Here is a 107,314-nt window from a genome sequence, read left to right on the forward strand (position 1 = left end):
TGTTTTTTTCTTCTATTGTGCTATTGAATGAACGTTTGCTTATGTGTAACTGTGTTGTTGTTTTTGTCGCACTGCTTTGCTTTATCTTGGCCAGGTCGCAGTTGTAAATGAGAACTTGTTCTCAACTGGTCTACCTGGTTAAATAAAGGTGAAATAATAAAAAATAAAATGTAATTTTTTTAAAAAATTTTACAACCCTCATCTCAGCAAATAGTGTACATTACTGAAGAAGACACAAGTACAATCATTAGTTAAGTCAACTTAAGTCAAGTCACAATTTATTTAAAGTCCATTTCATAAAGTCTCAACACACTTTACAGAGAGTCCATTGAAGCAGGCAGGCGGTCAGGAGGGCGGGTCAGTGGGTTGACTGACATTGAATCCTGGACCGTGTGAAGGAGGCTCACAGGCTCCTAGCAGAGGATAGTGCAAAAAGCTGGGAGTTAGGGAAGCAGGGAGTTAGTTGAATTAATAGGGGATGAACAGATATATATCATTGAGGAAAAGTGTTAGATTGTGTTGTTCCTTTTAAGTACATAGGCCACTATTTATTTTTGTGGCTAAGAGGAACAGCAAAGTCAATCTATTCAAAGAAACATTTTTGAACAGGAAAGTTGGTCCAACACAGAAAGCAAAGAGAGAAAGAGGGAGAAAATTCCGTTGGATGTGGTGCTTTCCATGGTACTGAACTAGGCTAGTAGCCTAGTAGCCCAACACGGAGAAAGATGGAGAAATCCATTGGCAGTGGTGCTCTCCATGATCCGGAACTGATAGCAAGCAGTCTAACAGCCCAACACAAAGGGAGAGTGACAGGCTGCTTTCCATGGTCCTGAATTAGTAGATTAGCCTCATGGCTAATTTTGATTGAACCCCTTTTTTTTCAATTTCCGCCTAAAATGACATACCCAAATGCTCAGGACCTGAAGCAAGGATATGCATATTCTTGATACCATTTGAATGGAAACGCTTTGAAGTTTGTGGAAATGTGAACTTAATGTAGGAGAATATAACACATTAGATCTGGTAAAAGATAATACAACAAAAAAAACATGAGTTTTCTATAAAAAAAAAAAATCATCATCTTTGAAATGCAAGAGAAAAACCATACATTTAGATAGAATCCTAGGTGTAACTTTGATGTTGTCCACAAGATGGCAGCAGTGTGTGTGCAAAGTTTCAGACCAATTCAGTGAAGAATTACATCATGACACAATATTATGCATCAAGTCTGCCAGGAGTTTGCCCAAATGTGCCGAATTTGTAAATCTATACATTTTCAAGTACATAACTATAGAGAACATACAAAAATGCTATAGTAATAACAAATTTAAGTTTACACACTCCAGAAATGTAATACATGATGGATTATTAGCTTCCCTACAGAAAATACACTAACCTTCACACATCTAGATGGCCAGATGGGGTAGGTGTGGAGCCATAGACAGCAGTGGGGTCAAACTGTAGACCCCAGTTCCTACATTTGAATAAAACATTTATTTTATCAAACAAAACTATGCTACATTTTATTTCTGGGACCCTCAGGATGAGAAATCAGAGCAATATTACTGAATGTCAGTACATTATTTACCTTCAGAGGTAAATGTATCAAACCAGTTGCTGTGATAAAAGTGTTTTGTCATTGTGCACTATCCTCAAGCAAAGGATATTTTTTAGCTACTGTAATAGCTACTGTAAATTGGACAATGCAGTTAGATTAACAAGAATTTACCGGTGCAAAGTCAATGTGCAGGGGCACCGGTTAGTCGAGGTAATCGAGGTAATATATACATGTGGGTAGAGTTATTCAAGTGACTTATGCATAGATAATAACAGAGAGTAGCAGCGTAAAAGGGGGGGGGGGGGGGGGGGGCAATGCAAGTTGTCTGGGTAGCCATTTGATTAGATGTTCAGTAGTCTATAGGCTAGGGGGTAGAAACTGTTTAGAAGCCTCTTGGACCTAGACTTGGTGCTCCGGTACCGCTTGCCGTGCAGTAGCAGAGAGGATACTCCAATTTGTATTATATGTTATGTTTCGTATGGTATAGATTAATTTGTGGATGTTCATCATCCATTTTGTATGATATGTTACAAAATACAATTCGTATGATATCTTACAAATTTGCAAAACATATGATATGTTACCAATTCCAATTTGTTTTGGCTAACGTTAGCTAAGTGGCTAGGTGGCTAATGCTAACTAGGTGGCTAAAGTTAGCATTAGCCACACAAATTACAACAATTTACCCCTCACTACAGGTTGTTCATAAGGCTAGGCTAGGGGTTAGGGCTTAGGTTTAAGTTAGGGTTAGGGTTAGGAGTTAGTATAAAGGGTTAATGTTAGGGTTAGGGGAAGGGTTTGCTAACAAGCTAAGTAGTTGCAAAGTGCTATAGCTAAAAAGAAGTACGTAGCTACAAAGTTTCTAATGAGTTAAACTGCTAAAGTTGTCTGTAGCTAGGTTTTCATCCAATTGGCGACAGATTTTCATGTGAATATTTTAAAATCCACATAAAGAAAATATACGCATTTTCCCACCCAATGGACTTCAGTGCGTGATGACGTAGTGCACACAAAATGTTTTTTTTGCTTAAGTTTTCATGTACTGAATAAAAATCTAAAGTTCAGTGTTTCCATCTGATTTTCAAATCTACCAATAGTTTTGTCACAAAAACTGTTGCGTTGAATAGCAACAGACATACTCTGGTCTTGGCACATGCGTTGTAGCCAACAGCTTGCAGATACAGTGCAGGTAAACTGTGCTGGTAGGCTAGTCTACATTATGAGATTATTATGGATAAGAGCAAGAATATTTATTTGTCAAACGGCAGTCAAGCATCGATCATCATGTCACCAGAATAAGACCCTCAATATTTAATGAAAAGGAGCATCAAGATCACAGTGCACTTTCACCACACTGCAGCCTAATAAACTGCATGGTTTCCCGATTCATGGTGGGAGGACCACAGACCATATCATCTGTGACTCCAAGTTTACTTCAATATTTATTTATTTAACATTTATTTACTAGGCAAGTCAGTTAAGAACAAATTCTTATTTACAATAACGGCCTACCAAAAGGCAAAAGGCCTCCTGCGGGGACAGGGGCCTGGGATTAAAATAAATAAATAAATACAATATAAATATAGGACAAAACACACATCACAACAAGAGAGACAACACAACACTACATAAAGAGAGACCTAAGATAGCAACATAGCAAGGCAGCAACTCATGACAACACAGCATGGTAGAAACACAACATAACAACAACATGGTAGCAACACAACATGGTAGCAGCACAAAACATGGTACAAACATTATTGGGCACAGACAACAGCACAAAGGGCAAGAAGGTAGAGACAACAATACATCACACAAAGCAGCCACAACTGTCAGTAAGAGTGTCCATGATTGGGTCTTTGAATGAAGAGATTGAGATAAAACTGTCCAGTTTGAGTGTTTGTTGCAGCTAGTTCCAGTCGCTAGCTGCAGCGAACTGAAAAGAGGAGCGACCCAGGGATGTGTGTGCTTTGGGGACCTTGAACAGAATGTGACAGGCAGAGCGGGTGTTGTAAGTGGAGAATGAGGGCTGCAGTAGATATCTCAGATAGGGGGGATTGAGGCCAAAGAGGATTTTATAAATAAGCATCAACCAGTGGGTCTTGCGACGGGTATACAGAGATGGCCAGTTTACAGAGGAGTATAGAGTGCAGTGATGTGTCCTATAAGGAGCATTGGTGGCAAATCCGATGGCCGAATGGTAAAGAACATCTAGCCGCTCGAGAACACCCTTACCTGCCGATCTATAAATTATGTCTCCGTAATCTAGCATGGGTAGGATGGTCATCTAAATCAGGGTTTCGCAGCTGGGGTGAAAGAGGAGTGATTACGACAGAGGAAACCAAGTCTAGATTTAACTTTATCCTGCAGCTTGATATGTGCTGAGAGAAGGACAGTGCACCACCTAGCCATACTCCCAAGTACTTGTATAAGGTGACTACCTCAAGCTCTAAACCCTCAGAGGTAGTAACAACACCTGTGGGAAGAGGGGCATTCTTCTTACCAAACCACATGACCTTTGTTTTGGAGGTGTTCAGAACAAGGTTTTATTTTCTATTTATTTTCTGATTTCACGTTTATTTAACCAGGTAGGCCAGTTGAGAACAAGTTCTCATTTACAACTGTGACCTGGCCAAAATAAAGCAAAGCAGTGTGACAAAAACAACAACACAGAGTTCCACATAAACAAACATACAGTCAATAACACAAAAGAAAAGATAAATAAGAAAAAATCTATGTACAGTGTGCGTAAATGTAGAAGAGTAGGGAGGTAGGCAATAAATAGCCCCTAGAGGCTAAAATAATTACAATTTAGCATTAATACTGGTGTGATAGATGTGCAGATGATGATGTGCAAGTAGAGACACTAGGGTGCAAAAGAGCAAGAGGGTAAGTAATAATATGGGGATGTGGTAGTCAGGTGTGCTATTTACAGATTGGCTGTGTACAGGTACAGTGATCGGCAAGCTGCTCAGACAGCTGATGCTTAAAGTTAGAGAGGGAGATATAAGACTCCAGCTTCAGAGATTTTTGCAATTCGTTCCAGTCATTGGCAGCAGAGAACTGGAAGGAAAGGCGGCCAAAGGAAGTGTTGGCTTTGGGGATGACCAGTGCAATATACCTGCTGGAGTGCGTGCTACAGGTAGGTGTTGCTATGGTGACCAGTGAGCTGAGATAAGGCGGGGCTTTACCTAGCAAAGACTTATAGATGATCTGGAGCCAGTGGGTTTGGCGACGTATATGTAGTGAGGGCCAGCCAACGAGAGCATACAGGTCGCAGTGGTGGGTAGTATATGGGGCTTTGGTGATAAAACGGATGGCACTGTGATAGACTACATCCAGTTTGCTGAGTAGAGTGTTGGGGGCTATTTTGTAAATGACATCGCCGAAGTCGAGGATCGGTAGGATAGTCAGTTTTACGAGGGTATGTTTGGCGGCATGAGTGAAGGAGGCTTTGTTGCGAAATAGGAAGCCAATTCTAGACTTAATTTTGGATTGGAGATGCTTAATGTGAGTCTGGAAGGAGAGTTTACAGTCTAACCAGACACCGAGGTATTTGTAGTTGTCCACATATTCTAGGTCAGAACCGTCCAGAGTAGTGATGCTAGTTGGACTGGAGGGTGCGGGCAGAAATCGGCTGAAGAGCATGCACTTAGTTTTACTAGCATTTAAAAGTAGTTGGAGGCCACGGAAGGAGTGTTGTATGGCGTTGAAGCTCGTTTGGAGGTTTGTTAGCACAGTGTCCAAAGAAGGGCCAGATGTATACAGAATGGTGTCATCTGCGTAGAGGTGGATCAGAGAATCACCAGCAGCAAGAGCGACATCATTGATATATACAGAGAAAAGAGTCGGCCCAAGAATTGAACCCTGTGGCACCCCCATAGAGACTGTCAGAGGTCCGGACAACCAGGCGAGGCAGTCATATGAGAAGACAAGGCTATTGAAGAAGACAGGCCCTCCGATTTGACACACTGAACTCTAACTGAGAAGTAGTTGGTGAACCAGGCGATGCAGTCATTTGAGTCTGCCGATAAGAATGTGATGATTGACAGAGTCGAACGCCTTGGCCAGGTCGATGAAGACGGCTGCACAGTACTGTCTTTTATCGATGGTGGTTATGATATCGTTTATGACCTTGAGCGTGGCTGATGTGCACCCATGACCACCTCGGAAACAAGATTGCATAGTGGAGAAGGTACGGTGGGATTCGAAATGGTCGGTGATCTGTTTGTTAACTTGGCTTTCGAAGATTTTAGAAAGGCAGGGCAGGATGGATATAGGTCTATAACAGTTTGGGTCTAGAGTGTCTCCCCCTTTGAAGAGGTGGATGACCGCGGCACCTTTCCAATCTTTGTGGATCTCAGACAATACGAAAGACAGGTTGAATAGGCTAGTAATAGGGGTTGCAACATTTTCGGCAGATCATTTTAGAAAGAGAGGGTCCAGATTGTCTAGCCTAGCTGATTTGTAGGGATCCAGATTTTGCAGCTCTTTCAGAACATCAGCTGTCTGGATTTGGGTGAAGGAGAATCGGGGGGGGCTTGGGCAAGTTGCTGCAGGGGGTGCTGAGATGTTGGCCGGGTAGGGGTAGCCAGGTGGAAAGTATGGCCAGCCGTAGAAAAATGCTTATTGAAATTATAACAGTTTGGGTCTAGAGTGTCTCCCCCTCTTCAGTGTCCCAAAACTTTTGGGAATTAGTGCTCCAGGAAGCAAATTTCTGTTTGAAAAAGCTAGCCTCAGCTTTCCTAACTGACTGAGTATATTGGTTCTTGACTTCCCTGAAAAGTTGCTAATGCAGAATGCCACAGGATGTTTTTGTGCTGGTCAAGGGCAGTCAAGTCTGGGGTGAAGCAAGTACTATATCTGTTCTTAATTCTACATTTTTTGAATGGGGCATGCTTATTTAAGGTTGCAGTGACACATCCATAACCTGAGCGGAAACCAGATTGCATACCTGAGAGAATACTATAGACATCGAGAGCCAGTCAGTTGATTATTGACAAGTTTTTCCAAGACTTTTGATGGTTATTATATCAGTATTTATGCATAAAGGTGTTTCCCCCACCATTTGTTGCATAATTAATTTTACCAACACAAAAAGATCCCACCATGTTGAAAGAACAAATTATAAATCTGCATTTATAAAATTTCACCGAAACTACATTCCATCACAGCTGGGGTTTTTTCTTGTTTTTTTGAATACTGTATGACTTTACTCGCATAAAAACTGTTGATGGAAACATGGTTTGTGATGAGATTCGAATATGCAATCTTTGTGTTGCTAGACGTTCGCGTTTTTGCCTTGATGATCCACAGAGCATGCCGATTGGCAAGTGTTTTTATGTTGCTCATTAGAAAAACTAGATTCAAGTCTTGGAGGTGTGTATCCTGACCGATTCCGGGTTTGGTTAATGATGTTTGTCCCCCATGAGACACTATAGACTTTGAAGCCTATTTCATTTTTTCGAAATCTCCGAAAGATAATTCAAGAAATCTGTAATTAATTTCGACTTTTTTTGCCAAGTATGTTTTACTTGTTCAGTTTCACATCTAACTAAGGTGTTTGGTACAGTATTTCTCAAGTAAAAAAATGTGCGACGTGTTATCTTATGTAAACAGTCGGAGCTACTGGGTAGGTCTGTCTCACTGTCAGATATTGGATGGAGAGTAATGACCGCAGTCGTTCACCCCCTTAGTGGTCAAATGGACATCACCAATCAAAACCCAACCTTCATTCATTTACCCGTTGTAATGCGGGTAAATAAAAAAAGCAGTCGCTTTTTAAAGGCTGATACAAAAAGCGCATAAAGTGCAATCTTGTATCACACAGTGCCAGCCAATGACAAGTTGGCCGCAATCAGGAATTCAGCGAAGCGAAATGGCACAGAATCCGAAAATGAACTGCAACGTCGAGAGGGGAGAGACTAGAGAGCGAGAGACTGGTATGACGAGGGGGTGATCAGTAAAGCGGGTGAATATATATATGTTAAACCATCGCGCATATTCTAGGAATGATTTGCTTGAATGTCTGAGTGTTTCACAGAGAAATGCAATCGGGACACAGAATCCCCCCCCCCCCCCCCCCCCCCCCACTCTCTCTCTCTCTCTGTTTCTCTCTCTCTCTGTCTCTCTGTCTTTTTCACATACACACACACACACCCACCCACACGAAAAGGGAAGGTGGATGCTCCTGACTCGATGGCTAAGACGAGGTGGGATAATCATGCGTGTCTGGCCCCGGGCGTTGATGCAGCTGCCGTTGCCTGATCTTTACTGGGCTGAGGGTAGGGTTGTTCCGGTTCCGACTGGATCTTCATCTCGATTCGGCTTGATATCGATGTTATCAAGCTATTTACATGTAAGAAGACAACGACTGATGTAGCCTAAAAAGCGCAACCGCAATTTTTGAACAAATCTGAATGGAGTAATTAAATGCTACCATCGATGGAGGAGGATCTTATTAATAATAACTAATGAAGTGCTGTCTTGGAGGAAGGGCAATAACCAGGGACATCCCCGTGAGACGACCGTCTCACCCGTTCTCCTGTTTGCTGCGATTTTTTTTATGAGATCGGTACGTAGGCTGCCGTGAAAATAACATAATTGCATTAGTAATCAGGCTAGGACACCCTCTCCACCAGCACCCTCTTTTCGCCGTTCCCGGGGCAGCAAACGCGGCACCGAACGCAAACCCGTCCACGACCCGGTCCGCGCCAACAGATCGACGCATTACTGGATGGGGAGTAGCATAGACTGTGAAGACCGTGAGTGCGTGTGTCAAAAGGGGGACAGAGGGAGACCCCCCTGCACTGGTTAATTGCGCTCTAATCTGGCAAGTTTGGAGGGACGGAGAGTCCGGTGCAGTAAGGGCGCCTCAATGACCGTCTCATCCTGGGACAGGTAGAGAAGGCTAGAGAACGGCGGCGAGTTTGGAAGTTTTGATGCATATGATCACAACCACCATGATTTTTATGATTCTTGGCGCTTCAGTTGTAATGGTAAGATATTTTGCTTTTTATTGTGCCCCCCATCGTGTGTGTTAAACGCCTACAGCATTTTATCTATAGACTAATGTAGCTATAGCTATTACAAATAGCCTACAGATCACATTTGATATCCCTGAAAATAACGATGACTTGAGAAAGTAGCCTACATACATACCTTGGCTATCATAAATAAACAATCTAAAGAACATTTTAGAACGAGGGTTGCAAAGTGGATTTCCAAATGTATTTTTCGATTTCTCTTATATGGACTGTAGCCTAATGCCAGGTCATATAACGGTGTTGTGTTGGAAATGGTGCTTGTCATGTGAGTTGACTCGAATGGTTATTTGCAGGCGATAGCCTGTTTAATGGACATGAACGCACTACTGGATCGCTTTCACAACTACATCTTACCGCATCTACGAGGGGAAGACCGCGTCTGTCATTGCAACTGTGGAAGGTAAAAAAAAAAAATATATCATACAGTGATTCGTCCGGAGGTATACAAACATCTGAAATGAAAGCGTAGCCTATAGAGTCAAGATAGCTGCTATGTTACCCGTCTAATCATAGGCTCATACTCGCTCAATAGGCCTCCCGAATGATTTCTCCTGCTGAACTGTTCGTTTTAATAAGCCTCCAAACATGCACCATGCATAGGCCTAATCTCTTGAAAATGTACGTAATGGATGTCGACTATGGTTTTATTCGAGTATGCGTGTGTCTAACCGAAGGGTAGCCTTATTTTTGCGACGCCTAGCTTTTAAGCCTTATTCAGTTATTTGGCTTTTACTGCATACGTGAGCCATAAATATGTTATGAATTATGAGGAATGGGCTAAGGAATCATTTTAAATATTTAGATATGAGGAAATGTTGTTGGAGAGAGGACATTAGGGCTAGCCTATACCTATATTGAACCAGTTGTGAGAATGCGCCTATATATACATTGATCTATTACTTATAACCAGTATTATGAAGGCGGAAAATGAAATGAAACATAAAATAACTAGGCCTAGTTTAATGATAATTAGGCCAGGTTTTCTGTTACTGTTGTGATTAGGCCTATACAAGTTATATGTAGCCTCATATTTTCTCGATTGGTGGTCTAGGCTCCTTACTACTTGAATTAGTGTGTTTTAAAACATTAAATAATTCCAATGAGATTGGTACAGGTTTTACATGACTGGCTCACATACAGGAACTGTAAACCAAAATTGGGCCCTTGGTCTTGGAAGTTTTATTTTATTTTTGTTAAGTGCTGTAGCTTGCCCAAGGGTATGGCAACAGTGTTGTGCCAGGTTTTAAAATAAGAGCCCTCTGATCCAATAGATACACACCTATCGACTTCATTAGGATATTAAGCCCTGGATAAAGGCAAGTTGAGGCCTGAGTCCAAACACATACATATTGCAACATTTTGTAAGTGCTGGGTTATTCTTGGTCAGTGCAGAATCTTAGTCAAATGAATTCCTAACTTGCTTGGATCTAATACATTCACTGAGGACAGGAACATCTGTTCTGAGTTGCCCCACTGATGTGATATCACTGCATAGTCACATTGTAGCAGGTCTTGGCCCTATATGAATACTGTTCTTTTGACTGCCTTCAGTTCAACAACCTGAGATATGGGTCATGAAGTGTCACTAAGATCAGGATTGTTATCATAAAATAATATTGGCTAACATTTGGAGAAGGGCCTCTCTCTCACTCCCTCTAATTTCAAGAAATTCTCATAATAATGCTATATTAGGCCTATATATGCCTTTAGAAGAATTGTAGAGACACATAGGTAAAAAATGTATGCCAATTATGTCTAGTGACATCATTTATGCCGTTTATCATTGCAATGTTTTTTGTGTGGTTTATTTTAAATCGTTTTTAAATATTGATAAATCTTTGCTACTCAATATTCAATGTGCAATGCATATAATATTCTTAGCTTTGAATTAATTATATATTTTCATACTTGTGCTTGTTACCTTTCTGTACCCGGGGACATACAGTACATCTAGTCCTAAACTAGACCCCAACAATTGCACTTTTGTTTCCAACACACTTCTGGTTGTCAGTGTCTTTAATTAAGCCAGAGGCGTCATGCCCATAGGGGGCACAGGGGTACTAAGATTTTCCCTATAATTTTTTTTACAGTATCAGTCAAAAGTTTGGACACACCTACTCATTCAAGGGTTTTTCTTTATTTTTACTATTTTCTACATTGTAGAATAATAGTGAAGACAGCAAAACTATGAAATAACGCATATGGAATCATGTACAAACCAAAAAAGTGTTAAACAAATCCAAATATATTTTATATTTGTAGCCACCCTTTGCTTTGATGACAGCTTTGCACACTCTTGGCCTTCTCTCAACCAGCTTCATGAGGTAGTCACCTGGAATGCATTTCAGTTAACAGGTATGCCTTGTTAAAAGTTAATTTGTGGAATTTCTTTCCGTCTTCATGCATTTGAGTCAGTCAGTTGTTTTGTGACAAGGTAGGGGTGGTATACAGAAGATATCCCTATTTGTCCATATAATGGCAAGAACAGCTCAAATAAGCAAAGAGAAATGACAGTCCATAATTACTTGAAGACATGAAGGTCAGTCATTACGGAAAATATCAAGACCTTTGAAAGTTTTTTCAAGTGCAGTCGCAAAAACCATTAACCGCAAAGCTGAAACCGGCTTTCATGAGGACTGCCAGAGTTACCTCTGCTGACCCAGAGTTACCTCTGCTGCAGAAGATAAGTTTATTAGAGTTACCAGCCTCAGAAATTGCAGCCCAAATAAATGCTTCACAGAGTTCAAGTAACAGACATATCTCAACATCACCTGTTCAGAGGAGACTGTGTGAATCAGACCTTCATGGTCAAATTGCTGCACAGAAACCACTGCTAAAGGACACCAATAAGAAGAAGAGACTTGCTTGGGCCAAGAAACATGAGCAATGGACATTAGACCAGTGGATATCTGTCTTTTGGTCTGATGAGTCCAAATGTGAGATTTTTGGTTCCAACCTCCGTATCTTTGTGAGACGCAGAGTAGGTGAACTGATGATCTCTGCATGTGTGGTTCCCACTGTGAAGCATGGAGGAGGTGGTGTGGGGGTGCTTTACTGGTGACACTATCTGTGATTCATTTAGAATTCAAGGCACACTTAACCATCATGGCTACCACAGCATTGGTTTGCGTTTAGTGGGACTATCATTTGTTTTTCAACAGGATGACCCAACACAACTCCAGGCTGTGTAATGGCTATTTGACCAAGAAGGAGAGTGATGGAGTGCTGCATCAGATGACCTGGCCTCCACATTCACCCGACCGCAACCCAATTGAGATAGTTGGACCGAAGAGTGAAGGAAAAGCAGCCAACAAGTGCTCAGCATGTGTGGGAACTCCAGGTGAAGCTGGTTGAGAGAATGCCAAGTGTGCAAAGCTGTCATCAAGGCAAAGGGTGGCTACTTTGAAGAATCTCAAATATAAAATTTATTTAGATTTGTTTAACCCTTTTTTTGGATATTACTCTACATGATTCCAAATGTGTTATTTCATAGTTTTGATGTCTTCACTATTATTTTACAATGTAGTGAATAGTCCAAATAAAGAAAAACCCTTGAGTGAGTAGGTGTGTGCGAACTTTTAAATGCAACATGTAAAGTGTTGGTCCCATGTTTCATGAGCTGAAATTAAAGATCCCATAAATGTTCCACATGCACAAAAAACTTATTTCTCTCATATTTTGTGCACAAATTTGTTAAATCCCTGTTAGTGAGCATTTCTCCTTTGCCTGTCATTTAGCAGACGCTCTTATCCAGAGTGACTTATAGTAGCGAGTGCATACATTCTCATTCATACTGGTCTCCTGTGGGAATCAAACCCACAACCCTGGCATTTCAAGTGCTATGCTCTACCAACTGAGCCGCACAGGACCATCCACCTGCCAGGGGGCATATCAAGAAGCTGATTTAAACAGCATGATTATTACACAGGTGCACCTTGTGCTGGGGACAATAAAAGGCCACTCTAAAATGTGCAGTTTTGTCACCCAACACAATGCCACAGATGTCTCAACTTTTGAGGGAGTGTGCAATTGGCATGCTGACTGCAGGAATGTCCACCAGAGCTGTTGCCAGATACAATTATGTTAATTTCTCTACTATAAGCCACCTCCAACGTCATTTTAGAGAATTTGTCAGTTCTTCCAACCGGCCTCACAACCGCAGACCACGTGTAACCACACCAGCTCAGGACCTCCACATCCGGCTTCTTCACCTGTGGCATCGTCTGAGACCAGCCATCCAGACAACTGATGAAACTGAGGAGTATTTCTGTCTGTAATAAAGCCCTTTTGTGGGGAAAAACTAATTCTGATTGACTGGGCCTGGCTCCCCAGTGGATGGGCCTGGCTGCCAAGTGGGTGGGCCTATGGCTGCACCCTTGCCCAGTCATGTGAAATCCATAGATTCGGGCATAATTAATTTATTTCATTTGACTGATTTACTTATATGTACTATAACTCATTAAAATCGTTGAAATTGTTGCATGTTGCGTTTATATTTTTGTTCAGTGTATATATAATCACAGTGCATTTAGAAAGTATTCAGACCCCTTGATCTTTATTAAAAATAAAAACTGAAATGTCACATTTACACAAGTATTCAGACCCTTTACTCAAGGACATTCAGAGACTAGTCCCGAAGCCACTCCTGCGTTGTCTTTGCTGTGTGCTTAGGGTCATTGTCCTGTTGGAAGGTGAACCTTTCTCCCAGTCTGAGGTCCTGAGCACTCTGGAGCAGGTTTTCATCAAGGATCTCCCTGTACTTTACTCTGTTCATCTTTTCCTCAATCCTGACTAGTCTCCCAGTCTCTGCCGCTCAAAAACATCCCCACAACATGATGCTGCCACCACCATGCTTCACCGTAGGGATGGTGCCAGGTTTCCTCCAGACGTGACACTTGGCATTCAGGCCAAAGTGTTCGATCTTGGTTTCATCAGATCAGAGAATCTTCTTTCTCATGGTCTGAGAGTCCTTTAGGTGCCTTTTGACAAACTCCAAGTGGGCTGTCATGTGCCTTTTACTGAGGAGTGGCTTCCGTCTGGCCACTCTACCATAAAGGCCTGACTGGTGGAGTGTTGCAGAGATGGTGGTCCTTCTGGAAGGATCTCTCATCTCCACAGAAGAACTCTGGAGCTCTGTCAGAGTGACCAACGGGTTCTTGGTCATGTCTCTGACTAAAGCACATCTCACGCGATTGCTAAGTTTGGACAGGCGGACAGCTCTAAGAAGAGTGTAGGTGGTTCCAAACTTCTTCCATTTAAGAATGTTTTTCTTGGGGCCCTTTAATACTGCAGAATCTTTTTGGTACCCTTCTCCACATCTGTGCCTCGACACAATCATGTCTTGGAGCTCTACAGACATTCCTTCGACCTCATGGCTTGGTTTTTGCACTGTCAACTGTGGGATCTTATATTTCTGCCAAAAATTCTAAAAACCTGTATTCGCTTTGTGATTATGGGGTATTGTGTGTAGATTAATGAGGGGAAAAATGTATTTAATCTATTTTAGGATAAGGCTGTAACATAACAAAATGTGGGAAAAGTCAAGGGGTCTGAATACTTTCCGAATGCACCGTATAATCTTTTTTGTTGTTGTTTCTCTGTAATACTACTAGCCACAATTTTATTTCAGTTAGGAGGATACAGACAGCCCAAGAGATATGCTTAGATATTCAAAAAAATATACATATATTTATACAGTGAGCCTTTAAATGGAGTTCATCATTCGTTATTGTTGGGGGAATTGCTGATGTTCCTATGTCCCAAATTGTATCACAGAACGTTCCTAGCCTAGAAAGCAAACCTCCTACTGCGATACTGCAACATCTGCTGTGCAGAACCTCACTGAAAGACATCTGTTAGTTGATGTAATGCTACAATTTGAATGATAAGATACACAGTGAATAGAAACAAACAGTAAGAGTAGAGTAGAGCGACTCTAGCCTCTCTGGGCTAGGTGATCTACTCAACAGCCAGTGTAATCCCGTGGCGCAATATTCAAATACCTCAAAAATGTCAATTTTTCAAACATATGACTATTTTACACAATTTTAAACACAAGACTCTCGTTAATCTAACCACACTGTCCGATTTCAAAAAGGCTTTACAACGAAAGCAAAACATTAGATTATGTCAGCAGAGTACCCAGCCAGAAATAATCAGACACCCATTTTTCAAGCTAGCATATAATGTCACAAAAAACAAAACCACAGCTAAATGCAGCACTAACCTTTGATGATCTTCATCAGATGGCAACCCTAGGACATTATGTTATACAATACATGCATGTTTTGTTCAATCAAGTTCATATTTATATCAAAAACCAGCTTTTTACATTAGCATGTGACTAGCATGTGACTAGCATTCCCACCGAACACTGCCGGTGAATTTACTAAATTACTCACGATAAACGTTCACAAAAAGCATAACAATTATTTTAAGAATTATAGATACAGAACTCCTCTATGCACTCGCTATGTCCGATTTTAAAATACCTTTTCGGTGAAAGCACATTTTGCAATATTCTCAGTAGATAGCCCGGCATCACAGGGCTAGCTATTTAGACACCCAGCAAGTTTAGCACTCACCAAAGTCAGATTTACTATAAGAAAAATGTTATTACCTTTGCTGTTCTTCGTCAGAATGCACTCCCAATAACAAATGTTGGTTTGGTCCCAAATAATCCATTGTTATATCCAAATAGCGGCGTTTTGTTCGTGCGTTCAAGACACTATCCTCAAATACTTTGTGGCCTGTCAGATTTTGGGGGTGCATGACTCCCCTAAATTAAGCCAATGGAAAGTGAGTGACACAGTGGCTGCATTCAGGCTCTGGTCAAAAGTAGTGCACTATTTAGGGAAAAATGTGCCATTTGAGACGCAACCCACGTTGTCTTTTACTGCAATGGAAATGCTCTTAAATAAGAGCTACTAATTTTACATAAAATGTTTACCCTCTCAGCATAAACATTTAATGGAACAGATGGACAGATGAGGCAACCTGAGCTTGAACGCTAACTGAGCCTACCTTAAGTGCATGTGGAATCAAATTAAATTAAATAAATTTGTATTTGTCACATTCATCGAATACAACAGGTGTAGTAGACCTTACCGTGAAATGCTTACTTATAAGCCCGTAAACAACAATGCAGTTTTAAGAAAATAGAGTTAAGAAAATATTTACTAAATAAAAAAATGTAATAAAAAAATGTAATAACAATAACGAGGCTATATACAGGGGATACAATGTGCAGGGGTACAGGTTAGTCAAGATAATTTGTACATATAGGTAGGGGTCAAGTGACGATGCAAATGGTCCAGGTGGCCATTTGATTAATTGTTCAGCAGTCTTATGGCTTGGGGGTAGAGGAGCCTTTTGGACCTAGACTTAGGCGCTCTGGTACTACTTGCCTTGCGGTAGCAGAGAGAACAGTCTATGACTTGGGTGACTGGAGTCTTTGACAATTTTTTGAGCCTTCCTCTGACACTGCCTAGTATATATTGTAGGTCCTGGATGGCAGGAAACTTGGCATCTGTGATGTATTGGCCGTACGCACTACCCTCTGTAGCGCCTTACGGTCAGATGCCGAGCAGTTGCCATACAAAGCTGTGATGTAACCGGTCAGGATGCTCTCGATGGGGCAGCTGTTGAACTTTTTGAGGATCTGGGAACCCATGCCACATCTTTTCACTCTCCTGAGGGGGAAAAGGCGTTGTCGTGCCCTCTTCACAACTGTCTTGGTGTTTTTGGATGTTGATGATGTGGACACCAAGGAACTTGAAACTCTCGACCCACTCCACTACAGCCCCGTCGATGTGAATGAGGGCGTGTTCGGCCCTCCTTTTCCTGTAGTCCACGATCAGTTCCTTTGTCTTGCACACGTTGAGGGAGAGGTTGTTGTCCTGGTACCACACTGCCAGGTCTCTGACCTCCTCCCTATAGGCTGTCTCATTGTTGTCAGTGATCCGGCCTACCACTGTTGTGTCGTCAGCAATCTTAATGATGGTGTTGGAGTCATGCTTGGCCACGCAGTCGTGGGTGAACATGAGTACAGGAGGGGACTAACCACGCACCCATGAGGGTGTTGAGGATCAGGCCTGAGGCCACATCCACAGTAATTTCATTTTGCCCCTGCGATTGCTAGCTTGTCAGATCACTGCTTGTGAACCACAGGTTCTCATTGTATGAGATGTAGGCTACCTTTGAGAGCAACGTTAGGAATGCTGTTATGTAAGGCTTTGATAATACTCTGGTGTTTATTTGGAATTGGAATTGGAAACAGGAATGAGACACATTTATTTTCATATCGCAGCTGTTTCCACTGATGTTTGAGTATGTTTCTAGATATTAATTATTCTCTATTCACCAGCATGCCTTTCTATTCTCCAATTTGTACCAAATCAGTAATGAGAATTCTTGCTATTTACCCAATTTCATCACCCACCCCCCTAATTTCACCCTTGCCCCATCTCATCTTGTCCTTGTCCTTCCCTCCATCACTAACACCTTCTAACCTCCAGCTTGGTCTCTTCCAGGCATCATGTCCACTATGTGATCCCGTACGATGGGGACCATTCTCTGGTGGACTCGTCGGAGAACTACTTTGTGAGTGACAGCGTGACCAAGCAGGAGATGGACCTGATGCTGGGGCTGCTGCTGGGCTTCTGTATCAGCTGGCTCCTACTGTGGCTGGACGGAGTGCTGCACTGTGCTGTCAGGGCATGGAGGGCCAGCCGCTACTATGGTGAGTCAACCAGAGACTTGGTCCGTTTGACTGGGAAAACTTTGACATGGCCTGACAAATGTGCCGCAGAATGAGCAGAAATGTTTTCAATAATCTGATGAGAGAAGTATTGTTTTGTTGATTCCCACCTCCGTGAAAGGAGAGATGGTGAGTGAAGTGGTATTGGTGTTAATATTTTGACTGCTACATTATATGAGGTTGATCAGTGTTACTCCTACATATTTTCTTGGGGATGTGACATGGGTGTGCAAATGGCCAGAATTGACATACAAGCTGCTGTTGACCACCGTACCATTCATTGAAACCAATTGAAACCAGGCTTCCTTGGGTGGGTGGATAGCCCAACCCACCTGGCTATAAGTGATGGTTATGGGAAACTTTACAGAACTTGAGGACATAAGGGCTCAGTTGTTTTTTCAAATAAATAATTTAATAGGGGAAAAAGGGAAAAGTGTGTTCCAGGCTAAATGAATTGTCTCACAGGATATTTAATGTACAGTACTGTGTGCAGTGTGTTGTGGTCATGGATTGGAATTAAGACGTTATGCAGGTAATTAGTGGGTGAAGGAAATTGGAAAAAGCTTACTTTGTTTCCATTGAGGGGGAATAATTCTGTGTGTAAAGTACAGGCATAGGGAAACTCATATGAATATTGCTGTGGAAATATTGCTGCCCTCAGATGTCATGTGTTTAGTACATACTGATTGACTGAGACAAAGATCCCCTACCCGTAATACAGAGGGCACTTGTCTATACACCACAAAGATATACAATGTCTCAAGTCTTGCCAATGTTAGATTAGCAAGCCAGACCTCACTGGGGGCGAGGCTATGCCAATGTGAACATATTAGAGGACTTCTTGTCCATACTCCTACTCCTGATTCAATCATTTATCCAGTGTTCTTATATAAGTGTTGGAATATTCCAATAATGTCAGCTAAGCTTTATCTTGTGCAGCTCTCAATGTCAAAACAGGCCTATATTTTGTAGCTGGCCTGGATCCTTTAGATATAAGACAATGCTAATGTAGGTGATGTGACCTGGATGACTGCTGCTACGGTCAGAAAATAGAGGGGTAAAATGTCTAGTGAGTGTAAATGAAAGAGATGGCCAATTAATTAACTTTGATTAATATGAAACCAGTACACAAAGATGGGGTACTAAAAAACAGTATTACATTATTTTATGTCCTGAAAATACTAAATTAAAAGTATGTATTATATATATTTTTTTGATGCATGTCATATTTTTCTTGATGATAAAAGAGAATTTGGTAGTTTGAAGCATACATATATTGCCAGTCTTAGATTGTGATTCTAGTAGTATTAGGCAAGAAACAACTGCTTTAGCTTTGCAGCACAGAATCAACCCATTTGATATTCTGTGCATAACATCAACGTAAAAAATATACCCAGATTATACATTCAAATGATTCCCTCGAGGTATAGAAGGGTGGCTCTAGGCTTTACTTTGTGCTGGAATCCTTGTGCATGGAAGGAATGCCCCTTCACCGGTGTTGGCGGGTCAGACTCGTTTATCCTCCCTGAGATGGGGAGTGAAGGTAAGGCTGACGGAGTGGGAAGGAAAGGGGGGGGTGCAGATACTGTCACTTCCCCACCCCCACATACACTCTCTCTCTAAACACACACACACTCTCTCTCTCTCTCTCTCTCTCTCTCTCTCTCTCTCTCTCTCTCTCTCTCTCTCTCTCTCTCTCTCTCTCCTCGGGAGCTATTAATAGAGTGAAAGAGAGCAGCTGGAATGGCGGGCGAGGTAGAAACATGCACACCATACAGACACACAAACACACACACCACATTGATTCCTTTTGCTTTTTCTAATTCCATCTATATACCCTATATCTATATACCCTATATACTCTATATGCTCTCCATTCAGTTATTGAATCCCCCTTTTCTATCCATTTTCTTTATACAGCATCCTTTTGGAAAGGGATGATTCCTTTCTTATTGTCTATTTCTCATGAATAACTGATTCATATTCTTTGGCACCAGTGACATTGGTGGAAAGACATTTGATTTCGCAAAATAGGGTAACAAAATATGATAACAAAAGGGGAAAATTATGACTTGGCAAAGCCATCGCCCCCTTCCCTCCCTCCGTAGAAAGACCTTAACATTTCTGCCCTCACCCCACTTTCCGCATTACATTACCATTTACATTTTTCTCCTGACTCCATCTCCATCTCTCCATCCTTTTATTGAAATGAGAAGGACCTGTCTCGTTCTCTCGTTTCCTTTGGATACCCTTCAGAACAGTCCTTGTGGATTTCATACCCATTCACAGTTATAAATAACTCCCTCCTCCCTCCCTTCTTCCAGCTACTCCCCCCCCCCCAACCTTTTGCAGGGACATTTGCTAGTGCTGTCTGGGGCTCTCCCTCCTGTTTCTCTCCCATCTCAGCGGGCCTCACCATCTAAGCCTGACAGGGACAAATCCCTCCATACATTTTTACCTCACACTCATATGCTTGGGGAAAGAAATCCAAAATGATTTTTTCAAGTCGCTATTATTAATGTATAGCAGGATATATAAATTGAAACGTACATACACTACATGAGAAAAAGTATGTGGACATCTGCTCGTCGAACATCTCATTCCAAAATCATGGGCATTAATATGGAGTTGGTCCCCCCTTTGCTGCTATAACAGCCTCTTCTGGGAAGGCTTTCCACTAGATTTTTACATTTACATTTTAGTCATTTAGCAGACGCTCTTATCCAGAGCGACTTACAGTAGTGAATGCATACATTTTCTAAATTTTTTCTCCGTACTGGTCCCCCATGGGAATCGAACCCACAGCCCTGGCGTTGCAAACACCATGCTCTACCAACTGAGCCACACGGGACCTAGATGTTGGAACATTGCTGCGGGGAATTGGTTCCATTCAACCACAAGAGCCTTAGTAAGGTCGGGCACTGATGTTGGGCGATTAGGCCTGGCTTGCAGTCTGCGTTACAATTCATCCCAAAGGTGTTTGATGGGGTTGAGGTCAGGGCTCTGTGCAGATCACTCAAGTTCTTCTACACCGATCTCGACAAACCATTTCTGTATGAACCTCTCTTTTCACACGGGTGCATTGTCATGCTGAAACAGGAAAGGGCCTTCCCTAAACTGTTGCCACAAAGTTGGAAGCGCAGAATGTCATTGTATGCTGTAGCATTAACATTTCCTATCACTGAAACTGAGGGGCCTAGTCCGAACCATGAAAAACAGTCCCAGACCATTATTCCTCCTCGAGCAAACTTTACAGCGTTCTCCTGGCATCCGCCAAACACAGATTTGTCCATCAGACTGCCATATGGTGAAGGCAGTTTGGAACTTGGTAATGAGTATTACAACCGAGGACAGTCACTGAGCTCTTCATTGAGGCCATTCTACTGCCAATGTATGTCTATGGAGATTGCATGGCGGAGTGCTCGATTTTATACACCTGTCAGCAGGTGTGGCTGAAATAGCCGAATCCACTAATTTGAAAGGGTGTCCACATACTTTGTATATATAGTGTACCACGTACAGTATGGGTAAAATTCTATGTTTGGCAGATGAATGTGTGGGCAACAAATGTGTTTCTGTAATTGGACTATTGTACTACCAAGGATTAGGTTGATGGGAGCATCAAGGACATTTTGGGCATCTAATAAACATAACCAAATTCACTCCCATTCTCTTATTACCCCACAATGAGATACATGTTCTAATCGTTTATCTCACTTCTCTAGTTTCTTCACTCCTCTAACAACCTCCCTCTCTCCTCTTGTCCCCCAGACACCCCTTCCTGGTCATGGCTCCCCTCATTCTGTAACCTTCGAGATCTGCGTCGACGCGCCCAGCTCAGACAGCTGGAGGACTCCACTGGCAACATGGTCCACATCAAGCAGAAGCTCTACCACAACGGCCACCCCAGCCCACGCCACCTCTGACTCTGAAACAAGAATCCCCCCTCCAGCCCCTCAAACTGCCCCAAGGCCAACTGCTGCCTCAGAGACACTGGGAAACTGCCCTCCGACTGTTCATAACACACCTGGCCCGAGACTTTCTTACGATGACCTTGACACAAGTCAGCACCCACCAATCCAAACTCGAGCAGAAGATAGTCGTCACTGAAATCTTGTCTATGTCCATGTCCACCATTGAGGTAGGAAGGAAAAACAAGCATTTTTAAGGGTGCTTTCTGTATAGAAAAATGTTCTGTGTTCATTGTTGAAACTTGGCATGATCTTTTAGAACAGGGTACGATGTGGGGGGGCACAGTGTTTATAAAATAAATTCTCTATGGGGAGGGTATTTCTCTAAAGTGGGAGGGAGGTAAATGGAAAGGGGTGGGTTTCAAGATTTTATGATGGGAAGTTTAGATTGCTGCTTCTGTAAATACTTCTAAATATGGGGAAGTGGGAACACAGGGTAGGTTTGTTCGTGAGTGTGGTGAGTCAAGTGTTACGAGTAGAGCTGATGGACTGTATGGAAGGATAAACTGAGCGTAGGAAAGAGGAGGATGTCAGCCGTCTGGAAGTGAACAGTGTGATGTCTGCTAAAAATACAGATTCATTTGTTTTGTTACTTAGTGAATTAACTGAATGTATTAATTTTACCTGTAAATATAAGAGGGGGAGGGGAGCATACGTTTGTGGTTAGGGTTCTCTGCACTGTGTTATTATTTATAAGACGGTAGAAAATTAATTGCCAGCCAAGATAAGACGGAGACAGTTCAGTGCTTCCCTCGTCTTCCCAATATTGTGTCCAATAGCACTTCCCAATTTGCTATATCCAATTCCTTCATACTTATCAGAAGCAACCAGCCTAGAAGCAGTGGGAACCCTCACCCAGTCCCTCTCTCCCTCTCTGTCCAGACATTGCTGTTGTGAAGATAAAATGTCTGTTTTATTAAAGGTGCCATTGAAGCACAACAGTGACCCCTGATGTTTGAATGTGTCATTGCCTCAACATCAGTTGCCATACCATTGAACAGTGTATGGATGTAGAAAAAACAGAATTCCTAGAGGTTGTACTTGTGAGCGGTTATTTTTTTAAACAGGAAATATGGAATGTAAATCAACTGTTCAGGGCAATTGAATATTTTAGTATATGCCATCCACATGCAGTATTCCTAATTCTGGTTTAATTACTCAAGAAATAAAAACGTGATTTCATGAACACCAATTAACCTCAGAAGCTACTTCTGGTATGTCTGGGACTTTTAAAAATAAGATTAAAGGGATAGTGTGACATTTTTGTTCATTTTGCTTAATGATCAGCACCACTTTCCCATAAGAATTCTTAATATCTAGGTATTTAAACATTGTGCTTACATAGGCAGGTACAGTAATTACAGTGTAGTTACACATTGTTACAGACTATTTAACTGTTACACATGTTTGTGGTTTGTATAGGAATTACATTTGAAATCAGTCAGTGGTCAATCCTCTCATCCAATAATTATTTTATATGCAGACATTAGGGACACCATGATCTACAAAATCAGCAGTTCGATGTTGATGAATGTAAAAACTTTGCAAGTAGAGGTTCAATCTGTAGCTTTTATTTCCTCTGTGGTTCAACCTGGTCTCAGAGCATTTTGTATTATTCTGTATGTAAATCCAAGACACTGTTTCATATGGTATGTATTAATTTGTGGATGTCCATCACTCATTTTGTATGATATGTTCCGAATTACAATTCGTATTATATGTTTAAGAATTTGCTAAATGTACAATGTGGTACCCGTTTGCAAAACTTACAATATGCTACACATTTTAAAAACGTATATGTTGCAAATTCTGGCTAGGTGGCTAACGTTAGCTAGGCTAGTGGTTAAGGTAGGAGTTAGGTCCTCTTGAGGATACCCTAGGGTAGGGGGCGCCACAGTGCATTTTGAAAAAAAATCGTTCCCATTTTCAACGGCCTACTAATCAAACTCAGAAGCTAGGGCATGCATATACTTATTATATATGGATAGAAAACACCCTAAAGTTTCTAAAACTGTTTGAATGGTGTCTGTGAGTATAACAGAACTCAAATGGCAGTCAAAACCCCGAGACCGATTGAAACAGGAAGTGGAATTCAGAATTGTGGACTCGACTTCTCATCTTTCCCTATAAATCACACCGTTAACCATGGTTCAGTGAGCACTTCCTATTGCTTCCACTAGATGTCGCCAGTCTTTTCACAGTGGTTTTAGCCTTATACAGTCGAAACTCAGTGAATGAGACGCGTTGGAAATTGGTCACAGGGGATGGGCCATCACCATTATGACGCCGGCGGCCATGTCTACCCCCACCTTTGGAAACGGTTTTAAAGGCAATGAAATCATCCCCCTCGAATCTTATTGGCTCTCTTGGTGTTACAGGTCCTGAAGATTAATGTTTTACAACGTTTGACATGTTTGAACGAACCTACAGGCGGGAGAATCTCATTTTATCCGGAACTTCAGCCCTGCGCTTGGAGAGAGCCATAGGACGCGCTACCAACAGCAGGCTAATGGAACGTGAAGTATGGACTTTTTGACCGAAAATACATCTGTTGTGGACCTGGGATGCTTTCTGATGAAGACAACTAAAGGTAGGCGATTATTGACAATATTATACAAGATGAGATGTGACATGCGATTGTTTCCAAGATGGCGCCGAGCTCTGTATATTAGCTCATTTTCTGAGTATCGCATCTCCTTTTATCGCAAAGTGTGATTACCCAGTAAAATTAATTTAAAATCTGGTATGACAGGTGTTCTCAAGAGATATTCATCTATAAATGTTAGATTGACAATATAAATTTAAAAAATCGTTATCGGATAGTAATTTAGGGAATTGTAGCATTGTTTACCGGGACGCATTTGAGGGGAAATTATTTAGTCAACGTCAGACGCCGATGTAAAATGCTGTTTTTATATATAAATATGACCTTTATTGAACAAAAGAATGCATGCATTGTATAACATGATGTCCTAGGGGTGCCATCTGATGAAGTTTGTAAAAGGTTAGTGCTGCATTTAGCTGTTTTTTGATTATATGTGATGCAAGTGGTTGGTCGGAAAATGGCTATGAAGCTGCTTTTTACGATGGACTCATCTAACATAATCTAATGATTTGCTTTTCCTGTAAAACCTTTTTGAAATCGGACGACGTGGGTCGATTCAGGAGAGGTGTATCTATAAAAAAAAAAATATATATATTATTATTATTTTTTTAAATGATGATTTTTTTTAATGCTAATTGGCGATATGATTTTTCGCTGGATTTTGATCCCGCTGACGGGATGAGACGCTGAAGAGGTAAACTAAAAGGGTTAAGGTTAGCTAATATGCTAAGCAGTTGCCAAGTAGCTAATAAGTAGTGAGTAGTTGAAAAGTTGCAAAAATGCTAGTTGTCCGTGATGAGATTACAATGCGCTAGACATTCACATTATACACCCACATTCACACCGACCAACCACCCTACTTTAGTTTTTGCTTTAAGTAACCATACCAAATGTAACATCATACTCATTTGAGTGTCCCAGATTTACTATGTTACATCTAGTCTGAGACCATGCTGTGTGGTTATATTTTATTACCTTATGGGCACCTGTTCCTTTTCTTTTTTGATTTTGCACTTGCTAAGACTAAAAGGCCTGGATGTTGCTTTGTGAGCCTTTGCGCCTCACATGGAAAATAATGTAAGGGAAAGACTGGACTATTATCTTTCCCAATATTTTCTCAGACATGTTAAGAGGGATTGATGGTGCTCATGGTGCTCAACCAACCTAGTTAATTTGCCAATGAGATGTATACAGGCCTAAAGTCTTATCTGTTGCCATTTTCTTATCGTTTCCAATCTTCCAGACAACCGATCACCCCTGTAACCATTACATTTCCCATATACTTAACATGCAAATCCAACTTGAAAACGGCAAGTATAATTTATGAAACTTTTATAGCGCTTTTCATTACAATTTCAAAAAGCGCATTAATTGAAAAATAAAGGCATGCAATTTTGAAAAACAAAGTTGAATAGATAAGTGTAATAAGACAACATTGAGAGAATAATTAATAGCCGTTTAATCACGACAAAACACCCATTATTCAGTACAGTACATATTTTTGCTTCAAAATATTTAACCTACTTGCTCCCTACCAAAGTGTTTCAGTAGCATCACCACTTATTCAAATTTTTTAGGAGCGTCACCTTCCTGGTCCTTTGCTTGAGGTGTTTTAACTTTACTAGCATCTGCCTCGGGGGTGACAGGGATTTCAGGGTCCACTGCTTCCTTGGCAGCTGTAGTTTCAGTCACCTCAGATTCCTTGGCCACAACAGTTGCAGGGACCTCAGCTGCAGTTTCTGTGTCAACCTTTGCTGTAGTGGCCTCTGTGTTCTGGGCTACAGGGGTTACTGTGGCCTCTGTCTCCTTGGTTACAGGGGTCTCAGTTTCCTGGGCAACAGAGGTTGCTGTGGCCTCCGACTCTGCAGCATCCAACTCTTGAGTGGTTTTAGTTGGAGCTGGTTCTTCTTTAATGATAGGGGCTGTGTCTAAAAGTACCTCTGCTTCTGCCTCCTTGGGTGCAGACACCTCTGCTGTCACATAGACCTCTACCTTAGGCACTGCTACAGTCTCTGGAACAAGAGATGCTGTAGCCTTTTCTGGCACATCCTTGATCATTTCTACCTCCTGCACCAATGGGATAGCAGTAGCAGTTTCTACAGGATCCTCCACCACTTCTGCCTCCTTGAGTGCTGGAAATGATGCAACAGTCTCAGTGACAATGGGGGTAGCAGCCTCTGCCTCGTTAACTAGGGTAACTGCCTCCTCAATAATGGCAGCTGCCTCTTTAACCTTCACTGGCTCAGCTTCCGCTGTGGCCTGAGCGCTCGAGATGATGGCCTCCATGACAGGGAGCACCACTTGGATGGTGGGGACTGAATCCAGGGCCTGTGGTACCGCCTCTTGCACCGCTGTGAATCCTATTACACTCGCTGCTGCCACTTCCTTTGGCACCACCACCCCGTGCTTACCCGCACTTTCCTCGCCCCCTTCCATGTGGAGCCAGTCCATTTTTTGCGCATGCTGATGGAGAGCATCGTCAACGCGCGCATCGATCATAGCTTCCGTCAAGACGCCGTCTTCTGAGGAGTATGCAGCAGCCTGATGAGAAAACAGGGATTGAATGTTATCCTGTGTCCCGTTATCTAAAGACAATTAACTGGACAGGTCACATGTACTAACCTGCCAGGCCACACCCAGTTTAGAGATCTCACGGCCCGACATGCCCTCTGCACGAATTGCAATGTTCGAACACTTCTGGCCATAGTCAAACTGGGCCAACTTCATTCTCCTGCAGGGGGATATATGTTAGTGAAATAAACATTCAACTCAACACACTATTGTTTCGTCAGAGCAATCATTAGTCGAAAAATACATCTAATAAATATTGTTTGTAGACATTACCCAAATCATTATGCCACATAGATAGTGGCATTGTAGTGCAAGTGGAGAATGGCGTACTCACTGTCTCCCTAATGTGGCGGGCTCCAGTACAAATCTGTCAAAGTACAGGCGCACCAGTCTCTCCCTCTCCTCCAGCCCAGGCAAGGCAAAGTTTACAATCTCATCAATACGGTCGTTGATGGCCCAGTCAAACTGCTCAGGCTGGTTACTGGCCAACACTAGCATAAACCTGGGGAGAGAGACCATGATCTTTTTAGTCAAGTCAACCTTTTCATGCACTCTCAAAACTCATAATATACATAGGAAAAAAATCACTATGGTAACTTGCCAGTGTAAAATCACTTAAAATGAACACAGTTTTAATTTAGGTTGGTACCAACTTGTTGCTCTGCTCTCCAGTGCGATAAAGGAATGCGTTAAGGGTGGATCTGAGGTCCTCACTGATTGTCTCCTGCAACACAAAGTCATTGATGTGATCAAAATAGCCGACATGTTGACTCTTGAAAACAGAACATGCGCTTAGTTCTGTTACTGGACTCACTGTGGATCTCTTGCGTAGGAATGCATCTGCTTCATCTACAAAAAGCAGGAGGCTACAGAAGTTGAGGCAAATGAAGAGAAAGAGATTAGCGATTCTAATGACTTTATTAGAAAACTGTTCAATTGTTTTTACTATTGACCCACAATCGTTATTTGAATCTGACGCACACATAAATACAGTTGAAGTCAGAAGTTTACATACATATAGGTTGGAGTCATTAACTCGTTTTTCAACCACTCCACAAATCTCGTTAACAAACTATAGTTTTGGCAAGTCGGTTAGGACATCTACTTTGTGCATGATACAAGTCATTTATCCATTAACTGTTTACAGACAGATTATTTCACTTATAATTCACTGTATCACAATTCCAGTGGGTCAGAGGTTTACATACACTAAGTTGACTGTGCCTTTAAACAGCTTGGAAAATTCCAGGAAATGATATCATGGCATTAGAAGCTTCTGATAGGCTAATTGACAATTTCTGTCATTTGGAGGTGTACGTGTGGATGCATTTCAAGGCCTACCTTCAAACTCAGTGCCTCTTTGCTTGATATCATGGGGAAAATCAAAAGAAATCAGCCAAGACCTCTGAAAAATAATTGTTGACCTCCACAAATCTGGTTCATCCTTGGGAGCAATTTCCAAACACCTGAAAGTACCACATTCATCTGTACAAACAATAGTATGCAAGTATAAACACCATGGGACCACGCAGCCGTCATACCACTCAGGAAGGAGACGCCTTCTGTCTCCTAGAGATGAACGTACTTTGGTGCGAAAAGTGCAAATCAATCCCAGAACAACAGCAAAGGACCTTGTGAAGATGCCGGAGGAAAGAGGGACAAAAGTGTCTATATCCACAGTAAAACAAGTCCTATATCGACATAACCTGAAAGGCCGGCCGCTCAGCAAGGAAGAAGCCACTGCTCCAAAACCGCCATAAAAAAGCCAGACTATGGTTTGCAACCACACATGGGGACAAAGATCGTATTTGTTTTTTTTTTTAGAAATGTCCTCTGGTCAGATGAAACAAAAATAGAACTGTTTACCATAAAGACCATCGATATGTTTGGAGGAAAAAGGGGGAGGCTTGCAAGCCAAAGAACACCAATCCAACCACGGGGTTGGCAGCACCATGTTGTGGGGGTGCTTTACTGCAGGAGAGGCTGGTGCACTTCACAAAATAGATGGCATCATGAGGAAGTAAAATGATGTGGATATATTGAAGCAACATCTCAAGACATCAGTCAGGAAGTTAAATCTGGTCGCAAATGGGTCTTCCAAATGGACAATGACCCCAAGCATACTTCCAAAGTTGTGGCAAATGAGCTTAAGGACAACAAAGTCAAGGTATTGGAGTGGCCATCACAAATCCCTGACCTCAATCCTATAGAACATTTCTGGGCAGAACTGAAAAAGTGTGTGCGAGCAAGGAGGCCTAAAAACCTGTCAGGAGGAATGGGCCAAAATTCACCCAACTTATTGTGGGAAGCTAGTGGAAGGCTACCCGAAACATTTGACCCAAGTTAAACAATTTAAAGGCAATGCTACCAAATACTAATTGAGTGCATGTAAACTTCTGACCCACTGGGAATGTGATGAAAGAAATAAAAGCTGAAATAAATCATTCTACTATTATTCTGACATTTCACATTCTTAAAATAAAGTGGTGATCCTTACTGACCTAAGACAGATAATTTTAACTCGGATTAAATGTCAGGAATTGTGAAAAACTGAGTTTAAATGCATTTGGCTTAGGTGTATGTAAACTTCCGACTTCAACTGCAGATGGATCTGTATATACACACTACCAGTCAAAAGTTTAAGAACACCTACTCATTCAAGGGTTTTTCTTTATTTTTTACTATTTTCTACATTGTAGAATAATAGTGAAGACATCAAAACTATGGACTTATAGAATCATGTAGTAACATAAAAAGTGTTAAACAAATCCAAATATATTTGAGATTTTTCAAACAGCCATCCTTTGCCTTCATAACAGCTTTGCACACTCTTGGCATTCTCTCAACCAGCTTCATGAGGTAGTCACCTGGAATGCATTTCAATTAACAGGTGTGCCTTAAAAGTTAATTTGTGTAATTTCTTTCCTTCTTAATGCGTTTGAGCCAATCAGTTGTGTTGTGACAAGGTAGGGGGCATACAGAAGATAGCCCTATTTGGTAAAAGACCAAGACCCTATTATGGCAAGAACAGCTCAAATAAGCAAAGAGAAACGACAGTCCATCATTACTTTAAGACATGAAAGTCAGTCAATATGGAACATTTCAAAAACTGAAAGTTTCTTAAAGTACAGTTGCAAAAGCCATCAAGCCCTATGATGAAACTGGCTCTCATGAGGACCGCCACAGGAATGGAAGACCCAGAGTTACCTCTGCTGAAGAGGATACGTTCCTCAACCAGCCTCAGAAATTGCAGGCCAAATAAATGCTTCAGAGTTCAAGTAACAGACACATCTCAACATCAACTGTTCAGAGGAGACTGCGTGAATCAGGCCTTCATGGTCGAATTGCTGCAATGAAAACCACTACTAAAGGACAACAATAAGAAGAAGAGACTTGCTTGGGCCAAGAAACACAAGCAATGGACATTAGACCGGTGGAAATGTGTCCTTTGGTCTGGAGCGCGAATTGGAGATTTTTGGTTCCAACCTCCGTGTCTTTGTGAGATACGGTGTGGGTGAACGGATGATCTCTGCATGTGTATTTCCCACCGTAAAGCATGGAGGAGGTGGTGTTATGGTGCTTTACTGGTGACACGGTCTGTGATTTACTTAGAATTCAAGGCACACTTAACCAGCATAGCTACCACAGCATTCTGGAGAGATACACCATCCCATCTGGTTTGGGCTTAGTGGGATTATCATTTGTTTTTCAACAGGACAATGAACCAACACAGCTCCAGGCTGTGTAAGGGTTATTTGATCAAGAAGAAGAGTGATGGAGTGCTGCATCAGTTGACCTGGCCTCCACAATCACCCGACCTCAACCAAATTGAGATGGTTTGGGATGAGTCGTACCGCAGAGTGAAGGAAAAGCAGCCAACAAGTGCTCAGCATATGTGGGAACTCCTTCAAGACTGTTGGAAAAGCATTCCAGGTGAAGCTGGTTGAGAGAATGCCAAGAGTGTGCAAAGCTGTCATCAAGGAAAAGGGTGGCTATTTGAAGAACCTAAAATATATTTCTATTTGTTTAACCTCTCTAGGGTAGGGGGCAGTATTTTCACATCCGGATAAAAAAACGTACCCAATTTAATCTGGTTATTACTACTGCCCAGAAACTAGAATATGCATATAATTGTTTGATTTGGATAGAAAACACCCTAAAGTATTGTATTGTATAACATAATGTCCTAGGAGTGTCATCTGATGAAGATCAAAGGTTAGTGCTGCATTTAGCTGTGTTTTGGGTTTTTGTGACATTATATGCTAGCTTGAAAAATGGGTGTCTGATTATTTCTGGCTGGGTACTCTGCTGACATAATCTAATGTTTTGCTTTCGTTGTAAAGCCTTTTTGAAATCGGACAGTGTGGTTAGATTAACGAGAGTCTTGTCTTTAAAATGGTGTAAAATAGTCATATGTCTGAGAAATTGAAGTAATAGCATTTCTAAGGTATGTGAATATCGCGCCACGGGATTCCACTGGCTGTTGAGTAGGTGGGACGATTTCGTCCCACATACCCTAGAGAGGTTAACACTTTTTTGGTTACTACATGATTCCATACAGTGGCAAGAAAAAGTATGTGAACCCTTTGGAAATACCCGGATTTCTGCATAAATTGGCCATAACATTTTATATGATCTTCATCTAAAGTCACAACAATACACAAACAGTGTGCTTAAACTAATAACACACAAATTATTGTATTTTTCTTGTCTATATTGAATACATCTTTTAAACATTCAGTGTATGTTGGAAAAAGTATGTGAACCCCTAGGCTAATGACTTCTCCAAAAGAAAATTGGAGTCAGGAGTCAGCTAACCTGGAGTCCAATCAATGAGAAGAGATTGGAGATGTTGGTTAGAGCTGCTCTGCCCTATCAAAAACACTCACAAAATTTGAGCTTGCTATTCACAAGAAGCATTGCTTGATGTGAACCATGCCTCAAACAAAGAGAATTGTTGACTTGCATAAAGCTGAAAAGGGTAACAAAAGTATCTCTACAAGACTTGATGTCCATCAGTCCACGGTAAAACAAATTGTCTATAAATGGAGAAAGTTCAGTACGGTTGCTACTCTATCTAGGAGTGGCCGTACTGTAAAGATGACTGCAAGAGCACAGCGCAGAATGCTCATTGAGGTTAGCTAAAGACTGAAATCTCTGGAACATGCTAACATCTCTGTTGAGAAGTCTACGATATGTAAAACAGTAAATAAGAATGGTGTTCATGGGAGGACACCACGGAAGAAGCCACCGCTGTCCAAAAAAAGCATTGCTGCACGTCTGAAGTTCGCAAAGGAGCACCTGGATGTTCCACAGTGCTACTGGCAAAATATTCTGTGGACAGATTAAATTAAAGTTGAGTTGTTTGGAAGGAACACACAACACTATGTGTGGAGAAAAAAAGGCACAGCACACCAACATCAAAACCTCATCCCAACTGTAAAGCATGGTGGCGGGAGCATCAGGGTCTGGACAGCTTGCCATCAGTCTGATTTCCCAAGTTTATGAAGACATTTTGCAGGAGAAGGTAAGGCCATTTGAAGCTCAACAGGACATCACCCAGAAGTTGGGTGATGCAACAGGACAACGACCCAAAACACAGAAGTAAATCAACAACAGAAGGCTTCAACAGAAGAAAATACGCCTTTTGAAGTGGCCCATTCAGAGTCCTGACCTCAACCCGAATGAGATGCTGTTGCATGACCTCAAGAGAGCAGTTCACACCAGACATTCCAAGAATATTGCTGAACTGAAACAGTTTTGTAAAGAGGAATGGTCCAAAATTACTTCTGACCATTGTGCAGGTCTGAGCCGCAACTACAGAAAACGTTTGGTTGAGGTTATTGCTGCCCAAGGAGGGTCAACCAGTTATTAAATCCAAGGGTTCACATACTTCCCCCACCTTACACTGTGAATGTTTACACAGTGTGTTCAATAAAGACATGAAAACGTATAATTGTTTGTGTTATTAGTTTAAGCAGACTGTGTGTCTATTGTTTTGACTTTGACAAATTTTATGACCAATTTATGCAGAAATCCAGGTAATTCCAAAGGGTTCACATACTTTTGCTTGCCACTATATTTGTTTGTTCATAGTTGATGTCTTCACTACTATTCTACAATGTAGAAAATAGTAAAAGATAAAGAAAAACCCTTGAATGAGTAGGTGTTCTAAACACTTTTGACAGGTAGTGTATGGCTCTGATTTTACATAAACACCCATAAGATTTGTGCCAAAGAGGATCTGTACATTTAACACGACACAGTGAATGAATGTCCTACCCGCGCCGGCTTGTACTGGCCCAGTCAAAGACCTTGTGCATGGCCGTCACGCCGTCACGGCCCATAGGGGCTACATCTCCACCTGTCATGATGGCGTAATCCATCCCAGAATGGAGGGCCAGTTTCTGCAGGGCAACATAACAGACCATCATTCAGTAAAATAGTGGATGCAGCAACTATTGGCTAAGTGTGACCCTGTTGACGATGGACAGCTCGTGACGACTGTACTATACACATCGGTGTAAAGTTAATAGCAAAACATTTTTTTTTCCAGCTTCGCCACCCTGCACCTAACCAATACAATTTTGAAAAATGTTTTCCTTATTCTAGTAAAGTACATGTTAAACTATACTAACATGTATAGTGCATGCCATGTAATACCTTGGCAAAGAGGGTCTTGCCAGTCCCAGGGGGTCCATACATAAGGATGTTTCTATAGAGCCCCTTATTCTGTCGAGTGTTACGAGTCGCAATGGCAATGTCCCGCACACGCTCCTCCAGGGATGGCTACACAACAGAGAGAGGGGAGGGAAGAGAGAGAGGGCAGGAGAAATGTCAACTTAAGGGAGGTCAACTAACTTTAGCAGTGACATCAGTGTGTAAGGATATCTGCTTTTATTGTAATGTAAAGAATTCTTACATGCTGTGTATGGAACAATACTTAAGGTACACTGTGTACTTACACTAAGAACGACTCCCTCCAGAGCATCCTGTGGTCTACTTCTCAGACGCTTCGTTGTCTGAAGGTAGAAAAGAGGTCAGAGTTCACAAACATACAGTAAAACACTTCATACATGTATTATAATACAGTTAATATGATATTCAATCTACAGTGCTTTCTGTAGGTTGAATACCCCAGTCGGAGGTCCTGAGCGCTCTGGAGCAGGTTTTCATCAAAGATCTCTCTGGGCTTTGCTCCGTTGATCATTCCCTCGATCCTGACCAACTTCCCAGTCCCTGCCGCTGAAAAGCGTCCCGACAGCATGATGCTGCCACCACCACGCTTCACCGTAGGGGGTGCCAGGTTTCCTCCAGACAGGACGCTTGGCATTCTGGCCTAAGAGTTTAATCTTGGTTTCATCAGACCAGAGAATCTTGTTTCTCATGGTCTAAGAGTCCTTTGGGTGCCTTTTGGCAAACTCCAAGTGAGCTGTCATGTGCCTTTTACTGAGGAGTGGCTTCAATTTGGCCACTCTACCATAAAGGCCAGATAGTGGAGTGCTGCAGAGATGGTTGTCCTTCTGGAAGGTTCTCCCATCTCCACAGAGAAATTCTGGAGCTCTGTCAGAGTGACCATTGGGTTCTCCCCCGATTGCTCAGTTTGGCCAGGCGGCCAACTCTAGAAAGATTCTTGGTGGTTCAAAACTTCTTCCATTTAAGAATAATGGAGGCCACTGTGTTCTTGGGGACCTTCAATGCTGCAGAAATGTTTTGGTACACTTCCTCAGATCTGTGCCGAGACACAATCCAGTCTCTGAGCTCTACGGACAATTCCTTCGACCTCATGGCATGGTTTTTGCTCTGACATGCACTGTCAACTGTGGGACCTTATATAGACAGGTGTGTGCCTTTCCAAATCATGTCCAATCAATTGACTTTACCACAAGTGGACACAAATCAAATTGTAGAAACATCAAGGATGATCAATGGAAACAGGATGCACCTGAGCTCAATTTCAAGTCTCATAGCAAAGGGCCTGAATACTTATGTAAATATGGTGTTTGTTTAATTTTTAATACATTTGCCAAAAATTCTAAAAACCTGTTTTCGCTTTGTCATTATGGTGTATCATGTGCAGATTGATGAGGGAAAAAAGTAATTTAATCAATTTTAGAATAAGGCTGTAACATAACAAAATGTTGAAAAAGTCAAGGGGTCTGAATATTTTCCGAATGCACTGTATAATGGGCATCATTTTAACTACACTGAACAGAAATATAAACGCAACATGTAAAGTGTTGGTCTCATGAGTTCCATATACACAAAAAGCTTATTTCTCTCAAATTTTGAGCACATTTGTTTACATCCCTGTTAGTGAGCATTTGTCCTTTGCCAAGATAATCCATCCACCTGAAAAGGTGTGGCATATCAAGAAGCTGATTAAACAGCATGGTCATTACACAGATGCACCTTGTGCTGGGGACAATAAAAGGCCACTCTAAAATGTGCAGTTTTGTCACACAACACAATGCCACAGATGTCTCAACTTTTGAGGGAGCGTGCAATTGGCATGCTGACTGCAGGAATGTCCACCAGAGCTGTTGCCAGATCATTTTATGTTAATTTATCTACCATAAGCCACCTCCGTCATTTTAGAGAATTTATAGTACGTCCAACCGGCTTCACAACCGCAGACCACGTGTAACCACGCCAGCCCAGGACCTACACATCCGGCTTTTTCACCTGAGGGATCGTTTGAGACAAGCCACCTGGACAACTGATGAAACTGTGGGTTTGCACAACAGAAGACAGAAGAATTTCTGCACAAACTGTCAGAAACCGTCTCAGGGAAACTCATCTGCGTCCCCATTGTCCTCAACAGGGTCTTGACCAGACTGCAGTTCGGCGTCATAACCAACTTCTGTGGGAAAATGCTCACCTTCGATGGCCACTGGCACACTGCAGAAGTGTGCTCTTTATGGATGAATCCTGGTTTCAACTGTACCAGGCAGATGGCAGACAGTGTTATGGCGTTGTGTATGCGAGCGGTTTGCTGATGTCAACATTGTGAACAGAGTGCCCCATGGTGGCGGTGGGGTTATGGTATGGGCAGGCATAAGCTACGGACAACGAACACAATTGCATTTTATTGATGGCAATATGAATGCACAGAGATACTGTGACAAGATCCTGAAGCCCATTGTCGTGTCATTGATTCGTCGCCATCACCTCATGTTTCAGCAAGATAATGCACATGTCACAAGGATCTGAACACAATTCCTGGAAGCTGAAAATGTCAGTTCTTCCATAGCCTGCATACTCACCAGAAAATGTCACCCATTGAGCATGTTTGGGATGCTCTGGATCGACATGTACAACAGCATGTTCCAGTTCCCGCCAATATCCCACAACTTTGCACAGCCATTAAAAGAGTGGGACAACAATGCACAGCCCACAGTCAACAGCCTGAACAACTCTATGTGAAGGAGATGTGTCGTGCTACATGAGGCAAATGGTGGTCACACCAGATATGGACTGGTTCTCTGATCCACGCTCCTACCTTTTTAGTTAAGGTACGTGACCAAAAGAAGCATATCTGTATTCCCAGTCATGTGAAATCCAAAGATCAGGGTCAATTGACTGATTTCCTGATATGAACTGTAACTCTGTAAAATCCTTGAAATTGTTGCATGTTGTGTTTATATTTTTGTTCACTGTACTTCAAAGAGCAGGGACAACAAATATCCCATATCATTTTGTTATGTCCTGAAAGGGAACTATTTTATCTCTTCTTTAGTTACCTTAACAGGGTGTTTGATGGCCTCGCCAACAGTGATTCTGGAGGTCTCTCGAACCAGCGAGGGCTTTCCCAGACGAGCCTCTATGTAGCGCCCAATCACCCCGGTGGCATTCCGCGCTGAATACACCCCCACTGCCAGCAGTGTGAACCCAGCCACCTGCAGGGCATTCACAAAACAGTGTGTGTCAATGACTCAGATATGATAAGCAACCACAATATGAAATTCAAGCTATATCGCAGGTTGTAGGGTGAAAGAAGATTGGTAGTAAGGGGGAGACTTTTTACCGTGGCAGTGAGTTTATCCCAGTCGGACACAAAGGCACGGAACCCTTCCCCAAAGACTGCTCCTGCAGTCCTGACAGAAACAAAAACAATTATTACAGTGACTGCTCCCATTATGACTACCAAACATTCACAGCATTCTTGGGTTCTTATCCAAACATAACAGAATACCGGCTGATCAAATTAAATGTATTACATAATATGAGATGTGATAAGAATTGGAATGTACAATTGATTGTCTTCCACAGCCCAGTCTCAAGCTGTGACCCTCTAAAAAGTAGCTGCAAGTGCAACCCGCCATTGGGCCCGACCCAATAATGGGAGTGTAGAACCATTTTGACCCTTCCCATCTCACCTGATGGACTCCAGGACCGTCTGCCTGTGTTCGGCTGCTTTAAGGCGGATCTGTTCGCGGATGAGGTCCGCATTCTCCCGCTCTACCTTGGCACGAGCTGCAGACTCCGCCTCTACACGAAGCAATTCGTTCTTGTGCCGCAAAGCCATTTCATGTTCAATAGTGGCTAGGTAAGAGAGTGGAACTAAAGTAAGTTCAAAGATGTTTTTGACTGAGTCTGCTATTAGTTAACATACTGTGGGACTGATTTACAAAGCATTTGCACCAGTTTCTGTCAGAAGAGAACTACAGATATACTCTAAACCAGGTGTAGACAACCACAGGTACTTCATGTTTTTGATTTACTGACCCGGAAGGCCAGCTTGGTTGAACTGATCAATTAGCTCAGTTGGTCAGGTGTGATACCTAGACGGAACAAAAGCTGGCAGTACCTGCAGCACTCCAGGAACAGGGTTGCCTACCCCTGCTGTAAACAATGACAAAAACATGAAACGGTCTCAGTTCACTATTCTTCATGTTTCATTTTCCTTGATGAAGAACAGGTGCAAATGCTTAGTAAACCTTCTCCTATGTGTCATAATGACATGGGGAATTTTCCTGCACCTTTTCGCATAGCCTCCTGCTTTGTTACTGAATCCTCTTGCTTGCGCAAGTTCTCCTCATTGAGGGCTTGCTGCAAATACAAAACACATGCTGAACATACACTTAGCCATATTTCTCATTCTTGTCCTTTTTCTATCAGCATGGGTCCCAATCGGGTTTCTTTTTGTGTTTCTCTGTAGCTATGCCTGAGATTCAACAGAAATCAGAACAGAGCGCTTACCTGCTGCCTGAGTTGATCATCATATCTCTGTCTGGCAAGTTTGTCTTGATACTGTGCCCTCTAGAGGAAATAAGACAGAAAACACCTTTGCACCATTTGAAGCATGATCCAACATTAAGGATGCAATACAATAAAGACAAATAATGTACATTATCCCCATAACATACTTAGCGCAACACTAGATTTATTCACACTTGACTGGTAAATGACATCAGTGGAATGTAGTCAAGGACTATGTCAGCAACTCTCAACCACTCGCATACCGCTTGATTTTGCTTGGTCTCCTCTGTAAGTGTTTTCCGCCTTTCCTCGGCCTGGAGACGGATATGTTCCCCCTTCAGCTGCTCCAAGTCTGCTTCATATTCCTGTCAGTGAATGGGATTAAAGCATGTTTTCAGAGAGGAATAGGTAGTAAGTTTGAAGGACAGAACTGTTATACTTAAACCCTAATCTCATTATTCCGAGTATCATGGATGCCAAGTATATGGACCTCAAGATAAAAGTCAAGGGAGGATTGAGAGAAAGTGGATGAATATATAGAAATGAGAACCCATGTGTTCCCGTTTTGAAATGCAGGTGACAGTACCGGAATGTCTAGGACAGGGAAGATCATAAGGCAATAGTGGATAACAGTTGTTTTCTTCTACAAAACAAAATGCTGCAGCTAAATAGAAGGCGGCTGACACTTGAAAACTAAAAGTAAAAAGCATGAGCTAATGCACACCCATAAATGTTTGTAGCAGTAGACTAGGTAAACTGTATTAAAAAAATTGCACGCGTTTTATGCTCCCAACATTTTAAAGGGTAAACCTAATAACCAGACATTTGAAAGTGTCCCACCTTCACTTTACTCTGATGCTCCAGCTGTACAGACTGCTCCTGCATGCGAGCCAGATCAAGCGCCTCTTTCGCATGGCCTATAGAGTTGAGGTGGAAACAAAATTAAGACACTTCAATGTCAATTGATACTATGAGTTTAGATGTTCATCTGGGGGAACAGGATAAATTATTTAACATTAATTGCCATTAATTCACAAATGATACCACTTTCACTGTCATGAGGCTCAGGACCTCTGTTACTCAAAAGTACACTCGTCTCGCGAGCGGGTGGGCGGGGTGCCATAGAGACGCAAGCGCCAAACTGACGTTCATGGCTAATTAAAAACTGGGTGGTTCGAGCCCTGAATGCTGATTGGCTGACAGCCGTGGTATATCAGACCATATACCACAGGTATAACAAAACATGTATTTTTACTGCTCTAATTACGTTGGTAAACCAGCTTATAATATCAACCCATGCACCTCGGGGGTTTGTGGTATATGGCCAATATACCACGGCTAAGGGCTGTGTACAGGCAAAAAACAGCCCTTTGCCGTGGTATATTGGCCATATACCACACCCCCTCGTGCCTTTGCTGCTTAAATATATAACCCCATATATGCAACAGCAGGCCACAAGTCTATGCAGGCCACATGCTCTCTTGCAAACACCGAACGGGAATGTTATCTTGAAGAAGTGGCAGGACAGAAAACATCCCCATGAAGAACACTTTGTTCTTTCAATCACTGTCACGCCCACCAAAGCCTGTTGCAGACAGTCTTTGTTGATACAGTCGAGTCTAGTTAATCACATACTTTCTATAGTTGATTCATGTTCAATTGATACTTTTTTGCAGTTGTCAGAACGTTTAACTGCAACGATATCGTACAGTTGCATGCGATACTGAACTCACAAAATCTGCACACAAAACAACAAGGTAACTTCCGACAAGAAGCTTTAACAAATGACATGACAATGTGATAAGTATTGTACGAACGTGATCTGTCAAGTTCCCTCGCAGATTTTGCGGCTCGTTCAAGCCCAGTCGGGTCGAAGTTACTCCATTTGTCCTTGGGCTTCTCTCCGAACGATTTATCTGAAGATCCCCCTTCTCCTCCAGGGGACTCTGCTTCATCTGTCGGGGGTTTGCTGGACCCCCTTCCCCAGCCGAAGAGCCACGACATGATTACTCAAATGGAGTCGTCTTCTTGCTCCCCGTGCTGCAGTGGACTGAAGGGTCCAGTTTCTTCTACCGCCACTATTATACACAGGACCCTAAACACCACTGTAGCTCCATGTGTGTCGGGTAGACTCTTCCACGCAAGCGCGACGTGTGGTGGGCAGGACTATATATCAAATACTGCATCCTTATTGGTTACTACGCTGACGAGGTTCTCTCCTGCTCGACAGCATCATATGCTGCGGTTAGCTGTATTCCAAATTACCTGGACTGCCTGAGTTACAGACAGAGTTCCCATTGCGCATATCACATTTTGAATAGATTAGGGACAACTTCAAAATTATGCCCCAAAAAAGCAGGAAGCATAATAGAACGCACAACCTATGTTAACCAACGTTACATTACATAAAAACATCAAGTACCATTGAAAGAAAAATATAAATGGTAGACTACACCATAGGTCTACCACACAAGGACATTGCCAGGTGCATGAAAGCCACCCATTACTCAAATTTCTAGAGACTAATTTCTAAACTTTTATCAGAGAAATGAAGCCTTGCATACACTTTCCAGTGTGTAAGCTCGATAGTAGGCAATAGGCATAACAGTCAAAAACGCACTTTGCATTTGATAAAGATGTACATTTTATCATCCACCTTGCAAAACAGTCACTTTTGCTCCAGCCAAGCAGTAACACACCTGATTCTACAAATCCAACCCTTGATTGAAAAAGACCCTAACAAAAATCTGCTTTTCATTGATCTGACTTTCATCGATCTGCATGTCCAGCCCTTAGATGTTGACTCATAATGAAGTGTTTTACCATTTTATTTTCAGGACAAACAGGGCTACAAATAGAACACAAAACACTTTGACATAAACAGTTGCATTCATACATTTTATTGACAAATGTCAATACAATTAATAAGGTCCGCCAAAGCAAAAACCTGGTAAAAATGAATTTATATGAATTCTGTAAGTACAAAACACTTTTACTCACTGGGAAATAAATATCCAACTAGTCAGTGACAACTGTGTGGAGTTTGGAGTTTGCGACAGCAACTATGTGAGCTTATTACAGCATTATATACACAATGTCCTGGGATTTCCTATGATATTCTATGACCCCTTACCTTCCAGCGAGTCTTGTGTAACTTGTGAGTGTCATAGAGCAAAACATTTTATATGTGCGAGTTCACGAGAGTCTCAGCTTTTCATAGATAGGTTTGTTGTTCAAACCATTCGGACATTGCTGACGTTTTTGTAAAAAGACCCAGCCCCGGGCCCTTCGGTATCCGCCCTTGTCTTACAAACACCGTTCTAACTCAGCCCCCTTTAATCACACAGATTAATGGTTGGTATCTATGGATGCACACAATGTTTAACCCATAACAATCTAACCCTGTCTAATTCTACAAAGCTATATGAAATTGTCACGTCCTGACCAGTATAAGGGGTTATTTGTTATTGTAATTTGGTCAGGGCGTGGCAGGGGTGTGTTTGTTTTGTGTTATCGGGGTTTTTGGGTATGGTTCTATGTTTTTGTATTTCTATGTTTTTTCTATGTTTTGGCCTGGTATGGCTCAGGAACAGCTGTGCATCGTTGTTGCTGATTGGGAGCCATACTTAGGTAGCCCTTTTTCCACCTGTCTTTTGTGGGAAGTTGTTTTTGCACTGCTGTATTTTAGCCTGCAAAACTGTTTAGCTGTCATTCGTTTTTCGTATTGTTGTTTTTGTGTAGTGTTCTAAATAAAAGTAAATATGAGCATTCACATACCCGCTGCATTTTGGTCTACTCACTACGACGGCCGTGACAGAAATAGTTTAAGAAGGTCCTACCAAGGTTAATTTTGTTATTTGATTTTGAATTTTAAGACCCTTTGAAGTATCAATATATTAAACCATTATTTTTGGCCTTACTGATATTGGCCCATACGAACGCATTGAGTAACAGATTCATTACATGGAACAGGATGTTTGTTCTGAAGTATTTGTCCTATATCTGAGAGATAAGAAAGATCAGGAAAACTTTTTTATTTATTTCTTACATGTATTTAACCCCTTATTTTGGCCCTGAACAGTCTCCATGTATACTTCCATTCATTTTTTAAACTGGTACCAAAGGACCTTCAGACGAATCTTGTGAGGCCTGTGGGCATCCTAGAGCAACACAAGCGACATGTACGTGTTGGGGGGGTGGTAGAGCAAAACGGAGAACACCATCTTGTGTGTGGTTCGGGCTAATTTAAATTTATTTAACCTTTATTTAACTAGGCAAGTCTGTTAAGAACAAATTCTTATTTACAATGACGGCCTACCAAACCTCTCCAGACCAGCCAGAGTGTAATGAGTATCCTTTAAGTAATCTTTGTTGAAAAATGGTATGTCATGGGGGTGGGCACAGAATACCCATGCAGGGAGATGGTCAGATGGTTTTAATTCAACCATAGCCACTGTATTACACCATTGCAATACAACTACATTTATTCCGCTGTAGGCCCAAGGGGGATGTGGTATATGGCCAATATACCATGGCTAAGGGCTGTTCTTATGCACGAAGAAACGCGTTCTTTCTGGATTCCATTAGAATGACGATCACAGAGAAAAGGACGGGGCAACAAGTCTTACAATTCCAACTATTGAATCCTGCAAGATTCTGTTCCTAAGTATACAACTACCTTTTTTGGATACAGCAGCAAAGCTGAATTTTTTTTGTTTTGCCTGTGCTTCAAACGTCTATATCAGTCTGCTAATACAGGACAAGTAAAGGCCAAGTGCACTACTTTTGGGAAAATATATATATTTTTAAATTCTGATTATTCAGGGGGTGCTGCAGCACCCCTACTTCCCATGGCTATCCTACTAACTATACTAATGTCCTTCTATAACCGAGGCTCTGACATAATACATAGCTTTCAGAAGGCTCCAACTGATTTTGACATAATCACCTCATGCGAAAAGTTATATAGGCTGGAACCGGTATCGCGCTGTATTCGTGGTTTGCACCTCTATGGGCTGAAATATCGTGGCATTACTGAACACTCGGCCAATGGTGGCAAGTTAGGGAAAGTGGGGTTTTTTTTAAAGAAGAAAAAAAAGAAGAAGAAGAAGAAATAAGGGAAAGAAAAGGGCCTACGAATGGGTATACCCCCTGCCTGCCTGGCCATGCAATGTGTTTTTACTAGTTGTCAATAGGTGTATGAATGTATGTATGGTTTATGGCATGGATTCAAATAGTATTCATATATGGCTTATTAGACAGTTCATCTGAGGGGGAAAAAAACACAAACCATTTGCGAGCACAGACTGGAATATGTTCCGGGATTCATCCAATGGCATTGAGGAGTACACCACCTCAGTCATCGGCTTCATCAATAAGCGCATCGACGACGTCGTCCCCACAGTGACTGTACATACATATCCCAACCAGAAGCCATGGATTACAGGCAACAGCCGCATCGAGCTAAAGGCTAGAGCTGCCACTTTCAAGGAGTGGGAGACTAATCCGGACGCTTATAAGAAATCCCGCTATGCCCTCAGACGAACCATCAAACAAGCAAAGCGTCAATACAGGATTAAGATTGTATCCTACTACACCGGCTCTGATGCTCGTCGGATGAGGCAGGGCTTGAAAACTATTACGGACTACAAAGAGAAACCCAGACGCAAACTGCCCAGTGACACGAGCCTACCAGACGAGCTAAATGCCTTTTATGCTCACTTCGAGGCAAGCAACACTGAAGCATGCACGAGAGCACAAGCTGTTCTGGATGACTGTGTGATAATGCTCTCGGTAGCCGATGTGAACAAAACCTTTAAACAGGTCAACATTCACAAAGCCGCGGGGCCAGACGGATTACCAGGACGTGTACTCAAAGCATGCGTGGACCAGTGTCTTCACAGACTTGTTCAACCTCTCCCTGACCGAGTCTATAATACTTACCTGTTTCAAGCAGACCACCATAGTCCCTGTGCCCAAGAAAGTGAACGGACTTGCTTAAATGATTACCGCCCCATGGCACTCACGTCGGTAACCATGAAGTGTTTTGAAAGGCTGGTCATGGCTCAGATCAACAGCATCCTCCCGGACACCCTAGACCCACTCCAATTTGCATACCGCCCCAACAGATCCACAGATGTCGCAATCTCAATCGCACTCCACACTGCCCTTTCTCACCTGGACAAAAGGAACACCTATGTGAGAATGCTGTTAATTGACTACAGCTCAGCGTTCAACACCACAGTGCCCAGGAAGCTCATCACTAAGCTAAGGATTCTGGGACTAAACCTCTCCCTTTGCAACTGGATTCAGGACTTCCTGACGGGCCGCCCCCAGGTGGTAAGAGTAGGCAACAACACGTCTGCCACGCTGATCCTTAACACTGAGGCCCCTCAGGGGTGTATACTTAGTACCCTCCAGTATTCCCTGTTCACCCACGACTGCGTGGCCAAACACAACTTCAGCACCATCATTAAGTTTCCTGACGACACAACAGTGGTAGGCCTGATCACCGACAATGATGAGACGGCCTATAGGGAGGAGGTCAGAGAACTGGCAGTGTGGTGCCAGGACAACAACCTCTCCCTCAATGTGAGCAAGACAAAGGAGCTGATCGTGGACTACAGGAAAAGGAGGGCCGAAAAGGCCCCCATTAACATTGACGGGGCTGTAGTGGAGCGGGTCGAGCATTTCAAGTTCCTTGGTGTCCACATCACCAACGAACTATCATGGTACAAACATACCAAGACAGCCGTGAAGGGGGCCCAACAAAACATTTTCCCCCTCAGGAGACTGAAAAGATTTGGCATGGGTCTCCTCAAAAGGTTCTACAGCTACACCATTGAGAGCATCCTGACCGGTTGCATCACCGCCTGGTATGGCAACTGCTCGGCATCTGACCGTAAGGCGCTACAGAGGGTAGTGCGAACGGCCCAGTACATCACTGGGGCCAAGCTCTCTGCCATCCAGGACCTATACAAATAGGCGGTGTCAGATGAAAGCCCATAAAATTGTCAGAGACTCCAGTCACCCAAGTTGTAGACTTTTCTCTGCTACCGCACGGCAAGCGGTACCGGAGCGCAAAGTCTAGGCCCAAAAGGCTCCTCAACAGCTTCTACCCCCAAGCCATAAGACTGCTGAACAATTAATAAAATCGCCACCGCAAAATTTACATTGATCCCCCCTTTTGTACACTGCTGCTAGTCGCTGTTTATTATCTATGCATATTCACATCACCCCCACCTACATGTACAAATGACCTCAACTAACCTGTACACTGACTAGGTACCGGTGCCCCCCTATTTTAGTCTACTTGGTGTGGCAGACCAGGGGGTTGGGTCAAAACATTGACAAAGATCAGACACGGACAGAGTAGGATTAGCTCAGTTTCAAAGGTGTTTATTAAAATAATAGTTCAAAAGAAAAGGTCTTCCCCATGAGACCCTCTCCGGGATACCGTCTTCTTGGCTCCAGGTCTTGCTGTATCCTGTGGGGATCAAAAACTGAACTCACTCCTGTTACCTCTGCAACCATCCCCAACTATACAGGAGTCCTTTCTTCCCCCATTCTCTCCCTGTGTGCTGCCCTTCTGGCAACTTTATGGGACTTGCACAGCTGGTGAGCAATCAGCCCTTGATTACTCACCAACTCCCAATCAGCCCCAATTAGTCCTGGCCGGAGAGCCCGTCGAGACCTGGCACGTCCAGCAGATGGAGCCATCGCCTGGTGATGTATACTCCGTCTATCGGGGAGGGGACAGTCATCAGTGCGACATACAGTGAGGGAAAAAAGTATTTGATCACCTGCTGATTTTGTACGTTTGCCCACTGGCAAAGAAATGATCAGTCTATAATTTGAATGGTAGGTTTATTTGAACAGTGAGAGACAGAATAACAACAACAAAATCCAGAAAAACGCATGTCAAAAATGTTATAAATTGATTTGCATTTTAACGAGGGAAATAAGTATTTGACCCCTCTGCAAAACATGACTTAGTACTTGGTGGCAAAACCCTTGTTGGCAATCACAGAGGTCAGACATTTCTTGTAGTTGGCCACCAGGTTTGCACACATCTCAGGAGGGATTTTGTCCCACTCCTCTTTGCAGATCTTCTCCAAGTCATTAAGGTTTCGAGGCTGACGTTTGGCAACTCGAACCTTCAGCTCCCTCCACAGATTCTCTATGGGATTAAGGTCTGGAGACTGGCTAGGCCACTCCAGGACCTTAATGTGCTTCTTCTTGAGCCACACCTTTGTTACCTTGGCCGTGTGTTTTGGGTCATTGTCATGCTGGAATACCCATCCAAGACCCATTTTCAATGCCCTGGCTGAGGGAAGGAGGTTCTCACCCAAGATTTGACGGTACATGGCCCCGTCCATCGTCCCTTTGATGAGGTGAAGTTGTCCTGTCCCCTTAGCAGAAAAACACCCCCAAAGCATAATGTTTCCCCCTCCATGTTTGACGGTTGTGATGGTGTTCTTGGGGTCATAGGCAGCATTCCTCCTCCTCCAAACACGGCGAGTTGAGTTGATGCCAAAGAGCTCCATTTTGGTCTCATCTGACCAAAACACTTTCACCCAGTTGTCCTCTGAATCATTCAGATGTTCAGTGGCAAACTTCAGACGGGCATGTATATGTGCTTTCTTGAGCAGGGGACCTTGCGGGATTTCAGTCCTTCACGGCGTAGTGTGTTACCAATTGTTTTCTTGTGACTATGGTCCCAGCTGCCTTAAGATCATTGACAAGATCCTCCCGTGTAGTTCTGGGCTGATTCCTCACCGTTCTCATGATCATTGCAACTCCACGAGGTGAGATCTTGCATGGAGCCCCAGGCCGAGGGAGATTGACAGTTCTTTTGTGTTTCTTCTATTTGCGAATAATCGCACCAACTGTTGTCACCTTCTCACCAAGCTGCTTGGCGATGGTCTTGTAGCCCATTCCAGCCTTGTGTAGGTCTAGAATCTTTTCCTGACATCCTTGGAGAGCTCTTTGGTCTTGGCCATGGTGGAGAGTTTGGAATCTGATTGATTGATTGCTTCTATGGACAGGTGTCTTTTTTACAGGTAACAAACTGAGATTAGGAGCACTCCCTTTAAGAGTGTGCTCCTAATCTCAGCTCGTTACCTGTATAAAAGATACCTGGGAGCCAGAAATCTTTCTGATTGAGAGGGGGTCAAATACTTATTTCCCTCATTAAAATGCAAATCAATTTATAACATTTTTTACATGGGTTTTCTGGATTTCTTTGTTGTTATTCTGTCTCTCACTGTTCAAATAAACCTACCATTAAAATTATAGACTGATCATTTCTTTGTCAGTGGGCAAACGTACAAAATCAGCAGGGGATCAAATACTTTTTCCCTCACTGTATGTCTTCCTTCTCGATAGGGCATCCGCGTTTCCATGCTTCGCCCCTGAACTGTGCACAACAGAAAAAGAGAAGTGTTGAAGGGACAAGAACCACCTGGTGACCTGATCGTTTGTGTCCTTTCCCCTGGCCATCCAGACCAGGGGAGCATGGTCCGTGACCAGGGAGAAGTGGGTACCTAACAGGTAATACTTGAGAGTGTCTAGCACCCACTTCACCGCTAGACACTCTCTCAACAATACTTTTTTTCCTCTAGGTATCAGCTTTCGGCTGATGTACATGGGGTGCTCCTCCCCATTGTGTATCTGGGACAGAACGGCCCCTAGTCCCGTATCACATGCATCCGTCTGGACCACCATCAGGCACCTGGAAATCGGGCGTTACGAGAATCGGATGGTAGCACAGCGCTTCCTTCAGACGGGGGGAAGCTATAGCCGCAAAGTTGGGAATAAACCGGCTATAGTATCCTGCCAGTCCCAGGAAGCACTTGACCTGTGTCTTGGTGCATGCAACGGGCCAGTCACGTACCGTGTGAACCTTCCTCTCCTGGCGCTTGACGTTCCCCCATCTGATTAAATACCCCAGGTACTCCACCTCCTCAAACCCTAGTTTGCATTTCTTGGGGTTCACGGTCAACCCGGCTTGTCTGAGTGCGTCCTGCACCGCCTGGAGGCGCGTCAGGTGCTCTTCCCAACCTTGGCTGTGGATGATTTCATCCAGATAGGCCGCTGCGTACTGCTGGTGGGGTTGAAGCGCTCTGTTCATCATTCGCTGGAATGTGGGTGGGGCTCCGTGGAGACCGGACGGGAGCACCCGGTACTGATACAATCCGTCTGGTGTCGAAAACGCCGTCTTCTCCCGGGAGGAGGCTGCCAACGGTACCTGCCAATATCCTTTGGTCAGGTCAAGGGTGCTGATGTACCGGGCCTTTCCCAATCGGTCGATGAGCTCGTCCACCCTCGGCATGGGGTAGGCGTCGAATAAGCTTATGTCGGTCACACCACGGAAATCATTACAGAAGGGGAGGCTACCGTCCAGTTTGGGCACCAACACGATGGGGCTGCACCACGCACTGTGGGACTCTTCAATGACCCCCATCCTCAGCATAAAATCCACTTCCTGTTTCACGGGTTTCCTTCGGGCCTCCGGAATCCGATATGGCCTCTTTTGTACCGTTTCCCCGGGCCGGGTATGGATGTGGTGTTCAATGAGGGTCGTGCGGCCTGGCTTCTCGGAAAACACCACCGTGTTCTGATCGACGAGCTCCCTGAGCACTTGCTTCTGGGCCGGGTCGAGGGCCTTATTGCTCGGGACCACCACTGGTACCGTTGGCGTCCTGGGTCCCGACCATAACACGGCCAAGGCTGTCCTCTCGTGCCACTTTTTCAACAGGTTCACGTGGTAAATCTGTTGGGGTTTCCGTCTCCCCGGTTGCCGTACGCGGTAATTGACAGGTCCCAGCTTCTCGATCACCTTGTATGGCCCGTGCCATGTTGCCAGGAACTTACTTTTGACCGTGGGGATTAAGACCAACACCTTGTCTCCCACCTGGAATTCTCGGGGCTGGGCTCCCCGATTGTAGACCTGGGCTTGGGCGCGTTGGGCCTTCTCCATATGTTCCCTCATGACTAGCCATATGGCTGTCATCCGCTCCCTCATCGTCTCCACGTGCTCTACCACGCTGCGTAAGGGGGTCGGTTGGGCTTCCCACACCTCCTTGGTGAGGTCCAGTAGGCCGCGTGGCCTCCTCACATAGAGGAGTTCGAAAGAGGAAAACCCAGTGGAGGACTGGGGTACTTCTTGGATTGAGAACATTAGGTGGGGTAGTAGTTGGTCCCAGTTCTTCCCGTCCTTCTCGATGACCTTTCGCAGCATTTGTTTGAGCGTTTTATTGAAGCGCTCGTTGAGTCCAACCGTCTGCGGGTGAAAGACGGACACCCGGATCGGCTTGATCTGCAGGAGAGCACACAACTCTTTCATTAGGTGGGACATAAACTCAGTACCTTGGTCTGTCAGGATCTCGTTCTAGATGCCCACCTGGCTAAAGAGGTGGAACAGCTCCCGGGCGATTCCCTTGGATACTGCCACCCGTAGGGGAATGGCCTCAGGATACCGGGTGGCATAATCTGCTATCACCAGGATGTACCGGTGTCCTTGCGCTGTTTTTACCAGGGGTCCCACTATGTCCATGGCGTTCAAAGGGCACCCCGATGATCGGTAGGGGGACCAGTGGGTTTCGGAAGTGTGCTTTTGGGGCAGTGAGTTGACACTCCGGGCAGCTGCGACAGTAGTCTTCCACGGCCCTCCTCATCCCGGGCCAGTGGAACCGGGCAGCAATCCATTCCCCTGTCTTCTCCATTCCCAGGTGCGCCCCCAACAGGTGGGTGTGGGCCAGCTGAAGAACGGTTCCCACGTACCGTCGGGGCAGCAACAATACCTCTCGAAGTTCCCCCTGTTGACGCGACACCTGATACAAAAGGTTATTCTTCATTTGGAAATGGGGGTATCGCCAGTCACTCACCTCCGGAAGTAGCTATCCATCCACTGCTATCACTTGGGCTGCGGCGGCTTTCAAGTTCGGATTCTCCCACTGGGCCGTCCCGAATTGTCCCCTCAGTTGGCACCCAGCGTGTGTCTCGACTGGCCCCTCAAAATCGAGGAGGGGGAGACTGGGCTCATCCTCCAGTGGTTCCAGCGCCCCCTCCGACTCCGGACCCATAGATACGGGTTGGTCAACCGGTTGCTTCCGGGCCGTACAGGCAATGGGTCGTCCCCGCTCTCGTCTTCGGACGGCTCGTATCTTTTTCTTCAGCTTGTGCCCCCATAGGGCCGCGAACAGCGGACAATCCTGTCCCACTAGGAGAGGTACCAGTAACTCTGGTACTGCGCCCACCATCATCTGGCAACTCCCTGGTGGCGTCACGATGTTGGTCCATACGGTTGGATACCGCTTTGTGTCACCGTGAACACAGGAAATGGACATCTCCCTACCCCGATCGGTCTCCTGGTTCAGCAGGCTCATGGTTACGAGCGTAAGCATACTTCGGGAGTCTAATAGAGTTTCCGTGTCGTGTGCGTCAACCTTCATCGGGACCATGGGTGCAGTTGATTCGTGTTGCGCCCAACAGGAGGTGACATAGTTCACGGCGTGACCCAACTCGCCTCCGAGGCTTGCTGATGGCATCGACTCCTCTCGAGCCTGTCAATTCCAGGCAATGTGCCCCCGGGCGCCACACTTAAAACACATCCTTTGGTCTCCATCTACCTGGGGTCGTCGGTGGCGGGTCGGCCCTACCCCAGCCGTCTCTCCATGGCCCTGCCGACTGTCGGTTCAGGGTACACAGCGGTGGGGCTGTCCTTCCGTCCCTTCGAACGAGTTACCGACTAGGCCCAACTCCCACTCAGCAGGGCCTGAGTGTTCTGATGCGTCTCCACTGCTTCCAGGAGGCCCTCCAAGGTCTGGGGTGTGCATAGACTCGCTGCCCTCTTCATGTTGTGGGGTAGCACCCGTAAGAAGCGATCCAGGACCACTTTGTCGAGGATGGAGAGGGTGGATACGTCGGTTAGGAGCATGCCCTGGTGACGCACAGTAAGTCGCTCATCTGGGCTCGGGGGGGGGGGGGGGGGGGGGATGCGTCGGGTACGAACCTCCAGTCGTGGAACAGTTGAGCCCGATGGGCCAGGCTGTACCCGTAGCGGCTGAGTGTCTTCCGTTTGAGTCGGTCGTAGTTAGCCGCCTGTTCGTCGTTCAAGTCCCAATACGCCTTTTGGGCATTCCCAGAAAGGAACGGGGCCAGCAGACTTGCCCACGTCGGCCTTTGCCATCCTTCCCGTAGCGCTGTCCGTTCAAACGTACAGAGGTATGTTTCGATGTCATCGTCTTCCGTTAGCTTGATTAAAAACTGGTTGGGATGTGATTCAGGAGACGCTCCTCCTTGCAGCTTCCTGATTTCCTCAACGAGGCGGACGTTTTGTAGTCGCTGTTCCTCCAGCGTTTGTTCCTGAACCGCCTGTTGTGCTTGTTGGGCCCGGACGAACTGAGATATCAACTCGTCCATGCTGATGCTGTGTAAACATCAACCCTGATCTGACCACGTTATCAGAATGCCCACATTCTCCACCACTTGTGGCAGACCAGGGGGTTGGGTCAAAACGTTTACACAGATCAGACACGGACAGAGTAGGATTATCTCAGTTTCAAAGGTGTTTATTAAAATAATAGTTCAAAAGAAAAGGTCTCCCCCATGAGACCCTCTCCAGGATACCATCTTCTTGGCTCCAAGTCTTGCTGTATCCTGTGGGGATCAAAAACTGAACTCACTCCTGTTACTCTGCAACCGTGCCCAACTATACGGGAGTCCTTTCTTCCCCCACTCTCTCCCTGTGTGCTGCCCTTCTGGCAGCTTTATGGGACTTGCACAGCAGGTGAGCAATCAGCCCTTGATTACTCACCAACTCCCAACCAGCCCCAATTAGTCCTGGCCGGAGAGCCCGTCGAGACCTGGCACATCCAGCAGATGGAGCCATCACCTCGTGATATATACTCCGTCTGTCACCAGGCCTCGACGAGTCTCCCCCTGGTGGCTGACCTGCTGTACGCCACATTGGTAAATATTTTCTTAACTCTTCTTGAACTGCACTGTTGGTTAAGGGCTTGTAAGTAAGCATTTCACGGTAAAGTCTACACTTGTTGTATTCGGCGCATGTGACAAATAAAGTTTGATTTGATAATTGGAGGTTTACTTTACATCAGAGTAAAACACTGCAGCAAAACCCTGTTTTTACTTGAGTAACATTGGTAAGCTCTAAGTAATAATATATTCAGTTATGAAATATTAATTAGGCCTATTTGCCTTATCGATTTTGACCTAGAGCTTGTTTGCAGACCGTTGCGCAAGTTAAGATCTGTCATTCAGATGACACATTTCTTTCATATATTCCGTTTAATAATGGTTTTGCTTTCATAATTTTGCATTTATTTATATAAAAAAATGTTACGCTAAGGTTTATCCTTACTGCATGCATGTCTATTGTGCCAAAAATCTAGTTATGAAACTTGAAATTTAGACCGCTATAACAACTCAGGGTCAGTACATATTCCCTTCCCCTAGAGGGGGATGTCTACCTTATAATGAAAGTTGAGATTTTCCTTTAGTGTCAAACCCCATATGGAAATACAGACCTACTGTATGTGTCTTTTAGAAATATTATAGATATTTTTTTTTATTTCAAACTGAAGGAAAAAGGAAACCGCACACTGCTCTTGATAGTATCACTGATCTTTAATGTGCGAGTGCCTTTTGAATTTTATTTCAAACTGAAATCCATTTTAATTTCAGTAGCTCTATTGTGTAAATCTTGTGTAGTATACTTCACTCACCCTATGTCTTGCCGATTGATTGATATCAAAGCAAAGCCCATAAACAGCTGTATGAGATACTAAAACCAGCCTTAAACACAGAGAAACAGTCATATAAGCCTAAAATTTAATTCCCCAGACATGCATGTTGATACTGACCTAGCTTTTTCTATGCCTCGTCTCCAGATGGTGTGCTATGCACAGACTGTCACACCCTGATCTGTTTCACCTGTCCTTGTGACTGTCTCCACCCCCTCCAGGTGTCGCTTGTTTTCCCCAGTGTATTTATTCTCTCTCTCTCTCTCTCTCTCCTCTCTCTCTCTCTCTCTCTCTCTCTCTCTCTCTCTCTCTCTCTCTCTCTCTCTCTCTCTCTCTTCTCTCTCTCTCTCTCTCTCTCTCTCTCTCTCTCTCTCTCTCTCTCTCTCTCTCTCTCTCTCTCTCTCTCTCTCTCTCTCTCTCTCTCTCTCTCTCTCTCTCTCTCTCTCTCTCTCTCTCTCTCTCTCTCTCTCTCTCTCTCTCTCTCTCTCAATTCAATTCGCTTTATTGGCATGACGTAACAATATACATATTGCCAAAGCTTATTTTGGATATTTACAATAAAAATGAGAATCAAATATTGTCAACGGGACAACAGTAACAACAATAACCAAGGGTCAAAATAACCAACACATTGAACAATAATCATACAGTAGAGGACATGTGCAGGTTTATTGGTCTGTCAGACACTGTCCCTCAACTTATGGCAGGCAGCAATGTAGTGCGCTGCCAACCCACAGCTCTCTGCGTCCTCCCCCAACAGGACGGGTAGCCTATCCTCATCAGAGAGGTCTGTGAAACCTTGAATAAGGGTTTCAAATTTGGGGAAATGACACTCTCTAATTGTTTTATATTTTTGACATTTTGTCAGGAAATGTAGCTCCGTCTCAGGTTCTGCTGTGGTGCAGTGGTTGCACAGCCTTTCCTCTACAGGGAGCCAGGTTTTCCTGTGTCTACCCTTTTCAATGGCAAGGCTGTGCTCACTGAGCCTGTACTTTGTCAAGGTTTTTCTAAGGTTTTGATCAGTAACCATGGTCAAATATTTAGCCATAGTGTACTGTCGATTTAGGGCCAGATAGCACTGCATTTTGCTTTGTGTTTGTGCTTGGTTTCCCAATAAGCAATGTAGTTTTGTTTTGACTGTGTTGTAATTTGGTTTATTCTGATTGATTGGATGTTCTGGTCCTGAGGCTTCAGTGTTTTAGTAGAACAGGTTAGTGAACTCAGCCCCAGGACCAGCTGGATGAGGGGACTCTTTTCTTTGCTCAGCTCTTGGCATTGCAGGGATTGGTAATGATATGAGAGGGGGTCACTGTATTTTAGATGTTTCCAAAACTTAATTGCTCTTTTTTGAGTTTTTATTATTAGTGGATATTGGCCTAATTCTGCCCTGCATGCATTGTTTGTAGTTTTCCTCTGGACACGTAGGAGAATCTTACAGAACTCTGCATGTAGGGTTTCAATGGGGTGTTTGTCCCATTTGATGAAATCTTGTTTTGCAAGTGGACCCCACACCTCGCTGCCATAAAGTGCAATTGGTTCAATGACATATTCAATTAGTTTTAGCCAAATTTTAATAGGTATTTCAATTTGAATTTGCTTTTTAATGGCGTAGAATGCCCTGCGTGCTTTCTCTCTCAGTTCATTCACTGCCTCATTAAGGTGTCCAGTTGAGCTTATTTTTAAACCTAAGTAATTGTAGTGTGTACAGTACTCTATATATTTTGTACCAATTGAGAACTTTGGTCTAATTCCCTGAGATCTGGATCTTCTCTGGAAAATCATTATTTTAGTCTTTTTGGGGTTTACTGCCAGGGCCCAGGTCTGGCAGTACTGCTCTAGCAGGTCCAGGCTCTGCTGTAGGCCAGGTGCTGTGGGTGACATCAGGCATAGGTCATCTGCGAAGAGTAGGCATTTAACTTCTGAATTGTGGAGACTAACACCAGGGGCTGAGGATTTTTCTAGAATAGTGGCCAATTCGTTAATGTAAATATTGAATAGTGCAGGGCTCAGATTGCAACCCTGACGAAGGCCCCGCCCCTGGTTAAAGAATTCAGTTCTTTTCTTACCAATTTTAATGCTGCACGTATTGCCAGTATACATTGATTTAATTATGTCATATGTTTTTCCCCCTACACCACTTTCAATAACTTTGTAGAACAGTCCTGTATGCCAAATAGAATCAAATGCTTTTTGGAAGTCGATAAAGCAAGCGTATATTTTGGTATTATTTTGGTGGACATGTTTATCTATCAGGGTGTGTAAGGTGTAAATATGATCAGTTGTGCGATGTTTTGGTATAAATCCAATTTGGCTTTTACTCAAGACATTGTGCTTATTAAGGAAGTTTAGAACTCTTACATTGATGATACTACAGAAAACCTTCCCCAGGTTACTGTTCACACAAATGCCCTTGTAATTGTTAGGGTCAAATTTGTCTCCGTTCTTAAAGATTGGGGTTATGAGTCCTTGATTCCAGATGTCAGGGAAATAACCTACACTCAGGATCAAATTAAACAGTTTTAATATAGCCAATTGAAATTTTGCACTAGTGAGTTTGAGCATCTCATTTAGGATGCCATCAGGTCCGCATGCTTTTTTAAATTTGAGGGCCTGAAGTTTCTTTTAGAGCTCCTGGTCAGTAATTGGGGAGTCCAATGGGTTTTGATTGTCCTTTATAGCTTTTTCTAATCCATTCAACTTCTCATGGATTTGGCGTTGTTCTGCGTTTGTGTCAATTTGAACGGTGTTGTAGAGTGTTTTGAAATGGGTCGTCCATACGTCACCATTTTGTATCGCTAATTCCTCTTGTTTAGATTTTTTTAGTTTTTTCCAATTTTGCCAAAAGTTGTTTGTGTTTATGGACTCCTCAATTAGTGTCAGCTGCTTGCTGTTGTACTGTGCTTTTTTGGTTCTGAGTGTACGTTTATAGAGTTTTAAAGTGTCACAGTAATGAAGGCGTAGTTCACCATTATTTGGGTCTCTGTGCTTTTGGTTGGATAGTGTTCTAAGGTTTTTCCTTATAATTTTACAATCTGCATCAAACCAGTTGTCATCTGCGATTTTTTTAGTTTTGTTTTTTATCAATTTCAATTGTGCTTCTTTTGCCGTTTGCCTGAATATATAGTTGATGTTTCGTACTGCTAGATTGATGCCTTCTTTACTGTGAGTGAATGTGGTATCCAGAAAGTTATCTAAGAGTGTTTGGATATTTTGGTTCCAGGTTGCTTTCTGGTATTCTTCTGTGCTGTTTTGGGCCCATCTGTATGAATTTCTGATGTTGTACAGCTTACTGGGCTGTGAATGTGTGGTTGTTTCCATGTCTGTTCTTTTGAGGAACAACGTAATTTGGCTGTGATCAGACAGAGGTGTTAGTGGCTTGACAGTGAATGAGCTGAGAGAGAAAGGGTCCATGTCTGTGATCATATAGTCTACTGTACTGTGGCCAAGAGGTGAGCAGTAGGTGAATCTCCCCAAAGAGTCCCCCCGTAACCTACCATTGACAAAGTACAGACCCAGGCTTCTACAGAGCTGCAAAAGATCCCTTCCGTTTTTGTTGACGGTGCTGTCACTGTTGTTTCTATGGGGGAGATTAAGACAGTTAGAAACAGTATGGCCTGTAATAAAGCTGTCCCCTCGTGTGCTCGTTAGATCAGGTAGTGTTCCTGTGCGCGCATTTGTGTCCCCACAGATGAGCACATTTCCCTGGGCCTGGAAATGGCACGTCTCTTCCTCAAGGGTGGGGAAGATCTCCTCTGAGTAATATGGGGATTCTGAGGGGGGGATATATATTGCACAAAGGAACACATCTTTTTCTGTCAGTACAAGTTCTTTTTTTAGTTTTAACCAAATGTGGTATTTGCCAATTTTGAGGGGATCAATTAGATTTTGTAGTTCGGATTTGTACCAAATGATCAATCCTCCAGAGTCTCTGCCTCTATTGACAGAGCTGTGTTTCTGTGACGGCACAATGACCTCTCTGTAGCCTGTGGGACAGTGAGTGACAACGTCAGCCTTACACCATGTCTCCTGCAGAATGATGACATCAACATCTTTAAGATTTTTGTTGAACTCCAGTGCTAAACTCTTCAGACCAAAGGTTGATGAGTTTAGGCCCTGGATGTTCCACATGCTAACTGATAGTGATTTCATGTTGCAAAAAGAAAGAATAGCAGTCAGAAACACAGTAACTATTAACTAATAAGTTGTTAAGAGTGAGATAAACAGGATATCAGCTAACATTTATTCTGTTATTCTGTTAAATATTCCTATTCATTGAACAAGTAAATTCTAGTACAATAGGTGTGTGTGTGTGTGTGTGTGTGTATGCGTCCGTGTGTGTTTAGTGCAGTTTAGTGCAGATGTATTGGAGGAGCTGTTTAATCTCACTTAATCCTACAGGGTTCTCCTGTCCTCTGACGACCTCCGCGTAGCTGCGCTGTTCCTGCTGTTGGGCCCTGTGAGGTGGAGGGGGGCCAGGTCTGGGCCGTGGGACTTCCTCTCTGGTCGGGTAGGGGTGGTGGTCTGGTGCGGGATAATAGGCTGGGCCCGGTCTGGTCTGGCTAAGCCGATGGAAGTGGTGATGCTCTGGGGGTGGGTGGGGCCTGTGGGGTGCACTGGGTCTGGTGTGGCGTTGAAGGGGCCTGGGGCTCCTTGGTGGTGCAGTGGTCTGGTAGGGGTCTCTGGGTGGTCCTCTGTCCAGTACAGCATGGGGTGTTTGTCTACCAAGTGCCACGTCCTTTAGAGACTTGGCAAACATCCCTACTGTCTGCTTCCTCAGGTGGGAGTGGTCGTGTAGATGCTCTGGGGTGATTGTTGGGTGGTGAGCAACGTGTACGTTCGGGAGTAGGCCACACCCTCTGGTGATGTCAGCGTTGACTTTCTGAATAGTACGGGGATGAAAGTCTTTGCGGGGCAGCAGAGTGGAGATGGTGATGTGGGAGTTGGGGAACAACTCAGAGGCCCTCTCTGCTACTCTGTTGACCAGGCTGCCTACTCTCTCCTGTTCCTCTCGCAGGTTGTTGGTGCCGGTGTGAATAATAATGTGGCCTGGTGTGCCAAAGTCAGGCTGGGACAGGATGTGGAGTGCATCCTGTGTTTTTGGGCACCATATTTTGCACACCTTGTGTTGGGGGAAGAGTTTATCTTCTTGGATGAATTTCCCATTTGAGTCAATGAGGATGGCCACCTCAGAGGGTTTTGCCAGATTAGTGTGTTTACGGTCTGGGGCTGGAGTACACAGGGCCTGTGTACATGGAGGGGGGTGTGGGGGTGTGTCAGGGGGGGGCAGAGAGCTTCTCTCTGTAGTAGGGGTCTCTATTTGGGCCTCTTTGTTGACTGGGGGTGTGGGTAGAGTGTTGTCGGTATGGGGGGGGATTGTGGGTAAAGGTGGGTCAGTGGGGTTGTTAGGGGTGGTGAGGGGCTGCAGCTTCTCTCTGGGAGTCTCTACAGTCTGTTCTCTGTGCTGTAGCACCCTCTTGATGACAGACAACTCCTTTGCCATCTCCTCCTTTACCTGCACTAGCTCTCTCCTTATGGTGGCCTTTACCTCCTCAAGAGCTGTGGTAAGGCTCTCTCTCAGCTCCTGGACAGAGTTCTTCAGCTGGGTCCTGCACTGGTTGATCTGGTCCTGTAGAAGCTCTGTGTCTGGGCTGGTGGTGGTGTAGCTGGGGGGCTGCTCCTTCAGCTCAGTAACCCATACCTCTAACAAGCCAGCCTGTCTCTCAACAGGCTGATAGTAGTGTGGTCTTGGCTCTGGTGGTTGTAGGCAGGCAGGGGGGAGGATAGTCCTGCTGTTGGGGTGCCTGAGGTGAGGGGAGAGGTCGGGGTGCTGTCCTTTTCTTTTTTGCTTTCTGCTATCTTCCTTAGAGTGGGGAAGTCCTGCACAACAGAGCTGAGTGCAGCCTCACTGCCCTGGACCATGATAGTGCCGTTCTGATACATGTTTACCGTCAGAAACCTGTTTTCCTGGTCCTTATCGCTGTCCTCAAAAATGTGGATTTGCCTTCCCTTGCAGATGCCTTTCTTCGTGGTATAGCTGAAATGCCTGGTTACAGCTGTATGCCAGGCAGTAGTGTGGTCTGTGTAAAATAACAGGTTTGTAACAGTCCCGTTTTGTGAGCAGTCGGCGAACAAAGTTTCTGGGTTCTCCCTCAGAATTCTGTGTTTAAAGTTGATTCTTCCCTTCTCTGATTTGATTTCTGCTGGGTATTCAAAAAACAACGGCGAAAATCTCTCAGTCTCTGCCGTTGCTGTCGCTGCTAGCGCTGCCTCAGTGGCCATGTTGCTATGGTTACCACCAGTAAACGGTTAGAGCTAGACGATAAGCTAGCTGACAGATTTGAATTTGGCTAGCTACCACGATGAAGATTGGTCTTTTAACTCACTCTCTGTCAATCTTTTCCTCCTGTGTTGATCTTCAGTTGTACAATTTGATTACCTATACATTTTTTGCTAATTTAGTCGTGTTAATTTCGCTCTTAACAACCAAAAAGTTATAACAAGTCAGGAGCTGTTCTTCTGCATGACTTCTCTCTCTCTGTCTCTCTCTCTCTGTCTCTCTGTCTGTCTGTCTGTCTGTCTGTGTGTACCTGCCTGACCATTCTGCCTGTACCTCCTGGACTCTGAAGTGGTTTTGACCTTTTGCCTGTCCATGACCATTCTCTTGCCTACCCTTTTTTGGATCAATAAACATCTAAGACTCCAACCATCTGCATCTGGGTCTCGCCTTGTGCCCTGATACAGACAGCAGCCGCCCTGGCACCTGAGCCCAGGATCAAGCATTTCCAGATCTACCACTGGGATCCAGACACAACGGGGGACAAACCACGCATGTAGACATATGAAATTGACCTCAAGTAAGTATAACCACAGTATAGGGCTTCACTTTTTTAAACCTAGAAATATCAGCTTTTAGTCTGTGTTGATGGCATTGCACTCATTGATTAATGTCTGCATTGTTAACAAATCCTTCTCCCCTACTCTTACAGCTGTGGCCCCATAGTATTGGATTCCCTCATCAAGAATGAGATGGACCCCACACTCGGACGTTCCTGCAGAGTGGCGATAAAAGTAGGTATCATTATTTGTGTATTGGCCTATCAATATATTGTATCCTAATCTAGAATGATAGAGAATCATGAAAGACAAAGTGAGCATTAGTGTGGAGGTGTCCTTTTCAGTGGTGTAACATATATTTATTTTGCTGCAGGTATCTGTGGTTCATGTGCCATGAACATCAACTTAAACAAAAAAGACATAAACACCAGCAAAACCATCAAATGCTACCCTCTCCCGCACATGTATGATGTCAAAGATCTTGTGCCGGTAAGTATTGTGGTTACATTTAGAAGTCACTTTATACTGATTTGTTAGTTGCATTAATAGATAACAAACCTGAAAGACAAACATTGAATAAAAGAATTACATGTCACCATGTGGTAGCCTATATTTTGTAGACTAAGTGTAAATGTATGCCTCTACAGGCCATGAATAACTTCTATGCCCAGTACAAGTCCATCAAGCCCTTCCTGAACAAGAAAGACAAGTCTCAGGAGGGTAAAGAGCACTACCATCAGACTGTGGAAGAGGCAGAAACTGGTACATATTTCAGCCCCTGACCAGTGGTAGGTGATTTCAGTAACTATACTATCAATGCATCATACGAAATGTCCATATCTAAAACATAAGTACATATTAGGGGTCGGCCGATTAATCGGCATGGCTGATCAACAGCCTTGGTTTCTCAAATGACTGCCGCGCCTGGTTCACCAACTACTTCTCAGAGTTCAGTGTGTCAAATCAGAGGGCCTGTTGTCTAGACCTCTGGCAGTCTCTATGGGGGTACCACAGGGTTCAATTCTCAGGCCAACTCTTTTCTCTGTATATATCAATGATGTCACTCTTGCTGCTGGTGATTCTCTGATCCACCTCTACGCAGACGACACCATTCTGTATACTTCTGGCCCTTCTTTGGACACTTAACTAACCTCTAGACGAGCTTCAATGCCATACAACTCTCCTTCCGTGGCCTCCAACTGCTCTTAAATGTAAAACTAAATGCATGCTATTCAACCGATCGCTGCCCGCCTGTCCAGCATCACTACTCTGGACGGTTCTGACTTAGAATATGTGGACAACTACAAATACCTAGGTGTCAGGTTAGACTGTAAACTCTCCTTCCAGACTCACATTAAGGATCTCCAATCCAAAATTAAATCTAGAATCGGCTTCCTATTTCGCAACAAAGCATCCTTCACTCATGCTGCCAAACATATCCTCGTAAAACTGACTATCCTACCGATCCTTGACATCAGCGTTGACATTTACAAAATAGCCTCCAACACTACTCAGACTACATCCAATTTGCTATCACAGTGCCATCTGTTTTGTCACCAAAGCCCCATATACTACCCACCACTGCAACCTGTATGCTGTCGTTGGCTGGCCCTCGCTTCATATTCGTCGCCAAACCCACTGGCTCCAGGTCATCTATAAGTCTTTGCTAGGTAAAGCCCCGCCTTCTCAGCTCACTGGTCACCATAGCAGCACCCACCCGTAGCACACGCTCCAGCAGGTATATTTCACTGGTCACCCCCAAAGCCAATTCCTCATTTGGCTGCCTTTCCTTCCAGTTCTCTGCTGCCAATGACTGGAACTAAATGCAAAAATCACTGAAGCTGGAGACTCCTATCTCCCTCTAACTTTAATCGTCAGCTGTCAGAGCAACTCACTCACAGATCACTGCACCTGTACATAGCCCATCCAACTACCTCATCACCATACTTTTATTTATTTTGGACTACAGTATCTCTACTTGCACACATCTTCTGCACATCTGTCACTCATGTTTAATTGCTATAGTAATTGTTTTGCCACTATGGCCTATTTATTGCCTTACCTCATTTGCACACACTGTATATAGACTTTTCCTGTTGTATTATTGACTGTATGTTTGTTTATTCCATGTGTAACTCTGTTTGTCGCTTTGCTTTATCTTGGCCAGGTCGCAGTTGTAAATGAGAACTCTTTCTCAACTAGCTTACCTGGTTAAATAAGTTTTCCTAACAATTGGCTTTTATGGCCGATTGCATTCCACGAGGAAACTGCGTGTCAGGCTGACCACCTGTTACGCCAGTGCAGCAAGGAGCCAAGGTAAACAACCGTTACACAAATGTACCTAACATAAACATCAATAAGTCTGATTTGATAGAGCAGTCTGACTGGGCGATGGAAGGCAGCAGCAGGCTCGTAAGCATTCATTCAAACTTTACTCCGTTTTTCAGCAGCTCTTAGTAATGCTTGAGCCACAGCACTGTTTATGACCTCAAACCTATCAACTCCTGAGATTAGGCTGGCAATATTAAAGTGCCTATTAGAACATCCAATAGTCAAAGGTATATGAAATACAAATGGTATCGCGAAATGGTCGACGCGTTATAATTCCCTTAACTACAACCTAAAACTTCTTAACTGGGAATATTGAACCACCAGCTTTCATATGTTCTGAGCAAGGAACTTAAACGTTAGCTTTTTTTACATGGTACATATTGCACTTTTACTTTCTTCAACACTTTTTAGCATTATTTAAACCAAATTGAGCATGTTTCATTATTTGAGACTAAATAGATTTAATTTGTATTAAAATAAGTGTTCATTCAGTATTGTTGTAATTGTCATTATTACATATATAAAAAAATCGTCCGACGTATCGGCTTTTTTGAGTCCTCCAATAATCGGTATCGGCATTGAAAAATTATTAGAATCGGTCGACCTCTAGTACATATACACATTTGATTAAGATATTAGAAAGGGCCAAAGCACTATTGTTGGGATCAAGTGGCCTAGTCAGAACCAATTACTTTGCTACATTAAGACCTTGTATCACCCTTGTGAAGGGTGTGTGTGTATATATATTTATTGTTTTATACATGTGAACCACACTTTGCCATAGCTTTCTGGAGTTTCAACTTACAATATAAAGTTCATTCAAATATACAAAGTGGTAAAAGCACTAATGATCCTCCTCTCCCAGGATGGTCTGAGTGCATTCTCTGTGCCTGCTGTAGCTCCAGCAGCCCTAGCTACTGGTGGAATGGAGATAAGTATCTGGGCCCTGCTTTCCTCATGCAGGTGTGTACTGGGTTGGAAGTGAATATGCAATTCTTATTTTTGCTTTTTTGACAAGGAGAAGCAATGTCTTAAAAAGTAAAGCTGATGTGTGGATGCTTTTTCAACAGGTATATAACTGGACAATTGACTCAAGTTTGTCTGGAAACCGCATCCCAGAGACAAGCATCTTATGATCTTGGTGTATGAAGTAAATCTAATGAATGTGTTTCCCTCAACAGGCATATTGTTGGATGATTGAGTCAGGCAATAAGGACAGACTGTCAAAGGACCCCTTCTCTCTCTACCGCTGTTGCCAAAAAATGTCCTACCATAGTTTTTAAAACCTCCCATAATGACTCTCCCGATGTCAAGTCCATTTAACTCCTGAGAGTCCATTTCTTCCTCAAAGCCATGAGCGAGCTTGTGGCTGTGATGTTTAGCCTCATTCTAAGGCTGTTCTGAAGACTGTCTGTCGTGTCTATTTTTAATTGTTAACTATAACCTGGGTGTCCTCTTTAGCCTTGTCTACAAGGCTTACTGGCACCAAATGCGCCTTGGTTCGGGCATGTACAAAACACTTTTTTTGAAGGGCTCTTTGTTTATGTCTGAGCATAGGATGTTAATTTACTGTACATCCCACCTACTCTTTGGCTACTTTAATCCATCCAGTTGTAGACCCAAGCTCCCTACCTTTTTGCATGTTGTCCAGCCCAACTTTTAATTCTGCATGAAAAGCCATGGGTTATACATTTGCTTGTCCTAGAACTGCAAATCCACCACTTCGTCAGTAGATGCACTGCTCCCAGTCTCCCTCCCACTGAGTCTGACTCGCTAGTGGAGGTGCCGGTGGTGAGGCTGAACTGGTGGGATTAGCAGTGCTGCTACGACGGCATCGCCATCAGGAACATTTGCCCCTCACTCCTCTCCTCCGGCACTGACAGTTATCTGGCTCGTTCTGGGTTGGATTCAGTCTTTCTCTGGATTTGTGGACTCAAATGTTTTATCAAACTTGACTGCCTTTTCTTATCCTTTTTTTATTTGTCTTTCCCACGATTCAAATTCATTAGGGAGACGACTAGCCTAGGCTACGTAACGTGATTAGGTAGGGACCTCTTCACCAGCTGACCACCAAGACCTGTGTCAAGATCAGTTACTTACCCCAATCATAGGATGATTACACAGCAGGATCACCGTGCTTTTACATGATGGTCTTTCTGGGGGGGCGGGAGAAATAACGAGGAGGCAACTTGATATAAATAACACTGATCGCTTTTATTAGAATGTCACCAGTGCGAACAGTGAAACATTTAATAAATCATGCCGCGAGAGATACCGGATGCGGGCAAATAGGTGCCGGAACAAAGTCAAATCTGAGATGTGCCGAATCTGGTTCAAATTAAGCACTGGATGTCGTACCATCATGATCTGGATTAAGACCTGGCCCAAGGTACACTTACTATCTGAATACACTGCATCTGTAATAAGACAGTAATGAGGCTAGTGTAGAGTTCAGCACAGTGGATTTTATACAACTCATGCAGCTCAGAAGTAGTCATCACCAATCCCTCTCAGTTATGTTTCTAATTTGGTGCGCATCGGGCTACTTTTATTTACCTCTTATTTTGTTTTCATTTCACAGGGACTCAACCCAGGATAGGCAATCGCTGAGATCAAGAAAATTATGGCAACATACAAACAAGAGGTCATTAACCCCATGAACATTGTGAAAAACCACCTGCCTTGAATTCAACTAGTAATAACTATAAATGATTGAAGTAATGACTCAATGCTGAATTTTCCATCACACATCTTTTCAACAAAATAAAAGTAAATCAAGTCCCTTTCATTAGACTTCACACATGGGAAGGGAAAAAAAAGAGACAGTCTAGAAGATTCCAGTGCTTTTATGTACAGTCAAGGGTGCCGCCAGAGATTTTGGGGCACCACAAAAAGATAGCACATTGGGCCCCACCACCACAGGCCACACCAACCCAGCGCAATTGCTGTAACCACACACCTCCAGAACCCAATCGACCCATTCAAACTTTAAATAACTCTTGTAGTCCAATATTTACTGTACGATATTTACTGACAGTGAGCTGTGAAAATATAACACTGTGCAGACATGCATGCAACATTCTGCATACAGTCAAATTCACTATTTGATTCAAGACTGATACCCTCTATAAGAAATGTGCTAAAGGCCATCTTTTACAGTCTAAATGTAATTAATGATACAATTCTTGAATGGAAAATTCTCTTAACATTAATGAATAACTTAAATATACATTAACCTCTTCAATTAAAATAAATTACCATCTATAGACCGATATAATAAAATCTACACCTAGAAAATAAGCAGCTGTAAAAATGGAAATGAAAAGGCCTGATGGTGGCGCTAGAGGAAAGGTCAAGTGGTCACCAAATCAATAGGTTTCTTCCACTTGGTCTTGATTGTGCACAATACATTTTTATGGCAATCCAGCCATTACTTTCAGAGCTCTTATTTTCAGTCTTGTTCTCAGCCTGTGGGCATCGTGTGTAATGATCCAATAGCCATGCCATTTAACAGTTGTCACTGGCCCTTGCTCAGCCTTACTCACCAAGAGCCCAGGGCCGAGCCTTCTTGCTAGCAAAGTCACTGATCAGGTCTTTGAAGTCCAGCTTTCTAGCTAACTGACTTTCAATGGACAGCATGGCAAGACTGCAAAGCCTGTCCTGGGACATAGTGGACCTCAACTATTTATATTATTATTTTTAATCAGTTTTAGCTTACTGAAAGCTCTCTCGCCAACAGTAACAGGCAGTGTGCAAAATATACTTAAAGCAATGCACACTTCTCCAAAAATGTTTTGCAGCTGCATCTTACAAATTGCATGCAGGAGACCAAGAGGGGACACGTTAGGGGGGAAAGTGGCAGCATATATAGCGTTCAGGTGTCTTACTTCATTTTGAAACTCAGGTGTAAGATCTCTGGAATATTTCATGATCAGTGATAGTGATTGGCACACAGAAGGGACTTTATCCTCACTAATCAGTCCAACTTTCAGAACAGCAGAACATGTTTCTACAATTTTTGCAGTGGTGTGGAACCTAGTGTAGAAGTCACTTATGATGTTGTCCATAGCAGTAAAAAACACTTGTGTTCTGAAACACCGTTGCTGCACGTCTCCTGAGACGTCTCATCGTGGAATCTCTTCCCTTTCCTTTGGCGGCTGTGTTCCTTGCTAAATTGAGGTGCAACATCCATTTGCGTAGCAATCAGTGTCGCCTCAGACAGGAGAGACTCCCATCCATCTCTAAGAGCCTGCATCTCTTCCTTTAAGGCTCTGATATTGGCTGCCTCTGTGTCAAATTATATTTTTCCTGACTCGAGAATCACATTCCTGTCCTCAATTCAGTGCAGTACCTGCAATTATGCCAACTGACATGTCATTCAACACAATGCTGCTCACCTTCTTCAGTTGGGAGTAGGGCTGGTTCAGGGGTATGGGGAGACAGGGCTGCCAAGCCTGATGCTGCATCTGTTGGGCCTGGCACCAGGCAGGGGCAGGGACAACCGATTTAGTATGAATAGCTTGCTAAAAGTTTGCCTGCATTGATTAAATGTCGGCTAAAAGACGAGCGAAATGTAAACACATAATTTTCTGTCAAGACATTAAACTTCTCTAGGGTAGGGGGCAGTATTTTGACGTCCGGATGAAAGGCGTGCCCAAAATAAACTGCCTGCTACTCAGGCTCAGAAGGTAGGATATGCATATTAGTAGTAGATTTGGATAGAAAACACTCTGGAGTTTCTAAAACTGTTTGAATGATGTCTGTGAGTATAACAGAACTCATATGGCAGGCAAAAACCTGAGAAAAATCCAACCAGGAAGTGTGGAAATCTGAGGTTTGTAGTTTTTTAAGTGATTGCCTATACAGTATACAGTGACTTAGGGTTCATTTTGCACTTCCTAAGGCTTCCACTAGATGTCAACAGTCTTTAGAACGTTGTTTCATGCTTCTACTGTGAATATGGAGCAAACAATAGGGCCTGGAAGTTGATGAGTGAGGAAATGACATGAGCTCAGAGGCGCGCGCTCACGTGAGTGTGAGCTGTGTTCCTTTTCTTTTCTGAAGACATTGGAATTGTCCAGTTGGAATATTACTGAAGATTTATGTTAAAACATCCTAAAGATTGATGCTATACATCGTTTGACATATTTCTACAAATGTAAATATAACTTTTTTTGACTTTTCGTCGTGACATTTTTGCGCGCTTCCTTCATTTGGAGTAGTGGACTGAACGCGGGAACAAAAAGGAGGTATTTGGACATAAATTATGGACTTTATCGAACAAAACAAACATTTATTGTGGACCTGGGATTCCTGGGAGTGCATTCTGATGAAGATCATCAAAGGTAAGTGAATATTTATAATATTATTTCTGAGTTTTATTGACTCCACAAAATGGCAGGTTTGGTTTTGTGTCTGAACGCTGTACTCAGATTATTGCAAAGTGTGCTTTTGCTGCAAAGTTTTTTTGAAATCTGACACAGCGGTTGCATTAAGGAGAAGTGTATCTATAATTCTTTGAATTACAGTTTAATATTTTATCAACGTTAATGAAGAGTATTTCTGTAAATTGATGTGCTCATTCACCGGAAGTTTTGGGAGGCAAAACATTTCTGAACATTACACGCCAATGTAAAATGGTTTTTTTGGATATAAATATGAACTTTATCGAGCAAAACATACATGTATTGTGTAACATGAAGTCCTATGAGTGCCATCTGATGAAGATCATCAAAGGTCATTGATTAATTTTAGCTGTATTTCTGGTTTTTGTGACACCTCTCCTTGCTTGGAAAATGCTGTGTGGTTTTTCTTGTCAAGGTGACGTCCTAACATAATCTAATGTTATGCTTTCGCCGTAAAGCCTTTTTGAAATCGGACAATGTGGTTGGATTAACGAGAAGTGTATCTTTAAAATGGGATATAATAGTTGTATGTTTGAGAAATTTGAATTATGAGATTTGTTGTTTTGAATTTGGCACCCTGCTATTTCACTGGCTGTTGAATAGTGTGTCCTGCAGGTGGGACAGTCGTGTCCTGCAGGTGGGACGGTCACGTCCCACATACCCCAGAGAGGTTTTAACTAACGCTAATGTTAGGGGAGCAAAAGTAGCCCATTTCACTATGGACTAAGCTAAAAGGTTCATTTGCATCACTCACCCACCTTCCTTTGTGAATAATTGGGTTGCATACTGTCACCCTTTTCTCTCTCCTGTCTCCTTTTTGTTTTTGGAAGCCAGATTTTTCTTTGAAGCTGAGACATAATGCTCCACCGGCACTCCTCACTCGCAATTCACTGCTAGCAAGTACCGTTCGCGCCTGGTTTGGGGCAGGACTGAATGCGTGCCTGAAGCTAGGAGAGAAAAGAGGAAGAAATGGAATCACTGCTCCCTTTAGAGAAAAAAAATACAGAAAGGGGATGTGTGATGACATGATAATGTGAGTTTATTACTCGGTGTCTATAGATGAGCATTACGCAAGGACAGATTGTACAGCTAACAGCCTTATAACCATATTATGGCATGATGTTGAGCTCTGGACCACCATTTGATGTTTGTCCATTCATTGGATATACTGTATGTTACGCACGCCTCTAGAAAGAGGGAACGCAACACCCTGCTACAACTCAACTCTCCGTGTTGTGAAAGAGGTATGGAAGTGTAGGTGTGAGCAAGGATGACACAAAGGCAGAGAATACCGTTAACAGGGAATTTATTCCTTCACGCGGTAAGGTTGGGGAAAAGGGGCTGGACGGAACCAAAGCAAAGAAACTAAATATCAAAACCCCCTCTCCTACCTTACCTGCCTACCCACTACTTACCTAACTAGCACCACCTGGTACACTAACCAAAATACAGGGGATGGTCTGCCCAGGTCTTTCCTAGTGTGCATAGACAGTAAACTACTACGGGTATATGTATGCCCGCGGGCCTCTTGCCTAAGCACTCCCTAGGTGCCTTCCCCTTCCCCCCTGGGAACAAAGGAAACAGAATAACACAAATGTACAAACTACTTCACAACAAAACCTGAGAAAACACTAACCCAGGACATTAAAGAAGCTCTGAGCACTAAACACAGAACAATAAGCTTATTCAGCAACAACTAACTAAGTACATACCCAATTCTCTTTCTGAGAAACAACCAACATATACATATATATACATCTCTGCCATCAACCTCCTCTCTCTCAGCAAAAAATCTCTGTCTCTCCCCCTTCCCTGAGCAACAGCACACTGGCTTATATTGGGGTTGTTAATTGAGACAGCTGCGTCCTGACGAGGGGGCGGGGTCAGCTCTCCAATCAGCAATGGGGCCGACCAATCAGCTGCTTGGAGAACTTCAGGAAGCCATTACCTGAAACACACTTACAAATATACAAACTACAACACAGAAACTGGGGAACGTAACACTGTATATAAATAATACCGTGAGGAAAACCAGTTAAATGTTATTTAACATGTCAATATTATTTAAATGCTTCTTAATAAAGGAAGTAGAAGTCAAACAGGCTTGGGGATGTTTTAATACCGTTGTATTAAAATACTGCCTTCCTGTTTCTCTAGTTCTGTTTCCTAGTTTTTCCCGGTTCTGACCATTCTGCCTGCCCTGACCCCGAGCCTGCCGTCCTGTACCTGCCTGACTCTGACCTGATCACGAACCTCTGCCTGCCCTGACCTGCCCCTTGCCTGCCCCGTGTTTCGAATAAATCATCTTGAGAACTGTACTGTCCGCCTCCTGTGTCTGCATCTGAGTCATATCCTGAGTCGTGATAAATGATCTACTCAGAATGCAAGTACAGTGCATTCAGCAAAGTATTCAGACCCCTTGACTTTTCCCACATTTTTGTTACTTTACAGCCTTATTAAATTGTTTTTTTCCCCCCTCAATCTAAACAAAATACCACGCCATGACAAAGAAAAAACAGGTTTTTAGACATTTTTGCAAATAGGTATACAAATAAAATGTAATATCACAATTACATAGGCATTCAGACCCTTTACTCAGTACTACAAGCTTCGCACACCTGTATTTGGGGAGTTTGTCCCATTTTTTTGCAGATCCTCTCAAGCTCAGGTTGGATGGGGAATGTCGCTGCACAGCTATTTTCAGGTCTATCCAGAGATGTTCGATCGGGTTCAAGTCTGGGCTCTGGCTGGGCCACTCAAGGACGTTCAGAGACTTGTCCCAAAGCCACTCCTGTCTTGTCTTGGCTGTGTGCTCAGAGTTGTTGTGCTGTTGCTTGGTTTTTCCTCTGACATGCACTGTCAACTGTGGGACCTTTATAGGTCCCAATCAATTGAATTTACCACAGGTGGACTCCAATTAAGTTGTAGAAACATTTCAAGGATAATCAATGGGGCGGCAGGGTAGCCTAGTGGTTAGAGCGTTGGGCTAGTAACCAAAAGGTTGTAAGGTCGAATCCCCTAGCTGACAAGGTACAAATCTGTCATTCTGCCCCTGAACAAGGCAGTTAACCCACTGTTCCTAGGCCGTCATTGAAAATAAGAATTTGTTCTTAACTGACTTGCCTAGTTAAATAAAGGTAAATGGAAACCTGAGATCAATTTTGAGTCTCATAGCATAGGGTTTGAAATAAGGTATTTCTGTTTTTATTTTTATAAATGTGCAAACATTTCTAAAAACCTGTTTTTATTATGGAGTATTGTGGAGTATTGATTAGGGAGAAAAAGTAATTTAATCCATTTTAGAATAAGGCTGTAACAAAAATGGGAAAAGTGAAGGGGTCTGAACACTTTCTGAATGCACTGTATGTTTTAAATACTATGATTTATCATTGTCCCATGGGGATGGGAGCAGTTTATTTATTTTGGGCTCTGTTTATGGAATGTCCTAGGTATCATGTGTAGTGCTAGGGCAAAACTCAAAATATGAACCTCTTAGGGTCCCCAGAATTGAGTCTGGGAAATGCTGATCTGGGTAAAGGGGTTCAAGTGTTCCCAATGGCATAAACATAGCAGAGATGCTCATAAATTATGAATTAATAATTCTGAGAGGAACCCAAGAACAAAGAAATCCTTGTCACTATACGACTGGCAAGCACATTTCTACGGAAGCCCATACAGTATGGGCTATATAGCCTGCATTTGAATAAGAGTTTGTTCAACAACAAAAGTTAAGAAATAAAATAAGGGTTAAGGCCGTTGTCATAAACTGACTTCCAGTTGTCATGCCTGTTTATGACATCTTTATAACACTGTTATGATGAAGGATTCAAGGGAAGTTTAACCATGCTTTTCTTCTGTCATGTCCTATCAATCCATTCGTGAGGCTATGGCCATCTTTCGCTGTTTCCCTTCTCATCCCTCCAGCGGATGAGTGTGGTGACGGTGGCCCCCAGGGAACAGCCATCCCTTGCCTTTATCAAAGAGGCCCCGAGATGATGGCCAGGCTCTGCCTGAAAGAAAGCAGTATGAGAGAAAGACAAAGAGAGAGGAGAGATAAAGAGTGCCATGAAGTTATAGATATTTCACAGAAAGAATAAGTTGCTATAAGATTAGCATTAACACTGGTCCAAATGAATTTTGTGAGGTGTTTTAAGCTCATCTTCTTTGATTATTGTTTAGCTCTATTGTCTTTCTTTTAAACCATGTCTTGCAGTGCCTACACAATTCTCAAACACCCTGCATACGTTCGCAAGTGAAGGCTTCAGGGTGCTACCTCTCGGCTACAAACCTCTGGATGGGCAGACTGAATTGAGCACCATTGAACCACATTTTATGTTCTTTATGTCCCTCCTAGCTACTACCCAAGTCCTCCATGACCTCTTCTAAACCTGTGCCTGTAATACCGATTGTGAACTATCACGTTTACTAGGTGTAGATGGAGATGTGTTTGTGTCCACAGGGGAGAGGTAGAGATAGACATGCAGTCCCTGCAGTCTGCTGGTAATGAACAATCTGGTCAAGCTGGTGAGTGCTGAGGTCATAACTACCCTCATATTGCCTGGTATGAATAGCATCTCTCTGTCTTTGTTCGCCAAACATTGTCTGTTCTACTGTTAATAAACTGTGCTCTGGATCGGATGGCATTGATAAATAGTTGAAATAGCTTATCAATTTACTACTGGGAAGTGGGTCCAATTAAACGAAAGACAGGAAGAATGGTATCCTAACTTGTTGCAGGTCTATAGGCTACCTCATGAGTATAAAACCATCACAGAAAAGGTGAGGAATTTATTCTGCAATGATTGTAATATAACCTAGGAAATGGATGCCTATTTCTAATTATTCTAGAATGCAAAGAAACAAAATTGCTGTTCGCTCTTCTCACTAACGGCAAAGATTTCATCTTATCAATTTGTTATGAACAAACGTGTCCATCTTATCCCCCATTTGCACAAAATACTAGGCTACTTGCCTGCTTGCAATACTTCAAGCACTAGAAACTGTGCATACGCATGGTCTAACGTTTGCGGGATGGTGAGCACATTCTAACCTCAAATTGAGTTTTTATAAAGGCAAACATTGTGTGAAAACTGGCACACGCATGTTTTGGGGTATGTTTTGTATGTACGCACGGTTTATAAATTAGGCCCCAGAGGAGGAGACGGGACTAGAATGACATTGATTGAAAGTAGGGAAAAGGAGAAAGACAAAGGAACTCTGTAGCAAATAGAGGTACATGAAAGGACAGACGCAGGGCAGATTCTCCCATTGATTGGCTCAGTTCACTTTGGCACAGCTCAGTAGTGTGAAAAGGGTATAGGCCTAAGGTCTCACCCACTCACCATCTCCCTCCCTGTGTAGCTACAGTGTGGGCATATGGGGAGACGCAGATGTGTGTCTGTGTACGGTAAGGACACCTGACATCCAACAAACATCCAACAGTACCGAGTACTGTAATATCATAGAAAAAATATGTGCTGTTGTAATTATTTTTGACAAGGGTGATTCTTCCTGTCTCACATGGAGGGCCGGTATTCTCTGGTGACATTCAGTCTTAAGTACATGGCCTTGTATAGTCTCATCCAAGTTCTCGTCTGTATTCATCCTCTACACTGTGAGTTCTATAGTGGTTGCTAAGCCAAGCCTACAGTTTCTTTACCTATGGAAAGAAATAAAGGCAGGAGATATGCCAGATAATGTGTGCAATGTTTTGGAGGGGTTTACTTCCGGCATACTTCCTCATGGCAGGTTTTAACTTACTTCTTGTCGATATCTAACATTCAATTTGTCTGGATCAGAAGAATGCTTTGGAATTTTATTTTACCCTCACTCACCGATAGCACGTGTTGACTCTCTCCCTCATTTTGTGTGCCCCTTTCAGGAGAAGACTAACCTGGTCGACCTGCAGTTCCTGTTTTTCCTGGTGATGTTGCTGGCAATCCGTTATGGGGAAAGGGGGACCCAGCATTGAGCTGTGCCCCTAGCGGCCCCACACTAGACTGTTGGCGCTGCCAGTCCTAGCTAGCCTGATGCTGCACACCCTGCTGCTCATCCTGGGCCAGGTGTCCACTCTGCAGATCACCACCACCCAGGACTGGTAAGGACCATTGATAAATAGTGATTATGATCAACTTGAATTGTATAGCACCTTTCATAGAGTCCCACAATGGAGGTGTCATAATACCCATAAAACCTAGCGGTCAACAGGGAAATGGTTCCAATTGTTTTCCCACCATTCATATTTCCCATAGGGGATTTTAGAAATGCTTAAAATAAGGGCTGTGTTTCGTGTAAGTTTACCCTTGCGTAACATTTTGATAACCATGTAAATCCCTCTCGGACAAGGTGACTTTTATCAATATATTCAGCTCTATTTACTCTCAGATTCCAAAATGCTAATTAGCATCAAAGCAGACATTATGCAAAACTACAAATCCCTCCATCTCATCTCTAGCTGACACCTTTGCTAACAGGTATTGTGTCAACTAAAACTTGCACAAGACAGTTCACAGAATTTTCCATTTAAAGAAATTTAGCCAATGAATTCATTACTACATTTAGCTAACATTAGATCGCTGATCCAGAGATTCTTACCTTCGCCTCAATTCGACAGTGTCATGGCATTTGTAGTTCTTTATGATAGCCATGTGAGCAGCTAATTAGCATTTCATTTTTGGGGGTAAATACAGGTGAATATATTGAATAAAGTCCCCTTGTCCTAAAAAGATTTACAGTTATCAAAACTTTTGGCCATGTAATGTATCACATTATTTGTTGGGTTTGGTAATGTTGTACAAACATGCCTTGCAAATCAGTCACAAAAAAAGTGTAGCCACACTCATCTTCGTCATCTGCTTCCTATTGGAGGTACTGTATGCAGAGCCAACTCTAGGACCATGTTCCAATATCGTTAAAAGCATCCTTCCTTCTTTGAGGTAAACTCATTTTATGATTGACTGTGTGTTACCATGTCCCACTGGCTCTCCTCTAGATGCTGATAGTACCGCATGCCTTGGTCTGTCTGCGTCTGCTACAAGGGAGGCAACCGTCCAATAAGCAGTACAAGTGCCTAGACGTCCTCCTGTCAGACTCACCCTCCTAGCCCAACCACTAGCCCCGCCCCAATGCACAGTCATTGGCCTGAGCTAGCATCAGCTTCCCATCCCATTGGACAATATTATTCCCCCGGCCAAAGAGTGTCTGGGATCCGAGCCAAATCCACGATACCCGAGTGGACAATGAGCAAACCTCCGAAGTATGTTTTACACATTTTAATTTTCAACAGCAATGTGAAGTACAATACTGTGCCACTGGTAGCAGCCAGAAATGTTAGATTATAAAACGTCAAATGTTAAATAACCTCGTCAGGTTGCATTCATTTGTGAGAATTGAGAAACGTGAAATGTTTAGTAAAGAGCGAATTTGATCCCATAAATAAAGATTTGTTCAATAGGGGACTCCGATGGTCTTGGTACAACAAATGTGTATGAAAATATACAATGTATCCTAGTATCACTGTGGTGAAATCCATATCACTTTAAACTGTCTCATGGCCATGTTGAAATATGAAGGACAAGCAGTGGATTATTTTACAAATCATTTTTATTCAATCAATATTTACAGGCCATTTTGTGTTCTCACTCAGAGCTTCACAAACCCTGTTGATCCTCCCCCTGCTAGTTGGGTTGGTGCAGACAGACTTTCAGGAATCCCTTACAGTATCCAGGTTTATCCTTTAGCATGTTCAGTTTACACAACCAAAACCTCCTCACTAATATGACATCAGGTGAAAACCTTAGTCAGTGGGGAAGCAATGTAACCGAACACTCCAGATGAATGGTTCATAGTTAAGTGACTACCACAGTGTCCATTTCTATCTGAAGCAGTAACATGGCTGCTATAGAGGGCCCTGGACTCCCCTGGGTTCTTTGGAGTAGCGTAGTGATATTCCTCCATTCAAATACCATGGCATACTGAAGGGGCCAGAGGCTAACCACCTGGCAGACTTGGACTGACTCTCAGATTCCTTTCATTCCAAACATACATTTGTTGAACACGTCGGTGCAGCATTATCAGTTTTGAAAGTAGGTGCTAACTCAGGTATTATGAACATCACCTTTTTTTGCACTCAATCCCTCCCTAAGATTGAAATGTCAAAGACTGTCTCTCATCAGCACCTGAGTTACTACTTCAGTGAAGTACATTAGAAGAAATGAACATACAGTTGACAGTTGATATGGAGGGGCAGTAAAAGGTACAGCAGTACATTTATTTCCCATATGACCCCCCCCCCCCCCAAGTCCTGCCAGCACCACCTCTACAGTTTAGTTTGAACGAACCGATATTTACAGAATGATTTAAAATGGGGTTTGATTAAAATACAGCTCTGACATCACTACAGTCTCATCATACAAAAAGGCCCAAAATATTAAACAAAAAAAGGACCAAAATGCACAATTTGATCTCCATTTGTCTTGTTGTACTGTTTTATTTAAATATTTTAAATAGAAATCAGGACAGACGCCAGAAAAAGCTCAATTTTAAAAAAGACAACCGTAAACAGAAGTTATCAGAACTCAAACTTCCACACATCACCCTCCATTGAAAACTAATGGCAATGTACAGATTTGATCATCAATAATCAAAATAAAAGTGGAACATTGACAACAACAAAAAACATGACATGAGGGCTGTGGATTAAGGGGGAATTGAATGGTATCTCTAGCATTATTGCTGGGTGAAGCTGGTAACAGGTATAGTGCCTTCAAAAAGTATTCACACCCCTCCACTTTTTCCCACATTTTGTTTTGTTAGAAACTATATTTAAAATGTAGATTTGCCACTGGCCTACACACAATACCCCATAATGTCAAATAGGAATTATGTTATGTAATAATGAAAAGCTGAAATGTTGAGTCAGTCAATAAGTATTCAACCCCTTTAAGGCAAGCCTAAATAAGTTTAGGAGTAGAAATTTGCTGAACTCATAAGTTGCATGGACTCACTGTGTGCAATAAGTGTTTAACATGATATTTGAATGACTACCTCATCTCTGTACCCCACATACAATTATCTGTGAGGTCCCGCAGTTGATCAGTGAATTTCAAACACAGAATCAACCAAAGACCAAGGTTTTCCAATGCCTTGCAAAGAATGCTACCCATTGGTAGATGGGTAAAAAAAAAATAGACATTGAATATCCCTTTGAGCATGGTGAAGTTAATTACACTTCGGATGGTGTATCAATACACCCAGTCACTACAAAAAGACTGACAGCCTTCCTAACTCAGTTGCCAGAGAGGAAGGAACCCGCTCAGGAATTTCACCATGATGCCAATGGTGACTTTAAAACAGTTACTGAGTATAATGGCTGTGATAGGAGAAAACTGAGGATGGATCAACAACACTGTAGTTACTCCACAATACTAACTTAATTGACAGAGTGAAAAGGAAACCTGTACAGAATTAAAAAAACAATTAATACTTTTTATTCAGGACAAAGTTATGTTTGGAAAAATCCAATACATACTGAGTAGCATTCCCCATATTTTCAAGCATAGTGGTGGCTGCATCATACGATGGTATGCTTGTAATGGTTAACGTCTGGGGAGTTTTATATGATAACAACAACAAAAAATGTATGTAATGGAGCCAAGTACAGGCAAAATCCTAGAGGAAAACCTGGTTGTCTGCTTTCCACCAGACACTGGGAGATTAATTCACCTTTCAGCAGGACAATAACCTAAAATATAAGGCCAAATCTACACTGGAGTTGCTTACCAAGACAGTGAATGCTCCTGAGTGGCCAAGTTACAATTTAAATCTACTTGAAAATCTATGGCAAGACCTGAAAAATGGTTGTCTAGCAATGATCAACAACCAATGACAGAGCTTGAAGAATTTTTAAAAGAATAAATAGGCAAATGTTGCACAACCCAGGTGCGGAAAGCTTTTAGAGACTTATGCAAAAAGACAGCTGTAATCGCTGCCAAAGCTGCTTCTACAAAGTATTGACTCAGGGGTGTTAATACTGATGTAAATGAGATATTTCATTCAATACTTATGAAAAAACATGTTTTCACTTTGTCATTATTGGGTATAATGTGTAGACGGATGAGAAAAAATGATTTAATACAAAATGTGGAATAAGTCAAATGGTATGAATACTTTTGAAGGTACTGTACTACCCTCATTTTGCTTCAGTCACTACTCTTCTGTCCTCTGTTAAGCATCCTCTGCTCTCAGTATTTCCATATGGAAGTGTCCATGGCTGATGACCAAATTAGCCGCATAGAAGCAAAAGCCCCATAGGTTTCCCATGACGAGAGAAGGAGAGGACTCCTTGGACAACGTGGGTGTAGGGTGGGGTACTTAAAGGGATCATCACAATAGGCAGAAGATGTCCTTTATCACAGTGTTAAACAGTGGGGGTGGGATGGAGAGGGGGAGAAAGCATGCTTCCTACAGAGCCTCTAATCCATCCCACATTACCAGTGGGAGCCATGAGAGGGGAGGACATTTGCATTCCGATTCACAGCTGATCCCATACCATGGAATAGAAGGAAATGGTTTTTAAAACCCTGTGATACCCCCTGGAGCCCAGACATTTCATCTTCCTCTCCATCTCTCCCAATAACAGGATTGCCCCTCTTCCACTTATCTGTTTTGGCAGAAGCCTTGAGTGCCGTCGGGGCCTGCTGGTTGGCGGACAGCATGATTGTTCGATCGGTCCTCTGGAGGTGTGGTAGAATTTGTACGCCCTGGTCTGGAGGTAGGGAGAAGGCCAAGAACGGATATAGTCAACTACAAAAATAGGCTTTAATCAATAGTTGGGCTTCCAAGCTGTTTTTTTATTTGCACAAAATAAATCTTGTAAATTGAGCAGATACAATAACGATCCATTAGAAAGTTGTGACAAGATTCCCAGACTTTGTTTACAGAATCATAGAGATGATGGTGTCTGTTCTAAACATGTACAGGTATACATACAGTACACTTGGGATTAAGAACTGTAACATAGTAGATGTGCAGTGGACACAACGTTGCCCAGCACTGTCCAGTGGTAACAGGTGTAGGTGTGTGAGGTATTTATTTACCTGTCTGTGTTGGGCTTTTCCTGAGGCGACTCTTCAGGGCTGGCACTGCCCAGTATTCTCTTCCTGGCCTCAGCGTACTCCGCTTCCCGCTGGGCCAGGGATTTGACCTGTGGCACGGGCCGGTTCTGGCCCTGGGGCGACCCTAACGACCCGTTACTGGAGGGCCGCTTCAGAATGCGGATCTGGGGCGGGGGCGCAGCGTGTGGGGAGTCGTCCTGGATCACGATGCCCGTCTTCAATGGCGACTGTGTAGTGTTATTACTGGACACTCTGGGAGGCAGATGTTTTGATTAATGAGGTTATGAAATGCACATGCCATTAATTAATTGACTATATTCCAAAAATCCTGTTCATTATTAGAAATGTTTGCTCTATGACTTGTTTGATTAATGAGTAATGTGTGAGTGAGTGCTTAGTGTATCTTCTGAAGGCCAACAGTGTTTCAGAACTGAGCACTTTACTCACTTCTCTTTCTGGCTGATCCTAAGCTTTCCTTCTAATCTTCTGTCCATTTCCTGCATTTAAGAGACAGAACAGAACGATTGGTCATTAAAATGCAATTGTACATGTCATACAGCATGAAAAATTCTAACATTAAGTCAAATGCAACTTAAAAGGGGTAGCCGGGGAGAGTAACGTTAGCAGGTAGAAAGGGGGAGTGGAGGGTGGCTGCAAACCATGGAGGGCTGGATTCTTATTTCAAAGTTATTTATACACTGGCAGTAAAACCATAGCAAGGCTGAAATACAGGATTGCTAGTCGCTGGTAAATTGACGTTGAAGATGGAAACCCGATTGACACCATGATTTGTTTTCAAGATGCAGAAATATTACCGCTAGATATAGGTGCACAGAAATCAGTATAAATGTTTATGAAATATGCATGAACTCATAAATGATTGACACACAACTAACGTTAGCCAGCTATACAAGACATCTGGATTTTAAAGTGAAGCTACCTAAAGCGTTTCAACAAGCTATTTTGAACATTCAGGGCAATCTTCCATCACATCAGGTCCAAGGACAGCTTTGGCTTGCTTTTCAGTTGTGGTAATGTCATCATGCCAGTCATTAGCTAACGACGTTACTGGCTAGTTCAAACAAACCGGCGTTGGCTAACGTAATGTCATTAGCTAGCTAACTAGTAGCGTTATCTAGCTGGTTAACGTTGCTAGCCTAACAATATGAACATACCAGTATCTGGCTTGCTAACGTTAACTGATTGGCTAACGACGTGGCTTTAAATAGCTACGGTAGCTAGCTAACGTTAGCCATAGTCCGATAGCTAACTGGCTACCCGTTGCCAATCGGTCAAAAATACTAAATCTGTGGTGGTTGCTGACTGAATGGCTAGAAGTTTAGGTTAGCTAGCTAACTATGCTGGTTGCCGGCGCGAAGAAGAGGCTAGCTAAATGTTGTGGCTGGTTCGACTGGGCCATCATTGCATTTCCTGTGTCAGTTCCCTGGCTCGAATTTAATATTAGCCAGTTAGCTATGTCTAAAAATATCTGTCCTACTTCGTCTTTCATTTCTGGCATTGCTTGCTAACTTTACTAGCTATCCATGTTAGCCAACTAACTTAAGCTAGTTAAGCGAACGTTGGTCATACGGACTGCCTAAAAATGTGTCAATTCAGCAACAACAAAAAAAGCCAATGCATACTAACTCCCACAGATCTCCATTGTAGCATATTCTTACCCCACTGTCCGCTACTTAATCACAACTTTGGGAAACTTCATCATCCATGTTGCATTCTTTCAGACACGCTGAAGAGTTTCGTTCGTGGGCACGCCAGATCCGCCCCTTATCCCACTCGCTGACATCACTTGGTTTTACGAACAAACATAGCCAGAGCACGGCGTAGAAAGGTTTGTGTTCCGAACGAAATGACGTTTCACAGTTGCCATGCCTCTCCCTCTGCTTCCAAAAAAATAAATATATATTATTTATTAAGCAGTAACATGCAAAACTCAAGACACAGAACAGCCAGAGGGATTACACAAATAAATAAGGAAGATAAGAAAAAAATATAATACAAATCCACATTATATTAAATCAAATACAGACATGTAGCAAATACATTTTTTTAACATTTTGTTTTGTATACGTTTTAATGATTCTAAATAGTTTTCCAAATTAGATGAAAAATGTAAGAAAAAGTGCTTTTTCTTCATAAATGTTGATTTGTGTATGAAAATTTGTCCTAATAGAATAAAGGGATTTATGACATACTGACGTTCAATTGTGGAATCAGTGTAGTAAAATAATATGTCAAATTTAGATATTTCAATGGTTGTATACATTTTGTTGCGAAGATATAGTTTTACATCAATCCAGGACACCTCACCATGTAAACAATTACAGAATAAGTGTTCAATAGATTCAGTTTCTAGTTCACAAAAAAAGGATTCACTGGTAACATCAGGTATATATTTAGAAATGAGGGTGAAGATGTAACAATCACTAAAACCTCTCCAAAATCTTGATTTTTTTCTGTGAGCCGGATCATTTGATTTCGTTCAACCAAAAGAGCCACTCATTTGGCTCTTCGTTCAGTAAGGCTTATAAATGGAAAAACCATGAAAAAGAGTCAATCTCTAATTTAAAGCCCAAAACATTGCCTAACATTATGTCAGATAGTGAAATGTGAGTTCAAATACATGCTTACCATACCCAATTATTAGATGGCCTACAAAAAATGTATATAATTATGCACTTAAAAAAGTAACATGGACCAGAATGAGGCTCTCTCCTCACTATATCAAATAAAACTAAATGTTATTGGTGCATACACATATTTAGCAGATGTTATTGCAGGTGTAGCGAAATGCTTGTGTGCCTAGCTCCAGCAGTGCAGTACTATCTAACAATTCACAACAATACACACATCTACAAGTAAAATAATGGCTTTAAGAAATATATAGTCCAGAGTATAAATATATATGTATGCATGTATGTACAGTTGAAGCCGGAAGTTTACATACACCTTAGCCAAATACATTTAAACTCAGTTTCACAATTCCTGACATGTAATCCTAGTAAAAATTCCCTGTCTTAGGTCAGTTAGGATCACCAATTTATTTTAAGAATGTGAAATGTCAAAATAATAGTAGAGAGAATAATTCATTTCAGCTTTTATTAATTTCATCACATTGACAATGGGTCAGAAGTTTACATACACTCAATTAGTATTTGGTAGCATTGCCTTTAAATTGTTTAACTTGGGTCAAACGTTTTGGGTAGCCTTCCACAAGCTTCCCACAATAAGTGAATTTTGGCCCATTCCTCCTGACAGAGCTGGTGTAACTGAGTCAGGTTTGTAGGCCTCCATGCTCGCACACACATTTTCAGTTCTGCCCAGAAATGTTCTATAGGATTGAGGTCAGGGATTTGTGATGGCCACTCCAATACCTTGACTTTGTTGTCCTTAAGCCATTTTGCCACAACTTTGGAAGTATGCTTGGGGTCATTGTCCATTTGGAAGACCCATTTGCGACCAAGCTTTAACTTCCCGACTGATGTCTTGAGATGTTGCTTCAATATATCCACAGAATTTTACTTCCTCATGATGCCATCTATTTTTGTTTCATCAGACCAGAAAACATTTCTCCAAAAAGTACAACATTTGTCCCCATGTGCAGTTGCAAACCGTAGTCTGGCTTTTTTATTGACGTTTTGGAACAGTGGCTTCTTCCTTGCTGAGCGGCCGTTCAGGTTATGTCGATATAGGACTATTTTTACTGTGGATATAGATACTTTTGTACCTGTTTCCTCAAGCATCTTCACAAGGTCCTTTGCTGTTGTTCTGGAATTGATTAGCACTTTTCACACCAAAGTATGTTCATCTCTAGGAGACAGAACGCGTCTCCTTTCTGAGCGGTATGGCGGCTGCGTGGTCCCATGGTGTTTATACTTGCGTACTATTGTTTGTACAGATGAACGTTGTACTTTCAGGCGTTTGGAAATTGCTCCCAAGGATGAACCAGACTTGTGGAGGTCTACAATTTTTTGTTTCTGAGGTCTTGGCTGATTTCTTTTGATTTTCCCATGATGTCAAGCAAAGAGGCACTGAGTTTGAAGGTAGGCCTTGAAATACATCCACAGGTACGCCTCCAATTGACTCAAATGATGTCAATTAGCCTATCAGAAGCTTCTAAAGCCATGCCATAATTTTCTGGAATTTTCCAAGCTGTTTAAAGGCACAGTCAACTTAGTGTATGTAAACTTCTGACCCACTGGAATTGTGATACAGTGAAATAATCTGTCTGTAAACAATTGCTGGAAAAATTACTTGTGTCATGCACAAAGTAGATGTCCTGACTTGCCAAAACTATCGTTTTTTAACAAGGAATTTGTGGGGTGGTTGGAAAACGTGTTTTAATGACTCCAACCTAAGTGTATGTAAACTTCCGACTTCAGCTGTATCTAAGTGAGTCTATGAAATGGTTAATATATGAATGTTAGCAAGTTATTGATTAATGAACCTTATTTCTAAGGCTACATATATTCATATGGGCTATTTTCAGCCCTTTCCTGTGTAGCTTATCAGAGATAGACATAATACTGAAAAGAGCAAACAAAGCAAGAGAAAAATATATACATTCAGCAGTCCAGCTCCTCAGACCTGTCCTTGGTCAGCAGGATCACTGGAAAGAGACAAGTAGTCCCAGCAACTGATGCCAGCTGCGTTGCGGGATCCAAACTAAGAAGCTTGCTAGTTACCAAGAACTTCCCAATACACTCCAAACATCAAACTTTTCAAAAAAGGTACTTCAACAAAGTACTGAGTAAAGGGTTTTGAACTCTGTGAAGAATTTATTTGAGCTGCAATTTCTGAGACTGGTAACTCTAATGAACTTATCCTCTGCAGCAGAGGTAACTCTGGGTCTTCCTTTCCTATGGCGATACTCATGAGAGCCAGTTTCATCATAGTGCTTGATGTTTTTTGTGACTGCACTTGAAGAAACTTTAAAAGTTCTTGAAATTTTCTGGATTGACTGACCTTCATGTCTTACAACAACAACAAAAATGCTGAAAAACTGCTGTGTTGTTCAATGCACATGTAACCAGGTCAAAAATCCCGACCTACGGTTAGCCAATGCTCCCACGTCAGGAAATAGAGCCTACTGGAATAACCCTGTGGCTTCAGGTTATTTGGCATGTGAGAATGGGAAATGTGAGGACCAGTGTCCAAGTAGGCTACACGTACACTACCGGTCAAAAGATTTAGAACAACTACTCATTCAAGGGTTTTTCTTTATTTTACTATTTTCTACATTGTAGAATAATTGTGAAGACATCTGTGCAATTTGATTAATCAGCTGTGTTTGCTAGGGATGGAGAAAAAGTGTGACACCAATCATGCCCTCGAGGACTGGAGTTGCCCACCCCTGTCTTAAAGTCATGATGCACTGTTGTTTCTCTTTGCTTATTTGAGCTGTTCTTGCCATAATATGGACTTGGTCTTTAACCAAATAGGGCTATCTTCTGTATACCACCCCTACCTTGTCACAACACAACTGATTGGCTCAAACGCATTAAGAAGGAAAGAAATTCCACAAATTAACTTTTAACAAGGCACACCTGTTAATTGAAATGCATTACAGGTGACTAAATCATGAAGCTGATTGAGAGAATGCCAAGAGTGTGCAAAACTGTCCTCAAGGCAAAGGGTGGCTTCTTAGAAGAATCAAACATATATTTGAATTTGTTTAACACTTTTTTGGTTACTACATAATACCGTGTGTTATTTCATATTTTTACATCTTCACTATTCTACAATGTAGAAAATAGTAAAATAAAGAAAAACCCTGGAATGAGTTGTGTCCAAACTTTTGACTGGTACTGTATATATACATATTGTCACGCCCTGACCTGAGAGAGCTTTTTTTATGTCTCTATTTAGGTTTGGTCAGGGTGTGATTTGGGTGGGCATTCTATGTCCTTTTTTCTATGCTTTGTATTTCTTTGTTTTGGCCTGGTATGGCTCTCAATCAGGGACAGCTGTACATCGTTGTCGCTGATTGGGAGTCATACTTAGGCAGCCTGTTTTCCTTTGGGGTTTGTGGGTAGTTCATTTCTGTTTAGTGTTTTGTTATACCTGACAGAACTGTTTGGCTGTCATTTTCTTGTTTTGTTCAAGGTGTCTCGATTAAAATTAAATACGAGCACTCAACACGCTGCGCCTTGGTCTACTTCTTCAGACAGCCGTTACAGAACTACCCACCACCATAACAAGACCAAGCAGCATGGTATGGAGGAGCAGAGGGTTCAGGACTCCTGGATTTGGGAGGAGATACTGGACGTGGCAGGACCATGGCACCAGGGTGGGGAATATCGCCGCCCGAAGGAGGAACTAGAGGCAGCAAAAGCTGAGAGGCGGCAATATAAGGCAAGGCAGCGCAGCAGGCACGAGAGGCAGCCCACAAAAACATTTTTGGGGGGGCACACGGGGAGATTGGCGGAGTCAGGCGATAGACCTGAGCCAACTCCCCGTGCTTACCGGAAGCAGCATGGTACTGGTCAGGCACCGTGTTATGTGATGAAGCGCACGGTGTCTCCAGTACGCGCTCATAGCCCGGAGCGCTATATGCCAGCCCCCCGCAAGTGCTATGCGAGAGTGGGCATCGAGCCAGGGCGGATTGTGCCAGCTCAGCGCGTCTGGTCTCCAGTGCGCCGTTTCGGTCCAGGGTATCCTGCGCCGGCTCTGCGCACTGTGTCTCCGGGGCGCTGGGAGGGCTCAGTTCATCCTATGCCTGCGCTCTGCCCGTGCCGAGCGAAAGTGGGCATTGAGCCAAATGGAGAGGTGCGTGTAGCAAGCATCAGATCTCCAGTGCTCCCCCACAGTCTGGTCCGACCTGTGCCTGCGCTCCGGAGGGGCCAAGCTAGAATGGGCATTCAGCCTGGAGGAGGGGTGTCAAGCCTACGCACCAGATCTCCAGTGCTCCCCCACAGCCCCGTCTATCCTATGCCTCCTCCACGGACCAGGCCTCCAGTGGGTCTCCCCAGCATGGTCTATCCTGTGCCTCCTCCAAGGACCAGGCCTCCAGTGGGTCTCCCAGCCTGGTCTATCCTGTGCCTCCTCCACGGACCAGGCCTCCAGTGGGTCTCCCCAGCATGGTGAATCCTGTGCCTCCTCCACGGACCAGGCCTCCAGTGGGTCTCCCAGCCTGGTCTATCCTGTGCCTCCTCCATGGACCAGGCCTCCAGTGGGTCTCCCCAGCATGGTGAATCCTGTGCCTCCTCCACGGACCAGGCCTCCAGTGGGTCTCCCCAGCCTGGTGAATCCTGTGCCGCCTCCACGGACCAGGCCTCCAGTGGGTCTCCCCAGCCTGGTCTATCCTGTGCCTCCTCCAAGGACCAGGCCTCCAGTGGGTCTCCCAGCCTGGTCTATCCTGTGCCTCCTCCACGGACCAGGCCTCCAGTGGGTCTCCCCAGCCTGGTCTATCCTGTGCCTCCTCCACAGACCAGGCCTCCAGTGGGTCTCCCCAGCCTGGGGAATCCGGCGCAGCCAGAGTCGCCCGCCTGTCGTCCGGCGCAGCCAGAGTCGCCCGCCTGTCGTCCGGCGCAGCCAGAGTCGCCCGCCTGTCGTCCGGCGCAGCCAGAGTCGCCCGCCTGTCGTCCGGCGCAGCCAGAGTCGCCCGCCTGTCGTCCGGCGCAGCCAGAGTCGCCCGCCTGTCGTCCGGCGCAGCCAGAGTCGCCCGCCTGTCGTCCGGCGCAGCCAGAGTCGCCCGCCTGTCGTCCGGCGCAGCCAGAGTCGCCCTCCAGTCCGGGGCCCGCGGCGAGGGACCCCGCTCTAGAGGCGCCACCAAAGTGGGGTGAGCCAGTGGTGGAGCGGGGTCTGCGTCCCGCTCCAGAGCCGCCACCACGGATAAATGCCCACCCAGACCCTCCCCTATAGGTTCAGGTTTTGTGGCCGGAGTCCGCACCTTTGGGGGGGGGGGGGTACTGTCACGCCCTGACCTGAGAGAGCTTTTTTTATGTCTCTATTTAGGTTTGGTCAGGGTGTGATTTGGGTGGGCATTCTATGTCCTTTTTTCAATGCCTTGTATTTCTTTGTTTTGACCTGGTATGGCTCTCAATCAGGGACAGCTTTACATCGTTGTCGCTGATTGGGAGTCATACTTAGGCAGCCTGTTTTCCTTTGGGGTTTGTGGGTAGTTCATTTCTGTTTAGTGTTTTGTTACACCTGACAGAACTGTTTGGCTGTCATTTTCTTGTTTTGTTCAAATACGAGCACTCAACACGCTGCGCCTTGGTCTACTTCTTCAGACAGCCGTTACACATATACAGTGCATGCAGTTTTCATACCCCTTCACTTGTTCCACATTTTGTTCCGTTACACCCTTATTCTAAAATGGATTAAATTGTATTTTTTCCTCATCAACCTATACACAATAATTGCAATAATTTATGTCTAAGGTTGTAGGACAAGAATGAAAATGTTCTCATATCTGTGATCAATAGTTTTCATCAATTTTGTCCTTAATCGGTTCCCTATTTTTTTCCTTACAGCTTCTGAAGTTGCAGCTTCTTTCAGTATTTAAAAAATGCTACATGCTTTAGATTCATCCAGATTCTGTTTAAGCGATTGTATAAGATTGTAAGAACTTAAAAAAATTGGTTGTGGATAACCCACATTTTTCTTGTAATTGATTGAATGACAGTAGAGCCACTTTGGAACCAGGACTTAAAGGTCTTGTCATTAAATGCTGGAGGTAATGTGGGGTTATTCCATTTCATGGATTTACGTACGTTTCCCAAGTACGAATTGAAAATCATTGGCAGTGGGGGAAAAAGTACCCAATTGTCACCTACTTGAGTAAAAGTAAAGATACCTTCATAGAAAATGACTCAAGTAAAAGGGAAAGTCATCCAGTAAAATACTATTTGAGTAAAAGTCTAAAAGTATTTTGTTTAAATATACTTAAGTATCAAAAGTAAATGTAATTGCAAAAATATACTTAAATCAAAAGTTATTTGTCTCACGCGCCGAATACGACAGGTTTACAGTGAAATGTGTCCCACCCTGATCTGTTTCACCTGTTGTTGTTATTGTCTCCACCCCCTCCAGGTGTCACTTGTTTTCCCAGTGTATTTATCCCTGCGTTTCCTGTCTCTCTGTGCCAGTTCGTCTTGTATGTTCAAGTCAACCAGCATTTTTTCACATTCGCCTGCTTTTGCTATTTCTCTGTTTTCTAGTCCTCCCGGTTTTGACCCTTGCCAGTTTCTGGACTCTGTACCCGCCTGCCTGACCATTTTGACTGCCTTGACTTCGAACCTGTCTGCCACTCTGTACCTCCTGGACTCTGATCTGGTTTTGACCTTTTGCCTGTCCACGACCATTCTCTTGTCTACTCCTTTTTTGGATTATTAAACATCTAAGACTCCAACCATCTGCCTCCTGTGTCTGCATCTGGGTCTCGACTTGAGTTATGATAAAATGCTTATTTACAAGCCCTTAACCAACAATGCAGTTTTAAGAAAAATAAGTGTTAAGTAAAAAATAGATAATAAGTAAAAAAAAAAAAATAATAGTTAAAGAGCAGCAGTAAAATAACAGTAGGGGGGGAAATATACAGCGGGTACTGGTAGAGTCAATGTGTGGGTGCACAGGTTAGTCGAGGTAATTGAAGTTATATGTACAACTACACATAGTGACTATGCATAGATAATAACCAGAGATTAGCAGCAGTGTTAAAGAGGGGGTGAGGTGGGACAATGCAAATAGTCTGGGTAGCCATTTGATTAGCTATTCAGGAGTCTTATGGCTTTGGGGTAGAAGCTGTTAAGAAGCCTTTTGGACCTAGACTTGGCGCTCGGGTACAGCTTGCCGTGCGGTAGCAGAGAGAACATGCTATGACTAGGGTGGCTGGAGACTTTGACAATTTTTAGGACCTTCCTCTGACACCGCCTGGTATAGAGGTCCTGGATGGCAAGAAGCTTGGCCCCAGTGATGTACTGGGCCGTACGCACTACCCTCTGTAGTGCCTTGCGGTCGGAGACCAAGCAGTTGCCATACCAGGCAGGGATGCAACCAGTCAGGATGCTCTCGATGGTGCAGCTGTAGAACCTTTTGAGGATCTGAGGACTCATGCCAAATCTTTTCAGTCTCCTGAGGGGGAATAGGCTTTGACGTGCTCTCTTCACCACTGTCTTGGTGTATTTGGACCTTGATAGTTTGTTGGTGATGTGGACACCAAGGAACTTGAAGCTCTCAACCTGCTCCATTACAGCCCCGTCGATGAGAATGGGAGCGTGCTCGGTCCTCCTTTTCCTGGAGTCCACAATCATCATCTTTGTCTTGATTATGTTGAGGGAGAGGTTGTTATCCTGGCACCACACGGCCAGGTCTCTGACCTCCTCCCTATAGGCTGTCTCATCGTTGTCGGTGATCAGGCCTACCACTGTCGTGTCGTCAGCAAACTTGATGATGGTGTTGGAGTCATGCCTGGCCATGCAGTCATGTGTGAACAGGGAGTACAGGAGGGGACTGAGCACACACCCCTGAGGGGCCCCCATGTTGAGGATCAGCGTGGCAGATATGTTGTTGCCTACCCTTACCACCTGGGAGCAGCCCGTCAGGAATTCCAGGATCCAGTTGCAGAGGGAGGTGTTTAGTCCCAGAGTCCTTAGCTTAGTGATGAGCTTTGAGGGTACTATGGTGTTGAACGCTGAGCTGTGGTAATTGAATAGCATTCTCACGTAGGTGTTCCTTTTGTCCAGGTGGGAATGGGCAGTGTGGAGTGCAATAGAGATTGCATCATCTGTGGATCTGTTGGGGTGCTATGCAAATTGGAGTGGGTCTAGTGTTTCTGGGATAATGGTGTTGATGTGAGTCCTGACCAGCCTTTCAAAGCATTTCATGGCTACAGACGTGAATGCTACGGGTCGGTAGTCATTTAGGCAGGTTACCTTAGTGTTCTTGGGCACAGCGACTATGGTGGACTGCTTGAACCATGTTGGTTGGAAATGGTTCACAGGTTGAAAATGTCAGTGAAGACACTTTCTAGTTGGTCAGCGCATGCTCAGGGCACACGTCCTGGTAATCTGTCTGGCCCCGTTGCCTGGTGAATGTTGACCTGTTTAAATGTCTTACTCACATCGGCTACAGAGAGGGTGATCGCACAGTCGTCCAGAACAGTTGATGCTCTCATGCATGCTTCAGTGATGCTTGCCTCGAAGCGAGCATAGAAGTAATTTAGCTCGTCTGGTAGGCTTGTGTCACTGGGCAGCTCGCGGCTGTGCTTTCCTTTGTAGTCTGTAATAGTTTGCAAGCCCTGCCACATCCGATGAGTGTCGGAGCTGGTGTAGTATGATTCAATCTTAGTCCTATATTGATGCTTTGCCTGTTTGATGGTTTGTCTGAGGGCATAGCGATATTTCTTATAAGCGTCCGGGTTAGAGTCCCACTCCTTGAAAGGGGCAGCTCTACCCTTTAGCTCAGTACGGATGTTGCCTGTAATCCGTGGCTTCAGGTTGGGGTATGTACGTAGAGTCACTGTGCGGAAGACGACATTGATGCACTTATTGATGAAGCCAGTGACTGATGTGGTGTACTCCTCAATGCCATCGGAAGAATCCGGGAACATATTCCAGTCTGTGATAGCAAAACAGTACTGTAGCTTAGCATCTGCGTCATCTGACCATTTCTTCATTGACCAAGTCACTGGTGCTTCCTGCTTTAGTTTTTTGCTTGTAAGCAGGAATCAGGAGGATAGACCTTTGGTCAGATTTGCCAAATGGAGGGCGAGGTACAGCTTTGTACCCGTCTCTGTGTGTGGGGTAAAGGTGGTATAGAGTTTATTTTCCTCTGGTTGCACATTTAACATGCTGGTAGAAATGAGGTAAAACGGATTTAAGTTACCCTGCATTAAAGTCCCCGGCTACTAGGAGTGCCGCCTCTGGATGAGCTTTTTCCTGTTTGCTTATGGCCTTATACAGCTCATTGAGTGTGGACTTAGTGTCAGCATCGGTTTGTGGTGGCAAATAGACAGCAATGAAATATATAGATGAAAATGATCTTGGTAAATAGTGTGGTCTACAGCTTATCATGAGACACTCTACCTAAGGTGAGCAAAACCTTGAGACTTCCTTAATATTAGATTTTGTGCACCAGCTATTGTTTACAAATATACAGACTGACACCCTTTGTCTTACCGGAGGCAGCTGTTCTATCTTGCCAGTGCAGCGTAAAGCCAGCCAGCTGTATTCTATCCATTTCGTCTTTCATGGATAAAATAGCCATGACACGGTGAAACATTTTTAATGTCCCGTTGGTAGGATATTCGTGATCGTAGCTCATCTATTTTGTTATCCAATGATTTTTCGTTGGCTAATAGGACTGATGGTAGAGGCAGATTACCCACTCGCCGTCGAATCCTTACAAGGCATACCGACCTACATCCCCGATATCTCTGTCTCTTTCTCCTACGAATGAAGGGTGTGAGGGCCTTGTCGGGTGTTTGAAGTAAATCCTTTGCGTCCGACTCCATAAAGAAAAAATCTTCGTCCAGTACGAGGTGAGTAATCGCTGTCCTGATATCCAGAAGCTCTTTTCGGTCTTAAGAGATGGTGGCAGAAACATTATGTACAAAATAAGTTACAAATAATGCGAAAAAACACACACAATAGCACAATTGGTTAAGAGCCCGTAAAACGGCAGCCATCTCCTCCAGCGCCATTTACATTGACGAATCAAAAGTTAAAGTATAAATCATTTCAAATTCCTTATATTAAGCAAACCAGACGGCACCATTGTCTTGTTTTTTTTAAATGTACAGATATCCAGGGGCACACTCCAACACTCAGACATAATTTACAAGCAAAGCATTTTTGTTTAACGAGTCTGCCATATCAGAGGCAGTAGGGATGACAAGGGATGTTCTCTTGATAAGTGCGTGAATTTGATCATTTTCCTGTCCTGCTAAGTATTCAAAATGTAACGAGTACTTTTGGGTGTCAGGGAAAATGTATGGAGTAAAAAGTACATCATTTTCTTTAGAAATGTAGTGAAGTTAAAGTAAAAGTTGTCAAAAATATAAATAGTAAAGTAAGTAGGACTTTAAAGTATTTTTACAACACTGATCTTTTGGATTGTGTTTTTTCTTTAAAGCCTTTAAACCAAAGTAGTGAATATATTTTAAAGCATAGGGTATTACATTTATGGCTTCAATACTCCTCCAAGCACAAGGACAGTCTGCTGTCCATTGTTAAGTGAACACAGTTGTGCGGCCTAGCAATACATTTTCATGAGGCAGTCCAAGACCTCCAGCTTTATAAGGTAAGTGTAAAACATTACATTTGACTCTTGAGGTCTTTCCATCCCAATTAAAGTTGGAGAGTAGGCCATTTATTTTCTTAAAGAAGTTGGATGGAATTTAAACTGGTAAGGCTTGGAATAAATATATTAACCATGGAAATATATTCATTTTGATTATGTTGACCCTACCGAACATAGAAATACGGAGAGTTCTCCATCTCTGAACATCTGATTCAATCTTACTGTATCTAGTAAAGGAAACTGGTTGATTTTATCGTCCACCTCCAAATTGCATGGTATCCATACAACCAGGTATTTCATGTGTCTTTGTCCAGTTCCACTGAAATTGTCACGTCCTGACCAGTATAGAGGATATTTTGTTATTGTAGTTTGGTCAGGATGTGGCAGAGGGTAGTTTATTTATGTATTACGGGGTTTTTTTGGTCACTGGTCTATGTTTGTATTTCTATGTGTATGTTCTAGGGTAGTTTTTCTATGTGTAGGTTGGGTGCTGGACTCTCAATTGGAGGCAGGTGTTTCTAGTTGCCTCTGATTGGGAGTCCTATAAATAGGTGTGTGTTTTTGTTTGTCACTTGTGGGTAGTTGTTTGAGAGCACTGCTTTTGTTGAGCCTGCTTCTCTGTTCCTGTCGTTAGTTTGTTTATTGTTTTTCCGTGGTGATCGCATTTTTTATAATAAATATGTTGAGCACGCAACCCGCTGTGTTTTGGTCCCATTCTCTCTTCCACGACAGCTGTGACAGAAATCTACTTTCCAAGCTTCAAAAGTCATAATTAGAAATGGGCATTATTTCAGTTTTCTCCCAATTAATTTTGAATTTTGATACAGAACCTTATGTGTCCAACAGTTGCAAAATAAATGACTGACAATGTTCTTGTTCAGATAAATACAGTAAAATGTAATCTGCATACAATGATATCACATTGTTCTCCACCAAACTCTATATGAGTACTAATTATTGATGCTAGGGGTTCTATGGCCAGAGCAAATCAATAACTGGACAGAGGGCATCCCTGTCTGTCTTGAAACACAGTCAATTAAAGAAAAGTTTACAATAAAAAGGTCAATTCTTGAATATAAATTGTGGGTATGAGAGTAATAAGAGTATTTTCTTTCAGTTGGATGTTTATCTCTACAGTTCGCATACAGTGCCTTTGGAAAGTATTCAGACCCCTTGACTTTTTCCACATTTTGTTTCGATACAGCCTTATTCTGAAATTGACTAAATTCCTTTCTTTCCTCACCAATCTACACACAATACCCCATAATAACAAAGCGAAAACAGTTTTTAGAAATAAATATTCAGACCCTTTGCTATGAGACTCGAAATTAAGATCAAGTGCATCCTGTTTCCGTTAATCATCCTTGAAATGTTTTTTCAACTTGATCAGAGTCCAACTGTGGTAAATGTTACTAATTTATTAAAAATAAAAAACTGAAATATAACATTTACATAAGTATTCAGACCATTTACTCAGTACTTTGTTGAAGCACCATTGGCAGCAATTACAGCCTCCAGTTTTCTTAGGTATGACGCTACAAGCTTGACACACCTGTATTTGGGGAGTTTCTCTCATTCTTCTCTGCAGATCCTCTCAAGCTCTGTCAGGTTGGATGGGGAATATCGCTGCAGAGCAATTTTCAGGTCTCTCCAGAGATGTTAGATCGGGTTCAAGTCCAGGCTCTGGCTGGGCAACTTAATGACATTCAGAGACTTCAAATCAAATCAAAATGTATTTGTCACAGGCGCCGAATACAACAGGTGTAGACCTTACAGAGAAATGCTTACTTACAAGCCTTTACCAACAATGCAGTTTTAAAAAAGTATTTACTAAATAAACTGAAGTAAGTAATAGTCAAGGTAATTGTGGTAATATGTACATGTAGGTAGAGGTAAAAGTGACTATGCATCGATAATTAACAGAGAGTAGCAGCAGTGTAAAAATGGGGGGGAAGATCAACGCAAATACGTAGTCTGGGTAGCTATTTGGTTAGCTGTTCTTGAGTCTTATGGCTTGGGGGTAGAAGCTGTTAAGAAGCCTTTTAGACCTAGACTTGGCGCTCTGGTACCGCTTGCCGTGCGGTATTAGAGAGAACATTCTATGACTAGGGTGGCTGGAATCTTTGACAACTTCCAGGGCCTTTCTCTGACACCGCCTGGTATAGAGGGCCTGGATGGCAGGAAGCTTGGCCCCAATGGTGTACTAGGCCCTACGCACTACCCTATGTAGTGCCTTGCGGTCAGAAGTCGAGCAGTTGCCATACCAGGTGGTGATGCAATCAGTCAGGATGCTCTCGATGGTGCAGCTGTAGAACTTTTTGAGGATCTGAGGACCCATGCCAAATCTTTTCAGTCTCCTGAAGGGGAATAGGCATTGTCGTGTCCTTTTCACGACTGTCTCGGTGTGTTTGGACCATGACAGTTCGTTGGTGATGTGGACATCAAGGAACTGGAAGCTCTCAACCTGCTCCACCACAGCCCCGTCAATGAGAATGAGGGTGTGCTCGGCCCTTCTTTTCCTGTAGTCCATGATCATCTCCTTTGGCTTGATCACTTTGAGGAAGAGGTTGTCCTGAAGCCACTGCGTTGTCTTTATCAAAGATCTCTCTATACTTTGCTCTGTTCATCTTTCCCCTGATCCTGACTAGTCTCTCAGTCCCTGACACTGAAAAACATCCCCACAGAATAATGCTGCCACCACCATGCTTCACCCTACAGATGGTGCCAGGTTTCCTCCAGACGTGACGCTTGGCATTCAGGCCAAAGAGTTCAATCTTGGTTTCATCAGACCATAGAATCTTGTTTCTCATGGTCTGAGAGTCTTTAGATGCATATTGGCAAACTCGAAGCGGGCTGTCATGTGCCTTTTACTGAGGAGTGGCTTCCGTCTGGCCACTCTACCATAAAGGCCTGATTGGTGGAGTGCTGCAGAGATAGTTGTCCTTCTGGAAGGTTCTCCCATCTCCACAGAGGAACTCTGGAGCTCTGTCAGAGTGACCATCGGTTTGGCCTGCCGGCCAGCTCTAGGAAAAGTCTTGGTGGTTCCAAACTTCTTCCATTTAAGAATAATGGAGGCCACTGTGTTCTTGGGGACCTTCAATGCTGCAGACATTTTTTGGTACCCTTCACCAGATCTGTGCCTCGACACAATTCTGTGCAAGGGTCCACATTCAGAGGACCACAGCAGGAAATGCAAACGTGTAGTGTGTTCGAGGTTTAAAAAGGCCTCTAGTGTTTAGTAATTTCCAGGTAAAAACTTCTGACAAAAAATGTATCAACCCCTACAAAAATGTCCATCAATTTTAATCCACACAATAATTCTCATTTCCTGTTGCTGCAGGATTGTTTTCCTGCTGTGAGAAAATGGTCAAATAGATCCCACATTTATAGCGTAGGGGACAATACACTCCTAACCCTGAGTACATACAGAGGCGTCATGACCATAGGGGGCACAAGCCTGCTCAGATTTATCCTGTCTTTTCTCTGTAATACTACTAGCCACTTAGCAATTTTAAACAGTTGGCTTTAGCTTGCCCAGCTAGGTTCCCAATCTTTCAACCTCATAACTAGCTATAGTTAAGAGTAGCTAGCTTGTCTAACTATTTTAGCTGGCATGCCTGCTGGCAAGGTTGGTAGACTTTAGAAAAGCAAGCAATACAACTAAATGTACTGAATAAGACTCATGTACCCAGATTTGAGCAGAGAAGCATTTTTAGTTTCTTTAAAAAAAGAACCACCAGTCAAGAGGATACAGACAGCTCAAGAGGTATGCTTAGATATGCAGATATATATATATATTTTAATTAAGCGTAATGGTTATGGCTCTAGATTGAAGGAAAAAACTGATTCAGGTGTTTGAAAAATGCAAAATTCTCCAACTTACAGACGAGGGGCCGAGCACCCTCCGGACCACCACCCAGCCAGTCCCACGTACTTTGTGCCCCCTCAGTTTTGGGGGTGCATGACGCCACTGAATACTTTTAAACATCCTCCATTGAAGCTACAAAGGTGTATGGGAGTAGCATTAGCCACCCTAGCATGGTGGTGGAAAATTGTGTTTTATTATTAAGACAGTTCACATATTTTCCCTTTTTTCCCCCGGCTGCACGCCATTAAAGCTAGTTAAGGAGGAAAACGATGCCTTTGCAGCCTGACTGGAGGATGTTTTATGTACTCGCAGGTCACAGGGGGTTAGGAATGTGTTGCCGGCTACGCAACCTGCATGTTGTCATATGCATTATGTCATGAATTAATTCATCTGATAAGTGATGCCCCAAGAATTGTGCGATGCATTTATGTATTTAAGTACACCCGTTATTTTCGAGTTACCGGTATTTCTCCGCACCTTGAGTATTGTCTGTATACTGGTGCTGTCGTGGAATTAAATACCTTGTACACTCATTTCTGCTCTCCTGTGCCTGATTCACTGCACCAGTTACCCACCGCCTGACAGAAACACGCACCTCAAAATGGAGTCAGCAGGAGCAGGTGCCCCGGTAAGACAGTGAAGTTTGAAATTAAATACATTTGCTAATATGGGTGATTTTTAATAGAACAATTGATGGCTACAACCATCAAACAACAAAACTAAAAACTGTAGTGCACATTAATGTTATGTATTGTTCTATTTATTAATTTTGGACAAAATTACCTGGAGGGATTACTGCTACCAAGGATTCCTTTTTTCAAGCTATATGGAGGGTGCTCTGGCAAACAAACAGAAGAGACCTGAGTACACCATCTAACCTGGAACTGATTGAGTAGCGTTTAGTCTGATGCTATTTTGAAAGCCAAGAAGAAAAATGAAAAATAAAGTACATTACAATGATATATTTTACTTTACGGGGACTGAATGCTGAGTTAAAGCTGCCAGGCTTGCTAGGACAGACCAGATACAACTTCAATTAGCACTGAGGTGTGAAGTGAGAGGTGTCGAGGCCTTTGGGCCCCAACAAGTGGCAGGAGACTCTCGCAGCCTGCCCCACCCAAATTCAGAGGCCTTTGAAGCCCCCTCCTGCTGTTCAGAGACCATCCACTGGCATTTTCTACAAGAGATCTGCCTCCAGAAATAAAAGCTTCTCCCAAGTGGGTGTGACCCCTACCCACCTACCCCCCTGCTCTCATAAAAGCCTAGGTTTTCTGCATGTTAACACTAGAAGCTTATTACCTAAAATGGATCAATTGAACGTGTGGGTTCACAGATCCAATCCAGATGTGTTGGTCATTACTGAGACTGGTTAAGGAAGAGTGTTTTACATATTTGAATACTGATGTTAACCTTTCTGGTTATTACCTTTTTCGGCAAGACAGATCTTCCAAAGATGGGGGAATGGCAATCTTTACCGAGGATCACCTTCAGTGCTTGGTTGTCTCCACCAAAGCTGTCCCCAAACAATTTTGATTTAAATTTATTTTGCAATGCTCACGCACGCAGCGCGTGCGGCGTAGCCTAGTGGTTAGAGCGTTGGACTAGTAAACGAAAGGTTGCAAGATCGAATCCCCGAGCTGACAAGGTACAAATCTGTCGTTCTGCCCGTGAACAACGCAGTTAACCCACTGTTCCTAGGCCGTCATTGAAAATAAGAATTTGTTCTTAACTGACTTGCCTAATTAAATAAAGGTTCAATAAAAATAAAATGTCTGACCTTTGAACAGCACAATGAATGCGCAAAGCTCAGTGTTATTTAATCATAGGGACATAAACAGCTGAGGTAGACGTTTACATTTTGAAATTATTGAAGTATCCTGTCAATTGATAAGCGGGCATGGTCTTTTATCGAAATATAATTGTTGCTATGAAATTACCTATTTCTGAAATTAGCCTATAATTTCAACAGGTTTGATATCGAAACTATAGATATAGAGACACATTAGGCTAATATTGTAGCGATTTACCGCAAATGTTATCCTTTATTACCTCTTATCTGGATGGCTAATGCTGGACGCAAACCCTCTGGACAGTCTACTCTAAGGTGAGATTTGTGTATCGTTCTCTAGGCTACCCCAGGTAGGTCGGCGCTTGGCCTGCTCCTTTCTTGGTTTATTGTGAATGCCCTTTTGCAGGTTACCACTCATGCTGTAGTCTAACTTTATTTTAGGAACCATTTTGTTGAATACGTCAATTTTGGAGATGTCAGGTGATCAACTATTTTTGGTAATATACAGGACTGCGCATGTGGGATCTCTGTTCTCTGTAACCTAATGAGAGTACACTTATTCTTAGGTGAGAAACGTATACGCCAATGGTAATGTCCCAAAAGATCATATGGGAAGATTTGATTCCACGTGTCTCAGTAACAAGTGTATAATACCTATGTTAGTTACATAGGCAGCTTCAGTGTATAGGTTAGGCTATATTGTTAGCTGTTATACTTGTTTCACACATTACAATTTTATATCCATTTGACTAGTAAACAAACTCAAATTGATTGTTGCTAAACCTCCTCTTGCCCTAGAATTATAATCTGAATGCAATTACCATTTCATAGATAGGGAGGGACTCATTAAAAAAATAGAACACTTGAGAAGTGGACCAAACCATATCCAGGATGTGGATAACTGACCTTTTCCCTACTAACCTTAGGACTATTGATGTACAGTTTACTAATTTGTGCAATTGAATGACATGCTTGTATTCATCACTATGAACAGACTGTTATACGATTTACATTGGCAACAGTAATCAATGTATCCTTAGAAATCATTGTTTTGTATTTCACTGCCTTGAAATGTATACTGTCTCAAGTTACTCTCTACTCAGTTCAAATAATGAAGGCAGCAGGCTTGACACCAAGGCATCAAGCCAGTACTAAAATTGGACTAAGTGAAGCTCTCCAGTTCTTGCTCCTGCTGGTGATGCAGGCTGTAGTGGGCTCTCGGGTTGCGTCCCTGGTGGTTCTAGAGTTCTCCCTCAGAACAATGTCAGCTTGGGTCACAGCTGGACCAGTGAGCATTATAATAACATACTTGTCACAAAAAATTACATTAATCTTTCACACATTCATCAGCCTTGATGCATCTCTCCTCTTAATTAATTTCCCTCCCGCTCTCTGAATCTGCAGGAGTCCAGTAGGTTCCTACAGCAGCTGCTGGTCCAATGTCAGTTCTCCTTGGGCTGTGCTCTCAGCTGCGGTCTCCATTTCCTCCACAGCTCCGGCTCTGCCTGCTCCTCGCTGCAGGACTGAGCTGGTTCCTGGCCAGCCAGACTGGGCGCCTACGACTCCATGTCATGGCACTGTACAGACTACACAGTTCCCAGCGCTACTGTGGGGTGTGCATGACACTGCTAACATCAGGTTGCTCTCTGTTACCGCGCCTGACCAGGGCCCTTATGCACACCTTTCCAGTGGCTGCCATTGCCGCCCTTAGGTTCTGGACTCCACTGACAATCTGCTACACACTGCTGGTGGTGTATATGCAGGGTGAGAGACTGAACATACAGTAGCCTACATGGTTAAACTTTTAAGCAGCAGGTTGTCAGACTATTTTGTACATAGCAGAGGGCAAGTAAAGGACAAGCATATTGTTATTCTCATTGAGAAAGCTGATGATAATTATTTTCTACTCAGAGGAGCAACATCGTCAGCCAAATGGCCACGCTGTTTTAAACAGCGGGGAGTGGGGCTCATGGTCCTGATGCTGATTGTCGGCCGCTGGGCAGATGTGGTCCTCATCATCCTGTGCTTCCTGGGTGAGGCTAGCTGTCTGATACCCTCCAGAGACCTATTGGATGCTACAACACAGGTGAGAATGAGTGTCCCTCAATTGACCGTGCTATTCCAGCTTGCTGTACGTTTATCAATTTATCTAAATATTTCTGTCATTTCAATGTATCTTACATAATCGAAATGTGTGTATTTATGGAGGAAGTTAGCAGTTACCACATTCTCAGAGGAGTAAGAACCAGAGGAGATGCCTGACACCTGGCAAAGACCACCAGAGTTAGACTAATTGACATGGGAAGAAACTATTTGTGCTGGAACTCTTAGATTATATTTTTTATTATTATTGATTATCATTGGTGTAAAGTACTTAAGTAGTACATTAAAGTATTTTTACTTAAGTGATTTTTTTTTGGGGGGGGGGGGGGTGTGTGTGTATCTTTACTTTACTTTTTTATATTTTTGACTACTTTTACTTCACTACATTCCTTAAGAAAATATTGTACTCCATACATTTTCCTGGATTGAATCATACTACACATTACACCGGCTCCGACGCTCGTCTTATGTGGCAGGGCTTGCAAACTATTACAGACTACAAAGGGAAGCACAGCTGCGACCTGCCCAGTGACACGAGCCTACCAGACGAGCTAAATCACTTCTATGCTCGTTTCGAGGCAAGCAACACTGAGGCATGCATGAGAGCATCAGCTTTTCCAGACGACTGTGTGATCACGCTCTCTGTAGCCGACGTGAGTAAGACCTTTAAACAGGTCAACATACACAAGGCTGCGGGGCCAGACGGATTACCAGGACGTGTGCTCCGGGCATGTGCTGACCAACTGGCAGGTGTCATCACTGACATTTTCAACATGTCCCTGATTGAGTCTGTAATACCAACATGTTTCAAGCAGACCACCATAGTCCCTGTGCCCAAGAACACAAAGGCAACCTGCCTAAATGACTACAGATCCGTAACACTCGCGTCCGTAGCCATGAAGTGCTTTGAAAGGTTGGTAATGGCTCACAACACCATTCTCCCAGAAACCCTAGACCCACTCCAATTTGCATACCGCCCAAACAGATCCACAGATGATGCAATATCTATTGCACTCCACACTGCCCTTTCCCACCTGGACAAAAGGAACACTTATGTGAGAATGCTATTCATTGACCACAGCTCAGCGTTCAACACCATAGTACCCTCAAAGCTCATCCCTAAGCTAAGGTTCCTGGGACTAAACACCTCCCTCTGCAATTGGATCCTGGACTTCCTGACGGGCCGGCCCCAGGTGGCGAGGGTAGGTAGCAACACATCTGCCACGCTGATCCTCAACACTGGAGCTCCCCAGGGGTGCGTGCTCAGCCCCCTCCTGTACTCCCTGTTCACCCACGACTGCATGGCCAGGCACGACTCCAACACCATCGTTAAGTTTGCAGACGACACAACAGTGGTAGGCCTGATCACCGACAACAACGAGACAGCCTATAGGGAGGAGGTCAGAGACCTGGCCGGGTGCTGCCATGATAACAACCTATCCCTCAACGTAACCAAGACTAAGGAGATGATTGTGGACTACAGAAAAATGAGGACCGAGCACGCCCCATTCTCATCGACGGGGCTGTAGTGGAGCAGGTTGAGAGCTTGAAGTTCCTTGGTGTCCACATCACCAACAAACTAGAATGGTCCAAACACACCAAGACAGTCGTGAAGAGGGCACGACAAAGCCTATTCCCGCTCAGGAAACTAAAAAGATTTGGCATGGGTCCTGAGATCCTCAAAAGGTTTTACAGCTGCAACATCGAGAGCATCCTGACTGGTTGCATCACTGCCTGGTACAGCAATTGCTCGGCCTCTGACCGCAAGGCACTACAGAGGGTAGTGCGTACGGCCCAGTACTTCACTGGGGCTAAGCTGCCTGCCATCCAGGACCTCTACACCAGGCGGTGTCAGAGGAAGGCCCTAAACTGTCAAAGAACCCAGCCACCCCAGTCATAGACTGTTCTCTCTACTATCGCATGGCAAGCAGTACCGGAGTGCCAAGTCTAGGACAAAAAGGCTTCTCAACAGTTTTTACCCCCAAGCCATAAGACTCCTGAACAGGTAATCAAATGGCTACCCGCACTATTTGCATTGTGTGCCCCAACCCCTCTTTTACGCTACTGCTATCTGTTCATCATATATGCATAGTCACTTTAACCATATCTACATGTACATACTACCTCATTCAGCCTGACTAACCGGTGTCTGTATGTAGCCTCGCTACTTTTATAGCCTCGCTACTGTATATAGCCTGTCTTTATACGGTTTTATTTCTTTACTTATCTATTGTTCAACTAATACCTTTTTGCACTATTGGTTAGATCCTGTAAGTAAGCATTTCACTACACCTGTTGTATTTGGCGCACTTGACAAATAAACTTTGATTTGGACACCCAAAAGTACTTGTTACATTTTGAACGCTAAGCAGGACAGGAAAATAGTCAAATTCACGCACTTATCATACGAACATCCCTACTGCCTCTGATCTGGCGGACTCAGTAAACACAAATGCTTTGTTTGTAAATGATGTTGGTGTGTGCCGCGGGCTTTCCGTTAATTAAAAAAACAAGAATTAAAAAAAATAAGAAAATGGTGCTATCTGGTTTGCTTAATATAAGGAATTTGAATGATTTATACTTCTGATACTTATGTATATTTTAAACCGAATACTTTAAACTTTACTCAAGTAGAATTTTACTTGAGTCATTTTCTATTACGTTATCTTTACTTTTACTCAAGTATGACAGTTGGGCACTTTTTCAACCACTGTTGATTATTGACAACAGTGTTTCACATACCATGGGAGTATATAATGAAAAATATACTGACACATCCCCTAACCTTTTTAATAAGGTACCTTGCAATAATGTTGTTTTCAATCCATGCAGAGCTCTTGGGAGATAGGGATGATGCTCTTGCCATAAGAAAAGCACAATCAATAGTGCTACTCTTTCACACAATTCCTTGGCCACAACCAGTCTCTTTATTCTCAAATGTCACTGCCATTAAATTGAGCCAAAATATGTTTAGAATTACACCTTTTGGACCTTAGCAGCCCTGAACGAATGTAACAAATGCTGCTATAGTGTAAAACATTGGTTACACATTTTATTACAGGCCATCATTGTAAATAAGAATTTGTTCTTAACTGACTTGCCTAGTTAAATAAAGGTTACACACACATCATATGATGTAACGGTATTAATTGACACCAAAGATGTGATAATAATCTCCTGACAACATGATGTTGATTTCATCACAGGCAGGCTCATGTCATATGGTATATTGATGTGAACCATGTCAGACTCATCTTGAAAAGAAATGTACACAAAATGGCTGAAGCATAATGTTGGCACTTGTAAATCACACAAAATGGCGTGATACAAACTGTTTGCAGGCTCTTTTCAGAAAAGACGAACAAACCAATCATAACTCGCTATATTGAAAACGTCAAATAGTTTGAATTCTGCCTCTCTTTTAACTGAGTGTCCACAGACTAAAGTATGGGTGTGTTAATTGAAAATAATTACATCGAATATAAACATAAATGTAAATTACGCCTCCCAGGAAAAACCTATTCGGCACTGTTTTTTGCTGTATGCAGATAGGCCTACCTCATTTAAACCCCACATTTATGGCAACCACAGCAGATTATTTTTTCAGTCCTTTTCTCTCTTTTGACAGCAGTTTTCTGGCCACTATTAGTATGCGCAGATTGTATTTGACAGTAAGGTATTTATTTGCCTGCCTCCAAAATTGGACTTGTTTATTCCGTTTATTTATTCCATGATCATTTGAAGAAGTGTGGATAATAAAACGGTGCCGCATGATAATATAATCCAGGGTCGACCAAGATTGAAGGTGTAAAGGAATATGGCAGGGTATAGGCTTGGTAGTTCCACCACAAAATGCCTGTTTTAGATAATAAAACAATTGTACAATCCACGAGGTTATTGGATTTTATTTAGCAGTTCCTTTTTACATCAGAAATATAAAAAAAATCGTTGCGTTGTTATTGGAAGCACACGATTATTTCCAAGAGCATTCATGTATGGAGTTCGTGAAACAGCCGTGGAAATTATAACGTGCCAGTATCTCCTCGTTGACGATTTGACTCAACTGTAGTCTTCCTACAAATGTCTATCTCTGGCCCTTTGGTAGGCGGGCCATACGCATGCGTCCTTGTTCAAATGCAGCTCCTTTTTTTAAATATATATTTTTTTACCGCATTGCAGCGCATGCGTAGCCTAAAACAATGGATTTGTTTTCTTCACGTAGGCCTACCCATCCTTATTCAAACTGTCCATTAGATTTCATGAAACCTTCACTGTAAACTGTAGCCTACCGTTCCGTCAAGTAATTTGATATTTAATAACATTAACTAGGCTAGTCTACTGAACTTGCAACACAAGGACTTTGACCTATAGGCAATTATATCTTATCACCTTACTTTGTTTTGTGGACTTGTGCCTGATTATGCTGTTAATTATTAAACAGAGCCCAGAAACTAGCAAAAGTGTGGTATTACTGATGTCTGTGGTATAGCCACTAAGTTGAAATGGCATAGCAACTTAGTGTTGGAGCTAGAAACATAAGCATTTTGCTACAAATCTGGGTAAGCCACCAATAAACTTTGATTTGACTTATTCAAAAGTGCAAAGATATACACTGTATACACAAGTATGTGGACACCCTTCAAATTAGTGGATTTGGTTATTTCAGCCACACCCGTTGCTGACGTGTATAAAATTGAGCACACAGCCAAGCAATCTCCATAGACAAACAGTGGCAGTAGAATGGCCTTACTGAAGAGCTCAGTCACATTGCTGTGGGGAATCAAGTCCCCACAGCAATGTTCCAACATCTAGTGGAAAGCCTTCCCAGAACAGTGGAGACTGTTATAGCAGCAAAGGGGGAACCAACTCCATATTAATACCCATGATTTTGGAATGAGATGTTCAACGAGTAGGTGTCCACATACTTTTGGTCATGTAGTGTATTTTGTACAGGTAACGCACTGCTAGGTTAGTTATCCTCCAGGGATGAAGTGGTAAAAAAGGGGGAAACCCTGAGCGCTGTGAGTATACCCTATGCAAATAAAGATCAACTTAAAGTGCCGACCCATCATTCAGGGCAGGTGTCACATATCAGTTTGCAAACAATGTTAAAAAAAATATTGAATTAATAAGCTGCATACAAACATGGTCTCTTTTTTGCTTTCTTGAGTAAGGCAGCTCCAAAATGCAGGTGTTTCTGCCTAGCTCAGTGGTGGTGGGGCAGCCAGCGGAAAATACGGAGCGTAGGTGTTGGTAATGTCCTCTAGTTGCTCAGTGTTGTGTCACTCATGGGGACACTGTTACTGCAAAATTTACGGGAAGAGCTCAAATTTCATATGAAATTTCATATGAAGAGAAATTATAGATAAAACGTATTGATGCACATTGGACATCAACATTACACAAGTTGAAAATCGCAAATTCAACAATGAGTCGTTTGGAAGGAATCAGTACCTAACTGCAAGCGTTGCAAAGCAATCACTAGACTGCTATTCAGTGGAGTGGGTATGTGGTCCAAGTCTGGGTTTAAGGGTCTCTTTTCCAAGCTTAAAAGGATAAACATTCAACAACATGGGCCAGAAAAGGTTGAATAGATTGACAGTGCTGTCAATCCAGCATGACTTTTGCCATGTTCAAAACAACTGGAGAATCTCAGACTTCAGTGAGTTCAAGACAACTGGGAACTGGGGAAAAAAACAAGCTCTGACTTGGAAAATAAGTCTCCAACTCGGAATTCCAAGTCGGGAACTCAAGCCTCTTACTAGAGCTCCAACTTGAAGATCACTGACGTCACGATTCGACCTTGTTTAGTTCAGAGTTTCCAGTTTTCTTAAAAGCACCATAAATCCAGAGAATGCCAGACTTTGATAACAAACGTTGATTGACAAAATGTACCCACAAGAAGGACCGTCGCGTCACCTTCCTGTTCAAGTGGGCACAGCACAACAAGGTGAGTCCAAAAATGTATTGTATGCTGCAGCATAATTTATGTAATATGCCAGGTATATATGTATACTGTAGCTAATTAAGTAATACTAAGTGTATGTTGTGTAGTAAGCTGTTAGTAGCCCATGTGCCTCACCCTAATAATTTGGTCCCTTTCCCCCTCATAACTTAGCCTACTGTTCTGACTTGGTGGTGCACATCTAGCCTATAGCCCATTTTAGAGAAATGTAATCATCTGTAACGATGTGAGCTGAGAGTCGGGAAGCAAGTTCAGGGAGTGAATGTTTTAATAAATAAACACAACATAATACGAACAACGCACAGACATAACACAGGAACAGAAACAATAATGCCTGGGGAAGGAACTGAAGGGAGTGACATATATAGGGAAGGTAATCAGGGAAGTGTTGGAGTCCAGGTGAGTGACGCGCAGGTGAGTGAAGCGCAGGTGCGCGTAACGATGGTGACAGGTGTGCGCCATAATGAGCAGGCTGGTGACCTAGAGGCCAGAGAGAGAGCACACGTGACAATACCCCCCCCCCCCCCGACGCGCGGCTCCAGCCGCAGGACGCCGACCAAAATGATGATCCCGGGGATCAGGAGTGGACCGGTCACCTCTGCTGAGGTGTGGGAAACCTGTCAATCCGGCTGAGACACGGGAGCATGGTGACCTATAGTGCCGGAGAGAGAGCATAAGTGACGGTACCCCCCCTCCCAGGCACGTTTGGCTCCAGCCGCAGGACGCCAACCAAAGGGACAATCCCGGGGATCAGGAGCGGACCGGTCACCCCTGCTGATGTGCGGGAATCTGTCACCGGCGGGGGCGCGGGAACCTGACAGACCGGCTGAGACGGGGGAGCCTAGAGATCCGGCTGAGGCATGAAAGCCTGACAAGCCGGCGGAGGCAGGGTAGCCTGGCGTGTTGGCGGAGGCAGGGGAGCCTGGCGATCTGGCTGAAGCATGAGAGCCTGTAGCGGCTCCCGGACCCGACTTCATTCCCACTGACACAAAAAACTAAAAACACTCCCTGATGCTTCCCTTAGGTGAGGCGTTATTCTGTAACGATGTGCGCTGAGTGTCGGGAAGCAAGTTCAGGGAGTGAGTGTTTTAATAAATAAACACAACATAATACAAAATAAGAAACACGAACAATGCACAGACATAACACAGGAACTGAAACAATAACGCCTGGGGAAGGAACCAAAGGGAGTGACATATATATATATAGGGAAGGTAATCAGGGAAGTGATGGAGTCCAGGTGAGTCTGATGACGCGCAGGTGCGCGTAACGATGGTGACAGGTGTGCGCCATAATGAGTAGGCTGGTGACCTAGAGGCCGGAGAGGGAGCACACGTGACATCATCGAATATTGTAAGAGCGTTCATTGTCTGCCCCCTTTATTTATACTACGGTTCTGACTGGGTGTACAGGGAGAATACTGTAAGAACGGTCCATGTTCTGAATTCTGTCGCTGTACATTTCAAAAGTGCTGAACAAATAGTTTTATTGACTATGTCCGTCCTAGCACCCTCATTAATGTCTTAATCTAAATTACGGATTGCCTCTTATCCGCTCGTTGTCCCCTTATGCCATGGTTTGTACATCTCAATTGTCAGTGGAAACCACATTTGTTTAAGCAAGTCAGCCATATCACAAGGCTCTGCTGATAGCCAAGAGTAGCAGGGATAAGGATTCACTCCATGGTGCTGCAAAGAAAGCTCTGCTGTTTATGTAGGCTTTATGTAGGCCCTAACAGTTTGTGGGCACCGTTTGTCACGGTTATAGTGCAATTAAAGTATTGTTTAGTGTTGTGTTGTGTAGTGGCTTTGCTGGCACGCATAACAAAAACAAATGTTTTGTTTGCCCCACCAAGATTGACATGCTAAAATCGTCACTGGCACTGTCTCCCAAATTGGTGGCCCAACTATTATGATTTTCAATAGAAATCTATGAATTCCTAACCTCAAGCTCTCTCATACCAAGGTAGTGGAATTCTACTCTACCAGTAACCATAATGTCCTTCAAGCCAAGGGGTTTATCTGTAGAAAACTATTTGCAGCAGGGTGAAACAATTCCATGAGACATTTGAACCTTCATCTTTCGTCATAATTAACTCTTTATTTTACATAATGCAATAATAATAAAGGCATTTACAACCGACAATACATAAGCCTACTTAAAAAA

General features: G+C 43.2%; 3 protein-coding genes across 4 annotated transcripts; 1 reads left to right on the top strand and 2 right to left on the bottom strand.

Annotated features, from left to right (window-relative positions):
- The first annotated feature begins 7,707 nt into the window (after positions 1-7,707).
- LOC106572021 (transmembrane protein 240) lies at positions 7,708-22,278 on the top strand. Its single transcript, XM_014145722.3, has 4 exons — positions 7,708-8,556; positions 8,898-9,004; positions 17,136-17,344; positions 21,134-22,278. The coding sequence occupies exons 1-4, from the start codon at positions 8,500-8,502 to the stop codon at positions 21,286-21,288; spliced, it is 528 nt and encodes a 175-aa protein (XP_014001197.1). The 5' UTR covers positions 7,708-8,499; the 3' UTR covers positions 21,289-22,278.
- A 3,095-nt stretch (positions 22,279-25,373) lies between these two features.
- On the bottom strand, positions 25,374-39,855 carry LOC106572020 (ATPase family AAA domain-containing protein 3). Its single transcript, XM_014145720.3, has 16 exons — positions 39,529-39,855; positions 38,552-38,628; positions 37,975-38,076; positions 37,712-37,771; positions 37,492-37,561; positions 36,889-37,054; positions 36,537-36,606; positions 36,253-36,408; positions 33,475-33,531; positions 33,173-33,298; positions 32,792-32,916; positions 27,324-27,375; positions 27,163-27,233; positions 26,844-27,011; positions 26,561-26,669; positions 25,374-26,479 (listed from the first exon to the last, which is right to left on the bottom strand). The coding sequence occupies exons 1-16, from the start codon at positions 39,713-39,715 to the stop codon at positions 25,499-25,501; spliced, it is 2,577 nt and encodes an 858-aa protein (XP_014001195.1). The 5' UTR covers positions 39,716-39,855; the 3' UTR covers positions 25,374-25,498.
- Positions 39,856-74,630: 34,775 nt separating this feature from the next.
- On the bottom strand, positions 74,631-80,033 carry LOC106572017 (SUZ RNA-binding domain-containing). 2 transcript variants are annotated; one of them, XM_014145718.3, is made up of 4 exons: positions 79,840-80,033; positions 78,608-78,657; positions 78,143-78,412; positions 74,631-77,811 (listed from the first exon to the last, which is right to left on the bottom strand). In XM_014145718.3, the coding sequence occupies exons 2-4, from the start codon at positions 78,652-78,654 to the stop codon at positions 77,703-77,705; spliced, it is 426 nt and encodes a 141-aa protein (XP_014001193.1). In that variant the 5' UTR covers positions 78,655-78,657; positions 79,840-80,033; the 3' UTR covers positions 74,631-77,702. The 2 variants fall into 2 exon arrangements, with proteins under 2 accessions (XP_014001193.1, XP_014001194.1); XM_014145719.3 differs by lacking the exon at positions 79,840-80,033 and adding an exon at positions 79,101-79,580.
- Positions 80,034-107,314: the final 27,281 nt, after the last annotated feature.

Source organism: Salmo salar, chromosome 15 (assembly GCF_965601325.2).
Source record: "Salmo salar chromosome 15, fSalSal1, whole genome shotgun sequence".
Classification (NCBI taxonomy): Eukaryota; Metazoa; Chordata; class Actinopteri; order Salmoniformes; family Salmonidae; genus Salmo; species Salmo salar.

Bases quoted from the DNA above. Each gene is read 5' to 3' on its own strand.
- LOC106572021 (XM_014145722.3), top strand. From the start codon at position 8,500: ATGCATATGATCACAACCACCATGATTTTTATGATTCTTGGCGCTTCA. The intron at 8,557-8,897 runs GTAAGATATTTT...GGTTATTTGCAG, and splicing joins TTGGCGCTTCAGTTGTAATG to GCGATAGCCTGTTTAATGGA. The intron at 9,005-17,135 runs GTAAAAAAAAAA...GGTCTCTTCCAG, and splicing joins TGTCATTGCAACTGTGGAAG to GCATCATGTCCACTATGTGA.
- LOC106572020 (XM_014145720.3), bottom strand. From the start codon at position 39,715: ATGTCGTGGCTCTTCGGCTGGGGAAGGGGGTCCAGCAAACCCCCGACA. The intron at 33,532-36,252 runs GTAACTAAAGAA...TTCTACCTTCAG, and splicing joins CCATCAAACACCCTGTTAAG to ACAACGAAGCGTCTGAGAAG. The intron at 32,917-33,172 runs GTATTACATGGC...GTTGCCCTGCAG, and splicing joins GCAAGACCCTCTTTGCCAAG to AAACTGGCCCTCCATTCTGG.
- LOC106572017 (XM_014145718.3), bottom strand. From the start codon at position 78,654: ATGGACAGAAGATTAGAAGGAAAGCTTAGGATCAGCCAGAAAGAGAA. The intron at 78,413-78,607 runs GTGAGTAAAGTG...TCTGCCTCCCAG, and splicing joins AGGATCAGCCAGAAAGAGAA to AGTGTCCAGTAATAACACTA. The intron at 77,812-78,142 runs GTAAATAAATAC...CCCTACCTCCAG, and splicing joins GAAAAGCCCAACACAGACAG to ACCAGGGCGTACAAATTCTA.